At 55.3% G+C, this 140,146-nt stretch overlaps 2 protein-coding genes and 1 non-coding gene across 13 annotated transcripts; 2 read left to right on the plus strand and 1 right to left on the minus strand.

Moving 5' to 3' along the window:
* Positions 1-26,781: 26,781 nt before the first annotated feature.
* On the minus strand, positions 26,782-52,667 carry TRMT44 (tRNA methyltransferase 44 homolog). The gene is made up of 11 exons (XM_043906073.1): positions 51,966-52,667; positions 49,681-49,795; positions 46,884-47,103; positions 43,869-43,937; positions 42,785-42,892; positions 41,703-41,774; positions 37,758-37,864; positions 36,482-36,665; positions 34,031-34,445; positions 31,693-31,809; positions 26,782-27,422 (listed from the first exon to the last, which is right to left on the minus strand). The coding sequence occupies exons 1-11, from the start codon at positions 52,621-52,623 to the stop codon at positions 27,190-27,192; spliced, it is 2,298 nt and encodes a 765-aa protein (XP_043762008.1). The 5' UTR covers positions 52,624-52,667; the 3' UTR covers positions 26,782-27,189.
* A 2,965-nt stretch (positions 52,668-55,632) lies between these two features.
* Positions 55,633-113,408, plus strand: ACOX3 (acyl-CoA oxidase 3, pristanoyl). Of its 11 annotated transcripts, XM_043906084.1 has the most exons (20): positions 61,655-61,663; positions 67,643-67,750; positions 68,497-68,655; positions 68,982-69,215; positions 70,269-70,343; positions 70,849-70,938; positions 73,513-73,656; positions 80,735-80,823; positions 87,419-87,515; positions 89,460-89,642; positions 91,276-91,398; positions 92,966-93,086; positions 96,470-96,592; positions 96,832-96,945; positions 102,169-102,284; positions 105,780-105,954; positions 107,399-107,466; positions 109,870-109,956; positions 110,659-110,708; positions 112,738-113,408. In XM_043906084.1, exons 3-20 carry the CDS (start codon positions 68,512-68,514, stop codon positions 112,832-112,834), a joined length of 2,130 nt encoding a protein of 709 aa, XP_043762019.1. In that variant the 5' UTR covers positions 61,655-61,663; positions 67,643-67,750; positions 68,497-68,511; the 3' UTR covers positions 112,835-113,408. The 11 variants fall into 11 exon arrangements, 10 of the variants coding, with proteins under 10 accessions (XP_043762010.1, XP_043762019.1, XP_043762009.1 ...); XM_043906075.1 differs by lacking the exons at positions 61,655-61,663; positions 67,643-67,750 and adding an exon at positions 55,633-55,774; XM_043906074.1 differs by lacking the exons at positions 61,655-61,663; positions 67,643-67,750 and adding an exon at positions 63,762-63,932.
* On the plus strand, positions 108,985-109,057 carry TRNAK-UUU. The gene has a single exon. It is a non-coding gene; the product is annotated as a tRNA-Lys (tRNA).
* Positions 113,409-140,146: the final 26,738 nt, after the last annotated feature.

Consider the following 140,146-nt stretch of genomic DNA (forward strand, 5'->3'; position numbering starts at 1 on the left):
AAGTCCAGAGGGAAGAAAAATCAGGAGCAGTAGGCAGCTCCATGGTCATCAGGGGCCCAAGCACCATCTTTTGTTTCACTATCCTTAGAGAATGACTTACATCTTCAAGGTCTCCTCCTGGCCCAAAATGATTGCTGGAGCTCCAGCCATCACATTCTGATTCCAGGCAGAAAGCAGAAAGAAGAGGAAAGGAAGGAAAGAGGATATAGACAGATAGCCTGTACTCTTTTAAAATTTATTTATTTTTATCTGTGCTGGGTCCTTATTGCTGTGCAGACTTCTCTCTAGTTGCAGAGAGCAGGGGCTACTCTCCAGCTGTGGTGCACAGGCTTCCCATCATGGTGGCTTCTCTTGTGCAGAGCATGGGTTCTAGGGTGTAAGAGTTTCAGTAGTTGTGGCACGTGGGCTCAGAAGTTGCCAAAACTGGGCTCTAGAGCACAGGCTCAGTAGCTGTGGCACCTGGCTTTGTTGCTCCAAAACATGTGGAAGCTAGGAAATGGAGTGTTTTGATAGTATATTACCACTGTGCTGGGCGCTTGCTGTTTTGCTCCCAGTCTCACTCCTGCTTTGTGTGATGGGGGCATGTCTCAGGTTCCCAAGCCAGGAAGCCTCCAGGTAGGCTCCAGCAGTGGGATATGTGGATGGGGAGGGGTAGGTGGAGAAGCAAACTCTCTGCTATCCTGGTTTCACTCAGCGTCTCTGGGCACCGGAGGTGACGGCAGTGATAGCCTCACAGTGGTTTGCACACGTCAAGGCGGCGATTCTTTGGTGGGCCCAGAGCTGGCTGTGACGGCGTCTCCACTGTGTGCACAGACTCGGGACTCAGTCCAGCCTCTGATCCCAGGCATCACCTCCTTCCCGGCTCCTATAACCCTTCCAACCCTGTGACCAGCACCTTATTCAGTTCCTTCTGTTTGAATACCTGATGGGCTTCTGTTTCCCAGACCAGGGAATTGAAAATCAGCTTCTCATGACAGCTGAGGTGGTTTTAGGTGCAGACAGCTACAAACAAAGGCTCACAATGAAATTAGAAAGCTCCAAGTGTTCCCCCATGCCTGGGACCTCAGGGAACCAGGAAAGCCCAGAGACATCACGAAGAGGAAGGAACTTAGATCCGGACACCATGACACTGTTTCTGAACCCCTGGCTCAACCCCGGACTGCATGTATGTGGAGCTGATCTACATCAAGTGGTGGGCGGCTGAGAATGGTAATGGTGGTGGCTGAGATGGACAGTGAAAAAGCTGGCTTAAAACTCAGCACTCAAAAAACAAAGATCATGGCATCTGGTCCCATCACTTCATGGCAAATGGATAGGGAAACAATGGAAATAGTGACAGACTTTATTTTCTTGGGCTCCAAAATCACTGTGTACAGTGACCACAGCTATGAAATTAAAAGACACTTGCTCCTTGGAAGGAAAGCTATGACAAACTTAGACAGCATATTCAAAAGCAGACCTGTCACTTTGATGACAAAGATCTATATAGTCAAAATCATGGTTTTTCCAGTATGTATGGATATGAGAGTTGGACCACAAAGAAAGCTGAGCACCAAAGAATTGATGCTTTTGAACTGTGGTGCTGAAGACTCTTGAGAGTCCCTTGGACAGCAAGGAGATCAAACCAGTCCATCCTAAAGGAAATCAGTCCTGAATATTCATTGGAAGGACTGATGCTGAAGCTGAAACTCCGGTACTTTGGCCACCTGATGTGAAGAACCGACTCATTGGAAAAGATCCTGATGCTGGGAAAGATTGCAGGCAGGAGGAGAAGGGGATGACAGAGGATGAGCTGGCTGGATGGCATCACCGACTCAATAGACATGAGTTTGAGCAAACTGCAGGAGTAGGTGATGGACAGGGAAGCCTGACATGCTGCAGTCCATGGGGTTGCAAAGAGTTGGACACGACTGAGCCACTGAACTGACTAATTGACTGCCTCTTAGGTCCCAGATTGGCCACTGGGTGGTGCACACACAGGATAAGTCACTGCAAAGACTGAAAACAGAACTGATATTAAAACGATAACCTACAGAAAGCTGGTGGATTCTTATGAGCTGGACCCAGCTGCACCCATTGCCTGCTATAACGAAATTATTGACATTCTGTACAGGATTTAAGCAAGACCCAGAGTCTCATAATAGTGGTCTAAATGTCCAGGATACAATCCAGAATTACTTGGCATACAAAGAACCAGGAAAATTTCAGCTTGCCTAGGAAGAGACCCGGAGAAGGCCATGGCACCCCACTCCAGTACTCTTGCCTGGAAAATATCATGGATGGAGGAGCCTGGTGGGCTGAAGTCCATGGGGTCTCTAAGACACGACTGAGCGACTTCACTTTCACTTTTCACTTTCATGCATTGGAGAAGGAAATGGTAACCACTCCAGTGTTCTTGCCTGGAGAATCCCAGGGATGGGGGAGCCTGGTGGGCTGCCATCTATGGGGTCGCACAGAGTTGGACATGACTGAAGTGACTTAGCAGCAGCAGGAAGAGATCACCAACAGATCATGAAGACTCCAAGATGTCATAACTGTCTGATTAAAACTTCCAACCAAGTATTGCAAAAAATAACTCAAGAAGAAAAGGTGAACACTACTGAAGTGAAAGTCTTTCCTTTGTATTCTTTCATACAAATCTAGACCAAAAAATAGAAGATATAAAGAAGAACTAGATGAAAATATTAGAGCTGAAGGAAAAATTTGCAAAATAAAACACTCATTGCATGTGCTCAGCAGCAGAAAGGACATGATGGGAGAATGCGCGAGTGAGCCTGATGATAGAGCAATAAAAGTTATCCAACATGGACAAAAGAGATGAAAGAGATTTTAAAATGACCATAAAATCCAATTCTCTTCCATGATGAAATCACTTAATGAACTGGGACAGAACCTGATTAAGGACGTGTCCGAGACAAGCATGGCTATCGTCATGCTCCGTGGTGAAGACTGAATGCTTTCCCCTCAGATCAGCAACAAAGCGAGATCATCACCTTTACTGAACATCATTCTAGAGGTTCTAGCCAGGGCAATCAGACAAGAAATATATAAAACTCATCCAGATTGTAAAAGAAGAAGTAAAACTATCTCCATTCATGTATGACAAGATCTTATATACAGAAAATCCCAAGAATCCACAAAAACGTCTATTAGAGTAAGTAGAAAGCTGAGCAAGGTTGTAGGATATGCCATCAACATACAAAAATCAGTTGCATTCTTATACACTAGCCATGGACAATCCAAAAAAAATAATTCCTTCAATAGCATCAAAAATAATAAAATACTTAAGAATATTAATTTAACCAAACCACTAAACAGTGTTGAAAGACATTAAAGACTTGTATAAATGTGAAGACATCTTGTGTTCATAGATTGGAAGGCTTAATATCTTAGGTGATACTCCCCCAAATGATCTACAGATTCAGTGCAGTCGCCATCAAAATTCCAATTGTCTGTTTTGCAGAAATGCACACACTAATCCTGAAATTCATTGAAAGGGAGGCCAAACAGCCAAAACAACCTTTAAAAAAAATTTAAAAATTGAGGGATGCACACTTCCCAACTTCAAAACTTACAACCAAGCTAGTGCCATTGAGACAGTGTGGTATTGGCTTGAAGGTAAAGACACAGATCACTGGAGTAAAATTGATAAACCAGAAATAATCTGTACAGTTACAGCCAATTGATTTTCTACAAGGACATTGAGACCATTCAGTGTGGGGAAAGACCAGTGTTCTTAACAGATTGTGGAGGAATAGCAGCATTAGTCACAATAGCCAAAAAGTGGAAACTGCTCACATGTCCGTCAACTAATGACACCTTTTAAAATCAAAATTTCAATTCCAGTACTTGTGATGGGTCTGTTTGTATTTATTCCTTCCTGGTTCAGTCTCGGAAGTTTGCACCTTCCTGAGAATGTGTCTCTTTGCTCTGGGCTCTCATCTCATTGGCGTACAGTTTGCTTGCAGTAGTCTCTCATGATTCTTTGTACTTCTGTGGTATCAGCTGTAACTTCACCTTTTTCATTTCTAGTTTTATTGATTTGAACTCTTTTTTTTTCTTGATGAGTTTGGCTAAAAGTTTATCAATTTTTTTTTAACCTTCTCAAAGAACCAGCTTTTAATTTCATTGACCTTTACTATTGTTTCATTGATTTCTGCTTTGATCTTTATTATTTCTTCCTTTCTACTACCTTTGAGTTTTGCTTATTCCTCTTTCTCTAGTTGCTTTGGGTATAAGGTTGAGTTGTTTATTTGAGACTTTCGTTGTTTCCTGAGGTAAGATTGTTTTGCTATAAACTTCCCTCCTGAAATTGCTTTTGCTACGTTCTATAGGTTTTGGATCATTGTGTTTTCATGGTCATTTGTCTCTAGGTAATTTTTTTAATCTCCTTTGATTTCATCAGTGATGCATTGGTTGTTTAGCAAAATATTGCTTAGCCTCCATGTGTTTGTGTTTTTTACATCTTTCTTCCTGTATTTGATTTCTAATCTCACAGCACTGTGGTCAGAAAAGATGCTTGCTATGATTTCAATTTTCTTAAATTTTCCAAGACTTGTTTTGTGGCCTAGCGTGTGATCCATTCTGGAGAATATTCCCTGTGCACTTAAGAAGAAAGTATATTCTCCTATTTTTGGATGGATTGTCCTATGATTATCCATTAAGTCTACATGGTATAATGTGTCACTTAATGCTATGTTGCCTTATTAAGTTTCTGTCTGACTGATCTGTCCATTGGTGTAAGTGGGTGTTAAAGTCCCCCACTATCATTGTTGATCACTGTTACTGTTGATTTCCCCTCTTATGGCTACTAGCATTTGCCTTATATATTGAAGTGCTCTTTTGCTGGGTGCACACATATTTAGATGTTTAAGTGTGGTCTATTCATACAATAAGGCAAGACTATCCAGCCATTAAAAGGAATGATGCACTCACACAGGCTACAAAATGGTTGAATCTTTGAAACATGATGCTCAGTGCCTTGGGTGCTACAGCCCACGGGGTTGCAAGGAGTTGGATGAAACTTAGCAACTGAACAGCAGCAAAGTGAAAGAATTCAGACATAAAAGACTTACATTATATGATTTCACTTATAAACCTCCATAAGAGGAAATCCATAGAGATAGAAGGCAGACTGAGGGTGCTAGGGGATGAGGAAGAGGGGGCATGACCACTGGAAGGTGTGGGGTTTCCTTTGGGGATCATAGAAATGCTCTGGAATTAGATCGCGGTGGCAATTGCACAACATTGTGAATATATTCAAAACCACCTAACTGTGCACTTGAAAATGGCTAACATGGTGACTTCTGTGTTATGTGAATTACATCTCAATTAAAAAATTCAATTTAAAAAAAGGGGGGGAAATGCACAAAGCTTCACAGACCTATGAGGAAATAAAGTAAGGTGAAATGCTTGTGTCATCAGAGTCCTAGGAGGAGAGGAGGAAGGGGGAAGTGCAGAAGAAAAAAAATCTCAAGAAATAATTGCTGAAAACTCCCCAAATTTGGCAAAAGACACAAGCTTGAGACAACCCAAATGTCCTCCAGGGGTAAAGAGATGAAGAGAGAGGCTGCATCTGCATGAGGAACCACCACCCAGCACATGAAGGGACTTGCCACCAACACAGACAACTCCTTGTCTGGTCCCCAGGGCATGGCGCTGAGGAAGATCCTCCAGGTCTCCTGGCCCCCTTTCTTTCATAGTTGCTGCTTGGAGGCCTTCGTCAGATAATCCCAGTGTTTTATTCCACTTTGTAAGACATTCTGGAAAAGACGTGAGGTGGTGATGGAGAGCAGGTCACTGGTAGCCAGAGCGCAGGACTGGGGGAGGCCACGGCAGCTCTGGAGTGGCTGACCGGACCACAGGGCCGAGGAGAGGAAGTACCAACTCTCAAGAGGGGAGAGTCCTGACAGTCGACCTCTGACGTGTGGGCACCGCACGGGTCAAGGAAGGAGCTGGGGGGTGGGGGGCACATGGAGAGGCCAGCACCAGCTCCCCAAGGAGCCACAGGAAGATACAGAAGCAGGAGATGCCAAGGCTCCAGTGCCTGGGGAATGAGACCGTCACCCTCACTGCCTGTCCGCGCTTCGCCATGTCCACCTGCACCCCCTCCCCTCGAGCTCAGCCAGGCGGCCACCCGGCCCCCTCAGCTCATGTCTCAGCTTGTGGTCACTAAAGGTGTCTTCAAAAAGGAGATGTTTGGCGCTGAGATGAAAGTGCTGCGTCTGGTCTCCCGGGCAGTGTTCTTTCTCTCTTAGCAGCGGGTAAAAGCGGAAGCGTCCCACAGCGGTCGTGTCTAAGTCTCAGTGGGATGTGCTGGTTGTTTACTCCTGAGGCTGACATGGGCAGCGAGCCTGCTGGGTGTCCCCCAGTAAGCCAGCGGTGGGGGTGGGGGGTGGGGTTCACCGAAGACCGAAGTCCCAAGTCCCGGCCCAGGGCCGTGGACCCTGCAGTTCCACACAAGCAGGGTGAGTGAGGGTCCGCACTCTGAGCTCAACCCCAGCCTGATCTCCAGCCTCCCCAGACACCCGCCTTGCCCAAGCCCCTCCCCAGCCAGCTCCGGAGGCCTCCCCAGTCCTCACACCCCGGGAACACAATCCTTCCTTCCTCTTAAACTAGGAATATTTGAGATTCCACACAATGCCCCATTGAACTTTTCCAGAAATTATTTCCTGAGCAGCAAATTCTTGAGCCTCTTTTGAAATGCATTTTCCGTCTGTCCTGCTTTCTCTGCCGCCCTTTGCCTCTCCCGTGGCCCAGAAACTTCTCTGGTTCACGGGAAGGCCTGCATCCTTTTGAGCGGGGTTCCCTGGAAGGGCCTGATTTGAGAGGCTGTGAGTTTTCAACCTCCGTGGGTCCCACGAGCCTCCACGGAGACGGAGCTGAACCTGTGTCCCTTCGGGAACAGCTCCCCCAGGAAGCCCTCCTGACCAGCACCCCAGCCCCCGGGGCAGCACCCAGGCGAGCTGTCTGTGGGGAAGAACCACGCCATCCCAAGCTGGGCCCTATAGGTCCTACTGCGCGTGCGCGTGGAGCCACGCCTCTGGGCCCTGCCGGGGGAACCGGCGTGTCTGCATCAGGAGGCCATTCGATGAGCACGTGCTGCTGGGCAAACTGCGATAAAGTCTCCCAATGCTTGCCGAGGACGCGGGACAGGCACTCACAGCCCCTGGTGCGGATTGTGCAGAATCACCCCTTGGGGCCCCTCAGCTGTGCTGTGTGCTGATCCCAGCGTGAGACGCCCCAGGGAGCGTGGACGCCACGACCGCACTGATGCGGAGGGAGATGGGAGGGAGGTTCAGAACGGAGGAGCCGTATGTATCCCTATGGCTGATTCATGTCGAGGTTTGACAGAAAACAGCACAATTCTGAAAAGCAATTATCCTTCAATTAAAAAAAAATTAAAAAAATAGATAAGCAAAATAAATAAATAACACATGAGTGCACCGAGCCAAGAAGCGGGAGAAGGAGGCAGTGTGGGAGAGGAGGGCGGTGCTCCGCTCCCGGAAGGCGCGGGGAGCGCTGGGTACTGCTTCCGGGTCACCTGCGGTGTGAACCCCCTCCGCGTGTGTCTGCAGCCTGCCACGCGGCATGTGCGTCGCTGTGCTCCCTTACGGTCTGGGCTTCCCCTTCCTGGTGAAGAAATCCTGCTCTCACCCGAGATCTCCTGGATGTTCTTCTCCGTGTCTTGGAGTCTGGCTTTTCCCATGCCGGCCTTGAATGCACCCAGAATGGGCGTGCTGTGAGATGGGGCTTTACAGTCTTGACTGCTCACTCATATAGGTGATCATTTAGGTCCCATCTGTCAAAGTGCCTGCCCTTTCCACCCCTGAATGACAAAAGGAAGCCAATACCAGCTCTCTGACTTGGGGTCTAGAGAGCCCTCCCTCACCCCCTTCCCCCAACCAACTCCTATTCATCCCTCAACACCCAGCTGTGTGCCCACTGCTCCCAGGCAGACTTTTCTGATGCCACCTTAGTTTTGGTGCCTCTTTCCAGGCTCCCACAACCTCTCTGCTTCCATCTGCCACAGCAGAAAACACTGGGAAATGCAGTCTGACCACCTGGGATTGGTTATAAAAGGTTGAATTGCTGCTCCTCTTTTAGCTGTGTGACTTTGGGCAAGTTCCCTAGCCTCTCTTATCTCAGTTTCTTTGTCTATAGTGAGTGAGTGAGTGAGTGAAAGTCGCTCAGTCCTGTCCAACTCTTTTTGATCCCATGGACTCTAGCGCACCAGGTTCCTCTGTCCATGGGAGTCTCCAGGCAAGAATACTGGAGAGGATTGCCACTCCCTTTTGCAGGGGATCTTCCCAACCTAGGGGTCGAACTCGGGTCTCCTGCCTTGCATCCTGCAATGCAGGTGGATTCTTTACCTTCTGAGCCACTAGGGAAGTCCTTAGAACAAGGGTAATAATATATGCCTTGAAGTTTGTCGCAAGTCTTAAATAAGGTCATCTTTATAAGCTTCCAGGAATATTAGAAGAGCTGCATAAGTGATCTTTATGGCTGTGGTGCTGACTATGGATGCTATACCCATCTCTTTCCCTGTCTGTCTCCCCCAGTAGACAGAGCGCTTCCTGGGGGTAGGAACTGGATCTGCCCCATAAAGGGTGTGGTTTGTGTTTGCTGAACAGAACACAGCCTGGCATCCCAGGACAAATGAGGGGACGCGGCCTTGGCCATCCCGGTGGGGAGGAGATGGTTAAACGGACAAGCGGCCTGGGCTTGGCTGGGAACGGGGCTCCAGTCCACGTGGCCACCCGGCTTCTTCCAGAGAGTCTCTTCACAGTGGAAACTTGCCCTGGCGCCCTCCCCGCTGGAGGCACGGCCCTGGAGGGCCCTGGAGAGACTTCTCCAGATGGCCCGCAGGCACTGCCGCTACATTCCTGCCGAGACCGCTCTCCGCCCACGGCGGCTGCCCTGAGCCCAGCGCAGAGGGTGGGCTGCCCGCTGCCCCCTTGTTTCCCGCCCCCCCCCATGCCTGTCGGCCCACCGGGAACACGGGGTCAGCATGGGGACCCAGGATTCTGACTTCCTCACCTGCATTAAAGGGCAAAACGGGAAAGCTGAGGAGTTTCAAACCCACCGGTGCTTTCAACAAGAACTCCCTGGCCTCTCTGTGTCCAGCTGGTGATAGGAGCGGGGTGAGAGAGGACAGGGGCTGGCCCCCACCCTCCATGTGTCAGAGCCCACCCGCGTCCTGGGCCAAGACCCCATTGCTGATAGAGGAGCTGACAGCCTCCAGGGGGGCCAGACCCAGACGCTCACAGCAACACGGCACAGGGCAGCCGCTGTCCAACCCGAGAGGGTCTGTCCTCTCCACTCAGCATGTCCACACCGAGCTACCCACCTCCACCTGCCTTCAAGCAAACCCGGCTCTTCATGTCAAAGGGTAGTTCCCAGCAGAGCCCAGGTGTGAAAATGTCCTTTCAGCCATTCCTCCATCTGTTCATTCATTCATTCATTCATCTCTCTGCACCTCCATTTCTTCACCTGAAAAATGAGGACAATGATCATGCCTGCCCCACAGGGATGGCGTGTGGATTACCTCCAGGAGAAAGGAGGTCTTCACAGTTGTGCTCATCTGCTCTGCCCAAGACCAGAGCCAACGGGGGACAAAGAAATCTGGCAGATGGGGCTGGGAATAAAGTATCAGCTTCATCACCTCATAGTAAAAAGCAGAGACATTACTTTGCCAACAAAGATCCATCTAGTCAAAGCTATGGTTTTTCCAGTAGTCATGTATGGATGTGAGAGTTGGACTATAAAGAAAGCTGAGTACCGAAGAACTGATGTTTTTGAACTGTGGTGTTGGAGAAGACTCTTGAGCGTCCCTTGGACTGTAAGGAGATCCAACCAGTCCATCCTAAAGGAAATCAGTCCTGAATATTCATTGGAAGGACTGATGCTGAAGCTGAAGCTCCAATCCTTTGGCCACCTGATGCGAAGAGCTGACTCATTGCAAAAGACTTTGATGCTGGGAAAGATTGAAGGCAGAGGGAGAAGGGGACGACAGAGGATAAGATGGTTGGATGGCATCACCGACTCGATGGACATGAGTTTGAGTAAGCCCTGGGAGTTGGTGATGCATAGGGAAGCCTGGCGTGCTGAGGTCCATGGGGTCACAAAGAGTCGGACATGACTGAGCAACTGAACTGATCACTTAAACAAACAAAGCTGGATTCAGAAGAACACAGTTGGGATGAGCAGCAAGAAGGGCTTCCTAATGCCGGCCACCACCGCTAGGCCATCACCAGGCCATGGGCAGCAACGACCTCTGCAGGCCTGCCTGCAGGGCTGTCCCCAAACATGGCCACAGGGAGGCTCTGATCACACCGCAAACTTGGAGCGGACACGTCTGACCACGCTGTGGGCTCGGAGGGGACCGTGGGTGGAGGCGCTCAAACCCAGCCTGCTCCCCCAGCAGGGACAGAGCTCCCTCTTCCAGAAAGGTTTAGGAAAAACCCTCTTTAAGGACACTGTGTGTGCCTAGTTGCTCAGTCATGTCTGACTCTTGCGACCCCGTAGACTGTAGCCTGCCAGGCTCCTCTGTCCGTGGGATTCTCCAGGTAAGAATACTGGAGTGGGTTGCCATTTTGGGAAATTGCGTTTGGCCACCCGCACTCCATCCAAACAGGGTTGATGTTGACACAAAGTGGTTGGACGGCGCCAGGTGTGGAGAAGGTGCGCGGTGACCCCTGGCTGTTAGGAGTCTTACTGCTACTATTTGCCGAGCTGCTGCGATGTGCCAGGCCCAGGCCGGATGCTGAGGATGCAGAGGTGAGCAGGGCATGGTCCTGCCCACCCGAGCCTCCAGCGCAGCCTCGTGAGCCATGGGGTCTGGGTGAGGCAACAACTCGCCTACACCTGCTTCTTCTGGGGCTTGTTGAAAGGCTGCCGTGAGATACCGTGTTGTATGTGCATGCGTGTGTGTGTGTGTGCACGTGTGCGCACACACGGCTCAGTTGCTCAGTCATGTCTGACTCTTGTGACTCTAAGGATTGGGGCCTGCCAGGCTCCTCTGTCTAGGGGATTATCCTGGCAGGAATACTGGAGTGGGTTGCCATTTCCTCCTCCAAGGGATCTTCCTGACCCAGGGGTCGAACCTGTGTCTCTTGCGTCTCCTGCTCTGGCAGGCAGGTTCTTTATCGCGGTGCTACCTGGGAAGCTCCGTGTTGTATGTATCCTCCTTCAAATAGTGGATACTTCTGCTTTGTTATTTTCAACTTGTTTTGAATACTTTTGGCCCTTTGCACTTCCATATGAATTTTACAGTTGGTTTCTTGGTTTCTACCAAAAAGTCCACCCAGAATTCGCCTGGGATTATGCTGAATCTTAGTTAAATTTGAGGAGAAGAGGCATCTCCACTGTTTCATGTCTTTATGTCTTTACTTTCTTTTAGCAATCTTTGGCCATTTTCACTGACCAGCCTTGCACCTCTTTCGTAGATTTAGTCTTGGTGGCTCAGATGGTAAACAATCCACCTGCAATGCAGGAGACCTAGGTTCAATCCCTGGGTTGGGAATATCCCCTGGAGAAGGGAATGGCAACCCACTCCAGTATTCTTGTCTGGAGAATCCCATGGACAGAGGATCCTGGCTACAGTCAGTGGGGTCGCAAAGAGTTGGACATGACTTCAATGACATACTTTCACTTTTTCACTGTTTCATTCTTTTTAATGTTCCCGTAACTGTTTTCAATTCCAGTTTCCAGTCACTCATTGCTAGTGTACTAAAAATGGTTTTATATGAACTTGTATGCTACAGCCTTGTTAAGCTCACTTATCTGTCTTATTAGCTTTTTTTGTAGATTCTATCAGATTCCACCAGATTTTTTATATAGATGGATGGCCACGGCAAACGTGAAAAAGACAGTCTTACTTCATTTCCGCTATGCATGCCTTTCGTTTCTTTTTGTTGCCTCCTCTCGCCGGCCAGCTCTGCAGTATAATGCTGACCAGCAGTGGGCCAGTGTATACCCGTGTCCCTGTTCTCAGAGGCAGCCAGTCTTCTTCCACCAGGGGGTGTTTTCTATGTGTCCTTAATCAGCTGGAGGAAGTCACCTTCTATTCCAAGTGTGTAATATAAATACTTGGCCTCCTGATGCGATGAGCTGACTCATTAGAAAAGACCCTGATGCTGGGAAAGATGGAAGGCAGGAGGAGAAGGGGACGACAGAGGATGAGATGGTTGGATGGTATCACTGACTCAATGGACATGAGTTTGAGTAAACTACGGGAGTTGGTGATGGACAGGGAGGCCTGGCGTGCTGCAGTCCATGGGGTCAAAAAGAGTTGGACATGACTGAGCGACTGAACTGAACTGAATAAAAATACATGCTGGGTTTTATCAAAGCTTTTATGGTCTCTATTGACATGATCGTGTGATTTTTCATTTTTAGCTTATTAATATGATAAATTACATCAGTTCCTTTTAAAATGTTAACCAACTTTGCATTCTTGGGATAAATTTGCCTTGGTCGTAATATATGATTCTATGTATATATTATTGGATGTAGTTTCCTAAATTCTTGTTTAAAATGTTTTCACCCATTCATAAGAGAGGTTAATCTGTGCTTCCTTTCTGTGATGTCTGTGTCTGGTTTTGGTATCAGGATAATGCTGGCTAGAATGAGATGAAAAATATTCCTTCCTCTTCTATTTTCCAGAGGAGTCTGGGTATAATTGGTATTATTCCTTCCTTAGATTTTTGGTAGAATTTTCCAGTGAAGCCACCTGGGCCTGAATTTTCTGTTTGAAGAGGTTTCAGTTCAGTTTCTCTACTAGATATAGGGTATTACTCAGAAAAGAGAATCTTTTTCATCTTGAGCTTTGGTATTTCATGTCTTTCAAGGAATTTGTCCTTTGTAGCTAGGTTGCTGAGCTTGTTGACATGAAGTTATCCAGACCGTTTCCTGTTTTCCTTTTAGTATCTGTGGACTCTAGAGTGGTGTCATCTCTCTCATTCCTGATATTGGTAGTACTGGCCAGCTCTGCCCAAACATTTATCTCCTACAGAATAGTAAAGACATGCCAAGTCGACTTCTCCAGTAGCTACTTCACATCCTCCCTGGAACCCCCACATCTCCCGCCCTCCTTCCCTTCTGCTCGTACCATCCGGTCCTGCGCCCAGTTGGGCCCCTAGGATGGCTGAGCAAGGTAGGGCCGGGGTGGCTGCAGTCAGCGAAGCTCAGTCCAGTTCAGTCGCTCAGTCGTGTCCGACTCTTTGTGACCCCACAGACTGCAGCACGCCAGGCCTCCCCATCCATCACCAACTCCTGGAGTTTACTCAAACTCATGTCCATCGAGTCGGTGATGCCATCCAACCATCTCATCCTCTGTTGTCCCCTTTTCCTCCTGCCCTCAATCCTTCCCAGCATCAGGGTCTTTTCCAGTGAGTCAGTTCTTCGCATCAGGTGGCCAAAGGATTGGAGCTTCAGCTTCAGCATCAGTCCTTCCAATGAATATTCAGGACTGATCTCCTTTAGGATGGACTGGTTGGATCTCCTTGCAGTCCAAGGGACTCTCAAGAGTCTTCTGCAACACCACAGTTCAAAAGCATCAATTCTTGCTGCTCAGCTTTCTTTACAGTCCAACTCTCACATGCATACATGACTACTAGAAAAACCAAAAGATGAAATTAAATGGCCTAAGCAAATCAGCAGTTTACTTTCTCAGGTAGAAGATGTCAGGAGGCATGAGGTCAGCAGAGACCCCAGAGCCTGCTCTCTTTCTGCTTCAACATGCTCAGTGTGCAGTGTCTGTCTTCAAAATCACAATCTGGCTGCTGAAGCTCCAGCTAGCACATCTGCATCCCAGCCAAGAGGAAGGGAAGAGCAGAGGTTAAGGGGTGAGCACCTGCTGTCTGTTCCCCTTTAAAGAACATTCCTTAAGTTCTACTTGGGTACCTCCGCTCGACTTCATGGCCACACCTGCAGCTCCAATTTCACCTGCTTCTCCCTTCAGCCTGTCTCCTGGGGTCCCACCAAGCCCACTCATTCCTCAGCTCAACTCCACACCAGACTTCTGCACCCCATCTCCTTCCCATCAGAGGCTCAGAGGACTATCCTCACTCCCCATCATTCTATAGGCCCCAAGAAAAGGGGCTCACCCAGGGTCTCCCAAAGTTGGTGCCCCAGCAGGGTCACCTCCCCAGCCACTATTCCCGCCCAGACCTCTAGCTGGCTCTGTCCACCTGGCTCTCTGAAGATGACATTCCAAGAGACTGGTTGCAGGGTCCAGGGCCACCCAGTAAGCAGCTGGATGAGTCATCCCACAGGAGGGTGCCAGGCGCTCCTGGGCCCTGCTGCCCACGGGGGTTCTCTCAACCACGCCCCCAGGAGAGGCCAGACATGGCGCCAAGCATGGGGATTCAGCAAAGGGTCCTTCTGTCTGCCGAGAACAGTGCTTTAGTCCCCAACTCAGCTTGCTTGTCCCCACCTCCCGGAGGCTGGGCACCGCTGACCCTTGACCCCGCTCATCTCCTGGGCTGAGGGCACGCCGGGACAAATGACCCAGAGCATGGGCACCATCCTGTCCTACCCTCGGATTGCCAGGCGGGAAAGACCCAGAGGAAGTCCTCGATGATGCTACAGTGGCCCCCCGCCTTCTCCCACCACCCCCAGCCCCCTGCTCACAGGCGACAAGACTGAGGGTCCCAGAAACGGCCTGTCCAGGCTGATGTGGCCACAGGCCTCTCTGCGAGCAGAGGGGCGTCCACACCGAAGGCTCCGCTGTGCCCCTGGTCGCCTCCAGGCCTCCCTGCCCAGGAAGGCCCTTCCTCGCTCTGCAGGTGAGAACGCGTTAAATTGCTCGAAGGCGCTTCTGTCCCTCCCAGAGTCCTCACTCTCCACCCGCGCGCCCCCTGCCGCCCCCCAGGTCAGGAGGACCTTGACAGGCTTCCTGCCCCCCTTCTGCCCTAACACCCAGCTGCAGCCTGGACGGACAGAGTCAGGCCAGCGAGTCCAGCGCAGCAAAAGGGCGCTGTCGAGGCGAAGAGATTCCTGAATGCGGCTCAGTTCTTGGAAGTCACTTTTTCCTTCCCTCTCCCCAGGCACCCGCCCTCTTCACATCCTGCCAAACGTCTGTGCCTCGTGTAAACCCTGAGCCATGGAGCCGCCTCCCAACACGGGCCTGCTGTTGACGTGGCCCCCGAGCCTGGCCACCACCAGGAGGGCGAGAGAGCCTATGCAGGGGGCAGCTGAATTGCCCGGGCCCAGCCTCCAGTGTCTTTGGGGGTTTTCTGGGCCGGGGGGCTGGAGATGGAGCAGGACAGACCCCCTTGGTGGCAGCTGGGGCCCCCCTCTGTTGTCTGGCCCCAGGGGTGCACAGGGCCTGCAGGACTTCCACCCCAGAGCCCGCCCCCAGCAGGCCTGCCTACCCCCCGCCCTCCCTGCGGATGGGACACGCGGCCCCGCTACCCACCTGTGCAGGTGTGGGCAGAGGGTCTGACCCAGATTGCTCAGACTGCGTGGCAAGGCCAGGTGTCTGATCCCAGGGTCTGCATCCTCTCCAGCCGTGGCCTCTTGGGGGCTGAAAACAGTCTCTGAAGGAGCAGGAACCCAGGAGAGGGTCCACATCGGAGGATACCTGAGCTGGAAGGACCAGAGAGCCCCCTGGCCTGAGTGGTCCTCAGGAGAGGACTTGGAGGCCCTCTCATGGCAGGTTGGTGGCAGGGCTGGGGCTCGCCTGCCGTTGACTCCGGAACTCAGGAGACCCTGCACTTGGCCGGCCCCTTCCTCTGCTCCCTGGCGCTGGGGGAAGGGAGACAACTTGTCCAGGGCCTGGCCCTGATCACTGCTGGAGAGAAATGAATTTCAAAGTACATTTGTGGATGAATCATTGCACCAGGAAACCTCGAAAACTGCCCGTGTCTGCTGAAGGCTCTGTCCTGCTGTCTCCTTTATGAAATCCTGGAAAGAACTCTGCTAATGGTCCGTGTGGAGCAAACGCTCTGCGGCTACAACACTGGGGCCACACCACCCGTGGAGCCGCGCAGAGGGCTGCCCGGTAACGACGGCCAAGCCCCCAGGACTCAGCACCTTTCCGCGGGTGCTGTTCAAGTCCGTTCTCTTCCCAGACAGTAACGGGCCGGGTGACGACAGGGCCTTGCCGTCAAGGAGAGGCTCCGTTCTCACACCAACCCCTTCGTGAAATGTTTAACACCTGCCAGGAGAGGGAGGCAGAGCTTCTCAAGGAATCGCTCAGCGTGCTGGTTACACCCTTGCAAGGTTTGTTGTCCGTCAGTCGCCAAGTGATGTCAGACTCTTCGCAGCCCCAGGGACCGCAGCACGCCAGGCTTCCCTGTCCCTCACCGTCTGCAGGAGTTTTGCCCACGTGCATGTCCATTGAATCAGTGACGCCACCCAACCATCTCAACCTCAGTAACCAGCACTATTGAGCAATTTCTTGAGAAGTTGCGAGGTTACATTATTGCAAATGTCACTAGGGACCCCACACAGCATAACACAGTGCACGGCACTGAGGTGTTCCTGGTTCAATATCTTTAAAAAATTTTTTAAAATTTAAATATTACAAAAACAATTTTACAACATTGTGTGGGTTTCTGCCATACAACAATGCAAGCCACCCATAATTATACATATGTCCCCTCCCTCCCTCGCCTGCCTCCCCTCCCCCCACCCCATGCCCCCAGGTCATCACAGGGCATCAGACTGGACTCCCTGTGCTACATAGCAACTCCTCACCAGCGGCCCAGCTTAACGCCTGATGTATATGCTAATGTGTATACGTCATATATACGTCAATGCTACTTTCTCTATCTGTCCCACTCTCTCCCTCTTGCTGAACTGAAGGAAGAAAGCAGGGAGGGTGGCAAAGAGGAAGGAAGGAAGGAAAGATGGAGGGAGGGAGTGTGAATGGATGGATGGGCGCTGATGGGTGGATAAAAAGATGAACCGATGAGTGGGTGGGTGGATGGATGAGTGGGTGGATGGATGGATGGATGGGTGGGTGGGTGGATGGATGAGTGGGTGGATGGATGGATGAGTGGGTGGGTGGGTGGATGGATGGCTGGCTGGATGGATGAGTGGGTGGGTGGATGGATGAGTGGGTGGGTGGATGGATGGGTGGGTGGGTGGATGGATGAGAGGGTGGATGGGTGAGAGGGTGGATGGATGAGTGGGTGGATGGATGGGTGGATGAGTGGATGGCTGGGTGGATGGATGGATGAGTGTGTGGGTGCATGGATGAGTGGGTGGGTGGATGGATGAGTGGGTGGGTGGGTGGATGAGTGGGTGAGTGGGTGGATGAGTGGATGGATGGGTGGATGGGTGAGTGGGTGGATGGCTAAATAGGTAGATGAGTGGATGGATATAGACAAATGGATGAATGGGTGGACAAAAGGATGATGGATGGCTGGAAAGATGGATAACTGTGAGGATAAATCCTGTGTCCCCACAACACGTGCATTTGTTCATTGAGGCATTCATTCCATTAATACGAACATTTACTGAGCACCTATTAAGCACCGAATCAATTGTAAACACTGCGGATGCAGGGGTAATCAGGAAAGACAGACACCGTGTCTATCTTTCTGGAATTCACAGCCTGGAGCCAAAAGGGGAGCAAGAAGTCAGGCTCCATTTCCACAGAAGAAATGCAGAAGGCAGTTTTCCCATTTACATAAGTCAGTGAAGTCCAACCTTGACTGAATACATCAGCATTTGTGTCATGAGCTCAGTCGTAACAAAAGGCAGCATGGTACACTGGAAGGAGCTGTGCTTTGGAGTCTGATTGGGTTAAATCAATGCTTTGATGATCAGGTTAAATCAACATTTTGACGCTCACCTGCTGTGTAGCATGGGCAGCTCACTTCATTTCTCTTGGTCTCAATTTCTTCACAGATACCATGAAAGTGAAAGTGAAAGTTGCTCAGTCATGTCCAACTCTTTGTGACTCCATGGGCTATACAGTCCATGGAATTCTCCAGGCCAGAATACTGGAGTGGGTAGCCTTTCTCTTCTCCAGTGGATTTTCCTTACCCAGGAATCGAACCTGGGTCTCCCACATTGCAGGCAGATTCTTTACCAGCTGAGCTATCAGGGAAGCCCATAGAAGTAACTGTCCCCATTTGCAGGGCTGTCATGAACCCCCCTGCCCCCAGGCAGCTCACAGACTTTCCGTTCAAGGCCCCCCTCCCTGTCTCCCACCCCGGCAACCATCCAGTTGCTTACAATTTGCTGTTTTTCATGCTGCTGGGCTGCCCTGGGCTATCGGAGTGGCAAGGAGCAAGCTCTACACCCCCTTTCCTCCCCACCCCTCATTTCTCTCGTTGGTCCTCCTGCCCAAGTTGTAAGAAGCGTGAAACTCCCTCAGAAGGCTAAGAAACTAAAAGACACGACAGGGTCAAAGGGAAAGATTTGAAACTTGTCTGATCAGCCTGATATCACACGGTCCAAGGGGAGCTGCCTCCCAAAGTTAAGGCCTCCTTCCCACCTCCTTCGGAGGCAGCCTCTCCACCTGCAAATCTCTGCCCAGGTCCCCACCACCTCTCAGGGTCACGCCGGACACGGCCCCGGCCCTCTCCCGGGAGCTCAGTGACCTCAGTTGCACCAGGCCTGCAGCTCTGCAGGGCCCCCAGCCTCCGGGATACTCAGGCCTCTCAGCTCCAGGCAATTTGCCGTCCTCGGCCAAGGACGAGCCATCTTCCTGAGGCTGACCCCACAGGGCCAGTGTGACCCCGAGTTGGCCCTGGCCCAGAGCCACCTGCAAACTGTTGCTGCTGGTCGGGAAAAAAAAAGACGCAGAAATCAAGAGTCACAGAAACGTTTGTGACAGTTTGACAAAGTGACTTTTTGTCTGTTGTTAAATTTTATTTTCAAATAATTTTATCTGCTTTTGACAGTGCTGGGTCTTCGTCATTGCAAGAGCTTTTCATTGCAGCAAGCAAGGGCTGCTCTCGAGCGGGGGTTTGGGGGCCTCTCATCAAGGCGGCTTCTGTCGTTGTGGAGTAGTGGACCCTGGGCACGTGGCCTTTGGTAGTCGCGGCTCCCGGCCCTGGCATGCAGGCTCAGTAGCTGTGGTGCCCGGGCTTAGTTGCTCCGTGGCGTGCGGGACCTTCCGGGATCAGGGATGGAACCTATGGCCCCCCTACACGGGAAGGTGGACCCCTTACTCCAGAGCCACCAGGGAAGCCCTGTTGCTAATTGTTTTTAAATAATGATTCTTAAATGGGCCTGCCTTTTGAATGACTCTCTTTTTATTTCATTTTCTAACAGTTTATTATATTTTAAAGTACTGGTCTGACAGATTGGGAATTTTTTAAAAATGGTTCTTCCCTACAGATCGTTTGAGAAGGGCTGATCAGAACGTATAGGGGAAAGAGAGTCTATTCTCCTGAGGGTCTTCCTGAGGGTCTATTTTCCTCCCGGCCACCACGTGCCGACTCAGGGTCTCTCCTTTTCAAACAGAGCCAGGTTCCTTCCTGTCGGCCCACCCTGCCCCCACCCCCAAGCTCCCCAGCTCCAGGACCTACTGGGAATAAAAATCAGCTTAATATCAAGAGTCCTCCTTAATAGCTGCTCCCTGTAACCTCAGAAGGCCCAGCAAACCTTCATGATGACTGAGCAAGAGGTCGTCAGAAGGGCGTGGAGGCCAGGCCGTCAGCAGCAGAGGCTGGGGGGGCAGGGTCTGTCCCTTCTGTCTGCAGAGGAGGAGCCGGCCTCTCCACCACTCACTTGACTTCAGTAGAAGAAAAGCAGACTGTTTACAAATAGAAGATAATGTTGGTGCAGATGGCGGCCCCCGAGTGGAGCGGGGGTGGGGAGACACGGGCAGCCTGCAGTGTATTCCTGGTCACGAGACCCGAGTCCAAACAAGCGGCCGAGCCGGTCAGCGTGTCAGCCCCCAGGGGTGCTGTGGTCCCCTGCAGGCGGTGGCCGTGGTCCTGGCTGTTGGTCTCTGAGATTCAAGATAGCCCGATCCTTTCAATAAACGGTCTTGCACAAAACAAGCCTGGCGTGCTGCAGTCCATGGGGTTGCAGAGTTGGACACGATTCAGCGACTGAACAACAGCAAAACAACAGTGTCTTCTGCCTGCTCTGAGCTCCTGCCATGCGCCGGGCTCTGATCAAGGGTGTGGAGCAGGTGTGGCGCCCTGGAGACACAGAAACAGAGGCTCAGAGAAGAGACGTGTTTTTACCCAACTCACAGAGCACTTAACAAGCCTTAGTGCTGAGACTGAGACTCACAGTGCTGGTGGCAAAATCTTGCGTGTTTTTAGCCAAAAGGCCCATCTCACAAGCACAGTAAAGCCAGCTCAGAGTGTGGGGGTCCTGGCTGCGACGTTAGCCAGTCTATCAAGCATCAGCTGGACAAATATTTCTTGAGCCGCCAGGACATACCAGGCCCTGGGCTGGACCCCTGGGGTACAGGCAGGCGGAACACACCATCCTGCTTCCAGAACCAAAAGTGAACCAGCTCAGACCAACCCGCCCAGGGAGGGGATATTTGAGCCAAGGCTGAGGGGAGCAGACAGTGAGCAGCCTGAGTACTTTGGGAAGATGAATGCGGCAGCGCCAACTCCCAGCCCAGCCCCAGCCGCCTTGAGGTTCATTCCAGGGTCACCTCCTCCTGGAAGCCTTCCCTGATTCGTCCCTCCCCAGCCTGGGTCAGGCACTCCTCCGGCTCCCACGGCTCTGTGTTATTGTGTTACTGTCTCTCTGAGTCCCCACCAGCCTGGGAGCAGCTTGAGGACAGGGGTTCATCTGCAGTACCGTTTCACAGCCCGGTGCTGCATGAGAACCCAGGCTGCCAGTCACCAGGCACCCCTCACTGGTCGGTGAGCTCCTAATGGTCAGCTTGGCAGGGCTCAGCTCGGATTCTTCAAGATCGCTTCCTCCAAGCCTAGAATAGGAGCCAGCCCAGGGCAGGCATTCCGAGTTGTTGTTCGGTTGCTAAGTCGTGTCTGACTCTGTGTGACCCCGTGGACTGCAGCACGCCAGGCTTCCCTGTCCGTCATCATCTCCCGGAGTTTATGATGCCATCCAACCACCTCCTCCTGCCCTCAATCTTTCCCAGCATCAGAGTCTTTTCCAATGAGTTGGCTCTTCACATCAGGTGGCCAAAGTACTGGAGCTTCAGCTTCAGCATCAGTTCTTCCCATGAATATTCAGGAGCTCTGCATTTGTTGAAGAAATGAACTTGGAACTCCCGGTGCCTGTGGATAGGCATCTCACGTGGTCTTCGAGACACCTGTGTGCTGGTGGGTCTTGTAACTGTCTCACAGTGCGGGCTGAGCTAGGGGGTGTGGTTGGTACATTTCTTAAGTTCAGTTCAGTCGCTCAGTCATGTCCAACTCTTTGCGGCCCCATGAACCGCAGCACCCCAGGCCTCCCTGTCCATCACCAACTTCTGGAGTCCACCCAAACTCATGTCCATTGAGTCAGTGATGCCATCAACCATCTCACTCTCTGTCGTCCCCTTCTCCTCCTGCCCCCAATCCTTCCCAGCATCAGGGTCTTTTCCAATGAGTCAACTCTTCACATGAGGTGGCCAAAGCATTGGAGTTTCAGCTTCAACATCAGTCCCTCCAATGAATATTCAGGACTGATCTCCTTTAGGATGGACTGGTTGGATCTCCTTGCAGTCCAAGGGACTCTCAAGTGTCTTCTCCAACACCACAGTTCAAAAGCATCAATTCTTGGGCACTCAGCTTTCTTCACAGTCCAACTCTCACATCCATACATGACCACTGGAAAAACTATAGCCTTGACCAGACGGACCTTTGTGGACCTATTTCTTAAGTAGATAGATGGCTTACCCTTCCTGACTGAACAGCTGGATGAGGTCTCATGAAGAGGCCACACGCTTGAAGCCACCACCCAGATCAGAAATTGCAGACGGGCACCCGTGCTCTGAGGCCTCCGCCCGCCTCCCGCAGGTACCACGGCCCCCCTGAGAGTAAGCGCGTCCTTCCCGCCACAGACGGCCTTGCCTGGGCGGGACGTTCGCAGCAAGGGACATGAGTCTCCGTCCGGCTGCCCACGCAGCCCTGCGCCCAGGACCCAGCCAGGCGGTGCGGGGTGCCAGGCCGTCGCACTCCTCCTCCGCGGTCCTGTCGCAGGCGTGTCAGCCGCTCGCCGTTGGGAGCTTCCAGTGGGCGGCCACTGTGCGTGCTTCTGCTGGGCGTCCACAACGGGAGTGGACGTGCTGAGTCACAGCCCCGCAGATGCTGCCAGACGGGGCGACCCGGACTTTGGCTCACAGCGCCGGAACCAGCTTCCCCCAGCGGTGACCACCGGTCTGTACATCTCAGGTCTTCATTCCAGCGGGCAGTTACTGACCCTCGGGGTGGTTCGATCTATACTTCCCCAAGGATGAAAAAGCTGAGCACCTCTTCACATTCACCGATCGTCTGAATATCCTCTTCGCTGAGGTGTCTTGTGTGTCTGCTTTATCTGCCTTTTTTCCTTCATGATTCACAGTTCTTTATTCTAGATTCAGATTTTTTTTTTTTGGTAACATCTCCATCTTTGGCTTGTGGGTTCCTGGTTCTGAGCCTAGAAGAGGACCCCGCCCAGAGCAGGCGTTCCGAGTTGTTGTTCAGTGGCAAAGTCTAGGCGGACTCTGCGACTGCAGAGCCTGCGCAGGGCTCAGGGCGTCGTGGCCCCTGCTCACGGCAGGCCCCGTTCCGCCTCTTTCAGAGCGAATCGCCCTCTTTAGGGCCTCCCCTGGGGAGCCCGTTCCCCCGTCCAGCCCAGGGCACCAGGGGTATGAAAGGGGCCCTTGCTGCCAGCTGGGCTGGCCGGCCAGCACTGCTCTCACAGCTCCCAAGGGATCGGGGCTCCCGTGTGAGCCCACCCGAGACCCCCCTCTTGCCTGACCCCTGGCCCTGCCCAGTCCTGACGTCACCATGATCCCACCTCACACTCTGCGTCTCAGGGCCCCAGACCCCTGCTAAGCCCAGGATGAGTGTGGAGGTTACCAGCGCCTGCCTGGTGTTTATTGCGTGCCCCTTGCACTGGGTGACCCAGAGGTCAGCGGCTGCGGCCCTCGGCTGTCGTGCCCACTGGGGCACCCGGGGCTGGGGGGCAAAATCTACTGAGCAGCACAGGCTGAAGCCGCGGGCGCCCCCTCCCGCCTCCCCTCCTTGGGCTCCCTTCACGGGCGGCGCTGGTCCTCAGGGCGGCGCAGAAGCCCCGCTGCAAAGGCTGGAGTTCAGATTTATGATTGCTTTGTGCTCCTTTGGTTAACGCCAGGAGAGGTGCGATCACAAAAACCTCAGGCTTATCTGCTTTCTGGTTTCCATGGAAACTCCAAAGGCTCTGGGTCAGGTGCTGCGGACAGAAGTAGCTGTCTGGGCCGCCTCTGAGCCGGCCAACTGCCAGCCCTTGAGGGCATCGCAGGATGGGGTGTGAGGCTGGTGGGCCGGCGCCTGGGCTGGGAAGGGGCAAGGGCCCCAGAGGACCTGGGCCCTGGAAGTGACTGGCCTGGAGGGGGCTCTTCCCCCCACTTTACAGGTGAGCAAACGGAGGCTCGGAGAGGGGAAGGGAAACCTGCCCCAGGCCTGGCGGGCTGGTCTCAGGGCCCCGGGGAAGCCTGTGTTGCGGGCTCATTGTTGGAAGTCACGTCACCATGGTTGTCCATCTTACCCAAACTGTGTGACCTCGCTCGGGGCTGGCAGAGTTGTGACAGGCCTCCCCTCCACCTGCTGGGCCCGGGGCCCGAGCGTCCACCTGCACGCCGCTGACCGGAGCCACCTTCCGGTGCGTGGGGGGCCTCGCCCCTGGCTGGGGAGGGGGCTCCGGGGCTCCTGCCGCCTTCACCCGCCCAGTGCCAACCCAAGGCCACCGGCAGAGCCCGCAGCGCCCCCCCCCCTCAGCCCCCAGATGCGGGTCAGCAGCAGCGTGAGCTGCCGGGACGTCACCTTCCCGCCTCTCCCAGCCCCATGCAGCTCCACTGCGGGGATTTGGTGCTGGAGGCAGGTGGGCGGTGTGAGGGGTGCACTGTCCCCGGAAGCGGTGAGGTCACAGCTCCAGTCCTGCCGGGCCGCAGGCTGACCCCTTGACCGGGCGCCGGGTGGGCTCCGAGGGCAGCTCCACCGGGCGCTATAAGGGGAAGCCTGCTGGCGCCAAGGCTCCCCTCCTTCGGCCCCAGGCTGCAGCCAGGCCCTCAGCGAGCCCTTGAGCTGGGGTTTTCACTTGTGCCAGGGAAGGGCTCCCAACACCCCCAGCTGGGCCCCTGCCGGCGCCTGGGGAGCGGGAGGAGGCGGGCAGGCGCTGAGGTGGGGCTCGGAGAGGAAGCGCCTGGCCCGCTTCCCCGGGCACGTCCCGCTCCCCCTGCGGCTCTGCTTGCAGGGACCCCAGCAGGGGGAGGGACCTGAGGTTAAACCAGGCTAAGGGAGTGCTGAGCGCCCTGGGGCGCTGGCCAAGGATGGCTGGCTCCGACCACGGTCCTCCCCGCCCCCAAGCAGCCGCCGGGCAGGCTGAGAGCTGGGTTCTGCTTTGTTTTTAGTGGCGTCGAGTCCTCGTGGTTTAAACAGACCGTTTAAGAAACAGGGAGTTTCAGTAAAAGCCGCCTTCTGGGGCACTAAGGTTCTAGAGAAATCCTTCCAACCCCCTGCTGCTGAAGTCAGGAACCGGCTGTCTGGCTCTGTGACCACCCCCACCGCCCCCCGTGGCTCCCGGATGCCCCTCCGGGCGCCCCTCTCCTTGGGAAGGACCCGTGAGGGCAGGGAGCCCTCTCTCTTCACGACCTGTGTGCACTCCAGCCAGCCAGCCTTGGTGCGGCCTTTTACTGTGCAGCCTTAGGCAAGTGTCTCACCCTCTTTGTCTCTGACGTCTACATTGCTGCCTCTCCAGGGCCACGGAGGAGCCCCGGGGGGCCTCCGCCCACCCCACACCGGACAAGCCGAGCCCGCAGCACTGCCGGCTAACCCCCACGCAGGACACGTGCCCACGATCCGTCTTCCCGGGCAGGGGAGGCGTGCCCTGCCCCTCACCAGTGGGCATGGGACGCTGCCAGCCTTTCTGCCCGGGGACCCCACACCCCACACCTCTTGCTCAGAGTCCCACATGGTGAATCTGTTGCTTCAAGCTGGTTCCCTGGGGTCAGATCCTCAGGCCTGGTCCCATCGGCTGTGGGCCAGGCAGGTGTGAGGTTGGGACTCATGGTAAGAACTGTACCAGCGCTTCCATGCTGGCTCAGACAGGCAAGAATGTGACTGTAGTGCGGGAGACCAAGATGGGTCTGAGAAACATCAACGACCTCAGATATGTGGGTGATACTACTCGAATGGAAGAAAGTGAAGGGGAACTAAAGCGCCACTTGATGAGGGTGAAGGACAGTGAAAGAGCCAGCTTAAGACTAAATATTTAAAAAAATAAACCAAGATCATGGCATCTAGCCCCCTTACCACATGGCAAATAGAAGGGGAAACTGTGGAAGTAGTGACTGATTTCCTCTTCTTGGGCTCTAAAATCACTGTGGATGGTGACTGCAGCCATGAAATCAGAAGACGATTGCTTCTTGGCAGGAACGCTATGACAAACCTAGACAGTGTGTTGAAAAGCAGAGACATTACTCTGCCAATAAAGGTCTGTATAGTCAAGGCTATGGTCTTCCCAGTGGTCATGTACGGTTGTGAAAACTGGAGCATAAAGAAGGCAGAAGGCCAAAGAATTCACGCCTTTGAACTGCAGTGCAGGAGAAGACTCCTGAAAGTCCCCTGGACAGCAAGATCAATCCAGCCAATCTTAAGGTAGATCAACCCTGAATACGCCCTGGAAGGACTGATGCTGAAGCCCTGATATTTTGGTCATCTGATGTGAACAGATGACTCACTGGAGAAGTCCCTGATGCTGGGAAAGATCGAGGGCAGGAGGAGAAGAGGGGGTCAGAGGATGAGACGGCTGGACAGCATCACCGATGCAATGAACATGAACTTGGGCAAACTCCGGGAGACGGTGAGGGGCAGGGGGGCCTGGTGTGCTGCAGCCCATGGGCTCGCAGAGGTGGACACGACTGAACAGCAGGCGTACCTCCACCAGGAGGGGAGTACTGGGTCTTGGGTGGCCGGAGGCTGGGCCTGTGCTGCGTGGACCACGCGCGCCTCCACCTTCACAAGGCTGGCGTTCACATTCCCACCTCACAGACAGGGAAACTGAGGCTCCCGAGCCTGCCCAAGGCAGAGAGCTAAGAGAGGGGGCCCACACTCAGACGAAGGTCAGCTTGGGCCGGTCTTGCTTTCTCAGCACTGAGTTGGCGGCCTCTGTGCACCAAGCCTGTGCCCACTGCCTCTCTGGTGGACGGTACATCCGGCCAACGATGCCCAGGTGCAGGGTAAGCAGCAGAAAGGCCCCGCACCTGGGGCAAACGCCCAGCAGCCCTCACCTGGGTAAAGCTGCCCGGATGCGCCAGGCGGCAGGAACTTCAGCTCTGCAGCTTCGAGGATGGACACCCCTCATCTCTGGGAACAACAGCTCAGAGGCGGAACGGGGCTCAGAGACCCCGAGGACCTGGGCTCCTCCCAGCTGCCCTTGCCCCCAGCAAGCCAGCTCTACCCATTCCTGGAGCCTGGCTGTGCACCTGCAGGCTGGCCAGTGCTTGACCCCATGGCAGTGGCGGGGGGGCTTCTAGTTGATCAGGGGATTCCTGATAGCGGGCCCTCACACCTCTCAGCAGCCCCCTCTTAGGCTGCCCAGAGCAGAAAGCAGTGGGTTCTTTCTCATCCCTTGTGAATGAACCCAGAGTCCTGCATGAGGAACCCTCCACAGGGAAAGGCCGATGGACATGGTCCATGAAAATCAGGGGGCACAACAGTGTTACCGACATGACCTTTTTGTGTAAAACTGTAAACACAGTTTACAACAGAAGTACATCATCAGGAATTTTTTTTTCCCCTGGAATCAAAAGTCAACAGTATCTGTGGGGAGAAGACCTAGAGCAGGAGGAGGCCGACCCCAGAGCAGCTAGTAGTGGGGGCTTGAGGAGCCGAGAAGGCCCAGCTGAAGTCCTTCCCGCACCTGAGGCCGTGGCTCTGTCTGCTGTAAAGACGCAGAGAGCGCATAAGAGCGAACCCAGCACTCAGGGCGGAGGGCCGGGAGGATCCCAGCGTCGGCAGGGCGTGGTCGCGCCCCGTGAGAACGTGCCCCGGAAGAAGGGGCCCACGACCTCGACCGCGGCCAGGACTCAGGGGAGTTGGGAGCCTGCCCCTCACAGGGCGGAGCCGCTCACAGAGCCGTCTTTTTCTTCCTGGTGCGGGGGGCCGGCCGCAGCTCCCCCGGCCCGTGGGCGAACGGGCAGCAGTCCGCCGGCAGGACGCAGCCGTCGGGGTGATGAGCGAAGAACCAGCAGATGCGGGTTTTGAAGGTGTCGGGGGACAGCCTTCGCTTCGCCTCTGGTTCCTCCTGCTTCCGTGGCCTCTCCTCCCTCCAGTCGCGGATGCGCACGCGCCCGTTCAGAACTGCGGTTGGAACAAAGAGAAGAAACGCGCTCAGTTAGCTGCAGGCCCCAGGGGGATGGGGTGGACGCAGGCATCCCAGGAGGCGTGGCAGGGGGGGGAGATCGAGCCCCTTACCGCCCGAGGCCTGCAGTCTCCCCTAAAGCGGGGCCGGAGGCAGGGGTGAGGGGGAGCGAGGGCAGGGTGGAGGCGTGGGGCTGGGGGTGGTCAGGAGGAGCTGCCGGACACCATGGAGAGGGGTGAGAAGAATGAGCCTGAGGCCTTGGTGCTGACGAGACCGGCGTGACCATGAGGGCTGACCAGCTGGGTGACCAGCAATGGCACCGGCTTGAGGGACGGGGTGACCACGAGTGTGGTCCTGATGCAGGCAGGACGTCGGGACATCTACCACGCGGTGCTGGCCCCTGAGGACCCGCGGCCTCATCACAATCAGGAGGCAGAGTGAGACCGGGCAGGGTCCTTTCCAGCAGGTGAAGACCAGGGGTGGGGCTTATAACCAGAGGAACTGGGGGCTCCCGGCAGCCCCGGGGGCAGCAGGCTGCGATGCGGTGACGGGCGCTGGGTGGCAGGGTGACCGCAGAGCTGGGTGGCTGGAGGACCCCGGGGAGGGGTGCGCCTGTCAGCTGACCGCCTGCCTAGCGGGCTCCTGAGCTGGTGCCCTGACTGGCTGAAGCTGCCCCGCGTGTTTCCCCGGCGGTCGCCCTGTCCCGAGAAGTCAACATCCCCATGGAAATGAAGTGAAGCAGCCAAGCCCTGGTGGTTTCCCCTGGAAGCGCTAAAACCACGTGGAGATGCAACCGCTCTGGGAGAATAAAGGACACTCATTGAATAAATCTGGCTCCCCGACCTCTAAGGAAAACTTCAAAGTGGAAATGAAAGCTTGAATTTCCCCTGCAGATTGCCTCGTGTTATGGCGATGATGGGACTGCCTATCTCTGGAGATTGATGATTTACTAAAACTGTCCCTCGAAGCCAGAGGAAGGAAGCACAGAGGCGCCTCTGGGTGTGGAGGACACAACGAGGGGATTCAGCCTCCGGCATGGCAGACAAGCACCTCCAAAGGGCCAGGCGGGCCCCGCTCTCGGGAGGCAGATGGAGAGCTTGGCTCCCCGGCCTGACAGCCAGGCAGGAAACCACAGCCTTCACGGTGTGCCCACAGCAGCACCTCCTGGCACAGCCGGGAATGACACGGCCTGGCCGGAGCAGGGTGCCCAGGGCACCCCCAAACCCCAGCAGTGTCATCTGAGGGACGTGGTGCCCCTCACTGCCTGGGTGGGGTGCGAAACACCCCCAAACCCCAGCAGTGTGCATCTGAGGGACGTGGTGCCCCTCACTGCCTGGGTGGGGTGCGAAACACCCCCAAACCCCAGCAGTGTGCATCTGAGATGGGGGGGTGCCCCTCACTGCCTGGATGGGGTGTGAAACACCCCCAAACCCCAGCAGTGTGCATCTGAGACAGGGGGGTGCCCCTCACTGCCTGGATGGGGTGCAAAACACCCCCAAACCCCAGCAGTGTGCATCTGAGAGACGGGGGGGTGCCCCTCACTGCCTGGATGGGGTGCGAAACACCCCCAAACCCCAGCAGTGTGCATCCGAAAGACAGGGTGCCCCTCACTGCCTGGATGGGGTGTGAAACACCCCCAAACTCCAGCAGTATGCATCCGAAAGACAGGGTCCCCCCCACTCCCTGAACAGGCTCCAGAGAAATCTGGGGGAAGACAGTGAGGGGTTTGCTGGGACCAGAGCTGGGGAGAGACCCCCGCCGTCCAGAGGGTGGCTGGTCCCTGCCCCTCAGGGCCGGCCAGCTTGAGGCAGGCCCTCCACTGGCCACGTTTCTGGAGCAGTCCCTGCAGGGTCGGGAGAAGGGGCCCAGCCAGGACTCGTAAGGCTGGGGGAGTGGGCGCTCAGGATGAGGGGCGGCCCTGGAGATGGCAGAGGCCAGGGTGCCCCGGGGCCGGGATGGCCGGTGGCCCCTCCGCCCCCAGGACACGGCCGCCTCTGTGCCCTCCCCGCCTCCCGCCTGGGCGGGCCTGTGCCCCGTGTGTGCGCCCCCCAGCAGCTCTGGGGCCAGACCAGCAGCCTCTCCCCGGGTGGAAACACGGCCCTGATTTTCAGCGTGTCACAGGCAGGAAACGCGCCCTGCCAACGCACTCTGCCCCCATCCCGAGCCCTGCGGACTCACAAACCCACCACTCCACCCCTCCGCTGTCTCTGACCACAGACGTTGCCTGAACCAAAGTGTCCTGAGGAAGCAGCACAAGAGCCTCCCAGAAACTCTGCGGTGCTTTAGTCCCTCAGTCGTGTCCGACTCTTTGTGACCCCGTGGACTGTAGCCCACCAGGCTCCTCTGTCCAGGGGATTCTCCAGGCAAGAATATTGGAGTGGGTTGCTGTTTCCTTCTTCAGCAGATCTTCTGGACCCAGTAATCAAACCGGGGTCTCCCGCATTGCAGGCGGATAATCTTTACCGACTGAGCTGTGATGGAAGCCCAAGAACACTGCAGTGGGCAGCCTATCCCTTCTCCAGCGGATCTTCCCGACCCAGGAGTCCAACTGGGGTCTCCCGCATGGCAGGCAGATTCTTTACCAGCTGAGCTGTCAGGGAAGCCCCAGAAACTCTCTGTGGAGGTAAATTTACTGGGTGCTGGGGTGCACACAGCAGCACCGGTTCTGGGGTCCGTCTCGCCCAGGTGACCAGCCCCCCCACTCATCAGACACCCTGGGCTGAGGCCTGGTCTCCCTAGCTGGGTCCGCATCCTCAAGGCTGGGCGAGGACTCCAGCCCGGCCCGCTAGAGGCTCAGAGTAGGCGGAACTGAAGGATCCAAGACTGTCTTCACCCCCTCACTCGTGTTAATTGTGGCCGGAAAACCAGCCATGTTAGTTTAAAAAAAAAAAATCTCCTACCGAGAAAAGCCTGAGCTCAGGGCATATTTTTTGCGTGATCAGGAGCAGCGTGTTTACTGGGGCTCAATCTCCAGGCCTCTGACTCAGAAGTGTTTCCAAAAATAAATGAACATGCCCCTCAGTGCCAACCACACAGAAAGCAATCACGCACGTGAGTATTTATGATGGGGGACAAAGGACACTATTTCATGAAATCAAACCAAAAACACGCTGGGAAGAGCAGAGGGCAGAGCAGCGCCCGGCACGGTGAGTTCTCAGCTGCCGAAGCTCCGTGCAGTGGAGCCCGGCCAGCAGGGATGCCCCCCGAGTCTCCACTCACCACTGGGCTGCCCTCCACAAGCCCCCTGAGCCGCAGCTCCACCGCAGGGCCCCCGTCACAGCAGGAGCGCTTAGTCCAAGTGGAGATGAAAACAGCCCCAGAAGGCCAGCCAGGTCACCCAGAGGCACCACGGGCGTCAACACCCGCGCGCTCCTCCTGGGGGCGCTTACAGGCTGTGGGAGGGGCCGGAGGTCGTGCTCCAGCCCTGCGGGACCCCCCGCCCACCCACCCCAACCCCGTGCGACACCCCCGTGGGAGGGCGACAAAGGCGGGCGGGGAGGGCACTCGCCCTACCTGTGGCTCGGACGGCTGCCCGTGTCCCCACCCGGGACCTGTGGGCCCGGGGCTGAGGGGGCAGAGGCCCCGGGGGCTGCAGCCGCCAGCCCCACCCATGCCCACCCACTGCCCCTTCCCACACGCTGCTCCCTCTGCCCGAGATGCTCCTCCTTGTCCCGGTCACCACGACCGGCTCAGACGCCGCGTCCCGAGCTGAAGCCTCCCTGACAGGCCTCCCTCGGCGGGGACGTCACCCACAACACAGGGCGATGCAAGGGGCCGCCCACTGTCTTTAAAGCCGCACACGGAGCATTTAGGGGTGGAGAGTATGCCAGCTGGGATATGCTTTAAAATACTTCCAGAAAGAAAGAAAGCACACACAACTAACCACAGACCCCCTGGCTGAGGGGTCTGCAGAATCTCCGTCCTGTGGCTGAAGGTGAACAGGCCTCCTCTGAACCCCGGTGCCCGTGTACACATCTGTGACGCTCCCCCCAGCAGACCGCAGGGAGGGCGGGGCCAGCTCCCCACCCTGCAGAGCCTGCAGGCGGCATGGAGGAGCACGCGGGCCCAGGCCCCCGTCCCCTGCTCGCCTGGAACCCGGGCAGCAGTGCAGGGCTGGGGACTCGGGCACAGTGGGTGAGGGGCCCTCTGCTAGGCCCAGGCCGGGCTGGGAGCTCGGGGTGCTTCCAGTCTAGAGGCAGCCAGAGGCCAAAGCAAAGCAGCTGCCCCAGCTCCCCCAGGGCTGGCGCCGGGGCGCATGGCGCGCCTCACCTTGGAACACCTGCGGGCTGCTCCTCAGCAGCGTCTGCAGGCCGCCGCACTCCCGCTTCAGCCTCCGCAGCGTCTCCCGGTCCAGCTCCCCGGCCACCTCCGCCAAGGACAGGCTCCCTGTGGGAGACGGGGTTGCCCCCAAACGCGAGAGCCGTGACTGAGCCTGCGGCTCCTCCGCGGGCAGAGCTGTCGGGACTCCCCCTGCCAGCCTGTGCGCCCCGAGTCTGACCCAGCAGGACCGCCCGGCCCCCGGGCACGGCCAGTCGGCCCGCCGTGGAGCACGGCTCCAGCACCCGCTGCCGCTCAGGGCGCGGAGGGCAGGCCCATCCGCCAGCGCCCCCCAGGCCCCGCTGAGAGGGTCGGGGGAAATTAAACCCGGGCCCAGAAGGCCCTTGCTGCCCCCGGGGCTGCCCCTCAGGGGCTCCCCGATGCAGGCTCACACACGCGGCCCCGCACACCGCCTCTGGCTGGCCCTTCCGGGTGCGTGTCCCGACCCCAATTCGGGGCAGGCCCACCCCCTTACACCCCGTGTCCCCTCGGCCAGGCTGCAGACGGCAGACACCGGGCCCTGGGTCAACGAGCCCAGGGGACAGACCTACTCACTGGTCACAGAGGGCTCACACACGGGGGTCCTGGGCCTGGGTCACCAGCTCCCGTGACTGAGGCGGGGAGCCCGCAGCTGCGGGGCTACGGGTGCCCCCACCGACACCAGGCAGACTTCTCGCTGCTGGCCAGGCAGCCAGAGCGCCTCAGGGTGGGTCGACCCTCGGAGACCCACGTGGGGAGGGTGGCCGCCTGGCTCGCTGCTGTCTCCAGCATGCAGGCAGGCCTGAGACCCCATCCTTGGAGCCACCACCACCCCATACCCCTCCCTGAGCCCAGGAAGAGACCCTATCCTCGCTCACTCACAGGGTGTCCCACCCAGGCAGAGGCCACCAGCACCTCCTGGGCGCAATCATATAAAAGGGCCCCCCAGAGCAACGGGCCATCCTGGGAACTAAGGGCCAAAGGCCTTACTTTCAGCAAGGCCTGCAGGCCTGGAGCCTCTGGGCCCTTCGAGGCCTCACATGGAGCCCACCCCCCGCTTCCTCCCTCTCTAGCCTAGCCCGCCTCCGCAGGGTGCCCTCAGGAAGGGGGTGCTGACCCCCGAACTCCTCAGAGCCCCTGGGCCTCGTCTGTAGTTACATGACCGTCAGCCACCTGAACTGGGCCCCCCAAGAGGCTCTCCCAGCCAGACGGCCACAGGGTCGGGGATCCCTGGAGAGGACAGGCTCGATGGTGCTACCACGACGCACGGACATGGGGGGTGGGAGGGGTGTGGGGATGAAGGAAGAAACTCAGTGCAACTCCTCCATGCCGGGGGTCGGGGGAGACCCGCTGTTCACCACCGCTGGTCTGGCCCAACCGCGGGGCTGGTGGGCAGCACCCCCGACTGGTGGCGGGGCCTCGGTCTCCCCGGCAGCCTCGCAAGCTCTCCAGGGGCGACAGGCGCCTTCCCTCAGCCCGTCTGCACACCCCTGAGAACCTGACCCCTCGCTCTCCAAGTGAGGAAGTGAGTGCCAGTCGCTCAGTCGTGCCCGGCCCCTGGCGACCGAGCCCGGGTCTCCCGCGCTGCAGGCAGATTCTTCACTGACTGAGCTACCAGGGGAGTCCCCTGCCCTTTCGAGAGTCACAGATTCCAGCCTGCTGCTCCCCCTATGAGAGCAATCAGATACAAACGTCTCCCTTTCATCACGACTGACTTTGTGTTTTGGGATTTCAGAGACAAGTCAATTATCAGAGTAAAACATCTCCCAAATCTTCCCGAATATTCCTGGGGCCGGGGCACTTCTCCGGCAGCCAGCAACCTGGCTTTCTGTTTGGATCATTTTGGTAGACAGAAAAATGAGGACCTCTGGACCCTGAGACTTCCCTGTGACCTCAGCTTCCTCCTCTGAGGCATGAAGTTCTGTGTGTTAATAGGAACTACAAGGAAGAGGGTTTTCTAATGAGCTTGTAAGAAGCTTCCCTGTTTCCTTAAAATACACTTAATTAAAACTGACCACACAGTTTCAAGGTGACTCAGATGATAAACGATAAAGAATCTGCCTGCAATGCAGGAGCCGCAGGACACGGGGCTCAATCCCTGGGTCATGAAGATCCTCTGGAGGAGGGCCTGGCAGCCCACTCCGGTATCCTCGCCTGGAGAAGGCCCTAGGCAGAGGAGCCTGGCGGGCCACAGCCAGACACAACTGAGCGACTAAGCCACGTACGCACGGTTTCAAACTTGGTCTGCAGAAGAGAACAAGTTAAGAAGCTCCTGCCTTGCACCCAGCGGGAAGCCCGGGCTGGTGGTTACCTCCTCGATTCCAGGCCTGCGCACTCCCACCTGCAGGACTTCTTCCCAAAAGCAAGTGCGCCACTTGCAAAACCACTCGGTCAACAAACTCTCGAGGAAGGGCAGCACAGTTCCTCAGGCGCTCGGCTTTTTCCCTGGGGTGAAATCCAGACAGCCAGAGTCCTTCCGTTGGGGCTCTGGGCCCTCGCTGACCGGCACCAGCCTCCGCGGCGTGCCCAGGCCGGGCGTCCAGAGCTCCAGGTCCCTCAGGGCCAGGGGCACTGCCAGGAGCAGCCCCGGGGGGCGGGAGGGCAGGACCCCCGCTGCAGGGGCTCCCGGGGCGGCCCCGCCTACTGTTAATGTAGCGGGTCCTCTCCTCGTCCACGGAAGCCTCTCTGGTGGGCGGGTATGTCCTGGACTTCCCGATGAGACAGACCTGCAGGTGGAGGGCAGAGCAGTGCTGTAACAGGTCCCAGCGGTGCTTCCCCACGGAATCCTCTCGTCCTGGAGAACAAACTCCTCAAGTCTCAGGGACCTATCTTGACAAGGGTCCTTATTTTACAGACGAATACCAGCATGAGTGACCTCAAAATAAACTAAAAGCAAAAGCCCACAGAAAACCTCACCACTCAGACTCCCACGGAGCCTAACAAATACATACAGGCCAAGGTCGCCTTTACTGAGCCGACCAGTCACGCCCCTTCTTAAACACTTTGCCCCTCGCCCCACACACAGACCCTGACGGGAACCCCCAGAGCTCATGAGAGGCAGCCTCGCCGCGGGGCGCGGGGAGCATGTGTGCCCCCAGTAGAGCACCGGGCACCGCGTGGATGGCCCATTCACGCTGCACGTCCCGCCCGGCGCGTCCAGACGCGGGCTGCCCTGGAGCGAGAGGCCCGGTCTGCAGATGCCGCTGCGGGGACAGCGTCTCTGGACGTCCTCCACGGGCCTGACCCTGATGGAAGAGCCTCCAGTCACGTCGGAGCCCCCTCACTGCTCTGTAGCCGCGCCACCCGCTAACTGTGCCGCCCTGGGCAGGTGACGACCTCTGTGTGCGTGGAGTGAGTGCGCCGGACACGCATTCAGTCCTTGATTAACCGCTGCTGCGTGTGGACACCCCTGCTTGCATCCAACCCCGAACCACACAATCTATGTGGAAACTGAGGCTTGGAGAGGTTGCGTGGGGGCCTGTGGTCTCCAGCTGGCAGTAACAGCAAAGGCAAACACCAAAACTGTAGGATCTCTGGACACACACGACCCAAACTCTGCACGCGTGCGTGCCATGTCGCTTCAGTCATGTCCGAGTCTTCTGCGACCCCATGGACTGCAGCCCGCCAGGCTCTACCCATGGAATTCTCCAGGCAAGAACGCTGGACTGGGTGGCCACTGCCTTCTCCAGGGGATCTTTCCGACCCAGGGATCGAACCTGGGTCTCTCATGTCTCCTGCGTTGCCAGGAGGGCTCTTTTACCTCTGGCGCCACCTGGAAAGCCCAAACTCTAGCCAAATTCAACTCCCACCTCAGAAGGCTGTGACTTGCCAAGAAAGGGCATTTGAGAGGACGACATGCAGGCTCTCAGGTGAGTCCTAGAGGACGTTTCCGAAAGGATTCTGAGCCGAGACAGCACGGGTGTGCCTGAAGCTGACTGAGGGGCCCAGCACCCCGGGGGCAGCCGCTCGTCCTGCTGGGCAGTGCCTGCACTGGGCCTGAGTGCACTGCCAGCAAGCGCCGGAGCCCAGAGTTAAGCTCCATCTCCACCCTTTCCCTGCTGTCAGGCCGTGAAGCTGAGATCTGGATGACTGGCTTTTGTGTGTGTGCTTTTCTAAAAGCACCAACAGCCTAGAGTCTCAAGGAAGAAAGTGACCAGAGGTTAACATAAAACCGATGTCAACACTTGCCCCGACTCCCAGAGGTTCAAGCCCCCTGAGTGGTGAGCAGGTCAGCCCCAACTGTCTGGCAGGGTGACAGGCAGTGCAAGGGTCAATTTCTCCCGGGACAAATTCCTTTCAAGTAAATCTGAATTAATGAGGCTTTCAAAGAGAAAATCTGAAATCATTCTGAAGTTCGGAAGCAATTTTAGCCCATTACTTGGGAGTCTAAGTCCATGGTGTCACAGAGTCGGACACGATTGAGCAACTGAACTGAACTGAAGTCAGAACTTAAAGCGTTCAGCCTCCGGCAGCACCAAGGCCAGAAACCAAAGCCAAGCTGATGCCGACTCTGGGAGGCGCCCGAGGGCCAGTCGCTACCTCTGGGGAGGAGACGGGGGCCAGGTGAGGGCTCCTGCAGGGGCCACCGGCCTGGAGACGGGGGTCCTGAATGCCTGTGCGGGAGGGACCGCAGGCACGGAGTGGGCCCCGGAAACCGCCAGCGCTGGGGGCCGCCGGGTCAGAACCACACCTCTGGGGTGACGGGCATCACCGAATCGTCTACGGTTCTGTGACAAGGACCGCCCCGGTGACCAGCACACACCCGCTTGGTGGAAGGGATCCGAAGGCAGTCCTCCTCCACGTGGAAGCCACAGGCCGAGCCCACCTCCGTGATGAAGTCCAGGTACCCGCGATACTGCGTCTTGCTGCTCTGCATCCGCTGGAACTTCCCGACGAAGTCAAAGAAGCAGCAGGGCAGGACGAAGAAGCGGCAGTCATAGGAAGACCTTCAGAGACACAAAAAGTGAAAGTCCTGAAGAGGCTCAGTGAGGAAAAGGCTGCGGAAAGCCGCACGGCAAGGTGTATGGGGCAAAACGCAAATGATGTGCTACTGGGTAACCATGTTTTTCATGTAAAAAAATGAACTACAGCCTTCCCCAGCTTAAATTCTAGACACAATGTAGCATAGTACCTTTTCAAAAAAATATGAATGTAATTACTTTTATAAAAAAATATTTTTTCTATTGCAGTTGTGATCATCAGCTGAACCTAAAACTTCCTGATGCACTTGGAGACTGCAGCTGTGGATACGAAATCTCAGAGGTAGGCACCACAAGATTACGGGTTGCTGCTTGACCCATGTTATTCTTAAAAAGTCCGTATTGTGCTTCGTGAAATAAAGTCAGACAGAGAAAGACAAATACTGTGTGCTATCACCTGTATGCTGAATCAAAAAAAAAAGAATGAAAGTAACAACAAAAAAAGCAGGCTCACAGATATATAGAATGAAGTAGTGGTCACCACTGGGGAGAGAGCAGGGGTTGGTGGGTGGAAAGCAGGGTAGGGTGGGGGAGAAAAGAGATACAGAGAACTGTGTATAAGTTAAACAACATACAGGAGACACTGTGCGGCACAGCATTTTATGATATTTTATTATATAAAATATTTTATCTTTATATATTTTATATCATATATTTTATGCTAACTACAAACAGAGTACAACAATGACAATTTTTAATCACTATGTTGTACACCTGAAACTAACACTGTAAATGAACTGAACCAACAGAGCGTCTTTATACTGACAGGCAATCCCTCCTGCTATGAGAAAACGTCCCAGGAAAACACATTTCAACAGTGGATGCAAACACAATAGAACAAATCACAACAAAAATACAATGTGAACGTGTGAACCACTTATGTTACTTTATGTTTTTAAATTTAATTCAACATAGCCAATATGCCACCATAACAAGGTGAACCAGCCACGTTTAAGTGCTCCACGGCCATGAGCAGCCAGGAGCTATGGGTCTGGACAGCGAGACTGAGGCAGCGGAACATCCCCAGCCACCACGGTGCCAACGCGTCCAGCGACTCACCTGGCCGCAATGACTGGTATCCACGGCGTCAGCTCATCGGAATGATTACCGATTAGCCAGTCGACGTCAGGGAAAAGGGTCTTATCATTTGGTGTGATTGCACTTTCCTAAAAGAAAGACGCAGAACAAGACTGAACGTCTAGTCCATGAAAGCAGAGCACGGGAGGAGACAAAGAGCACAGCCCCCTGCAGAACCACGGCTGCCTGGGGCAGGTCTCAGCCCCGTGGGGCTGTGGGTCTTCACCTGCAGAAGGTAAGAAGCTGGGCCAGGAGTGAGGAATGCGTGTGCCCAGCCCAGGCCCGCCTGAGGGCGTGGGAAATGGCAACTTCGAGCATCATCACCCGAGGAGCTAACAACACCCTTCTGAGAGCTCATCAGCCTCTCATAATTAAAAACACCCTTTTTACGTGAAGGAGATGGGGTACGTGTGAACCGCTTTACTTTTGGCAGAATATGGGAGCAGGCAAGGCTTCCCGAACCTGCCTGCCAATGCAAGAGATGGACGATATGCAGGTTTGATCTCTGGGTCGGAAAGAGCCCCTGGAGGAGGAAATGGCACCCCACTCCAGCATTCTCGCCTGCAGAATCCCAAGGACAGAGCAGTCTGGAGAGCTACAGTCCACAGGGCTGCAAGAGTCGGACACAACTGAAGCGACTTAGCAGGCATGCACACCTGGGAGCAAGAAGTGGCCTGAGAGTGAGTGGGAAGCAGGGGGTCTGAGGCCGACCCGACGCGCAACCCGGCGCATTGACACAGCCTCCACAGTCCGTCAGCCCACAGTCTGAAGCGCATCCAGGGAAAGAGAAAGCGCAGGAAGAATCTACAGACACGGTGTGCACCGGCCTTCGCTACTGAGATAAGATCTCGTGTGAACACTCGGACGGCAAGCTTTTACTCATGGAGCAGGCATGCTCACCGCTGTGACGATTTCTGTGGTGAAGCTGGGAACAGCTTGTTTTTATGATTGAAGAACTTTCAGTGAACACCTATCCCTTCTGCTAGTTAATTAGCAGGCCTTCATTATTTACTAAAGTCAACAGTCTCAATAGTTAATCTGTCAGTAAGAACTGGAGAGACAAGAGAGTCTATACAGCCACTCATAATCCTCCTAATTTTAAAACTGAAGAAAGCAGCCCCCAAGGCAAGCAAGCAAAGCCCCACCTGTTTCAGAAAAAAGCTTTAATTGAAAATTTGAATACAGCAAACTGCAGTAATTCTTTTGATACAGAGTTTTACGACCAAAATTAAGACATTTTGTGATCATCACAGTGCTGTTATCAAAAGCACGTGTTTTTTCCTTAACCATCTCTTGCTTACAATCAAATGAGGCATCGGAGAAAAAGGAGCTGTATCGCAGACTTGGCCTCTGAATGTTCAGACTGCACCTGTTCATGGAGATCACTCGTTTACTAGGAAACAGACAAGCGCTGAGCACTCGTGTACACACACACACACACACACACACACACACACAATGAGGTATTAGCGATTAAAAAGACTGAAATAATGCCATTTACAGCAACATGGATGAAACTAGAAACTATCATATTCAGTGAAACAAGTCAGATAAAAACAAACATCAGGTAGGATCACTTATGTGTAGTACCTAAAATACAACGTAAATGAACTTATTTCCAGAACTGAGACAGACTCACTGACACAGAAAACAAACCCATGGCTACCAAAGGCAGGGAGGAGGGGAGGGGGACATTATGAGCCTGGGATCAGCATGTACAGACCACCATGCATACCACAGATGGACAACAAGGTCCTGCCGCATAGCACCTACGTTCAATATCCTATAATAAACCATAACGGAAAAGGCTGTGGAAAATATACATATGAATAACTGAATCCCTTTGCTGTACAAAAAAACTAATCCAGCATTACCACTTCCCTGGTGCCTCAGACGGTAAAGAATCTGCCTGCGATGCAGGAGACCCAGGTCCAGTCCCTGGGTCGGGAAGATCCCCTGGAGAAGGGCGTGGCTACCCGCTCCAGTATTCTTGCCTGGAGAATTCCATGGACAGAGGAGCCTGGGGGTCTACACTCCACGGGTTGCAAATAGTCAAGACATGACTGAGCAACTAACACTTTCACATACTTCAACTTCAAAAAAAAAAACGCCCCCAAAGTCAAGAAAGAAGTAGAATCTTCTACCTGTCCTGCAAGGGGCACAGCATGCCAGCCAGCTTCCATAGAGCCAGGACTTGAACAGAGAGCCTACTCAACTGCTGTCTGAACTTTTCACCTGAAGAAGTCATCTTGCTTCTTCACCTGGGACACACGGGATTGTGAAATCAACCATGTTACTCCCTTAGCTTTGATCATCAGCCTCGTATCACAATTCAGAGCCCAACTTTATTACCTATGTAAGAACACATGGTCCACGTATGTATCTGCAGAGCCACCCCTAGCAGGAGTCCATCCCCTAGTTTACCAGAGTTCTTCAAACCTGAGGCTTTTTAGATGTTCTCATGTGTTGTAATGTATGAACACATCCCTGTTGCTAAGTCATGTCTCATTCTTTGCAACCCCATGGACTGTAGCCCGCCAGGCTCCTCTGTCCATGAGATTCTCCAGGCAAGAACCCTAGAGTGGGTTGCCATGCCCTCCTCCAGGGGATCTTCCTGACCTTGGGGTTGAACCTGTGTCTCTTGCAGAGCAGGGAGATTCTTTACCCACTGAGCCATCAGGGAAGCCCTGTTTGACTATATAAGCAAGTGCAAACTATCACAGCATAAAGCAGAGCGTAAATACATAATGAAAACCTGAGCAAGTAAAGAGGTGTCGGGCATCTTCAATGAATGTCCCTGCCTCCAACCTTTTTAATTTTTGGCAACACTACTCTCAACTTTAAAAGAAAGGCGAAGAGAAAATAATAGCCTTGAAAACTTTTTTTTCTATTCACAGGTGAAACAATATATTAGAGATTTGTTTCAAACACAGTGAGGCTAATGCTGGGGTTCTGGGGGAGGGGATGAGACAGAAGAACAATGCTGAGCTGGCCCCTGAGTTTCTGGGATTCACTACAAGCTCCTCTCCACTTCTGCATGTTCCCAACGTCCTCCACCCTGAAGAGTAAATGGTTCTCCTACTTGTCCGTCAGCGTCCTGCCCTTGTGCAGATGAGAGGCGGTGTCCGAGCCACACCCATGCATCTTACCAGCTCAGGGACAACGGTCTGCAGGCGATGTGGGCGGCTGGGCAGCAGAAGCCCCCATGGCACTCCAGAGCCAAGGACGGAGCCCCAGGGCCACGCGCTCCCCAGCTGACCTGGAGGTCTGGATGAGAGGCCAAGGCTGGGAAGCGCTGCAGCCCAGACCTGCCGGGCGGGTGCTGTGGGGGAGCTGCCCACCTGCGTGCCCCCAAGACCCCTCCCTCTCTGACAGCATGGAGCTGCTCCAGACCTCAGCGGGGCTGACGGCAGCTCTGTGGCCCAACTGAGATCCAGCCGCCAGGGAGCCGGAAGCCACCATGCCGTCTCCACGAGACGTCCGCACGCCCACAGCCCAGCCCTGCCCGCACCCCGTGCTCCCCTTCCTCAGACTCGCTGCCAACTTGTCCCTGGCTGGAGGCCTCTCCTGCCCACCCTGCCCCCAGCCCTGACCCGGTCCCCGCAGGGAGGGCACCCACTGCCAAAGGAATGTTTCAACTGCAGCCTGCGGCAGGCTCCAGAGGGGATGCCCCCAAAGCACCCCTGGGGTGCAGACCTGGGGTCAAGACAGCACCTCTGCTCTGGAGGTCAGTGTCCTCCCTTCATTATAACCGGAGGCGGGGAAAATCTAAGGGGGCATCCTCGGTTCAAGCCTCGGAGCAGGGAGCTGAGTCTGGACTGCTGCGGTCACTGGCACCTCTGACTGGCCACCTCCCACAGACTTTCTCCTGGAAACAACTGCACTGGGGACACCCTGCTGAGGTCAGGGAAGGGACAGAGCCAGTACCTCCAGGCGGGTCTGGGGTCCATACATGTCCCAGATTTTTCTTCTTCGCACGTCTATGCCTCGGCCTGGATGCTGAAACGATGAATTTCAGGAACCAAAGGTTAACGTGGCTGTGTCATCATAAATGAGCGAGAACGAAGCAGACACCACAGGGACACTGCCTGAGAAGCGCAGCGACCCTGGGTGTCTGAGAACAGACACTCTCGGCCCAGGGCCCACACACAACGTGGGCTGCGGCGCCTTCGTGAGGCGAGGCCTGGAGACATTGCCAGGCTCACACAAGGCCCCGGGGGACACCTCCCTTAAAGGGAGCCACCTCTGCGCTCAGCCAAGCTCAGCTCCGGGCCCGCCTTCTCGTCCAGCCCAGACGAGCCCTGCTCCGGGGTTCTGAGCACCCAGTGCACCCCGACCACCCGCAGCTCTCCCCGGGCCCCACCCCTGGCTCCCAGTCACCGTGCAACGTGCTAACACCCGCAGACAAGCTGTCCCAGGGCCCGCACACTCTATCAAGCACCTCAGAAGGCAGCCCAACAACCTCATCCCAAAGCCCAGCGGAGGAGGACATGCGCTTGTCCACAAGGCAGGATGGTGCGGCCCTGGGGGGCGGGGGCACTGCTACCCGCGCGCCCGGAACCACTCCCGGCTCTCACGGCCTCCGCTCCACAGCCAAGAAAACGGTGGCAGATCTGAGCGTCACAGTCTCACACTCGTGCTCAGCATGTGGGCACCGGCCAGTCCTCCGAGCTAGACTCCAAGCTCCTAGAGAGCAGAGCTTCCCTCGTCCCTTTCCCCTCCCCACGCCTTGAAATGGTGGGTTTTCCAAACAAAGTACCAACAAGAACACCCAGGCTGCTGAAAGGGTGTCATTCGCAGGCCGTCTGTCCCCAAGGACCCTCTTCTCGTCCAGCGAGGCGGCTGCCTCACCTTCCTGGGGACAGGCTGCCTGCTCGATGGTGTCACCACCAGCCACGCGCCAACAGCCCGGCCACCTCCAAACCCAGGTCACACCAGCAGAGAAAGGCCTCGTACTGGACGTGAAGACACCCTAGAAAGGTCTAGAAACTTCCCCCAGCGCGCTTTACCCCCTCGTTGCTCAGGATGTGGACCAGGAGGCCATTCCCGCAGCCGAGGTCCACGAAGGACTGCCGGGCAGTCTCTCGCCGTTCGGCTCTCTCTTCCTCCCAGAGGATCTAAAGTCAACAGGAAAAACAAGGTCAGTCTGTGATGCACTCTGCCCAGGAGTAATTCAGACGCAATGCCACGTGGGGCTGCAGTCCTCTCCCAGGAGAGGCGGGCAGGCCTCTGGGGCCTGGGGCCTCCACACCGGCGATGCCCAGGTGAGCAGAGGGAGGCGGGGGCGGCCCCCTGCTCACACCCGAGGCGGCGCGGGCTCCAGACCTCCTCCTCTCCCACCCAGAGCCCACGCTCACACGGTCGGCTCTGGGCAGGAGTTCTACAGATCACTATTAGTTCCTCCCAGCCTTCTCTAAGTTCTTCAGGTTTTGTATACTTTGAGAGGCCTGATTACTTCTAAGACTGAGAGAATTACAGTTGAAAGGAATCATAGCTTATCTCCTCTAGACGTTTCACAGATACGGAAACCAAGACTATAAAGCTAAAGGGTGTGCCCAAGTCCAGGCAGTCAGCGAACTGGCCAGGAAGGCCCCGAACCTGCATCACCAAATGTGAGGGCGGGAGGCAGGTGCTCAACCTGGCCTTGGGGGCCCCTAAGGGCTCCCTAGCACCAGCCGGCGTCTCAGTGTTGACTAGTAATTTGGAAAAAATCGAATTCCTGTTGGTTCAGCATCTAAACTTGTTCTACATTCACACAAAAGCACCATGCAAAACTTAAAAAAAAAAAAAAATTACACGTGTAACCAACCCTGACAAGTGAAAGTCACTCAGTCATGTCTGACTCTTTGTGACCCCATGTACTATACGGTCCATGGAATTCTCCAGGCCAGAATACTGGAGTGGGTAGTCTTTCCCTTCTCCAGGGTATCTTCCCGACCCAGGGATCGAACCAGGGTCTCCTGCATTGCAGGTGGATTCTTTACCAACTGAGCTATCAGGGAAGCCCAGCCTTGACAAACAGAACTACAGAAACCTTGAGCTGCTGCAGGCAGCCTTCCACCCTCCAGCCGCTCAGGGCACACACTGTCTTACCAGCAGGTAGGCGGCAATGGCCACATCTTCATATACAAACTTCTCAGGGTCAGTGACTTCAGGCCACACCTACAAAATTATCGAAAACATTTGTAAATTTTCACTGTACCTGCATGTAACGGGACACATGGAGAGCAATGGGGTCCAAAGTAAGATTTCAGAATAAAGACACTTAGATGAGGCCACTGGACCCTAGGGGAAAAGGCTCAGCTACGCTACCTGCACGCCCCCCACCGGCCCCCCGCCCAAGACTGAGTCTGATGAACAAGGAATCGAGTGGTCGGGGTGTCAAGGAAACCAAGGGGCAGGGGTCATGGGGTCAGGGGTCAGTGCTCCACTGGTGGTCTGTTGGCGTCTTGCTCTCACTCACCAGGAGTGTCACTCAGCTGTTTCATCCCCATCTCCCTATTTGTAAAGATTACGACTTAACGACCAAGCAGGATGACCGTCAGGTCCCTTGAACCTAGAAGACGCTGGCTGTCCAAGTGTGAGGCCTCACTGTTAATACCAGTAATGTGCACAACAGGTGTCTTGCAGATGAGAAAAAAACCAACCGCCAATGTTACAAGTTCAGATTTCTGTTTCCAGTCTAGGGTAGACAGTTCACATGAACCATCTCACCAAGGACGATTTCAAAAGCTGGAAGAAGAAAGGAGTGCCTCCGTGAAGCTTCTGAATAGCAGGATAGAAGGACCACTAGGCCAGGACCTGGGAAGGAAGGCGGGGCGCAGTGAGGCCAGCCGGCCCGGGACCAGCGCGTGGTCCCCGAGGAATGAGCAGGTGCTGCTCAGGCCTGAGGCTTGGAGATGCTTTGTTACACGGCAACAGCAGATTAAACAAAACAGAACAGAACGCTGTGGTGATAAACCGTGGTCGCTTCCGGAGAAGGCAGGGAGACACGCCAGGAAGAAGACAAAGGAGGCCAGCTCCGTCAGCAGGCGCCTCGGTTCCAGACGCCCCGCAACGTGAACGCTGCAGGAAGGTGCTCTGTGCGTGTGTGCTCAGTCGTGCCCAACACTGCGACCCCATGGACTGCAGCCCGCCAGGCGCCTCTGTCCATGGAACTCTCCAGGCCAGAGAACTAGAGGGGGTTGCCATTTCCTACTCCAGGGGAAGTAAGGTGAGCCAAACAGACTTTGGTTTCCAAGTGCATATGAAAGTTACCTTTAAACTATACTGTAGCTTATTGAGTGTGTGGGCTGGAAGAAGCACAAGCTGGAATCAAGGCTGCTGGGAGAAATATCAATAACCTCGGATATGCAGACACGATGACACCACCCTTATGGCAGAAAGTGAAGAAGAACTAAAGAGCCTCTTGATGAAAGTGAAAGAGGAGAGTGAAAAAGTTGGCTTAAAGCTCAACATTCAGAAAACTAAGATCATGGCATCCAGTCCCATCACCTCCTGGCAAATGAATGGGGAAACAGTGGAAACAGTGACAGACTTTATTTTTTGGGGCTCCAAAATCACTGCAGACGGTGATTGCAGCCATGAAATTAAACAACACTTACTCCTTGCAAGGAAAATTATGATCAACCTAGACATCATATTAAAAAGCAGAGACATTACTTTGTCAACAAAGGTCCATCTAGTCAAAGCTATGGTTTTTCCAGTAGTCATGTATGGATGTGAGAGTTGGACTATAAAGAAAGCTGAGCACTGAAGAATTGATGCTTTTGAACTGTGGTGTTGGAGAAGACTCTTGAGAGTCCCTTGGGCTACAAGGAGATCCAACTAGTCCATCCTAAAGGAAATCAGCCCTGGGTGTTCACTGGAAGGACTAATGTTGAAGCTGAAACTCCAATACTTTGGCCACCTGATGTGAAGAGGTAACTCAATTGAAAAGACCCTGATGCTGGGAAAGATTGAGGGCAGGAGAAGGGGATGACAGAGGATGAGATGGTTGGATGGTATCACCGACTCAATGGACATGGGTCTGGGTGGACTCCAGGAATTGGTGATGGACAAGGAGGCCTGGTGTGCTGTGGTTCATGGGGTTGCAAAGAGTTGGACACGACCGAGCAACTGACCTGAACAGAAAATCATTATGCAAAAAAAAAAAAGGAGGTACTTTAATTAAAAAATACTTTACTGTTGGGGTTTGTTGGCAATCCAGTGGTTGGGACTCCATGCTTTCACTGCTGAGGACACAGGTTCAATCCCTAGTTGGGGAACTAAGATCCCACAAGTGGCATGGTGCAGCAAAAAAAAAAAAAACTTTATTCCTAAAAAATGCCAACCCTCATCTAAGTCTTCAATGAACTGTAGTACTAACTTCAAAAGGTCACCATGATCACAGGTCATCATGACAAATATATCATAGTGAACAAGTTAGAAATACTGGGCAAATTACCAAAAACACATCCAGACATACGAACTGAGCCAATGCTTTCGGAAACCAGTGCCAACAGACCTTCTTCACAAGGGGCTGTCACGAATCTTCAATTTGTGAAAAATACAATATCTGCAAAGCACAGTGTGCCGAGATATGCTTATAATGCTTTCTTTCTTAAGCTGGGTGTGAATACACAGATGTTTACTGTTATCTCTCCCTGCTCCCCACATTTTAGATACAAAGTTAAGGACATTTTATAAAATTGATCTCTTTTTTGGAAGTATATGCTTTTGTACTTTAAATTTTCATATGTTTTCTCCAGATGACTTTTTGGTTATACTCAAGAATTATGGCAATTTAGTAATTAATTTAATACTCAATTATTTTTAGCTAAAAATACTTCCTTTTTGTTCTCCCGGAAAAAAAAAAAATTAGTAACGTGCCAAAAAAAAAAATCTTTTCCCATAACATAATTGCCAATGTTTTTATGGTTTACAACCCTAAATATGTCAAAGTACGGCTGTAATGGGGGCCACAGGTGGGTATATTTTGACTTAATATCTGTGTCTCTATGAAACTAAAAGGCACACAGGAAAAACGATGTTAGCTGGAGTAGTCTGGCACATCACCTCTTTTAAAAGGGGATGGGGGGGGTCCCAGACCTCTTTCCCCAGAATTACCTTGACCATGTCCTTGTACTTCTCTTTAAGTGCCTGGTAAGCCTTACTGTACTTCATGATGGAGATGAGGGACAGGGTGCTTTTGAACCCACTCTGCCTGGTCTCCACACACCACCTGGCCAACTTGGCCAGCAACTCTTCTCCAAGCCAGGTGGGTTTGGGATACACAGTGCCATCTGAATGCCATCGTTCTGGACAGAAAATTAAAACAGATATGAACCTTTGAAAATAAGAGAAATATGAATAAGCAGAGCTGGTTTCAAGTCTTATTTTTAAACTCTACATTTATTTACCAAAAGAAGAGAGAAGTTAAGGGAACTATCTATGATTTCCAAATACTGTACCCAAAACACAAAACAATCTGCAACTAGTTACAGAATTTCATCCTGTAGAGAAAAACACATTTAAAGAGCAAAAAGAATTCCTCCTCCCTTGCAAATGTTGTTAAACATGCATTTACACATCTTAACAAAGCCCAGTAGAAGGAGGGACAAACAACAGGGTTCCTCTCACATCCCGCTCACATGTTAACCAGCCAGATTCTAAAGTATCCACAGTTTCTTTAACTTTTCCAGGTTTTATACATTTCACATGTGCATCCCAGATACACAGCGCTGGTTCACCAAGTATTCCCTGGCCAGAGAAGTGATGCTCAGTCACCAAACTGAGGACACACAGGCAGTTGCTGGGCCCCTAGTCCATGCTGACCACTGTGCGTCCTCCGCCAGCGGAGTGCAGGGCGGCTACCGCCCCGGTCTGTCCAGCTTGCTGCGTGACCCAGCCCCCGAAGCACCTGGTCACGGCAGGTGCTCGCTCCCGAGGACCCAGGTCAGGACGACATACTCTCTAGGGCTGCAAGCCAGGCAGCGAGATGCAGGGAAGTGTCGAGTTTGTCGGGCTACAGAAAAGGAGGTGGCATTCAATGGGAGCCCCTAAGAAGAAGCACAGCACAGGCAGCTGGGTGGGGCAGGGCACGGGGTAGGCCGGCGGGAGGGGAGGGCCGGCAAGGAGTCCCCGGCTGGGGAGAGCTGTGCTGTCACGTAGCCCCGCCCGGGGGGAGCTGTAACTGTCGAGGGGCCCCGTCTGGTGAGCTGTACTGTCAGGCTTTTGCCACCAGCACGTCAGAGGACACAGGTCACTCTCAGAAGAAACAGGAGTCTCCACTGAGAGTTGCAACCAGGTGCCCGTCACCAGGTGGGCGACAGGCAGGGAGAGGCGGGGAGGGGGAGGGGGGAGGGGCGGGGCGGGGCGGGGCTCCGGGAAGCACTGGCTGCTCCCCTCCCCTTCCCTGCCCTTGGACAGCGGTCCTGCTGGACTCATGCAGGCCCTTCCCCTGCTCTTCCTCGGCCCCATGCTCTCTCCCAGGTGATGCCGGGGCCCCCGCACTGCCCCTCACCTGCTCAGGCCTCTCGGGGTCCCCCCCCGCCCACGCTGGGACGATGGCAGCCCTGCCCTGGTCAACGAGGGGGCTCCTGTAGCCCTGCGCGTGGTAGCACCGGCCTTAGAGCATTCACCTGCCTTCTCCCTGGGCCGTGCTGACCCCGGGTACCCAGTGCGACCACATGGTGGGGAGACCACAGAGCCTGCTGAAACGAGGCGCTGACCAGGAGCGCCACCAAAAGCCCACTGACTCGGCCAGCCCCACTGTGACCCGTGCTCAGCGGGGCAACAACAGGAAACATCATCTGGTCAAGACGTGGAGTGGCCAGCCGAGTGCTCAGAGCTGGTGGAGGACAGGGACGGGTTTCACCACGTCAACCACGCTGAGCACCTGCCGCGGCCAGGCCCCGGGCCAGGCTTTCCCACCAGGGCCGGCGGACAGCAGGCTCCAGGGCTCACCCCCAAGCTCCCGCATCAGCACTCGCTGGACAGCCCCCAGGGGCACACACGGCTTTCCCCCCGTGTCTGCCCACACTCCCCAGCAGACAAGTAGGGACCCTCGGGGGAGGCTCCCCGCCGGGGCAGACCCTGGCCATCCCACCCAGTGTCTGACAGGGCCCTGGGAAGCCTGGCCCAGCCCCCTCCTCAGGGGCTCAAAAGGATTAAACCTGTTTCAGAGGTGAGAAGAGTGAGGGGCAGAGGCGACACTCCCAAGGTCGCACTGCTGGCAGGACCCACGTCGATGAGGCTGCCAACCCAAGCTCTCCCACTGTGCCCCTGGCTCTCCGTGAAAGCACGTGCACAGCTCACGGCAGTCAAACAGACACAACCCAAGGGCTGTCAGGGAAAAAGAGACCCATGCAGATCTCCAGGAAAAGAGCAGAAGAGTAGCGCGTGATCTCCCTCTCCTCTGACTTTTCCATTTAAAAAGTACCAAATGGAAGTAAACCAAATTTCACACTTTCCGGACAGAGCCAAACACCATGTGGATTTAAGGGAACAGATTAAACTGCTGCATTTAGAATAAAACATCACTGAATACTCACTATGTCTAAGACCACGTGAGCCTCAGCAGGAAATACAAAAGGAGGCTTCCGCCTACCCCTGTTACCAAGGTGTAAGAAATTACAAAACAACAGAAGGATGGGTTTTATTTGAATTCAGGTGCTGTGAACCAGCAAGGCTACATGGATAGTAGGGGCCAAAGACTCCAGCCAGGCTGTGACCACCCATGTGCCAAAAGGAACTAGGATGTATCAGGCTAAAACATGGACCAGAAAGCACAGCCCACAAACCTGATCTGCCTGAGGGCGAGTCCCTGTAGCTCCTTGGGGACCCAGGATCTTACAGCTGCCCAAAGAAATCACTGCTTGAAACCAGAGATCATCGAGAAAGAGGAATGTTATCCAGTACTCACCATTCTCCTTCGCTGTGACTGAGCTGGATTTGATACATGTTGCTCATTTTCACCTTTAAATTCCCTTCCTCATCCTCTTCCAAAGGTAAAAAAGTTACAGCTCCATTGAGGACATCTGGGGAGACAGAAGATAGGGATGATCAATTAAAACTGCTCAGTTCAGAGGCTGACTGGAAGTGGTCTTAAACACACAGCACTGAATCCACCCCCATCAATGTGCCTTCAACCCCCAGGGCTTTTCCCCATTTGACTGACCACAGTGACTGTCCTGGTCACGGCTGTATCTCCAAACCTAGCCCGCCCCGCTCTTCACTGAGAGCAACTCCCATGTGCGCACGCAGACATCCACGTCTGAAGGCCTTGTAAGCATGGATGTGCTCATCCCCGCAGGCCGGGAGAGCTCAGTTCAGTCTCTCAGTCGTGTCCGATTCTTTGTGACCCCATGGACTGCAGCACGCCAGGCCTCCCTGTCCATCACCAACTCCCGGAGTTTACTCAAACTCATGCCCATTGTGTTGGTCATGCCATCCAACCATCTCATCCTCTGTCATCCCCTTCTCCTCCCACCTTCAATTTTTCCGAGCACCAGGGTCTTTTCAAATGAATCAGTTCTTCACGTCAGTTGGCCCAAGTATTGGAGTTTCAGCTTCAACAGCAGTCCTTCCAATGAATACCCAGGACTAATTTCCTTTAGGATGGACTGGCTGGATCTCCTTGCTGTCCAAGGGACTCTCAAGAGTCTTCTCCAACACCACAGTTCAAAAGCAGAACTGTAAGAGGTGTTGAAAGCCGAGGGCTCCTAGACTAGTTCAGCCATCAGGATCAGGTCTCTCCTCCAGGAGGAGGGGACCCCTGGGAAGAGGCACAGAGGCCAGCAGTACTGGGGGGCGGGGGTGGAGGTACGCACCCACCAGCGACTCAGCATCACTGCTTCCACACAGAGCCGCGTCCAGAGCAGCCCACACCCTAACACCCAGAACCTGTGACCTCACGGTGTTACACAGCAAAGGGGGACTCTACACATGTGACAGGGTTACGGTGCGGGCCTTAGGAGAGAAAGAGGGTACCCTGGATGATGTGGGGGCCGGGGGGGGGGGGGGGGCGGGGGGCGCGCCAGTCTAGCCACGAGGGCACCAGAAGGCTGAGCCGTGTGTCCAGCTAGAGGCAGAAGAGATGCGGCAGCAGGAGAGGTCAACGAGGCTCCAGGCGCGAGAAGGATCCGGCACAGCTGCCAGCTCTAACGTGCTGGGAGGCCGTTTTCCTCACCCCTTTACCTACTGAAGTCCTCCCAACCACTCATCGTCCCGCCCTCCCTCACCTTCTCCCCCAGGCCTTCCAGACCACACTCCGGTCAACAACCCCATCCTCTGTATTAAGGATCCACATTTCTACATTTCCCCTCCATAAACAATCTACAACCTCCTGAAGGCATCATGAATTTGAGCAAACTCCGGGAGATGGTGGAGGACAGAGGAGACTGGCGTGCCGCAGCCCATGGGGTGGCAAAGAGTCAGACAAAATTTGGTCACTGAACAACAAGGCCATCAGGAGGAAACAGGCAGGCCAGGCACCTTTAGCCCTTTGCACTTACTGCCCGCTTTTTAACCTAACTGTATCCCCTGCCAAAGACGCCCTCCTGGACCAAACTCTAGGCAACCTCCTCTGGGCCCTGTCTCTGTTAGGGTTCAGCCGTGGCCCATGAAGACTGGAACAAACACTGTCACTGTTCCCAAGAACTCAAGACCACATCCCAAGCAGGACTCTGGGCCCCCCTGAAGTGCCCACTTGGGAAAACTCAAGGCTGACATTAGAACAGACTGTTTCAGCCCATACCTGAAGATGGGGTTGCTATGACCCCAGCTTCTATCGGAGAGGAGGACCCAACTTCCGAAGGCACCAGTTAGCAAACCCTGGATGGGCTCTGCACGACCTATCACCCCAGCTTTCCTGCTTTTTGTTACTCTTTCACCTCCCTCACAACAATGCCCCGGTCTCTTCTTTCACTCTCCCTGTAAAACACCCAGTCTCTTCTGGCACAAAGCAGAGTAGTTATCGCTCAGTCGGTGTCCGACTCTTTGAGACCCCCAAGGACTGTATAGCCCGCCAGGCTCCTCTGTCCACGGAGATTCCCAGGCAAGGATCCTGGAAAAGGGGTTGCCATTTCCCACTCCAGCGCCGTGAAAGGGTATCACCAATTAAAACCCGTCCCTGCCACTGTAACTGGTGCCTGGCTCTGTGGGGAATCTCTTGACAAACTGCCACTATCAGAAACACACTCTTTATACCTTGCACGACCATTTCTCTCCTCGGACCACGAAGCGGGCAATGCGGGTTCGTTTTGGGGATGACGGTTCTGAGCACCAAGTCGAGCTCAAGCCGACCCTCTGGAGGCGATCCTGCCCCGGGGCGGGTGAGGAAGGCTAGCGCCTCTCGATTGTCGCCGGCGAGGCTCCGAGCGAAGGCGTCCCACAGAGAACCCAGGTCGGCGGCGGGGAGGTCGCCCTCCCGGGCTGCAGCCTTGCCGGGTTGCCCAGGCGTCCCTGAGAGCTGAGGCGTGGCGGCGGCGGCGGCGGCGGCTGCTTCCCCGGGCTCCTCCTCTGGCTGGCGCCGGCCCTGGGCCTCCTGGCGGCCCAGTTCGGGGCCCGCGCTCGATCCAGTGCCCGGGCCCCCGTCGAAGGAACGCCGGATGGGTCCCGGCCCCGAGTCGGGCCCACATCCTCCAGCCTTCGCAAAACTCTCCGGCTCTGGGCCTGTACTGGGCCTGGGGTGGGTGTGCTCGGTCTGGGGCAAGGAGACGCTCCGCCGGGCCTCCAGACGGACGCCACACAGCCGCTTGTTGGCCACCTGCGGCTTCTCCACCCACACGGCTACCGCCGCCCAGAAGCCGCCCGGGAGCATCCGCGAACCCGGGTCTCTCACCACGACTCTGGCCACCTCAGCCATGACTAGCCTTGGGCCCCCGGCTCAAGCGGCGCGCGGCGATGACGCTTGCGGCCTGGCGCGGCCCGTTTGCGTCACGGGGCGGGGCGCTGGGACCGGAAGTGAAAGGGAAGATGGTGGACCTATCGCTTCTCTTGTTTTGAGTTCCTTGGCGCGTGGTTCCGGTGGAGAGTTCTGAGCTGAGGAGTATAACGTTTGCTCAAAGGCCCTCCTAGTCAAAGCTGTGGTTTTCCCAGTAGCCATGTAGGGATGTGAGAGTCGGACCATAAAGAAAGCTGAGTGGCAAAGAATTAGTGCTTTTGAACTGTGGTGTTGGAGGAGACTCTTGAGAGTCAGTTGGACTGCAAGGAGATCCAACCAGTCCATCAGAAGATCAGTCCTGGGTGTTCATTGGAAGGACTGATGCTGAAGCTGAAGCTCCAATACTTTGGCCACCTGATGTGAAAAGCTGAATCATTTGAAAAGACCTTGATGCTGGGAACAGTTGACGGTGGGAGGAGAAGGGGACGAGAGAGGATGAGATGTTTGGGTGGCGTCACTGACTCACGCACATGAGTTTGAGTAAACTCCAGGAGTTGGTGATGGGACAGGGAGGCCTGGCATGCTGCAGTCCATGGGGTTGCAAAGAGTAGGACACAACTGAGCGACTGAACTGAACTGGGGGTACGTTCAAGGGTGTCAGTGTGGACAGTAACAAAACCTGAGTGGACTTTTGGAGAATTCTGGCTGTAGTGTATTTATGGAATCATTAAAATCATTCCTGTGTCTGGAATCTGGTTGTCTCCATATTGGTTCCTGATCAATGTCAAGGAGCCCATGTTTGTGAATGTTCAGGATTAGTCCTCTTATGAGAGCTCCTGCATCTGTATTTCACTCTGGCCTTGCTTTCTTGTTTGAGAAAGTTGCAGCCAATGCATTCCTGCATCTGAGTGCTGCCCTGTGGGGTTTATTAGGACAGGTGGCCAGCTGTCACCTGCCTGTCACCGAGTGAAAGTGTTAGTCCCTCAGTTGCATCTGACTGCAACCCCCATGGACTGTGGCCCTCTAGGCTTCTCTGTCTTGGAATTCTCCAGGCAAGAATACTGGAGTGGGTAGTGATTCCCTTCTGCAGAGGATCTCCACCCAGAGATCGAACTCTGGTCTCCTATGTTGCAGGCAGATTCTTACTGTCTGAGCCACGGGGGAGACCCTGTGTCCAAGGAGGAGGCGAAAAGGGCAGCTACTGCCAGTGTAGGTGAACATCACCTTCACAGTCTGTAGAATCTAGTGATACTGAAACCATTTACCTCAGACTGGGACTTGAACCCACATGGCTGAGACTCAAACCCAGCCAAACCCCTGCTTGGGCCTTGAACCCACGTGTCTGGGACTCAAACCCAGCCAAAACCCACAGTATGTGGTTTCAGGACCTAATGAAGCTCAGGTTCTTGATGTCTCATCACAGGATGAATTTAATGAGAGACAAAGTGATAGGTAAGAAGTGGATTTACTCAGATAGAGAGAGAAGCATACTTCACAGACAGAGTGTGGGCCATCACAGAGGGCAAAGGTGACCATGAAATGTGGCCTGGTTAGTTTTTATAAGCTGGATATTTTTATATGCTAATGAGTTGGAGGACTATTCCAACTATTTTGGGGAAGGGGGCAGAGATTTCCTGGATTTGGGCCACCACCCACTCCTTGGTCTTTTAACAGTCATTACGCATGCTGATTCAGGATCAAGGTCTAGTCTTGTCTGCCATCTTGGCCCCATTTGACTTTAATCAGTTTGTGTTGTGTCCTTGGGCTATGTCATTCTTTCAGAAGTTGTGCCTTGCCCCTTTCCCTCTTGTTACAATACTCTAAAAAACCCTCAAAGATTCTTCCATCTTTTTGAACATTAATCCCTCAGTTGGTATTTTTTTCTAAAAGGTCTCTATCAGAATCAAGGATTGAAAACTAACTCAAGTCATGTAGTTTATCAGTTCAGTTGAGTTCAGATGCTCAGTCGTGTCTGACTCTTTGCAATCCCATGAACCACAGCATGCCAGGCCTCCCTGTCCATCACCAACTCCCAGAGTCCACCCAAACCCATGTCCATCGAGTCGGTGATGCCATCCAATCATCTCATCCTCTGTTGTCCCCTTCTCCTCCAGCCCTCAATCTTTCCCAGCATCAGGATCTTTTCCAATGAGTCAGCTCTTTGCATCAGGTGGCCAGAGTATTGGAGTTTTAGCTTCAACATCAGTCCTTGCAATGAACACCCAGGACTGATCTCTTTTAGGATGGACTGGTTGGATCTCCTTGCAGTCCAAGGGACTCTCAAGAGTCTTCTCCAACACCACAGTTCAAAAGCATCAATTCTTTGGTGCTCAGCTTTCTTTATAGTCCAACTCTCACATCCATACATGACCACTGGAAAAACCATAGCCTTGACTAGATGGACGTTTGTTGGCAAAGTAATGTCTCTGCTTTTTAATATGCTGTCTAGGTTGGTCATAACTTTCCTTCCAAGGAGTAAGCATCTTTTAATTTCATGGCTGCAGTCACCATCTGCGGTGATCTTGGAGTCCCCCAAAATAAAGTCAGCCACTGTTTCCACTGTTTCCCCATCAACTTGTCATGAAGTGATGGGACCGGATGCCATGATCTTAGTTTTCTGAATGTTGAGCTTTAAGCCAACTATTTCACTCCTTTTTCACTTTCATCAAGAGGTCCTTTAGTAGTTCTTCACTTTCTGCCATAAGAGTGGTGTCATCTGCATATCTGAGGTTGTTGATATTTCTCCTAGCAGTCTTGATTCCAGCTTGTGCTTCCTCCAGCCCAGTGTTTCTCATGATGTATTCTGCATATAAGTTAAATAAGCATGATGACAATATACAGCCTTGACGTACTCCTTTTCCTACTTGGAACCAGTCTGTTGTTCCATGTAGTTTATCAGAGAAAAGAGCAAAGACCAATGTCTATGGAGTTAAGTAAGAGATAAATGATTGCTAAACCTCATAGTCTTTGACCATGTACTTGATTTTCATGCTGTTTTGGTTTCCTAGGGTTGTCATAACAAATTACCACAAACTGGGTGGTTTAAAACTGTAGAGATTTGCTCTCACAGATCTGAAGGCTTGGCGGGAGAATCTATTTGTTGCCTCTCAGCTTTTGGTGATTGCCAGCAACTGTAAGTGTTCCTGGGCCTGTGGCCATATAATTCTAATCTCTTCCTCCATGATCACTTGGCCTTCTTGTGTTTCTCTGTGTCTCTTCTCTGGCAAAGACCCGACTTCCAAGTAAGGTCACAGGTACAGTGGGTTAGGACTTTGGTATGTCTTTGCGGGGAGGCATAATTTAATCTCCAATGCTGTCCAAATATGTTTAGCCTGTGGGGGAGCCAAAAGATTAATCATTACAAGCCTTACTAGTTGCTCATATGTGAAGGGACCTGGACTTAGCACTGAGGATGCAGAACTAAATAAGATCCCACCCGTGAGGAACCTTCAGGCTGATGAGAGGCAGAGAGGGAAGACAATGATCATGGAATATGAAATGTGCAACAGTCAATACACACAGGGTGCAGAGGTTGCAGAAGGAGGAAGTTTTTGTTTCATTTGTTTCACACTATAAAACTCCTCTAATCTTGAAGGAAAAGTGTTGTGAAAGGAGGACTCAGTGATAACTGAGTTAAATAGAACCAATTGTGGTGGAGGGAAAAAATTCTTCAAGGGAGTCCTGACTTCAGAAGACCTGGCTGTCCAAATACAGAAAACAGAACAAAACAGAAAAGTTCACAGGGGCACAGTTTTGTTCACGCTGGGGTGGGGATGGAGGGCAGCCTTCTCCCGTGTTTCTCAGCTCTGCAAATATCACTGCCTATCTGCAAACATTGGTTTCACCAAAGCCAAGAGCAACGTTTTCATTAGGAACTTGGCCTGAATCATATTAGTGAGGCTCAGGATGGAAAGTGCCTTTGTTTTCTCACTCAACTTGTTATGTAATGTCCATAATCAAAACAGCATTGAGGTAAGGTGTCTACTTGGCTTCTCGCGTATAACAAGCATGTTGTTTGATTTAAATGTGGGCTCAATTCTTCAGAAACAAAACAAAATGCCTGTTTCTCAGACTCTGTGCTCTTAAGCTTCTGGGCCCTGAGGCTGTCCCCTTGCTGGTCCTGACTGATTTGGTCCCTGCAGTCCTGGCGCATGCCACACGCTCAGACGAGAAAGTGATCGCTGAGCAGAAACCTGGAGGTCAAGGCCTTCGGATAAGAGTGAAACAGAGCAGGACCCTTAAGTCTTTCCCCTCTGTGTCCTCCGCCTGCCTTTTGTCTGTAGAAAAACTTTAGCCAAAGAATAAATTAACCAGAGAAATAAGAAAACACAGAAGCAAAGGAAAGCAGCCAAGCAAGACCAAATAATAAGGGAGTTCCCTGGTGGTCCAGTGGATAGGACTCAGAATTCTCACTGCCGTGGCCTGGGTTCAAACCCTGGTTGGGGAACTAAAATGGTGCAAGATGGATGGCATGACCAAAAAAACATAAAACAAAAGACTTTTAAAATACCAAATAATAATAGTTTAGTCATTAAACAAAGTCAAGGACCTTTACTGCCTCCTCAAATGCTATAGATAATATTCTGAGCTTTATCCTCTGAGCTGTTTTGCAGAGAGTGAATGCCCCACCACCAAGTGGAAGAAGTTAAGCTACACGATGACCGGACTGTAGCCATAACATGAGCTGCCGCAATTCTGAGAACCGGGATCAAGGAAACGGGAACAAACCAGTCTTGGAACTGAAGAGGAACTGTACTGGAAACAATCAGGACCCCACTGAGCAGACAGTGTGAAGTGAAAGTCACTCAGTCATGCAGAGCTGCCCTTTGCAACACCGTGGCCTGCACAGTCCGTGGAATTCTCCAGAGTCGGGGCCTGCCCAGGGACGAACCAACCTGGGGAGCAGTGCCGCCAAAGAAAAAGGAAAAACAAGACTCAGAAATAAGGGGGGGCGGGGACCAGGTGGCTGATGCCATTCGCAGGCAAAAGCCCAGGTCCTAATTCTTGCATGCCTTTTATTGCTAATATCTCCTTCCTTGTACGTGCTCTAGAGATATCTGTTTTTTAGAATCTCGGATCAGGGATAAAGATATACAATGCACAGTCCTCAATGTCAAACCTCCAGGCCGTCAGCTAGTGACGACCTTTCTCAGCAACTCCCCCCAAGTCTTTGGTTATGACAACAGTCACTAATGGTTTTCCATCGTCACATCAGTACTTCAGCATCTTGTTTGCAAGATGTTTTTCCATGATGTACTTTTTACTTGCTCCCAGCCCTTTGCCCGGGGGTGATGAGAAAGTCATTCTTATTTTTCAAGAGGCCCTGTTAATTATAGTACAGGCCTGTGCATAGCATATTCCCTACATATCCCCCTTTTTTATTTTTTGAAGCTTGTTTTTGGTGATTATTGTTGATCATAGAAGCTAAAGCGATAGTCACTAATTGCTGTTGTTTTCCATCAACTTTCTTGGTGATTCGCTGCCAGACATGGTAGTTACCACAGATAATATAGCCAAAAACAAGGTAGTGAGGTCAAAGGCTGTCCCTGTCCTTTGACCAGTTTTTCCCCTCCAATGGTCAGTTTCTTCAGTTGACCTCAAGTGGGCGGCTGCTGACCGTCAGTCTTGTTTCCCCATCACTGGCGGCTCTCCGGGAGGGTTAATGTCAAACCATGTCCTCTTCTTTCCTTCCTTTGACAGGCCTTTCTGGTACCCCATGGTGGTGTCCATCATCTGAAATGACCATAACCTCATCCTTTCTTAAGTCTAATGTTCATAGTATGAACTAATGTTCATAGTAGAACTATGAACACCAATTGTTCATAGTATTTTCCCACCGCACTGGAGTATTATCCGCAATCATTTGACCAGAAGTGTAATATTTCACTAAGAACAGTGTTCTGAAAATGCAATGTTGCTGCTGGCATTGAATGATCCAATCTTAAATCCAAAAAATTTAAAGTAAAGTTTGGGCTAATTTCTCTTTTGGTGTCATCAATATGCCGTACATTTCTCCCCCTTTCTGTTTAAATAACATATTTTTTAGAGCATGATGAGTGCATTCAATAATAGCCTGGCCTTGAGAATCATATGGAATACCTGTAGAATGAGAAATATTCCAATCTGATAAGAATTTTGCAAAACCATTACTCACATATGCAGGGCCATTATCAGTTTTAACATGTTTTGGGAAGCCCATGTAAGAAAAGGCTTGCAAAAAATGTGAGATAACATGAGCAGATGTTTCTCCAGAATGTGCAGAAGTATAAATCATGCCCGAATAAGTATCCACAGAAACATGAATAGCTCCCAAACGTCCAAAAGAAGGGACATGAGTAACATCAGTCTGTCAAATACCGTTGGGATAAAGGCCTCTGGGATTAACCCCTGTAGTAGTAGGAATGTGGTGAGTAAGGGTACATGTAGGACAGGCAGAAACAATATCTCGGGCTTCTTGTCTGAACAGCTGAAATTTATTCATCAAGCCACGTGTATTTATGTGTGAGTTGATGAAATTCACAAGGAGTAAGAAAAGCAATTAACAAAGAGTCGATGGAATCATTGCCCTTTGCCAATGGTCCGGGCAAATTAGAATGAGATCTGATATGTGAAATGTAAAAAGGGGCAGAACGAAGCCTTACTATATTTTGTAATTGAGATAATATTGTAATAATAGATGATTTAGAAGAAGACTTTGGTAGAGATATGGTTTCAATAATTTGTGTTATCCGTACAGCATATTGAGAATCTGATATAATATTTAATGCTGTAGAAACATCCTAATAATAATAAGGTAATAAGGTAGCAATAGCCTCTAATTCAGCTTGCTGAACAGAGGTTAGGGTAGATAGCCAAACCTTTGCTGTGGGTCCAGTAAAACCAGTTTCAAGAGTTTTATTTGTGTCAGTAAAATACACGGGAGCATTAACAAGAGGAATTGTTTTAGTAGTAATAGGAATTATCCATTTGTGTTTAGCAGCAATAGTAACCAAAGGTGACTTTGGAAAATGGTTATGAACTTCACCTATGAAATCAGCAGTGGCAATTTGCCAATCCATACTGGTAACTGGTAACAAATAATCTATGGATTTGATCATTAGTGAAAGGAAGAACAATTCCTTACAGATCATAACCAGAAAGTTGTATACATCTGGATCTCATTTTTGAAACAAGAAAGGAAATAGCATTATGTAAGTAGTCATTATTTTCTTAGGAGTGTGGGATAAAAATCCCCATTCAAGGATACCCTGCAGTTGCCATAATTCCTGTAGGGGAATCTAAAGTAGGAAGACTAAGTAAAGAAATTGCCACAGTCAGATCTACTTGTTTAAGTTGTTTGCTCTATAGCTTGATTTATAAAATCCAACTCCTGTTTAGTTTGTTCTGTTAGTACCTGGAGGTTATTTAAATCAGCCTTCTTGTAGGATTTGAAATAGATGTGTTAAGGAATGATTGGGAATTCCTAAAGATGGTTGTAACCAATTTATATCTCCTAATAATTTCAGAAATCATTTAAAGTTTTCAAGGAATCTGTTCGAATTTGTATTTTTTGTGGTTTAATATTTCTTTGCAATATATATCCTAAATAGGTATATGGTCCCTGCTCTTGTAATTTATCAACAGCAATATATAGCCCATATTCTCTTAGTTTAATCTCTGTATCTAAGAAGATATGTTGAAGTTCCTCGGCAGAAGGAGACACTAAAAGAATATCATCCATGTAGTGGATAATATAAACATGAGGGAACTGTTTTCTAATAAATTCAAGTGATTTGGAGACGTATAATTAACACAATGTACGACTGCTAAGCATTCCTTGTGGCAATACCTTCCAGTGATATAGAGACACTGGTTTTTACTATTAATTGACTGTACAGTAAAGGCAAAATGGATAGCATCAGATTCTTGTAGAGGAATAGGATATAAACAGTCTTTAAGATCAGTGATTTTTATTTTCCAATTTTGTGGTATCACAGAGGATGACGGAATGCCTCGATGTAAAGCAACCATGGGTTTGATTATAGCATTAATTTCTCTCAAATCAGTTAACATTCTCCATTTCCCAGATTTCTTCTTAATAACAAAGAAAGGAGAATTCCAAGGACTAGTAGTTGAGGCGATGTGATTAAGAGATAATTGTTCCTCTACTAGCTGTTCAAGAGCCTGTAACTTTTCACGTATAGAGGCCACTGCTTTGTACAAATCGGCTCATCAGATTTCCATGTCAATTTAAGTGCTGTTTTTTTGTTGTTTGGCAGTGGCCCCTACTAAAAAGCCTATGTATTTTGAACAGGATTATATCCCATATTTGCCATAATTTGTTTAGCTTGAGGAGATATAGTAGGAACTGTTACATAAGCTCCCCATTGTAGCAATAGATCTAGTTGCCATAAATTAATAAGGATATCTGCAATTAAAGTTTGTAAAGTTGTAGGTTGTTGTTTGGGATCTGAACAGGTCAAAATATTAGTACTTCTTTGAATATTTTGCATAGTTCCAATTCCAGCCAACATAATAGGAACATCTGTTAAAGGCCAAGAAATTGGCCAATGCTTTTTAGATATTGTAGAAACATCAGCTCCAGTATCTACAAGTCCTGAGAATTGCTTATTATTAATATATACAGATAATGGGGGTCTAGAATCAGATACAAAAGTTTGCCAATATACCCGTTTTCCTGTACTTCCAAATCCTCCAGTTCTTTTAATATGAGATTTACTAGTAGTGACATAGGTAATAATAACAATTGAGCTATATGACCTCCTTTTATTATTTGATAAGGATACTCTGTTTTCATCATAACAGAAATCTTGCCTTCATAATCTTCATCTATAATCCCTATTAGGACTTGAACTCCCTTACTTGTTAAACTACTGCATCCTAATTATAACCCTACACTTCCTTTAGGTATTGGACCTTTAATTGTGGTAGGGATTTTATAAATTCTCACAGCTGGCATAAGAAGTAAACTATCAATGGCAGGGATATCTACTGCTGCGCTCCTGGAGGTTGTAGGAAGGAGGTCAGTAATCCGGGTGTATGGTTTGGAAGGGCTGGATGAGGTGGTTGTTCGCTGGCTGGGTACACAAAACGAACAGCATTCCAGGTTTGTTGAGAGCTCATATTGTTTGACAGGCCCTGAGAGGGGCCCTTCTTCCAGTTTCCCAGCAAAGGGGATCCATTTTTATGATACTTAGATCTACACCGATTAGCCCAATGATTGCCTTTATTACAACGAGGGCATAATCCAGGTGTCTTTTCATTTGTGGGAGTAGGCTTACTAGGTGTATTTTTATTAGTCTTGCAATTTTTATGCACATGTCCTCTCTTACCACAACTAAAACATTTAACCTGTTGATTCACATGTTGTTTCAACCCCGTAATGGCTTGAGTCAACAATTGCATCTTATAGGGTTTTGATCCAATATCATGACAAGCCTTACAGGACTGGAAAAGGTCAGTTTTCATTCCAATCCCAAAGAATGCTCAAACTACCGCACATCTGCACTCATCTCACACGCTAGTAAAGTAATGCTCAAAATTCCCCAAGCCAGGCCTCAGCAATATGTGAACCGTGAACCTCCAGAGGTTCAAGCTGGTTTTAGAAAAGGCAGAGGAACCAGAGATGAAATTGCCAACATCCTCTGGATCATCGAAAAAGCAAGAGAGTTGCAGAAAAACATCTATTTTTGCTTTATTGACTATGCCAAAGCCTTTGACTGTGTGGATCACAAACTGTGGAAAATTCTGAAAGAGATGGGAATACCAGACCACCTGACCTGCCTCTTGAGAAACCTGTATGCAGGTCAGGAAGCAACAGTTAGAACTGGACATGGAACAACAGACTGGTTCCAAATAGGAAAAGGAGTACGTCAAGGCTGTATATTGTCACCCTGCTTATTTAACTTATATGCAGAGTACATCATGAGAAACGCTGGGCTGGAGGAAGTACCAGCTGGAATCAAGATTGCCGGGAGAAATAACCTCAGATATGCAGATGACACCACCCTTATGGCAGAAAGTGAAGAAGAACTAAAGGGCCTCTAGAAGAAAGTGAAAGAGGAGAGCAAAAAAGTTGGCTTAAAGCTCAACATTCAGAAGACTAAGATCATGGCATCTGGTCCCATCACTTCATGGCAAATAGATGGGGAAACAGTGTCAGACTTTATTTTTCGGGGCTCCAAAATCACTGCAGATGGTGATTGCAGCCATGAAATTAAAAGACGCTTACTCCTTGGAAGGAAAGTTATGACCAACCCAGAGAGCATATTAAAAAGCAGAGACATTACTTTGCCAACAAAGGTCCTTCTAGTTCAAAGCAATGGTTTCTCCAGTAGTCATGTATGGATGTGAGAGTTGGATTGTAAAGAAAGCTGAGGACAGAAGAATTGATGCGTTTGAGCTGTGGTGTTGGAGAAGGCTCTTGAGAGTCCCTTGGACTGCAAGGAGATCCAACCAGTCCATCCTAAAGGAGATCAGTCCTGGGTGTTCATTGCAAGGACTGATGTTGAAGCTGAAACTCCAATACTTTGGCCACCTGATGTGAAGAGCTGACTCAAGTGAAAAGACCCTGATGCTGGGAAAGACTGAAGGCGGGAGAAGGGGACGACAAAGGATGAGATGGTTGGATGGCATCATGGACTCAGTGGATATGAGTTTGAGTAAACTCTGGGAGTTGGTGATGGACAGGGAGGCCTGGCGAGCTGCAGTCCATGGGGTCGCAAAGAGTCGGACACGACTGAGCGACTGAACTGACTGACTGACTGACCCGCTCCAGTATTATGGCCTGGAGAATTCCAGAGAATTCCTGGAGAAGGGAACGTCTACCCACTCCTCCAGTATTCTTCGGCTTCCCTGGTGGCTCAGCTGGTAAAGAATCCGCCTGCAATGCGGGAGACCTGGGTTCCTTCCCTGGCTTGGGAAGATCCCCTGGAGAAGGGAACGGCTACCCACTCCAGTATTCTGGCCCGGAGAATTCTGGCCTGGTCGCAAAGAGTGGGACAGGACTGATCAACGTTCACTTTCACTTTCCAGCAGCCAGGGCTCGCGCAGGCGTCCTGCGTCTCCCGGGTGACAGGGCGCAGCGGCGGCCGCGATGACGTCAGGCCCGGGGGCGGGACGCAGGGCCTGTCTGCGGCTGCGCGCGCGCGCAGATCCCCCTGCTTCTGGGATCTGGGTGGACTTCCAGGGGACCAGAGTTGGGAGCCTGTGGTGTGTTCGCTGGGCGGTGCGGGGGCCGCGATCGGAGGGCCCGGCGACATCTGAAGGTCCAGGCCGCCTTTGCCCAGAGGGTACGCGGGGGCGGCGCGTGCAAAGGTCGGGGTGGGGTGGGGAACAAACGCGTCTTCTTCAGGAACTGCTGAGCGCAGAGGCTGCGAGGGCCGGCGGCCGGGCAGGTAAACGCGCGAGATGTATTGAGGAGTTCAGACACTTGTCCCCTGAGGTCAGCGGACAGCTGTCACCTAGCGGCGGGAGCATGGTCGGGCCTGCATGTTAGGGCCCCTTCTGAAATTGTCTGAGAGCGACTATTGCGCCCCCCAAATGGTATAGATGCCTCCGCCCCCCACTTCCCAAATGGTATAGACGTTCCGTTCCGTTCTGTACCTGGAAATGCTCTAGGTGTCCCAGTGAGTGGTAACAGCCTACCGGCCATGCAGGATCAGCCTGGCCTGTGTTGTCACCACCCGCCAGGCAGGTGAAGTGACTTTGCCAAGTTCGCCCCACGCCTAAGCTCTAAAGTTGGAATCTGACGCCAGGTGTCTGGCTTCAGATACTTGTGTGTAACATCATGCAGTAATGTCGGTGGCTTAGGATTCTGGAGTTTGGACTGAGGTCGTTAAGGCCCTGGACAGTCTTGTTTACTAACACATTTGCTTTCATCACCTGGAAGGTGAGAGTACTGATTGTACTGGGGTTCCTAGCATCTGGAAAGCAGCTGCTCCACCCACAGTCAATGTTTGCTCAATAACTGGAGGTTGTTATGATAAGATTTCTTGGGCTCAAAGAGAAAGGATAGGATTTATTTGGTATTCAGTTCAGTTCAGTTGCTCAGTCGCGTCTGATTCTTTGCGACCCCATGAATCGCAGCACGCCAGGCCTCCCTGTCCATCACCAACTCCCAGAGTTTATTCAAACTCATATCCACTGAGTCCGTGATGCCATCCAGCCATCTCATCCTCTGTTGTCCCTTTCTCCTCCTGCCCCCAGTCCCTCCCAGCATCAGGGTCTTTTCCAATGAGTCAACTCTTCGCATGAGGTGGCCAAAGTATTGGAGTTTCAGCTTCAACATCAGTCCTTGCAATGAACACCCAGGTCTGATCTCCTTTAGGATGGACTGGTTGGATCTCCTTGCAGTCCAAGGGACTCTCAAGAGTCTTCTCCAACACCACAGTTCCAAAGCATCAATTCTTTGGCACTCAGCTTTCTTCAGTCCCAACTCTCACATCCATACATGACCACTGGAAAAACCATAGCCTTGACTAGACGGACCTTTGTTGGCAAAGTAATGTCTCTGCTTTTTAATATGCTCTCTGCATAACTTTCCTTCCAAGGAGTAAGTGTCTTTTAATTTCATGGCTGCAATCACCATCTGCAGTGATTTTGGAGCCCCAAAAAATAAAGTCTGACACTGTTTCCCCATCTGTTTGCCATGAAGTGATGGGACCAGATGCCATGATCTTAGTCTTCTGAATGTTGAGCTTTAAGCCAACTTTTTTGCTCTCCTCTTTCACTTTCTTCTAGAGGCCCTTTAGTTCTTCTTCACTTTCTGCCATAAGGGTGGTGTCATCTGCATATCTGAGGTTATTGCTGTTTCTCCCGGCAATCTTGATTCCAGCTGGTGCTTCCTCCAGCCCAGCGTTTCTCATGATGTACTCTGCATATAAGTTAAATAAGCAGGGTGACAATATACAGCCTTGACGTACTCCTTTTCCTATTTGGAAGCAGTCTGTTGTTTTTACTAGAGAGGTGCAATGAGGGAGGGTCTTGGTAACTAATTGGATTCTAGGACAGGGGGGAGAGAGGACTTCCAGGCTGGCACTTGGGTTTATAGATCAACTAACCCTAAAAAAAATGTTTTATAGTTTTCTGAGTATAAGTTTTACACTTCTTTTATTGAGTTTATTTCCAAGTATTTTATCATTTTTGATGCTGTTATAGATAGAATTGTTTTCTTAATTTCATTATTGAGTTGTTCACTGTTAGTGTATAGAAATCAGCTGAGTTTTGCTTACTGATCTTGTACCCTGCAAACTGGATAGACTGAGCTATTAATCCTAACAGTTTTTTAGTGGATTCCTTAGGAATTTCTGTACAAAATCACGTCATCTGCAGGTAGAGATAGGTTTCTAACCTGGATGCCTTTTATATCATTTCTTGCTTGATTGCATTGGCTAGAACCTCCAGTACACTGTTGACGAGATGTGGTAGAGTGGACATCCTTATCTTATTCCTAATTTTAGGGGCAAGGCATTAAGTCTTCTATAGTTAAGGACAATGATAGCTAGAGGGTTTTTGTAGATGTCTTTTATCAGGTTCAATAGTTTTATCAAACTATTTCTAGTTTGTTGAGTTTTTATCATGAAAGGGTGTTCGATTCTGTCACATGCTTTTCTGCATCTATTGATATGATCATGTACTTTTTGTCCATTTATTTTGTTGATATGGTGTATTATGTGAATTGATTTTCAAATGTTGAATCAACCTTACATTCCTGGGGTATATTGCATGTGGTTGTGATGTATAATCTTTTTAATATGTTGCTGGATTCACTTTGCAAGATTTACTGAGGATTTTTACATTTATATTCATGAGGGATATTAGTCTGTGGTTTTCTTGTCATCTCTTTGGTTTCAGTGTAATACTGGCTTAATGGAGCACTTTATAGGTGTGTTCCCTCCTCTTCTATTTTTTTGTAAAAGTTCATAAATTTTTATTTTTCTTCTTTAAATATTTGGTAGAATTCACACTGGAAGCCCTCTGGCTTTTCTTTGTGGGTATTGATTCCTAATTCAGTCTCTTTCCTCTTTATGGATCTGATCTCATGTTCCATTTCTTCATGAGTCAGTTTTGGTAGATTGTGTCTTTCTAGGAACTTGTCAGTTCCATGAAAGTTATCTAACTTGTTGGCATACAGTGGTTCATAGTATTCCCTTGGAATCCTTTTTATTTCTTTAAGGTTGGTGGTAATAGTCCCGCTTTGGTCCCTCAAGTTAGGAATTTGTGTTTTCCCTCTTTTTTTTTTTTTTTTTCAACTGGGTCAATCAAGCTAAAAGTTTGTCAGTTTTGTCAGTGTTTTCCATGAACCAACTTTTATTTTTGTCGACTTTCTCTTTTCTAGTCCATACTTTTTGCTCTAGTCTTTTGTCTACTTGCTTTTTGCTTGCTCTGGATTTAGTCTGTGCTTCTTTCTTAGCATCTTTTTTTTTTTTTAATATTTATTTATATTTGGTTGTACATATCTTTAGTTGTGGCATGTGGGATCTAGCTCCCTGACTGGGAATCAAACCCATTTCCCTTACATCAGGAGCATCGGGTCTTAGCCACTGGACCACCAGGGAAGTCCTCTCAGCATCTTAAAGTGATTGCTAAAGAGCTTGCCCAGGGCTCGTGTTCTGCAGAGTTCAACTTCCCCCTCTGCCACTTCTCAGTGGTGGGAGCTTGCAAAAGACAGCAAGCTTCTCTGAATTGGGGTTCTTGCATCTTTTAGAGGGACAGTAGTACCTGCTCTACAGTTTAAGAGATGGAATAAGCTGCTGTCTGTAGAGGGCACAGTCGCTGATACACAAAGTATAAAAGTCGCTCAGTCGTGTCCGACTCTTTGCGACCCCATGGCCTGTAGCCCGCCAGGCTCCTCTCTCCATGGAGTTCTCTAGGCCAGAATACTGGAGTGGGTAGCTGTTCCCTCCTCCAGGGGATGTTCCCAACACAGGGATCGAATCCATTCCCTTCTCCAGGGGATCTTTCCAGCCCAGGAATCGAACCCAAGTCTCCCGGATTGCAGGTGGATTCTTTACTGAGCCACCACGGAAGCTATCTGACACACGAGCAGGTCCTCAAGTGTGCCCTGCGGATCCTTCCCCTCTCACCCAGAAGACACAAGGTCTCGCCAGTAAGAGTGACCACTTTTCCATTGTGTGCCAACAGTGTTGACCATCACACTCAGAGTTTGACCTCCTAGACTATCCTCATGTTTAACTACAGGATTTAAATGTTCTCCTGGACCTTAAAGAGTTGCCCTGGGGGTCCACACCCAGGACTCTGCTCTCCTGGTATCTCTCTGGGTCTTTGTTCAGAAGCCCCTCCCATCCCTGCCTTCATTGACCTAGACACTGGAAAAGGAGCTAGTCTGCTCAGTAAATTCCAGAATGATCCTTTGGTCAAGAGAGCTAGGTCGCTCTGTTAGTGGGAAGCCAGATGCTTCTGTGTCAAGTAGAGTCACAGACTCTGCAGACGTCCCCCGTCCAGGTTGACTCAAGGGGACTGCCGGGGTGTGGCTGGAGTGGGCCGGCCAGCACTGGCTGGACTCCAGGGCGAGGCTTCCCGGGCTGCAGGTCTGGCGGCCCTGGGCAGTTGAGGCGTCCTCTGACCGCGCTGGGCGCTTCACAGCGCCGGACACAGAGCTGGCCTTTGCCCCTGTCTGACTCCTGGTCACCTTGGTGCAGGAGTGGAGCCCAGGGCACTCGCCTCCCCCCCTTTCCTGGGAGAGTGGACACCAGCTGTGCGGGGTTGTCCCCACTGCCCTTCCCTTCGTGATCAGAGCTTGTCTGTCTGTCTTTCACATCCCGCGGCACGTCTGTCCATGTCGGTGATGGCGTGAGAAGGACACGCGCTGACTCGGGTTGTGTGTTTGTGCAGGTGCGGCCGGGAGTGATGGTGCCCCTCGGGGAGAGGAGCAATGACCCTGTGCTGCCGGACCCGCCCCAGGGGCCCCTGCACGTGGCCCGCGCCCGCGCTTCGTTCCCCTGGAAGGAGCTGGCGCTGTTCTGGGAGGGCGAGGACACGCTGCGCTTCAAGGTGAGGCTGGGCTGGGGGCCTCTGGGGGCGTCGGTGGCGCAGGGGGGCTCTGCTGGGCTCCTGGTTCATCAGCAGAAAGATGGCGGGGGTCCTCGGGGAACTCTTGGGAGCCTGGAATGAATGGACACAGACAAGCTGGGCTTCCTAAGCCTGGTACCTTCTGCTCTCCCCTGAGAAGGACTCTCATCTCTGTTCCTGTGTTTCTGGGTTAGACTGCCCACCTGAGGCAGCCTGTGGCCTTGAGAAGGCCATGTAAGCCAGAGCTTAGTGAAAAAATTCTGTACTTTGCCTCCAAATCCACTGTTCCCTGCCTGCTGCATTTCCAGAAAACCATCTTCTCGGCTCTGGAGAACGACCCCCTCTTCGCCCATCCCCGCGGCAGCCGGCTCTCCGTGGAGAAGTACCAGGAGCTGAGCTTCCTGCGCTGTAAGAGGGTCTTCGAGTACGACTTCCTCCCCTTGGGGGACATGCTGGGCAGCCTGCCGAAGGTCCTGGCGCTGGTTGAATGCCTGGGCATGTACGACTGGTCCCTGGCCACCAAGTTCTTCCTGCACGTGCTGGTGAGCTGCCCCGGCAGAGGCGGGGAGCGGAGAGGGGCCCCTCCCACGCTGTGCCGGGGCTGAGCAGCGCTCCGTCCACCGAACCTGAGATGCGCTCGGCAGTTGCCTCTGTAGTTTGCTGGTTGGCAGCGTTTGCCCGCTTCTAGAGCTGTGTGAGACTTGTGCATTTGGGAAACGTTTACTTAAAGAGATTTCTAGAAAATGATAAAGGAAACGGAAGCAGAGGCGAGGGACTTCCCTGGGGGTCCAGTGGCCAAGACTCCACGTTCTCAGTGCATGGGGCCCTGAGTTTCATTGCTGGTCAGGAACTAGATTCCCACAAGCTGCAGCTAAGAGTTCGCGTGCTGCATCGAAATAAATAAAGCGGGAAAAAAAAGAAAATTTGTGAAGAAACAAAAGCAGAGATGAAAATATGTAGGTAGACCTTGTGACTTTTAGTGAGAAGCCCAGTTTTTTTCAGCTGTTTATGCAGACTTACACACGTCAGTCCTTGAATAAAGCAATGCAGTTAAAATTCCATAGAAATAGCAGCTCTGGGACTCTTATACCAAAAATCGTGATAAGTGGAAGGAAGGAACGGAGGGAAAATAGGTCAAAGGTGAAGCCTGTGTTTCTGCCTCTTTGATACGCGGGTGGAGATGAACTTGGGAAGGTGATATCGTCCACATGCTGTCTGAAGGAAAGGTGGGCTCGCCTTGCCCATCCCACACTCTCGTCCCCCACCCAGCTCCCGCCTCCTTGCTGTTCACGGGCCCTCTCCTGGTCCTGTTCAATGCACGTAAATGGCTTGTGACAAGGACCCGGGTCTCGTCACTCTGTGAGCGCAAGGCCAGGCGGCTGAGTCCCAGGGTCTGCCCTGGGCTGTGGACCCCAGTGCTGCTTTGTCTTGGAAGCTGGAGCCCTTGCTGGGGGCTGGTGTGATGTCGGGGGCTGGGGGTGTGTGTGTGTGTGTGTGTGTGTGTGTGTGTGTTGGGGTGGGGAGTGGGGGTAAAGTCCCAGAGCGGCAGCACGCCTTAGCTTCCACCTATTTACATGCTGATGTTGTATTTTCAGACTTTTGGATCCGCGATTTACAGCTCCGGTTCTGAACGACACTTCAAATACCTTCCAAAGATCTTCAGTTTGGAGGTTAGCTGGGGTTCATGTGTGAGCTCACGTCCTGTCACCTGCTCTCCTTGGAGATGTGTGGGGAGGGCGCACTGCCGCAGAGGGTCTGCACGTGGGGGACCACTCCTCTCCCTTCATGCTGTGCTGCGGCTGCTCGCCAAACAGTTATGCTGTTCTTTACCACTGGGCCGTGCCGGATTCCTAGCATGATAGGAACTGAACTTTTTCTTATCGAAGTAGCACCTTCGTTTTCTTCTGCAGCCTGAGAGCTGCCCTTAGCCACCGTGCTGACTCAGCGAGGCCCCCATCAGCCCATCTGCCGGCTGCCCACACTCCAGGTGGGAGCTGCAGCCGGCGTCTCGCGTGGCAGGCTGCCTCAGTGAGCCCGCTGGGCGTCAGGCAGGAAATGGAGACTGAGGGCTTTGGTTGGTGGTCTAGGCCGAAAAGGAAGCCTGGTGGCAGGCTCCCTCCAGAAAGGTGCAGAAAGGGCCTTTTCACCTGACCGCATTCTCTGTGTCCATGCTAGATTTTTGGATGTTTTGCTCTGACGGAAGTGAGTCATGGGAGTAACACCAAGAGCATGCGGACGACCGCTCACTACGACCCCACCACCCAGGTAGGTGATACCCGCCCGTTCTGTCTCCAGGCTTCGCGCACGTGAAACGTGGTGTTGTCACATAATTAGACCAAGAAACCTGGCTCTTGCCTAAAAGTGCACTCCGAGATCCATCATGCTGTGAACAGCAGAGCTTAGGAGATAAAGGTGGTGAGCGGTGAAGCCTGGCCGCACCCGGGAGTCTGCTGTGGATTGGATTTGGGTAGGCTGTGAATGTGGCGAGGGCACAGGCTGTCTTTTTATAAAATCCGTTTGTTTACCAGGTTTATCTGGTGTGCGATTCGTGAACGGTTCCAGCTGCTCGTGCTTCATGGGACAAACAGGAACACAGGTTCTCCTTGAGCGTCGTCCCTCTCTAGCGGCCTGTCCCATGTGCCCTGTCTGGGGCCAGGCTCTCGGGACAGCAACCCAGCCCCTCTGGTCCCGGGGCCACTCCTGCACCCGTGGACGCTCCGTGGCACCTGTGTGGTTGGCCCCGCTCCGCGTGCGGCGCGTTGAAGGCCGCTCTGTGCAGGCTCGGCCCTTAGTGCCGTGGGGACCCGGCAGTCCTCGGGGAGGGAGTTCATGCTCCAGAGGCCAGTCTGTGAGCAGACAGCGGCGTGGTGTGTCGGCTGGTCTGTGCAGCGGGGCGCCGGGGAGAGGACGGGCCATGCGGGGGAACCGTGGTCTCTGCCGCTCCCCGTCCTGCCGCCCCTCTCCCATCACTGGTATCAGGCTCCTTGGCCCCCACGTCTCCCAGACGGCCACATCCTTCTGCCCCTTCCTCACGGGTCCTGTATCCTGGGAACCTGCGGCCCTTCCGCCGCCTGGTGCATGTGGTTTGGCCGAGTTGCATGCGGCAGGGTGAAGCCCTGCCCCGTGTGTCTGCTCACCGTGCATTTATTCATGGGACAGGTGGGCTGGGTGTGCGGGAGGCAGTGTGGGCAGGGGGCACAAGAGGATGAACCTGAGAAGCCCCTGGAAGAACAGGGGTGGTGGGGGGCGCGGGTCGCAGTGGGTGCCCTGCAGGCTGCTGGTGGTGCCTGGGAGCAGAGATGAGGGTCAGCCACACCCCACGGGCTGAGAGCAAGCCGTGTGGCCTCTTGGGTATCCTTGTCGTTCAGTCACTCAGTTGTGTCTGACTCTTTGCGACCCCGTGGACTGCAGCACGCCAGGCTCCCCTGTCTTTCACTGTCTCCCGGAGTTTGCTCAAATTCACGTCCATTGTGTCGGTGATGCCATCCAACCATCTCATCCTCTGTCTTCCCCTTCTCTTCCTGCCTTCAGTCTTTCCCAGCATCAGGGTCTTTTCCAATGAGTCAGCTCTTCCCATCAGGTGGCTAAAGTATTGGAGCTTCAGCTTCAGCATCAGTCCTTCCAATGAGTACTCAGGGCTGATTTCCTTTAGGATTGACTGCCTTGATCTCCTTGCAGTCCAAGGGACTGTTGTTTAAGCCACGAGATATCTTTATATGCACCCGGGCCTTTCTGGCTCTCAGCCCTTCTTTTCCGTCGGCTCCCTGGTGTCCCTGGACTCTCAGTGCTGGGCTGGGGGACGGGGAGGCCCTTCCTGACTCTGCAGAGGGAGGGTGGTACCCCCACGGCCTTGGGGCCTCCACGGCCTGGGTGAAACTCAGTTACCTTGGAGGCTGTTGTCTCTGACGCCCTTCCTCTGGGCGTTAGTCCTTAAGTGAAGATCGCTGAGGTTGGGAGCCCCGGGCCTCCCGCGGGTGTTTGTTGAGCACCCTGCTGTGTACTCAGCACTGCTGCCAGGGACAGCTGCTGGCCTCTGACGCGCCGGTGGGACTCTTACGCTGGAGGGGAGACGCAGTCCCGCCCCCAGCACGGAGAAGCTGGCTGTGCCGGGGCTGGGGGGTGGGGATGGGGTGGGACCAGCACGAGGGGTCCCATCTGGGAGCGTCACTACCTGATGTCACGAGTGACAGGGAGATGCAGCGTGCCGATGGGGAGGAGAGCGCAGTGGTGTGCGCTGGAGGGAGCCAGCGGGCCGGGTGATGCCCACAAGCAGGTGGGACCTCCCGGGGGCAGCCCCCAGCCCTGCTTCCCTCTGCTCTCTCCTGCCTCCCCAGGCCCCGGGCCCTGTCCTCAGGGGACCTGTCCCCTCCTGTCTGCTCCTTCTTGAATTCCTGCGCTCGTCTACCTTGTGCTTCTGGGCTCCCGGGGAGCTTGTGGGGGGACAGACAGGGTGGGCGAGGGAGCCGAACTTGGCGAATCGGCAGTGGGTGGGGGATCAGGCAGGCGTGAAGGCGAGGAGGGGGCCCCCCGCCCCGATCTGTGCTTGGGGAAGGCTCCCTGAACCGGTGAACTCTATCGGGGCATTGGCAGCTTGCAGCGTGTTTTACTGTTTGCCATGTTCGTCATCATCTTCCATAGGAAGGTTCTTCTTTAAGTCATGAGACCCAGGATATGCTTTTTTTTTTTTTAAATGGGGCTCCCCGTGCCACACGGGAAATAACCTGCCATCGTTCTTACTCACACCTCCAAGGTTTCAAACAGAGAAGACTGAATGTGTCAAAGAGATGCAGACTCCAGCGTGCGTCCGTCTCTAACGTCCATTTTTTCCCCCTCGTGCAGGAATTCATCATCCATTCCCCCGATTTCGAAGCCGCCAAGTTCTGGGTTGGCAACATGGGCAAGACCGCCACCCACGCAGTGGTGTTTGCTCAGCTGTACACGCCGGGGGGCCGGTGCCACGGGCTGCACCCCTTTCTCGTGCAGGTAGGGGCAGGCTTCATCCCTGGGGTGGGGGGGTCTGGCCACGTCCAGAGATGTTTTCATCACAGCTGGGGGCAGGGGTGATTCTGGCATTTAGGGGTGCAGACGCATACTACGTAAAGCTCAACACTCTATAGCGCACAGGACACCCACCCCCCGCCCCCTGCCCCACCCCAGGAAGAATGATAAGCCCCATATGTGAGGCGCTGCCGCTGAGAAACCCCAAGCCCAGGCTCATCTCGGGGAGAGTCTCCATCCTGCTGGGCGCCAACACCCAGGCTCTGGCAGCCAATCTGAGGGGCTCCAGGAGTTCTGAGGCGAAGTCTGACTTCGGGGTTTTCATGTAGCCCCTTCTCAGGTCACAAACAGACCTCTGGCCATTGGGGGTGCCTGGGAGAGCCGGCTGGCCCGTTCCCCACTGCCCAGGATGGCAGCAGCGTCCCCAGACCTGGAGCCCCCAAGTTCACCCAGGACCTCTGTGCCTGGGCTGACTGGATACTGAATGAAACCCAGCTCCTGCCATCCCTGCACCCATTCTGACATTTTTATTCTCTGAGACTTTTCTGACAGTGGGGAGGCTCTCACGAGAGAAGAATTCGTGTCACATACAAAGGTTTCCCAGGTGGTGCGGCGGTAAGGGATCCGCCTGCCAATGCAGGTGATGCGGGTTGGGCCCCTGGGTCGGGAAGAAATGGCAACCCACTCCGGTATTCTTGGCTGGAAAATCCCAGGGACAGAGGCGCCTGGCAGGCTGTACCATCCGTGGGGTCGCAGAGGGTCAGATGCGACTAAGCACGCACGACTAGCCATGTGAGAGTGAACAGTTTAGTGGCAGTGAGTGCATGCATGACGTCCTGCCGTTCCAGTTTCAGAGCGTCTCCTCTCAGAAGCCCCACGCCCAAGGAGCATGCCGTCCCTGCCACCCCCTGCCCAGGCCTGGCAGCCCCTTGGCTGCTTGCTGCCTCTGCCTCTTCTGGATGTTCTGCAAGAAAGGAGTCACGCACTGTGTGACCATTTCTGCCCGACCTTGTTCCCTTCGCGTGTTTTTGAAGTTCATCCACATTGCAGCCTGTCCCAGAACCCCCTTCCTTTCTGAGGCCGAACGATCCATTGTGTGGCTGGTCCACAGCTCGTGTGTCCGTTCCTCCCTTGCTGGGCGTTGGGTGCTTTCCACCCTTTGGCTGTTGGGAGTGGTGTTACTGTCAGCATTCATGAGCCCTGTCTGTCTGTACATGGGTCCTCAGTCTTTTTTGGGGGTTGGTACCCAGGAGAAGAATTGCCAGGTCTTAGGGTCACCCTGCGTTGAACTTTTTGTGGAATCTCATGCTGGTTGCCAGCGTTTTACATAATCCACCAGCAGGGCTGAGGGGTCTAGTTGTTCCACATCCTCACCAACACAGGTTATTATCCATTTGTTTTTTTAATTCCGTAACCACCCTAGAGGTTGTGAAGCAGCATCTGGTTGTGGTTTTGATTTGCGTTTCCTTAATAACCAACAGTGTGAAACATATTTTCACGTTCCAGTTGGCCATTTCTGTATCTTCGTGGTAGAAATGTCTGTTCAAATCCTTTCTCCTCTGGAACCAAGCGGGGATGGTGAAAGCAAAGGCTATTTGCTCAGAGCTGGCTGAACTTGTGCTTGGCAGAGACTCAGAGGCAGGCGGAGGACTGTGCGAGCTTTCTAGTGGCGCAGAGGGCAGCTCAGGGTGCCTGATGGGGGCTGGGGACCTGGTGGGAGCTGGGCATGGCTGCCAGAAGAAGGGGTGTCCTGGGGACTGGTGGGGGGGCCTTCTCCGACTGAGTCTGTGTCAGAAGCAGGACGACGAGGAGGGAGCCATCAGTTATTGATCCAGTGCTGGCCTTGTCCAGTTATTGATCCAGTTATTGGTCGAGTCCTGGCCTTGTCCAGGTATTGATCCAGTCATTGATCGAGTCCTGGCCTTGTCCAGGTATTGATCCAGTTACTGATCCAGTTATTGGTCGAGTCCTGGCCTTGTCCAGTTATTGATCCAGTTATTGATCGAGTCCTGGCCTTGTCCAGGTATTGATCCAGTCATTGGTCGAGTCCTGGCCTTGTCCAGTACTGATCCAGTTATTGGTCGAGTCCTGGCCTTGTCCAGGTATTGATCCAGTCATTGGTCGAGTCCTGGCCTTGTCCAGGTATTGATCCAGTCATTGGTCGAGTCCTGGCCTTGTCCAGGTATTGATCCAGTCATTGGTCGAGTCCTGGCCTTGTCCAGGTATTGATCCAGTCATTGGTCGAGTCCTGGCCTTGTCCAGGTATTGATCCAGTTACTGATCCAGTCATTGGTCGAGTCCTGGCCTTGTCCAGGTATTGATCCAGTCATTGGTCGAGTCCTGGCCTTGTCCAGTTATTGATCCAGTTACTGATCCAGTCATTGGTCGAGTCCTGGCCTTGTCCAGGTATTGATCCAGTTACTGATCCAGTCATTGGTCGAGTCCTGGCCTTGTCCAGGTATTGATCCAGTCATTGGTCGAGTCCTGGCCTTGTCCAGTTATTGATCCAGTTACTGATCCAGTCATTGGTCGAGTCCTGGCCTTGTCCAGTTATTGATCCAGTTACTGATCCAGTCATTGGTCGAGTCCTGGCCTTGTCCAGGTGTTGATCCAGTCATTGGTCGAGTCCTGGCCTTGTCCAGGTATTGATCCAGTCATTGGTCGAGTCCTGGCCTTGTCCAGTTATTGATCCAGTTACTGATCCAGTCATTGGTCGAGTCCTGGCCTTGTCCAGTTATTGATCCAGTTACTGATCCAGTTATTGGTCGAGTCCTGGCCTTGTCCAGGTATTGATCCAGTTACTGATCCAGTCATTGGTCGAGTCCTGGCCTTGTCCAGGTATTGATCCAGTCATTGATCGAGTTCTGGCCTTGTCCAGGTATTGATCCAGTTACTGATCCAGTCATTGGTTGAGACCTGGCCTTGTCCAGTTATTGATCCAGTCATTGGTCAAGTCCTGGCCTTGTCCAGTTACTGATCCAGTTATTGGTCGAGTCCTGGCTTTGTCCAGGTATTGATCCAGTTACTGATTGAGTCCTGGCCTTGTCCAGTTACTGACCCAGTTACTGATCGAGTCCTTGTCTGGGCTGTGCTGTGGGCTGATGGTCAGAGCGCGGCTTTTCCATGTGGTCTGGCCTTGGTCCATGTGTGCACTGACTCTCTCGGTTCATTTCTAAATCGGGTATTTTTGTTGTTGAGTCACAAGGGTTCTTTATGTATTCTGCACATGCAGCCTTCTCAGACAGAGGATGTGCAAATATTTCCTCTCATTCTGTAATTATCTTCACTTTTGTGGTATTGTCCTCTGTGCACTCGGGTTTGAATTCCATGACGTCCGGTTGATCCATTTCCTCCGATGCTCATGCCCTTATTTTCATTTCATTTTGGCCACACCAGGTGGATTGTGGGACCTCAGGTCTCCGCCTGGGCATTGAACCCCGTCCCTCGGCAGTGAACGTGCGGCTTCGTAACCACTGCACCACCAGGGAGGTCCTTCGTGTTCTTAGTTTTCAGTTTACAGTGATCGCCGGCAGACCGTGTGTATTTTTTGATACCTGAGGCCACCATACCCTGCTTCTGGAGTATAGGAAACCGGACCGGAAGGCAGCGTCTTCCAGTGTTTCTGTCTCAGACTGTGGAGCCGCGCGTGATGTTCTGCATCCCCTTACGCGTGGCTCTGTGAACCCTCAGTGGGTGTTGTCGCCCCTCCATCCGGCCTATCCTCTCTGGGTACCTAGCCTGTCTCCCATGCAGCCCTGAGGGCAGCGTGAATCCTGAGCTCGTGGAGTTCACTGTCTACTGGGAGAGAGAGGTTGAAATAAGTCATCACAAAATGGCGCTAGTGGTAAAGAATTCACCTGCCAGTGCAGGAGATGTAAGAGACGCGGGTTCGATCACTAGGTCGGGAAGATCCCCTGGAGGAGGGGATGGCCACCCTCTCCAGTATTCTTGCCTGGAGAATCCCATGGACAGAGGAGCCTGGTGGGCTACAGTCCACGGGGTCATAGAGTTGGACACGAATGAGCAACTGAACACCCCCCGGCCCCCGCCCCCCCCCACACATGCTATATGTCATTAGCTGATAGGTGGAAGAGTATAATTTTTTTTTAAATTTAACAGAATTAGTTTAATACATTGTAGTAACTTACATTCTCTAGGTACTAATACTCGGTTTTTCTTTTTTTTCTGTGGCAGGAAACAGATTTATTACCTTATGTCCAAGATGTCATCAATTGTAAAATACACAGTTGATTAGAAAACAGCTTTTTGAGAGACAGGGAGAAAAAGCAGCCTTGTTAATGGACCCATCAGTTTTAAGACATATTCTGATTCATTAAAATGGGAGCAAGTGTGCGTCTGGCAGTGGAGGAAACCCGTCACGATAGTTGCTGGTTCCCACTTGTAAAGCATCTGCTGGGTGCCAGGCCCCACCTGAGCTGTTTCACTAAGTCCCTGACTTGTTGGGCCACCCAGAGGCAGACGTTAGTCCCAGTTCATGTTAGGAAACGGAATGGGGAGGGGTCCAAGTCACTCTCCCAAGGCCATACAGTCAGGAAGCTGGGCTTGGAAGGCAGGTCCTCTGAATTCCAAAGTGCTTTCCCCTGTCAATAGCTTGTTCTATGAGTCAGAGGTGAGTTCTCTCTGGAAGAACGGTTTGTGCTTGTAATACTTGGAATATATCCTGAATCTGGCAAGGTGACTGGGAAGGGCAGAGGTAACACAGAGCTGTCATCTGATCGGCCTTCAGATACTGGACCTCAGTGGTAAGATGATAACTGGAGAGAGGATTACTCAATGTCCAGCTAGAGGAGAGCCAAGAATGAGACTGAGTCAAGGTTAACCCAGCCCCTTGCTGGGGGCTGGGCGGAGGTGGTGACCACCCACCAGGCTCATTCCAGGCCTGCGGACACTGCAGCAAGCTTTCATCCTACAGGCCATCCTGTGTCTTCCTCAAGGTCATCCCATGTCTTTCTCAAGGTCATCCCTTGTCTTCGTCTTTGACTCTTTGCTAAAGAAGCAGACACCTTTGGAGAAGAATTGAGTTTTTCCCAAAGCCTTGCTTAAAGAGGGAGAGAGGTTCTGATGCATCATCACGAGCCAGCTAGCAGTTATTTAGTGCCGGAACAAGTCATAAACAACAAGTAGGGCGTGTGGTTAGTGGTCCAAGATAGTTGCCTTGTGCCTGACTGTGGGGTTGAACGTTTTGCTCTGTGAGCTGTGGATATGGCCCTTCCTCTGCTGTCACCCCAGGGCAGCCCCTCTCAGGAGCCTGTCTTGACCCCTGACTCCTGACCAGGAGGCTCCTGGGCTGTCTGTCTGTCTGCCTGCCCGTCTGTCTAGCGTGTTTGGAGAGACAGCAAAACCCCATCAGTGGATTCCCAACGTAGCACAGCTCTTTGGAAGGGTGGTGGCAGGGATCTGGACAAAGCAAGGGTGGAGTCAGGCAGGATGGGGCTGGGGGGGTGGGTCTGTGAAAGAGATGTGCCCCCTGGACCTAACTGGAAGGAGCTCACAGAGAAACTGCCAGAGGAGGACTGTGCTTCTCGGGCTTGACTGAAAGCTGTTTGGACAGTGGCCGAGACAGCATCAGGGCGGGGGCCCCCGAGTCCCCGCCTGGACGTCTGCAGGGCTGAAGGTCACGGCAGCGGGGTGCCGGCTGCTGTGGCTCTTTGGGACCAGGGCAGGAGGGGCGGCTGGCTCGGGGCCCTGGGGCTCCCGTCTCGCCCTGGTTGTCCTGCTGTACCTCTTCGGCAGGATCGGAACCTCGGGGACGATGATGACAGGCCACCACGATGGCAGCAGCAATGGCTCCAGAAGCCTCGCACGCAAAGTCTTCTCCCCTGGTGGTCATGGTCCATGGGGATGAGGTGGTACACGCCCCTGTCCCCGCCAAGGGCTGGCTGTGGTCATCTTGACCCACTGCTCAGGGGAGCCCTGCACGCCAGCTGCCTCCCACCAGCAGCACCACCACAACACTTCTTCTTCTTTGGTTAAAAAAGGTGTTTTAAATTGAGGTATAATCGGTTTACAGTGTTTTATTGTTATAGCCGTATTAGTTTCAGGTGTACAATACAGTGATTCAAAGTTTATAGATTATACTCCATTTAAAGTTATTCAAAGTCATGGGCTTCGTTGATAGCTCAGTTGGTAAAGAATCTGCCTGCAACGTGGGAGACCTGGGTTCGATTCCTGGGTCAGGAAGATCCGCTGGAGAAGGCATAGGCTACCCACTCCAGTATTCTTGGGCTTCCCTGGTGGCTCAGCTGGTAAATAATCTGCCTGCAATGCGGGAGACCTGGGTTTGATCCCTGGGTTGTGAAGATCCCCTGGGGAAGGGAGCAGCTACCTAGTCCAGTATTCTGGCCCGGAGAATCCCATGGACTATAGAGTCCATGGGGTCACAAAGAGTCAGGCACCACTGAGCGACTTTCACTTTCACTTTTGGGGCAGCGGGAGTTTACAAAAATAATCCACACACACGTTCACGGCCCTTTGTCATGCCCGTTTCACCCCGTGGAAAGTCCTGCATCTGAAGTGTGAATAGGCAGTGCCTGGGGTCTTCCAGACAGCACACTGACCAGTGTCCTGGGGCCACGGTAACCAAGAACAGTACCACAGATGAGGGGCCAAGTCGGGGTGTCAGAAAGGCCACACGCTGCCCACAGGCTGCAAGGGAGGGTCCTTCCTGCCTGTTCCCACTTCTGCTGACACCCCCGATGCTGGGCTGTGGCCGATTCCGACCAGTCTCCACCTCTGTCTGCACGTGGCCCCCTGTCCCCGTGTCCTCTCCTCCTCTGACCCTCAGAGAATGTGGGCCATTGGATTCAGGCCCCTGCGGGTAACCAGGGCAGTCTCCCCTCCAGATCCTTGGTTAATATCTGCAAGGACCCTACCTCCCAACAGGGCCACATTTCAGGAGGTCAGTTTAAACCCACGGCAGCTGCACGCAGGGACCCCGTGGCTCGTTCGTTCGGAGCGGGGGGTCTTGGACATTTTCATCTGCTTTTCCGTGTGGCCCTCACAGCTTCCGTCTTTTTTTCTTTTTTTTTTGTGGTCTGTGCAGATTCGGGACCCGAAGACCCTTCTTCCCATGCCAGGAGTGATGGTCGGCGATATCGGGAAGAAGCTGGGGCAGAACGGCCTGGACAACGGGTGAGTCCGGCCCTTGGACTTGACGGCCGCTCCTCTGGGGCCCGTACCGCGAGGCTGCCTGCTCAGTACTGCCCACCCGTGAGCCCCCCGCCCCGGGCCCTCAGTGCCGCCCCCGCGCCCTGCAGGACGCGCCGCACGTCTGCACCAGAGACTGTCGGGAAGGGCTAGGTTCTGCTCCAAGGCCAGCCTCAGGAGCTAAGTGGCTCTGCATGCTGAGCAGCGAACTTGCCTCTGGCCTGTGGCCACTCCAGCTCTCAGCCCAGAGTCAGGGTTTGAGCCCCTGGGTCCTCAACCTGTGACCCCGGCGTGCTGCCCCAGCCCGGAGCTTGGGCGCCCAGCCTGCACCCGTGCCGTCCTGCGGGAGGAGCTGGGCTCTGGGTAGTGGGGGCAGTGTGGTCTGAGACGAGACCTGGGCTTGGGGAGCTAGACGGGGGGCAGGTGGGCAGGGGAGCCATGTCAGGAGGGGCCTTGCAGCCTCCCGGAGGGATTCTCTGGCTCATTCAGGGCACGAATTTGGGAGTGAAACAATTTGGGTTCAGATCCCGGGTCCACCTCTGCCTCTTGGGCTGACTGACCTTCAGCAGCTTTCCCGGCCTGTCTGCTCGTCCGTGATGTCCCCGTGGTGGGCCCCTCACATAGCCCTGCCTGGGAGCCAGCCGTGTCTTCCCAGCTGTGTGCCACCCGTCGGTGCCCCCTCACCTGAGCATTCAGGCAGGACTCACCTGCCATCTCTCAGAAAGCCTGGCTGAGATGCTCTGCGCCTTCTGTTCTCCTGAGATGCTTCCCATGTGGGGAAGCAGAGCTGGGAGGTTCCTTAGTCCTGTATGTCACACTGCATCTTAGGAGCGTCTGTGTACCTGCCACTTCGCGGGGAGCCAGAGAACAAAGGAGCATGCCCGGCCGTAGTTGGAGCCCTCTGGTTACCCTGACTCTGGTCGTCTTGAATATAAATCAGGAGGCAGGTCGTCTCTGAGACAGAAGCCAGAGCAGGTGGTCAGCCTCCCAGCACTCTCAGGGTCCTTTCAGCTGTCCCTCCCTGTAAGCTGGGGAGCTGGTGGCCTGGGGAGTGTCTCATATCTCCGCTCGGGCCCTCGGAACAGGTGAGGCCCCAGCCTGTGCCTGAGGAGGGGAGTACCATCGATTTTCACTCTGTAGCTGGAGGAGAAGGCGGCAGGACGTTGTTAAAAGGCAAAACCAGGCACACGCACGCACAAGCCGTTTAACTAATTCCCGTCGAGAGCTCTGAGCGCCTCTCTCACTGGCCTGTGCGAAGACCTGTTAATTACCTGGGGGGGAGGGGGCGTCGTTCTGTGCATTGCGGCTCGGTGTGGGTGCAGGGGGCCTCTGGCAGGGACGGGCCACTTGCCGCTTAGTCCTCTGAGCGGTTGGCGGCATCACGGGGGCCACGCGAGTGGAGGGGTGGAAGGCCCTGTCCCCTTTTGAGCTCTGCATGCCCTAGCGTGGGGCCCAGAAAGCGTGTGTGCGGCGGCTGTGTCTACGGCGGGTCTGTGTGGCCACGTGCAGCCTGGCGGCGGGAGGTGACCCTCCAGCCGTGCACACGCGCTGCCGGGTCCCTGCAGTCTGTGGACGGCATCAGGCGGGCTCACGGGTTCCCGGTCCCCGTACGTCTTGGTTTTTACAAGTTAGAACCTTTACGCTTGTTTTGGGACATCAGTGAAACGCTCTGCACTTGGTTCCCCCCAAGTCAGCTCCTGCTTTAGACACAGTACCGTGTCTAACTACAGCGCCCCCCCCGCCTCGGCCCCAGGAGACACAGTCACACCGACAAAGCAAAAAAAAAGTGAAAGTGTTAGTCACTCAGTCGTGTCTGACTCTTTGCCACCCCATAGTCTGTAGCTCTCCAGGCTCCTCTGTCCATGGGATTCTCCAGGCACGAATACTGGAGTGGGTCACCGTGCCGTCCTCCAGGGGATCTTCCCCACACAGGGACTGAGCCCCGGTGTCCCACACTGCAGGCATAAGCTTTCCCCCCGGGGCCACCAAGGCCCTCCTCCAAGCAAACGGGTCATGTGGGAGGAGCACAGCTCCTGTAAGTCTCAGCCGTGCCAGCCCGGGGGGCCGCCAGGGGGCAGCATGGTGACCACCCTGATGCCGGGCCCAGAGTGGCTCCCCGAGATCAGAGTCGCCGTTCTGAGACGTCCCAAGGGGTTGCTTGGCGGACAGGACATGGAAGCAGCCTCACTCGGTCCCTGAGCCTTTGAAGGTTCTGCAGCACCTGGGGCCCCTCGGACCCCCTGTCCTGGGCAGGGGCTGGGATGGGGCCAGGGGCCCGCCTCGCTGGACACGCCGCTGTCCCTGCTGGCCGCGGGGCACATGCCCAGCAGAGGGCGCCCGGGACCTGAGTCCCTGCTTCCCCCACTTGCCCGCTGCTTGCAGGGCAGTGCTGTGATGGAGTGACTTTTTGTCCAGAGACCTCTTGTTTTTTAAAATAAAAAGCAGTAACAATGTGTAGGTGGATCACAGGAGTGCGTGAGTCTGCAGGAAGGCTGTCTAGAAATCAGCGAAGTGAAAGTCGCTCAGTCATGTCCGACTCTTTGTGACCCAATGGACTGTACAGTCCATGGAATTCTCCAGGCCAGAATACTGGAGTGGGTAGTCTTTCCTTTCTCCAGGGGATCTTCCCAACCCAGAGGTCGAACCCAGGTCTCCTGCATTGCAGGTTGATTCCTTTTTTCTTATTTATTTTAATTGGAGGCTAATTACTTTACACTATTGTGGTTTTTGCCATACATTGACATGAATCAGCCACGGGTGTACATGTCCCCCATCCCGAACCCCCCTCCCGCCTCCCTCCCCATCCCACCCCTCTGGGTTGTCCCAGTGCCCCAGCTTTGAGTATACCCTGTATCATGCATCGAACTTGGACTGGCGATCAATTTCACATATGGTAATAGACATGTTTCAGTGCTATTCTCTCAGATCATCCCACCCTCTCCCACAGAGTCCAAAAGTCTGTTCTTTATATCTGTGTCTCTTTTGCTGTCTCGCAGATAGGGGCATCGTTACCATCTTTCTAAATTCCATATATATGCGTTAATATACTGTATTCGTGTTTTTCTTTCTGACTTACTTCACTCTGTATAATAGGCTCCAGTTTCATCCACCTCATTACAACTGACTCAAATGCAGGCAGATTCTTTCCCAGCTGAGCCACCAGGGAAGCCCAGAATACTGGAGTGGGCAGCCTGTCCCGTCTCCAGCGGATCTTCCCGACCCAGGCCTCAAACCGGGGTCTCCCACATTGCAGGCGGATTCTTTACCAGCTGAGCCACAAGGCAAGCCTGTCTAGATTACGTGGATTACTTTTAGTCAAATAACTCTGAAAGTAAGATAGTAAAGACCCCTCAGGTGAGCCGTTGAGCCTCACCTTCAAGATGGGCTGCAGGCATCCTCACGTCTGCTCAGTGGCCACTCGGGGAAGCGTCTGGTGGTGGGCAGGGGCGGGGGTATGTGCTGAGACCTGCTGGGTGCGTTTGGTCCCTGGTGGGGCTGGGGTGGCGGTGGTGGGAGGCCTCAAGGAGCAAGGAGATTGTTAGGACCTGACGTGGGGGGTCCAGGAGGGAAGGGGTGCAGGGCCGGGGAGCCAGACACACTGCATGTTCACATCCCCATGTCGTGCCCGTTGCCACCCAGCGCACGTGCATAGACACACCTGTGTCCTCCATGGACACGGGATTCCAGGCTTCAGGCTGGCCAGCGTTGACTGTCTGTGACTCAGAAAAGAACGTGTGAAATTCTGATTTCGGTTAAACCCCAGGCGACTATTTTTGCAAGTATAAATACGTTCAGCCTGGTTCCGTCCCCTGAGTGGCAGGGGCGGGTGAAGATTTTCCACTCCTTAAAAAGGGCGCTCCGAGTTTACAGCAGCAGACTTGGAAGAGCATCCCGCGGCTTTCCAGTAACGGGCTGGACCACACGGGGGGCGTCGGCACCGCGGCCAGGCGTTCTCAGGACGCAGGGGTCTGAGCCCCACAGATGCCTGCCGCGTGGCCGCCTCCAGGCCAGCACTTTCAGACACTCGGGCCGGGCCTGTGTTTTGGACATGGGAGGGAGACCCCTCGCCTGGACGCTGGCGGAGGCCTTGGGGCCTGAGGTGCAGAATCCTAGGTGATTCTGAAGGAATCTGGGAGGGGCCTCCAGATGCCCCGCCCCTGGCCTCGACTCTTCCCCAGGGGCACTGGCTGTGTCAGCCCCAGGCTCTCCCCCGACTTGGGGGTCTGTGCAGACTGTACCAGCTCCCAGGGGATGAAGTCTCACTCCTGGCTGGCTCATCCGTGGCCCTAATTGCTCGGTTCCGGGCACGTGGCCCCTTATAACAGGATGGCTTAGCTCCCATTGAGAAGCAGGTGACTCAGTGAGCAATGTGGACGGGACCACGTCTCGTGGTGCTGTGGGGCCACCCGGGGCTCATCACGGGGAGGGGTGGGGAGGCACGGCAGGCCTCTCGGAGAGGGTGGCAGTGCTCAGAGGACCCACCTGCCTGTCTGGAGAGGGCCTGGCCGGCTTGAAGGTTGCATGCAGATGCTGCCTGGTGGGGGGCCGCGAGGAGTGGGCAGCGGTCCTGTCAGAGGGCTTACCACGTCCTCCTGTGGGTTTCGATTCTGTTGGTCCCAGGGATCCAGGGTTCTTGTGCCAGGCGTGACCATCCCTAACTGAAGTTTGCATAGGCCTTTGCCCCGTGTGCGGGACGGGGCGGGGACGAGGTAGGGCCTGGAGAGACCAAGGCAGAGACTGTTGAGGAAATCAGGCCAGAAGAGGCACAGACCGTGAGGACATTGGGTTGGAGGTGGAGGTGAGCGTGCTGACTCTGGACGGTGGGGGGGTGCCGTGCGTGACCTGGGGATCTGGGGAGGGGCCGGGGGTGGGCTGGGGGCGAGGAGCCGTCCGCCTTCTCTGAAGGGCACTGCTCTCCCTCACAGACCTGCTTCCTGTGGTTCAGTAAGAGAGGGTCCCGTGTGGCACTGAAAATGCTTAGAAATCTGATAAGGCGCTATGCTTATGTGCGTTAGTTGTGTCCGCTTTAGTCCTGTCCGACTCTTTGTGACCCCATGGACTGCAGCCCACCAGGCTCCTCTGTCCATGGGATTCTCCAGGCAAGAATGCTGGAGTGGGTTGCCAGGCCCTCCTCCTGGGGATCTTCCCAACCCAGGGATCAAACCTGTGTCTTTAAAGAGTACTGTATTGGGCTTCCCTTGTGGCTCAGCTGGTAAAGAATCCGCCTGCAATGCGGAAGACCTGGGTTCAATCCCTGGGTTGGGAAGATCCCCTGGAGATGGGAAAGGCTACCCACTCCAGTATTCTGGCCTGGAGAATTCCATGGACTGGATAGTCCATGGGGTCGCAAAGAGTTGGACACGACTGAGTGACTTTCACTTTCCTAGATCACTTTGGGCTTCCGTGGTGGCTCAGAGGTAAAGCGTCTGCCTGTAATGCTGGAGAGCTGGGTTCGATCCCTGGGTCGGGAAGATCACCTGGAGAAGGAAATGGCCACCCACTCTGGTACTCTTGCCTGGAAAATCCCATGGAGGGAGAAGCCTGGTAGACTACAGTCCATGGGGTTGCAAAGAGTTGGACACGGCTGAGTGACTTCACTATCTTGGAGGCGATTTCTTTCCCACTAGTGCCCCCTGGGAAGCCCAAGGTGCTATAGCAGGGGTTGACATAGATGTTTGGGGTTTTTTTTGTTTGGCAGTTTCTGCACCACCCGGTACTCTGCACAGCCTTGTCCCCTGGACTACTGTGAGTTAGATTTTCCTTCCTGACAACCACAGAAAATACCTTTGATTACTGACACATGTGCATGACCCCTGGGGATGTGTGTGCAGGCGTCTTCTCCAGCTGCTCAGGGGAGCTGACCCCTGCATCTGGAGCCCCGATGGGACGGCTCATCCTTCTGCTTGACTGGGGAGGTCTGAAGCCCAGTTTGCTGGCTCTGTCACCCCGTGTGGGGGACTCTGGTGTGGGGTCCAAGCGTGAGTCAGAGATCCTCACGTTTAGGAAGAAGGTCCGTGTTTCCTGCTGAAGGACGTCATCTGGGCTTGTCCAGCCACGTCGAGGGCATTCCCTCCCAGCGTAGTAGGAGCCTGTGTGCGGCCCTGAGACCTGAGTGTCCAGGGGCAGCTGGGGGTCGGGGGCCTCCATCATTACCAACAGACAGCGACCGAGTTGTTTCATGCAGAACCCATCACTCACACCACAGTTTTTGTTTAAGCTTTTTGGGGGAAAGCTAGGGCTGTCCGGTGGTTAGGACTCCATGTTCTCACTGCTGAAGGCCCAGGTTCAACCCCTGGTCCAGGAACTAAGATCCCTCAAGCCATGCAGGGCAGCAAACAACAACAACAAACCACAAAAAATAAAAAACCAGGTAAAGCCTGCTTTCACAGGTAGAAAGATCTGTTGAGACGCCCCGTCTCCCGTGTCTTCCCTCCTGGGTTTGCTCTTGGGGTTTTCCGGTCTCTGGGGGGTTACATCACCTTCTGAGCTGTCCTCCGCTTTGATTTGACCAGGTTTCGGGAGGGGGAGGTGAGCCCTGGGGCCGTCCCCCCGTTTAACCAGAAGCCGTGTCCCCGCCCAGGTTCGCCATGTTCCACAAGGTCAGGATTCCGCGCCAGGACCTGCTGAACCGCTCGGGAGACGTCACCCCTGAGGGCGCCTACGTCACCCACGTCAAGGTACCGGAGCCTCCAGGCTGGGGTGGGGGAGTCTGTGGGTGAGGAAGCCGGCCCCTTCAGGTCTGCTGGACATGCACCCCGCTGGTGGGGGAGGAGAGTCGCCAAGGGAGCCGGAGGCCTGTGCCAACCTCCCCAGGCTCAGGTCCTGGCGCCTCCACCAAGGAAGGGGGCGCCTGGGTCCAGCGCACCCCCGGGGCCCCAGGCATGACATCCCCCCACAATCCTCACCAGCCCCCTGGGGTTACAGCTGGGGAGGCTGCCCCGACCAGCACTGTTCCCCACAGCAGGGAGAGGGAAGGGTTGCCTGCTGGGCCAGGCACCTGAGGGGGCGACTGCATCCTCCGGCGTCTGGGACTGACCGCGCCCAGAAGTTCATTGAGGGTGGACGTGTAGGGGCCCGGGCCTGGGCCCTTCCAGACCTGGCCAGGTCAGGGTGGCTGAGCACCGCTGGTCCTGAACCCACAGCCGGGATGACCCAACGCCACACGTAGGCTGCCCGGAGCCGAGAGCAGGGCTTCAACGAACGTGACAAGTACCTGCCAATCAGGAGAGAGGCTGGAAGTGACACAGGAGGCCATTCAGAAGAGGAAACAGTGATATGAAACCCGGAAGTATGGAGGCAGACGAGAGAAGCCAGCGGAGGGGGTCGATCCAGTGGGGTTGAACTTCAGTGAAGCAAGCGGCAGGCAGGGATGCAGAGAACCCAGAGACAGCTCGTAGAAACAGCAGAGATAGAGGGCTCTAAATTACGGAAGGAAGACTATCTCGACTGCGGGGTCCCACACAGAGGGTCAGGGGCTGTCACCCCAGGCTCACCGTCGAGAAATACTGGAACCTCAGAGAGAAGACCCCAAGCCCTTCCCGGGACAGGAGGCAGAGCGGCTGCCGTGGGATCAAAGCCCCTTTACCTCCGATTTTCCCAGCGCGACGTTGACCGAAAGCAGTCAGGGAAAGGACGCTTCTCACCACGGAGGGAAAACCACCGTACACGTGCTTTTTCTAAACGCAGGGAAACTGTCATTCGTGCGTGAGAACAAAGTAAATATTCATGGCCAGGGGCTTGGAAGGCTGCCGCACAAATACCAGAGTGGACATAGTTTTGGAAGAAAAGCCTGAATAATAAAATAAATGAAGCGGGAGAAGCAGCACAGGGTGAGGGAGGCACACGTGATCACGTCGTTTGGTGAGACCGTCAGGCCGATGTACCCAAGCGCCGCCGATGGGCCTGAAAGCCAAGCTGCTACGAGGGACCATGGTAAGCACCTTGAAACTTAGAACCGATTGAAGATAGATGCACACAGACAGTTACTAGTTTTAAACCCTGATGCTGGAAAAGATTGAGGGCGGGAAGAGAAAGGGCCGACAGAGGATGAGATGGTAGGATGGCATCACCGACTCGATGGACGTGAGTTTGAGTAAACTCCGGGAGGTGGTGATGGACAGGGAGGCCTGGCGTGCTGCCGTCCATGGGGTCACAAAGAGTCAGACACGACTGGGGAGCTGAGCAACAGCAAACAACAAAAGATCACAGAGAACAACGGACGGCCGTCCCGATGACCGTCACAGCCCTTGGGATGGTGGCTCGCCGGGGAGGCAGGAACCCCGGGGGAGCGGGGAGGGAGCCCTTTTTACGAACAAGACGTTGGCACCAGCTGTGTTCCCCGCCCTCGCCTCCAGCCTTGCTCTCGGCAGAGCTGCGTCTGGTCCTCGGTGATGGCGGTCTGCCCGGGGCCCCTTCCTCCTGTGGGTGGGTGTCCCCCGTACCGTCCCGTGATGGGCATACCGCCCCCCACCCCACTCAGCTCCAGGGGGGCTGTGTCTGGGGTGCCCCAGGGGCTGGGCCTGGAGTGTTGAAGGAGGACAGGCGCACCCCTCCACCCCCGCGCCCATCCCCGAGGTGGCCCGCGGGTCCCGGGTCCACCGCCACCTGCTCTCCTCCCGCAGGACGTGGGGCAGCGCTTCAGCGAGTCCCTGGGCAGCCTGTCGGCCAACCGGGTCGCCATCGTGGGCATATCCGTCGTGAACCTGAAGCTGGCCGTGTCCATCGCTCTGCGCTTCTCAGCCACCAGGCGTCAGTTTGGGCCGACGGACAAGGAGGAAGTCCCAGTGCTGGAGTACCCGCTGCAGGTACAGCGTCTGCGGGCGTGAGTCCGCTGTCGTTCCGTCCATGTGCAAACACGCCGCTTCTCTCAGGTCTCTGCAGCTGGGTCACGGGGGGCTGACCGGGCCTGTTCTGGAGTTACACGGTGACGCCAGGCCCCGGAAGGAGTGTGGCCTCGGGGGCCACAGATGGTCTCCACGATGGTCTTTAGTTGAAAAGAAATGAGGGGCCTGGAGGAGGCGCTCTGGTGAGGCAGTGTGGGGGGGAGGCAGGTGTGCACACTCACCCCTTGTACAGGGTCCTGTGTGTCCAGGCCGTGCTCTGACATGCCCGTTCATCCCGGGACACAGTGGCTGAGTGTGCAGCGGCATTCATGATGACATCCTTTAGCAGAGGGGACACTCCCCCCTCCAGGTCCTCCAAGGTCGAGGCAGCCCTGGATGGCAGGGGTGCACCCTGAGCTGAGCATCACCTGGGTGCCTGGCCGGGGTGGGGGCGGGCGTGGCATTTGATCACAGGGCGCCCCCACCAGTGTCTCTGCATCCCGAGCCCTTCCACACCCACCACGCAGCTGCCCTGCGCACCAGGTGGGCTGGTAGTGGTCCCCAGGTCACAGGTGGGGCCCCAGAGGCAGCAGCTAGACCGAGCCCCAGTCTTGGGCCCAGCAATGTGTGAGCAAAGGCATGTTTGAGTGAGCGTTTCAGGACATTGTAACTGGATTGAATTTGTTTGACCCTTAGTAGGACCACGAACCTGGTTTAATACCAAATGAGCAAGTAAGGAAGAGCCTCATGCCTAGTTCGTGCCTGGCTGGCACGCAGCGTCCACCACAACGCTGGACCCCGTGGTCCTCATGAGGTCACAGCGCGCTCCCTGCCTGGGCTTGAAGCCTGGCCTCAGTGGTCACCAGGGCCCACCGAACCCCACGCGTGGGCTTCTGACCCCAGGTCCACCCCGCCCTGCTGTGCGCCCTTGGGTGAGGCGCTGAGCCTATCTGTGCTCCAGTTTTCTCCCTTGCACGTTGGAGTAGTGATCACACCCCTCTGTGGGTGGTTGCAAGGATTAGCCACGTTCGGGCGTGGGCACGGTGACCGCGCGTAGGGATTGCAGACGACAATGGACGATGGAGCCAGCGGCGGTGGTGCTGACTGTCTTCCAGGTCCTCTCAGCCTCCCCCTCCATCCAGGCAACAGCGGACCCGCGCTGGTGAAACAGACGTGCTCCCTTGGCCTCTGGGAGCCTGTTTCCCCTCCTGGCCCGTGGGCAGTCGCTGTCTTCCTCCTAGGGTCACAAGGGGCAAGGCGTGGCCAGGTCGGCCCCGCGCTCAGGCATGGTGACCTGGCTGTCTCAGTTCCCTGTATCATAGTTCAGCGTTTACTCTGGCTGAGGGATCGCATGACCGGGACAGCGGAGAGAGCGGGGCAGGGCAGTGCCCGTGGGCGCTTCTCCCTGAGTGGGCCTGTCAGGGTGGCCGGGAAGACCGGCTGTGCTGGAAGGGCATCAGGGGCAGGTGTCGTGGTGGGGAGGTGGGGGGGTTCCGGGAGAGGTACAGAGCCTTGTGCATTAATGTGGGGACGGTGGGGGTGGGTTCCTGCTGCCTCTGCCCTGTCGTCTTGCCGAGGACGTTTGGATGTTCAGGCGGAGATTTGTCCATTTCAGCAATGGCGCTTACTGCCATACCTGGCCGCCGCCTACGCCTTGGACCACTTTTCCAAATCGCTCTTCCTGGATCTGGGGGAGCTTCAGCAAGGCCTCCTGGGGAAAGACCGGAGCGTCAGGCAGGTGAGAGCCCCCTGCTTTTTCTCTGCTGTGTTCACCCTCATTTAAATTTCACTGGGTTTGAACAGGGCAGGCTCAGCCTTTCTTTCAAAACAACCTGGGTGTGTGGATCTGCAGGGATGATGCAGGCTCGTCCAACCTGGCCCCTGGGCCGTGTCCTCCCAGAGCCCGTCATGGGGATGGGGGCCGTGTCGGCACGTGTCCGCATCCCCCATTCTCGAGGACGTGCTGACACGGCCCCTGGTTCCTGTCTGTGAGTTCAGCTGTTGTTCTCCTCTGGGGAACAGGATGCTTTTGCAAAATCCACATTACCGGCCCCCTCCGTGGATTTCACGGTTCTGATCCTTTCGTAAACAACCCTACAAAGGTCTGCGTCCAGCTGACTGGATGTGAGCTGACAGGCACGGCTTTGTGCCAGACGCAAGCGTGCAGACCTGCTGAGATCAGCCCCTGTGCTCAGAAAAGGTCTTCGGGTAATTTCCATGGGTGGACGCCTCACACGTTGATTTTTTTTCTGCTTCACGCTGCCTCCTGGGCAGAGCGAAAAGGCACAGCGGCAAGTGCGTCTGAAGACTCATCAGAAATGCTACAGAGAGCGGGCTTACCGACCACGCCCTGAAAAGCCTGTATCAAATTAGCACATTTTGGAATATCCAGCATAGACGCCCAGGCGTCAAGAGGCGGAGGGTGAAGGGGTGGGGGGCTGGCAGGGTGCACAGCCATGCAGTCAGGCTGACGTGACCCCGAGGACCGTTTCATCAGGAATGTGGAGCTAATGCATTTTCCCCCGCCTCAAACATGCGTCACTGAAGTTTTGCCAGCTGACAATGGATTGTCCTGCTAGTAATGTTTCCAAGGGTCACCATGGTCTTTTTTTTTTTTCTCTGAAGCTCAGAAAAAGTAGTTCAACCCAGGCATGGGTTACAAAGTAGCGCTTCTGTGAAGCTGAAGATGCTGGTAAAACGCATCACCTTATTTAGCAGGTGTGTGTGTAGGTGTATCTTTCTTGTAATTGTTGCTACTAATGATCACTGGAAGTAAAAGAATATTTACTAGATGTGTTAAAACTAGGGACCCTGAGCGGGGCCTGCACAGGGGTCCTGAATGGCCAGGGCTTTGCAGCCCTCTGGGGCTGCTCCCCCCCTCCCCTGGGGGCAGCGCGTCAGCGCCGCCTCCCACCCTTGGGTTTCTTCCTCCTCTCCCCGTGAAGGACTGGAGCTTGAGCAGCCGTCGCTCAGGTTCGCGCTTGAACTTCGTGTAGACTGAGTCATGAGCGTGTTCTCCCCAGCGTGTTCTCCCACGATCAGCCTCCCACCAGGGTCTACCCGCTGAGCAGCTGCAGTTGTTTATCTTCAGTGCTAGGAAGTTGTGTGACCAGAGCGCAGGGTATCCACGCCTAGATGAACCCTGTTTCTTAAGCTAAAACTGGGTCTCCTACTGTTGTGGTTGTCAGCCACCTGGGTCAGACTGGAGGGGGCGTAGGCCTTTGAGGCAGAGCTTGGCCCGGCCCCTGACCTCCGGGGTCAGAGCCTCTCTTCCCCTGATCTTGTTGGCTTTTCTCCCTCCCAAGGCAGAGCTGGGACGCGAGATCCATGCCTTGTCATCGGCCGGCAAGGCCCTGGCCTCGTGGACGGCCCAGCGGGGGATCCAGGAGTGCCGCGAGGCGTGTGGAGGACACGGCTACCTGGCCAGTAGGTTCCAGAGACACGTGGGCTGGTTTCTGTCCTTATCCCTACCATGTGACTCACACCCGACTGCGGGTCAGCACACGGCCAACCAGGGGTCAGCACACGGCCAGGGAACAGTGCACAACCAACCAGGGGTCAGCGCACAGCCAGGGGTCAGCGCACGACCAAGCAGGGGTCAGCGCACGGCCAACCAGGGGTCAGCACATGACCAACCAGGGGTCAGCGCACAACCAACCAGGGGTCAGCGCACAGCCAGGGGTCAGCGCACGGCCAGGGGTCAGCGCACGACCAAGCAGGGGTCAGCACACGACCAACCAGGGGTCAGCGCACGACCAAGCAGGGGTCAGCGCACGGCCAGGGAACAGCACACGACCAACCAGGGGTCAGCGCACAACCAACCAGGGGTCAGCGCACAGCCAGGGGTCAGCGCACGACCAAGCAGGGGTCAGCGCACAACCAACCAGGGGTCAGCACACGGCCAGGGGTCAGCGCACGGCCAGGGGTCAGCGCACAACCAAGCAGGGGTCAGCGCACAGCCAGGGGTCAGCTCACGGCCAGGGGTCAGCGCACGACCAAGCAGGGGTCAGCGCACAACCAACCAGGGGTCAGCACACGACCAAGCAGGGGTCAGCGCACAACCAACCAGGGGTCAGCGCACGACCAAGCAGGGGTCAGCGCACAGCCAGGGGTCAGCGCACGACCAAGCAGGGGTCAGCGCACAACCAACCAGGGGTCAGCGCACAACCAACCAGGGGTCAGCGCACGACCAAGCAGGGGTCAGCGCACGGCCAACCAGGGGTCAGCTCACGGCCAGGGGTCAGCGCACGGCCAGAGGTCAGCACACGGCCAGGGGTCAGCGCACAGCCAACCAGGGGTCAGCACACAGCCAGGGGTCAGCGTACGGCCAGAGGTCAGCACACAGCCAGGGGTCAGCGCACAGCCAACCAGGGGTCAGCACACAGCCAGGGGTCAGCGTACGGCCAGAGGTCAGCACACGGCCAGGGGTCAGCGCACGGCCAGAGGTCAGCGCACGACCAGGGGTCAGCGCACGACCAACCAGGGGTCAGCACACAGCCAGGGGTCAGCACACAGCCAACCAGGGGTCAGCACACAGCCAGGGGTCAGCGTACGGCCAGAGGTCAGCACACGGCCAGGGGTCAGCACACGGCCAGAGGTCAGCGCACGACAGCCTGTGGGCCAAAGGCTATTTCCGTGGATAAAGATTTTTGTAAATAATGATTTATCAGCACACAGCCGTGACCATTCATTTACACGCTTCCTGTGGCCGTGGTCCTGCTCCCCCCACAGAGCTGAGACGTCTCGGCAGACGGCATTTACCGTCTGGAACTTTGCAGAGCAGGTTGGCCAGGGCCTGCTCTCCCGTCCCATCCCTCGGTTCCCTGCCACCTGATGCTCCCTGGCTGAAACCTAGGGGTCACGAGGCAGCGTGGAGACCGAAAGCCAGAACAGAAGGGAGCGTATTGTCCGTTCATCTGAGTTGGAACTGTCTGGTTATTGACTTGGCAGTACCCTGGCCCCACGTTTTGTTCCGATGAGACACTCCGAGACCTAGCGTCCACTTCTGTTGTTACTGGCGGCTGTTTGAGCAGCTGGTGGGCGGTGCAGAGAGCAGGTGACCGACAGGCCGGGCCCAGACCCTGCCTCCTCTGTCTCTGCTGGCCGCTGGCTGCGTCTCCGAGGGCGAGCTGACCCCGCACCCTGCTCCTTGGTGTTCTTCTCCACAAGATGGGCTGATGATAGCATGGCACGACGGGAGTTCCTGCAGCAAGTGCGTGGATGAACACACTTGAAGGGTTTGACAATGTGGGGCAGGTGGCCTGTGCCCCGTTATTCTATTATTATTATTATGAAAGTGAAAGTCTTAGTTGCTCAGTCATGTCCATCTCTTTGGACTGTAGCCCACCAGGCTCCTCTGTCCATGGGATTCTCCAGGCAAGAACACTGGAGTGGGTAGCCATGCCCTTCTCCAGGAGGTTTTCCCGACAGAGGGATTGAACCCGGGTCTCCTGCGTGGCAGGCCGATTCTTTACCGTCTGAGCCATCAGGAAAGCCCATTATTATTATCATCATCCTTATTATTTGCCGCTTCCCTGCCTAACTTCCTGTGTGCTAACCTTCAGTCACCGATGGGTAAAGTCTGGTGACTCAGACGAGACGGCAGAAGAATTGGCAGAGACCTTCCTGACGGTTTGTTCCTTTGGAGCCTTTTAGGCACCGGTTGAGTCTGAGCATCTCGGCGACACTCTGGAGTAGCTGTGTGCTTTCCGTGAAGATGCGTCCCAGTTACTTTTCGTGCGGTGGGGGGCAGGCGGGGGGGCCCTCGACTTCTGCACTCTCTGCGTTACTGACGTGTGGGTAACCATGGTGCACAGAAGTTACTCACCCGAGTGTTTTGTCTTCCGTGCAGTGTTCTTTGTAGTTTTTGTTTGTTGTTATAGCTCATAGAGACGCTATAAATAGTTTAGAATGAGGAGCTTGAATCATGAAGCCCGCAGACAGCAGAAATGACCGAATCAAGTGTCATCACATAATTCCTTCTGGGCTGAAGCCAGTGTGGCCAACAAACTCAGGGATAAATGTAAAGCCTTTTATCTAGATTTGAATATCAGTTTCTAGTCACCTCTCTAAGGTCGCTCTGAGATCTTCACGTTCGGTGCTCTCACTGTGGCACGGGGAAGCAAGTCAGCGGAAGACGATCAGGGTGTCATAGGTGACCACAAGCCTCGTGTCTGCTACAGAGCACCATAACACCCTCTTGGGCTGTTCATAGCAGTATGTGAGTGTGAGAAGTTGGGGGTCCTACCCATTCTCCCATCTCAGCCTCACATCTGGAGAACATTCTATTAATATGCCGGAGACCCAGGTGAGGAGGGTCTGGGAAGAATCTTTTATGAAATCTGCGAAGGAATTGGGTTATTTCACTGGTAGGAAAGGCAAGAGAAAAAGAAGCGCTGTCTTCAGATATTTGAGACGTCGCGTGTAAAGAGAAGGATGCCTTTAGTTGTATGAGGAAGAAGGGCGCCCGCCCAGGTAGTCCGCTCCGTCAGTGGGCCCCCCGGAGGGGGCTTTGCCAGGCGATTCGTGAGACTCATGATGGTAACGGGATGCTGGTGGCAGTGGGTGCTTCCTGAGAGCAGCGCAGGGCGTCCCGGGAGCCTTGCGGGTGTTCCCAGTGTATCCTTGAAGGGGGAGCAGCCAGATGGATAGGGCGCACTGCTGGCTGGGGGCGGAGCTGGGCCTGGAGAGGGTGGGAGATGCTTTGTCCAGTCAGGCTGGGCCTGGGACCTGACCTCAGAGTCCCAGGTGGCAGGGGGTGAGGGCATCTCTCCCGCCGCACCCCCAGTGATGAGCACGCCCCCTTGCAGTGAACCGTCTGGGCGACCTCAGAGACGACAATGACCCCAACTGCACGTACGAAGGCGACAACAACGTGCTGCTGCAGCAGACCAGCAACTACCTGCTTGGCCTGCTGGCTCGCCGGGACCAAGGTGAGGCGGCCGGCGCCCCTGCAGCCCTGCGGGGTGAGGAGGTTCCCAGGGCCCCCTGAGCCAGCTCTTCTGTCAGAATGGACTCTGTTTGCAGCCAGGAAACACGCGATCAAACGGGGCTGGACCAGCTTCTGAAGTGATGAGCCGGGGCGGGTCGGGGGGGGGGGGGCGATTTGTCCGCCAGACACACCCGGGTGGGGGTCCTCGGCTCTCCCTGGAGTCACTGGCTCTGCCCCTAGGCGGTGCCCGCATCGAGAGCCCCCTGAAGACCGTGGACTTCCTGGACGCCTATCCAGACATCCTTGGCAGGAGGTTCGAGGGCTCCAGCCCCGAGGACTTGTTGGACTCCTCAGGTAAGTGCACGCCCTGCCCTGCCTCCAGGTGTGCCGTGCCCGGCGGGAAGCAGCCTGTTGCTTTGCCGCCTCATTCTTCCACTGATGATTCATCCACGGACACCTCCCTGTGTCCGGCGCTGACGCCGACAATGGAGAGAAGGGAGCTTGCTCCCCACTCCCTGGAGTGCCGGCTCCCACCCGCCCCCCTCCCCCACTTCACAGTGAGTGGTCAAGGAGAGACGTCACAGAAAGAGCAGGGGTGGTCACAGCCCCGCCCCTCCCTACCATGTGTTAATGACGTCTGAAGGATGCGCCCTCCTCCCAAGGGCCCACGCGTCTTTCTGTCAAATCCTGTGCCAACCATAGCAGCTTCACGCCGCAGCGGAGCCTCGCGAAGTGCTCACCGCCCCGTTCGTGGGTTTCAGTGAGCGTGTGTCCCTCTGCCCCCTGGTACTCCTGTGGCCAAGCACCTCGGGGCCCCCTGTGTGGTCCCACCTGACCCCCAGGCGCACATGCCCCCACCCAATAGGCGGGCAGAAGCTGACCCTCTGGCCAGTCACCCAGGAGCCAGAAAGGCAGCCCACCTGCCAGAGATGGAGGTGCTGGGCCCGCTCCTGGACCCGCACCTTCTGTGGGGTTTAGGGTGCGTCCCCCATCCGCCTGCCCCCCCGGGGGGGACTCACGGTCCCTGCTGGCTGGTGAGGATGTGGGCGGGGACACGCGGGCGCCCCCAGCACGGCGCTCAGCTCCGCTCGGGGCTCGGGACGGCCCGCAGTGTGCAGACACCCCACCCTGTTCCAGCCGCAGCTCTCATCACAGAAACCGCTGTCGAGACGCCGTTACGTTCCCCCAACACTCTTAGCAGAGAGCCTTTGGTGTGGCAGGAGGGCACCTGGCTTACAGAGCGTGCGCATCCCCTGTGGTCCTCTGGGTGAAGGAGCCGCCCCCACGTACCCGAAGGGCACATGACCCATCACAGCATCCCTGGCTGTGGGCTATGGGGAGTGTGTGTGTGTGTGTGTGTGTATGTGTGTGTGCGTGTGTGTATGGTGAGTGTGTGTGTGGGGGTGTATGTGTGTGAGTGTGTGTGTGTGTGGGTGTGTGTGTGAGTGTGAGTGTGTGTGAATGTGTGTGTGGGTTGTGTGGGTGTGAGTGTGTATGCGTGTGTGTGCGCATGTGTGTATGGGTGAGTGTGTGTGAGTGTGTGGGTGTGGCTGTGAGTGGATGTGTGTGTGGGTGTGTGTATGGGCGAGTGTGTGGGTGTGGCTGTGAGTGGGTGTGTGAATGTGAGTGTGTGGGGGTGTGTGGGTGTGTATGCGTGTGTGTGTGCGCGTGTGTGTGTGAGTGTGTGGGTGTGGCTGTGAGTGTGGGTGTGCGTGTGTGTATGTGTGTGTAGGTATGTGTGTGTGAGTGGGTGTGGCTGTGAGTGTGGGTGGGGGTGTGTGTGTGCGAGTGTGAGTGTGTGGGGGTGTGTGTGAGTGTGGGTGTGTGAGTATGTGAATGTGTGTGGGTGGGTGTGTGAGTGGGGGTGTGTGAATGTGTGTGAGTGAGTGTGTGTGTGTGTGTATGTGAATTTGTGAGTGTGTGAGAGTGTGTGTGAGTGGTGTGTGAGTGTGTAGGTGTGGCTGTGAGTGTGGGGGGTATGAGTGTGTGAATGTGTGTGAGGGTGTGTGCATGTGTGTATGGGTGAGTGTATGTGGGTGTGTGGTTGTGTGGCTATGTGTGTGAGTGTGTGGGGGTGTGTGTGTGGGGGTGTGTTAGTGTGTGAATGTGTGAGTGTGTGTGAAAGTGAGTGTGTGTGTGGGTGTGTGTGTGGGTGTGTGTGAGTATGTGTGTGTGTATGTGTGAGTGTGTGAATGTGAATGTGTGGGGGTGTGTGTGTGCATGTGTGTATGGGTGAGTGTGTGAGTGTGTGCGTTGTGGGTATGTGTGTGGGTGTGTGGGTGTGAGGGGGGGTGTGAGTGTGTGAATGTGTGTGTGTGTGAGAGTGTGTGAGTGTGTGTGTGAGTGGTGTGTGTGTGTGAGTGGTGTGTGTGTGTGAGTGGTGTGTGTGTGCGGGGTGGGGGGGCCCTGTCAAGCTGCACCGCCGCCCAGGTCTCCAGGAGAGGAGCTTCCGCTGCCCAGTCCACGTCTGTGGCTGGAGTGAGGGTGGGACCCAGGCTGGGCCCATTTCCCAGCCGTCTCTCCTCCATTTTCATCGACAGCAGCAGCCAGAGACGTTTCTGCTCGTCACTGCTTCAGTTCCCTCACCACCCTTTGTTACAGCTTTTCTTACGATGCACCTTCTTCATCTGTCTTTTTAAAGAGCTGGGAGGACGCTGGGACACACCTAAAGGTCTTTATGATGGTTCCAGAGCCCCCAGATGTTGCTCCAGGAAGCCCAGGAAATGACCTCATCATTCTAGTAACATCCACCCCGCCGGAATTCCACCCCCCACAAAACCATCCCCCGTGGTGAAATCAGAGTGTAAACACATGGTCGGCCAGCTCTTGGACACGTCACGGGGCCTGCTGTGTCCGCCCCCCACCCAGGCCTGCCACGCATCCCCCGCCCCCGCCCCCGCCCCGCTCGCTGGCGCCGTGAACGCAGAAGCTGTTTTGTGCACAGAGGCAGGAGGGATGCCAGGGCAGCGTCATCTGTTTTTCCTGCGAGTGCTCTAATTTTCACTCGTTCCAACCAAGTGAAAACATTTTCTGGAGGGAAGAGCGCAAGCAAAACTCATCTGGCAGAGAAGGCTTGGCGTGGAAGGAACCCTGACAACGTTCTCCACAGGGAGAAGGGAGCCTGAAGCTCGCGGCCCTCCATTCATCCGCAGGGTGCTCAATCATTTAAACCCCAGACCTCGGGGCCAGGCCTCGTCTCAGCTGCATCTTTGGTAAAAGTTCCATGAGTGACATGTGACCCTGGGGCTCTGCAGGACGGGACATTCAGGACCTTTCCAGGGTTGAGCCAGGCCTGTTTGCAAGGTCAGGAGATTTTTTTCTTCCCTTAAGGAATTAGGCTTATTCGGAGCGGGAGGGGCAGGGCGGCTTTCCACCCGGTGCCTCTGATTTATGTGCTGTGGATGCGTGTGCGCCCAGGATGCGTTTAACAAATGGGCCTGAGCGCTGGGGAGCCGCACATCACGTGATCACGTGAGACCCAGTCCTCTCCTCTCGTTGGCTCACTCGCAAAAATATTAGATAATTGGGGTGCAGTGGCTTGGCTGGGCTCTCCTGGCAGCTAAGACGGTGAAGAATCTGCCTACAATTCAGAAGACCGGGGTCCAATCCCTGGGTTGGGAAGAGCCCCTGGAAAAGGAAATGGCAACCCACTGCAGCATTCTTGCCTGGAGAATCCCCATGGGCAGAGGAGCCTGGTGGGCTACAGTCTGTGGGGTCGGAAAGAGTCGGACACAGCTGAGCCACTAACACTAAGTGGGTTGGCTGCTCTGACCGCTGTGTGGGTCAGAGGGTCACAGGGCAGTGGGGTCACGTCGCACCCTGTGTTCAGAGAAACTGGGGACTCAGGCTCTGGAGTGAGCTGTGTGACCTTGGGCTAGATGCTTACCCTCTCTGATCCTCCGTTTCCCTATAAGGTATTAGGAGGAGGTGCCCTCTCTGCAAAGACCCTTTGCCCAAGTGAGAGCACGCTCCCAGGTCCAGGGGGTCAGGACATGGACATGACTTTGGGGGCCCCATTCCAGCCACTGTACCTGGCAGAACTGTGGGAGGGGTGCCCCGTGTCAGGGTCCACACCCCCCAACCTGCCTCACGCTAGGCTCCCTGAGACGTGCTGTGGGAGCTGGTCAGGCTGCTTGCAGCCTCTGAGCCTTTGACTCCTCAGGCCTCTGAGATGGAGCGTTTGCTCATTAATGAAATGCTCAACTGTGCTGTGAGGTTTGTTAGCAGATACGGCAGCACAAAACGGCTGGAGGTCTGCAGCGGTGGGTACCGTGGGATGTGCTCCCAGGGAACAGGCTGTGCCACCTGGGGGGAAGTCCCAGGGCCCCTGCGTCCAGCCTTTGGGTCCAGGCCCAGTGCCTCCAGGTTGGTCCTGCGGCTCCAGAGCCCAAAGCAGCTGCGGGTCCCGCAGGCCTGGGCCCTCTGCCTGGGTAGCGGATGAGCGTGTGGACCCAGAGCCTCGCAGCCAGCTCAGACCCCACACCCGCCTGGCTCCCTCACCGTGTGCCCGGGCACCTCCTTGTCCCCTGGTCCTCACTGGAGCGGGCAGGAACAGCCCTGCTGGGCTGGGTGTTCTGAGTCACCCACGTCCTGGGAACCCGTGAGGTGTCATCACACCTCAGAAGGACCCACAGAGGCAGGCACAGTGCTGGGATGGGCCGGGAGGGTGGGGGTCTCCCTCCATCCCCTTCCAGCCGGTCCCTGTCCGTCCGCACCCTGTCAGCAGCTTCCTCTCCTCTCCCCTGAAGGGCCGGAGGAGGGGGTGAGGTCTCAGCAGAGCTGATGTGAGGCCCAGGGCCCAGGGCCGGGCCGGCCAGGTGGACAGAGCACCACTCCTCCACCACCTGCCAGAAAGTCGCCCTGACGTTGTGCAGGCCTGAGTTTCATCCGGAATGTGTATCCTCATCGTGAATGAGGTGGTTGCCCCCAAAAGACCATAAAGAAGGCTGAGTGTCAAAGAATTGATGCTTTTGAACTGAGGTGCTGGAGAAGCCTCTTCAAAGTCCCTTGGACTGCAAGGAGATCCAACCAGTCCATCCTAAAGGAGATCAGACCTGAATATTCATTGGAAGGACTGAGGCTGAAGCTGAAGCTCCAGTACTTTGGCCCCCTGATGCGAAGAGCTGACTCACTGGAAAAGTCCCTGATGCTGGGAAAGACGGAAGGCGGGAGGGGAAGGGGATGACAGAGGATGAGATGGTTGGGCAGCATCACCGACTCAATGGACATGAGCTTGAGTAAACTCCGGGAGACTGGAGGACGGAGGAGCCACGGGGCCACAAAGAGTCGGACGTGACTTTTCGACTGAACAACAGCAACCCCAGAAGGGGCTCCATGACCTCGTGGACTCTGTGGTTGCTGGAACCGTGTAGACCTCGGCCGGCCTCACAGCAGAGCCAGGAAACGCCCTCCCCCTTTGCCTGTCTCAGCCTGCCCACCACCGAGGGGTGGGAGTCGGGTGGGCAGCCCTCGTCCCCGGGGCGCAGATTCCAGGTCTGTGAACCGGCCCTGTCTCACTCACTCGGCGTGAGGGTGGAGGCCCTGCACTCACGTGTCTCTCCGTCTCTCACTCTGAAGTCCCGCTGGCGGCATACGAGTGGCTGGTCTGCTACCTGCTCAGGGAGAGCTACCAGAGGCTCAGTCAGGAGAAACGCTCAGGAAGAAGCGACTTCGAAGCCAGAAACAACTGCCAGGTACGTGTTTGTCTCAGAAGTTGCTTCTTCGTGAGTTGCTCCTGATTCCCGCACCGCCGCGTCCTCTCTGGCTGTCTGCTGCCGGGACCAGCGATGCACCCAAGCCCCGAGCCCAGCCCTTTCGCTACACTGCACGGCTCGTGTCCAGACTTGGGCAGCTCAGAGTCCATCTCTGCCTGAAGTATTCGTAATTTAGGCTTCCCTGGTGGCTCAGCTGGTAAAGAATCCGCCTGCAAGGCGGGAGACCCAGGTTCAATACCTGGGTCGGGAAGATCCTCCGGAGAAGGGAATGGCTAACCCACTCCAGTATTCTGGCCTGGAGAATCTCCATGGACAGAGGAGTCTGGTGGGCTACAGTGCCTGGGGTCGCAAACAGTCGGGCACGACTGAGCGACTGACACTTATTCGTAACTTGTTAAAATGCAAATATACTCGGAAATCAGAGCGCACCAGAAATTGATACCTGGGTCGGAATGTTTTTCCTGGGACTGGAGGTTTATCGGGGGTGAGGATTTGTGAGAGAGGGGCCCGTGCAGGGAGCAGGGAGCAGGGAGCGGGCCTTCCTGGCCTGCAGTGTCCGGCTGCCGGCCTCTCTTGGGAGCTCTTCGTGATCACGGAGCAGCTTGGGCTGTGTGGGCTAGGACTGTCCTTCAGAGTTTCTGTTCTGTGCCCCCCACCCCACGGCCCCAGTGCGGGCACCTCATAGGACCCCTCATGGGCGTTGGCCCAGGTCTGTTAATACAGTGGGCAGATCTCTGATGGCAAGGGCAGGCCGTCCGGGAGAAGTCAAGGGTGGGCGCCAAGTGTGAGGACTCGGGAGGGAAGCGGAGCGTGCAGGGGCTGGAACCAGGCTCTCACCCCTGTGGGTGTTGGAGCTGCATGATTTGGGGGTTCTGTCTGTGCACTGTGGGGGGCCCAGCAGCACTCAGGCCTCTGCTCACTAAGACGCCAACAGCACCTCTGAGTTGTGACAACCCCAGACTATCTCCTGACGGTGCCAGGCACCCCGGGGGTGGGGGAGCTAACTGGGCCTGGTCGAGAGATCAAGAACCCCTCAGCCAGTGGGGCCTCCGGTCTGGAGCGGGGAGCTGCCGGGGAGCAGGTCCACTCTCTGTGGCTCCGGGAGTCTCTGTCCTGCCCTGTCTCCCTTCAGACACTTCCTGCGTGCCCGTGGCCCGGTGTGGCTGCCTTCCTGGGTCCCTGTGACCGTCCAGGCCCTCCACGCACTGTGGATCCGTGTGACGGTCCAGGCCCTCCACGTGCTGCCTTCCTGGGTCCCTGTGACGGTCCAGCTCCACCATGTGGGCCTGATTCTGGGACTGAGACCGGCAAGATGAGCTCGTGGGATGCGATGCAGGCGCTGGTACATGAGGTTCCGTCTGCTGCTCCTCACGGCAGCGCCCGCAGGCCGGCTCCCTCCTGCTCCCTCTTCACAGACCAAGAAGCTCGGGCCAGGATGGGAGCCACTTGCTCCCATCCCACCGTGCGCACACGCTCGTAAAAGCCAAGTGGATTTGGAAGCTGGCCCCTAGACTCCAAGGGCCGGGCCCTGAGCCGGCCCGTGGGGGACTCAGAGCTCAGCAGGACGCAGGATGCGTTTCTAGGGTGGCCACGTCAGAGGTGGGGCCGCCTTTCCAGGCCCGCACCAGCCGATGCTGCGGCTGAAACTGACCCGTGTGCTGCCTTCACGGAAAGATAGGACGAGCACAGTATGACTGACTAGAAAATGCACGTGGTTGAGAAGGAGTGAGCAGAGGAGGGCAGAGTTTGGACTCGGTCCTGGGCTGGGACTCTCAGGGAGAATCTCCCCAAGTGGGGAGGAGCCCATAGCTCGCGGGCACGTCGGGGTGGGGGTCCAGTCAGTGACACCCGCTCGCAGAGAGGTTGAGGGTGCACACGGGGGCCGGCCTACCTGCGCCGAGTGTGTCTCCACCAGTCGCCGATGGCGTGACCTTGTTTCACCCTCGGGGTCCAGGGCGGATTGAGGTGATGCCTTTGGGGGGGCTCTTAGCTTAGTGCCTGGCCCGTGTTGTGGGGGGCACTCCCTTGTCAGCTTTGTCAGCTTCCCCCCCGTGAGTACCCCCTCTCTGCGTCTCTCTCCCTCCAAAGTCAAGGGCACCCACGACACGGTGAGCACGAGGGGGCAGCTGCTCTGAAGGCCCGGCTGGCCCTGCAGGCAGGACGCGGGGATGCAGGCCGCGTGACCTGGTGGCGTCAGAGGCGCAGTGGGGTCTTTGGATCAGACCAGGCAGACTGGCATGAGGTCGGGAAACATCCTCCCCTGAATTCCCTCCTGAGGATGCCTGGTTCTCAGGCAGACCCTGGGGGAGCCTTGGCCTTGGAAGTGAGGACCCATTGCTTGCTCTGAAAGTCAAGAGGAGGCCGTGAGCTCAGAACCGTGCCCCCTTGGCGACCACGCCCCCTGCCTCCCCAGAGCATATTCTGGACCCTGCCCTGTGGATTCTGGCTGAAGCATGTGTATGCTTAGTCGCTTCAGTCATGTCTGACTCTTTGCGACCCCATAGACTGTAGCCCGCTAGGCTCCTTTGTCCATGGGGTTCTCCAGGCAAGAATACTGGAGTGGGTAGCCATTCCCTTCTCCAGGGGATCTTCCGGACCAAAGGATTGAACCCAGATCTCCTGCATTGCAAGTGGACTCTTTACTGTCTGAGCCACCAAGGAATTCTGGGGCAAATTCATGCAGACATTGAATAGGTGTCTCTTCCCTCCCCCATCCCGGGTCACCTCTTTGCTGGATTATTTAATTTCGAAAGCAACACATGCTCATTATAACAAATGAATGCATGTGTAATTGTTTTAATTAAAAAGAAAAACAAAATCCAGTAAACTGATAAACTAGAGACGGGGAAAGAAAAGCTGACAAGCAAAGCTAATGATGAGCAGCAGATGTGTTGGCTGTTGGTTAAAAGAGAAAAAGCCAGGACCCATGGTGACTTCCTGCTTCCACAAACCGAGCCAGCATCGGGACTCACACGCGAGTGCAACCCGGCTGGCCCCCCGGTGAAGCCCTTCCCTCAGTTTCGGATGTGGTGGGAGTGAGGGAGAGGGGCTGTTTCCTTGAGAAACTTGGGGGCAGGGGCGGGGCCAGGCCCCGGGAGGGGCTGACGTGGCTTCCAGGTGAGTGCAGGGAGCATGTGGGAAACCTTCTCTGTGGTTCCCAGTGCAAGAGAACCGACCTCGTGCCCTCGGGGAGCCCACCTCCCAGGGGACGCCCCAGTCCCTAGTGCCAGGATGACCCGGGCGAGCCCGTGGCGGCTGTGTGTCAGCTGTGGGGTCACCGAGGCCGCAGACAGCGCCGAGCGGAGCGCAGTCGCTGGGCCCGAGGTCGAGCAGCTGCTGCAGGCGGGCTTGCGTTCCTGCCGGCCTTTCCCCAGAGGCGCTGCCCAGCCCCGCTGGCTGTGCCCGCTCCCCGGGTGCTGCCGGCACGCAGACCCGGTGTGCCGTCCCGAACGCGTGCGCCGCGCCCTGTTGCAGGTGTACCACTGCCGGCCCTTGGCCCTGGCGTTCCTGGAGCTCACGGTCGTGCGCAGGTTCCACGAGTACGCGCACCAGCCCCGCGTGCCGCCCCCGCTGCGGGCCGTGCTCCGGCGGCTCAGCGCCCTCTACGCCGTGTGGTCCCTGGGCCAGCACACCGCCCTGCTATACCGAGGTGAGACCCCGGCCCGGAGCCGCGCGGCGTACTGAGCGCTCGTCTGGGGAGCAGATGAGCCCAGAGGCCGTGGCGGGGGTGGGGGTGGGGGACCGCCAGGGGGCACAGCAGCACCAGGGTGGTGCCCGTAGGCCTGAGCCGTGGCGGGCAACCCGGGAGGGCTTCCTGGAGGAGGTGATGAAAGGGCTGATCCTGGAAGATGGGCGGAGACGGGATAAACCTGAGTTTTTTTCAAACTTTGTTTTCACTGTCTTTCTAAGGAACATTTTTTAGATGTTTTCCCGAAGCATCCCCATGACGTGTTAATACTAGAGCTGTCCTGTGTACCTCCTCATGCCCCAGGCTTGTATCTGTGCTGTCTCGGGAGTACGATTTTCCCTCCCCTTGCAGAGCACCCACATTTTCCTCCTTGGGGCCAGTGTTGCCCGCCCCCCCCCACTTTTTTTTTAAGTCACTCAGTCGTGTCCAACTCTTTGCGACCCCATGCACTTTACAGTCCATGGAATTCTCCAGGCCAGAATACTGGAGTGGGTAGGCGTTTCCTTCTCCAGAGGATCTTCCCAACCCAGGGATCGAACCCAGGTCTCCCGCAGTGCAGGCGGATTCTTTACCAACTGAGGTGTACAAGGGCTCCCTGGTGGGAGCGGTGGGGTGCGGGGGCAGGAGCCCACCCTCTCTGAGTGAGGGGGCGCTGTTCTCTGTGGCAAAGATCAGACAACAGCCAGCTCTGCAGCAGACTTGGGGCTCCCTCCTTGGGCCTGCGCGCGTGGGTGTGGGAGGCGAGGCCAAGGGGGCGGTTCTCAGGCCAGTTGCCTGGTGACTGCAGACGCCCCGCGTGCCCCCAGACGCCGCTCTGAGCCTGCAGCCCCCTCCACCCTGTGCAGTGCTCTGCTTGGGGTCTCGTCCACTCCTGTGGAGCCCAGCTTGCCGGCCCTGCCTCCTCCTCCCCCCCGGCCCCCTGTGGCCGCCCTTCCTGACCTTCAGCATCCCCAGCTCCCAGCTGTGACCCCCTCCCCCCACAAGCAGCACCTGCTCAGTGAACCGGCAGGGAGGACAGGGACCCCAGGCCCGGCCTCACCTTTCTTTAAAGGTGGTCGCAGCGGGACCCGGGCAGCAGGAGCGAGACGTTTTCACACAGAATGGGCTGTTTCATGATGTGTGCACTATTTGTGGGTAACTTGGGGGTTTAAAGGGCTTCCCCAGTGACTCAGATGGTAAAGAATCTGCCTGCAGTGCAGGAGACCCGGGTTTGATCCCTGGGTCGGGAAGATCCCCTGGAGATGGGAATGGTAGCCCACTCCAGTATTCTTGGCTGGAGGACTCCGTGGACAGAGGAGCCTGGCGGGCTACAATCCATGGGGTCCCAAAGAGTCGGGCCCGACTGAGCGACTGATCCTTGGGGGTGATGATCCTGGACCCCGGAGTCACCGCGCTGTGCTTCCAGGTGGATACTGCTCCGGTGAGCGTGCGGGCAAAGCGATGGAGAGCGCAGTCCTGGCCCTGTGTGCGCAGGTGAGTTGTGACCCCTTGTGTCCGTATGTGACTTACATGTGATGACACGTATGTCACTGTCCGGTGACCTTGGCCTCCCACTCATTGGTGTGTGTGCCACCTTTCAGTTCAGTCACTCAGTCGTGTCCGACTCTTTGTGACCCCATGGACGGCAGCACGCCAGGCCTCCCGGTCAATCACCAACTCCCGGAGTCTACCCAAGCTCATGTCCATTGAGTGCCACCATTAGCACAGCCCGGAAAACTAGAGAGAATGTGCTTATGGCAGAAAGGTCAGGAAGCACCACTCTCAGGGACTCGTACACATCCAGCTCGTTCTAACGCTTTCTAAAGTGACATCGACCATTGCTTCAGGCCTTTCACGTTAGCCTCCAATTCAAAATCATCTCGTGGCACTTTCGTTGGTTTTTTACTGCGTCCTTCTGCCTTCATCACCCAGAGGAGGCAGGTGGCCCCACGTCGTGTCCTGCTGCGCTCTGTCCACTGGAGCTTCGTGCAGGAGGGACAGGTTCCAGGGCCGTGCTCGCCCGTGCCGGTCGCCGCCGGCCACCTGGGGCTGCCGGTGGTGGAACCGCGGCGGGTGTGAGCGAGGGTTTGGGGTTTTCTTTAGTTTTAATCCAACCGTCAGCGTGTGTCCTGGCTGCTTTATTAAGCAGTGCATTTGGAGGCGCTTCTCTGCTCTGGATGATCAGACATGAAGCAAAGCCCCCCAGCGCTCTGTCCGTGGTATGTCTGTGGTGTACACGGCAGATATATGTACACAAGTGTCTCCATTGACGGGTGAGGGGCCGCTGGGCTCCTCTCTGCTTCCGAGCTGAGGCAGCTCCGGGTGATGTGCTTGTTGGCATCAAGCCTCTCTCTCCCCACGTGGGTTCAGGGTAAGGGTGTCTCTGGGGTCATTCCGTCTGCTCGGGCCACGTCGACTTAAACAGGAGGGCGGTTTCCCCTCTTGTGTTTTGTGGGGGTGAGTTGCCTTTATAAAAAATAACAGCAGTCATTTCCCTTGCTCTGCAGTGTGACACTTAGACCTTGGAGCTGGCGGCTGGGGTAGGGTGGAGGGGCAGTACCTGGGCGCAAGCTGCCTGGCGGATCTGAGTCCTGGTCCTGACTCGGGGGGGTGGGGGCCAGCAGTGGGGGGCTGCCGGCTCCTTCCCTGCTCCAGCCCGGGCCTGGAGCAACATCATCTGTCGGGGTGTCCTCGCTGTCTCACGCTCACTTCTGCTGAGACAATGACCCCACAGCCTGCAAAGACGGGCTCTTTCCCGTGGGCCCCCTGCATGAAACGCTGGCCAACCCCCGGTCTAGGTCAGGACCTTGCTCTGCTATTGTTTCTCCTTGAAGCGGGGCAGGCTGATAGCCCCAACCCCCTGGGACCACAGTGCCAAGGGCGTGTGGGACTGTGGAGCAGCGCCTGAACCACGAAGCCGGGCTCCTCTCCTCTCGTGACTCTTTGCCCAACAATGGCTTTAATCGGCCTTGTTTCAGTCGCCCTGGCTCCTGTGTTCAGTTCAGCCCCAGGGCCTGGATAGCTCAGTCAGTGGAGCACCAGACTTTTAACCTGAGGGTCCGGGGTTCAAGTCCCCGTTCAGGCCTGCTGTCCTCTGTTTTATCTTTGGGCTTCCCGGTAGCTCAGACGGTAAAGAATCTGCCTGCGATGCAGGAGACCCCATTTCGATCCCTGGGTCGGGAAGATCCCTTGGAGAAAGAAATGGCTACGCACTGTAGAATTCTTGTCTGGAGAATTCCACGGGCCAGGGGAGCCTGGCAAGCTGTTAGTCCTTGGGGTCACAAAGCGCTGGACACAGCTGGGTGACTAAGCACACATACCGCATATGGCATTTCACAATTATTTTAAGTAAAAAATGTATTTTTGCATTTCAAGAAAATTCTTAGGAGTCTACTCATATGAATTCCACTTGTCATATTGTAGAATAATTTGTGTAACGGGACGGGAGAGTAATAAAACTACTGTGAACCAAAGCACATTGGGATGATGGCTTTTCCAGGGGCTTATAAATGCTTTTACTCTTACTTTTTTTTTTTTCTGGACATATTTTCCTCTGTTGGAACAGTAATTGCCCCGATCAGTCAGGGTTCAGAGACAAACCTCTGAAGACAGTTGCCAGTTAGTGAGCCACAGGATCATCAGTTTTACGAGCAGTCCCTACCATGTTGGAAAAAAAAAGAAAATGTTGGAAGTCTTGAGTGGATAGCAACATGGTGAAAATATTCAGATGCACACTTGGGGAACCTGTAACCCAGGCCAATGAAAAGATGATGCCTGAGGAATGGAGCCTTGCGCCTGCTGGGGTTACCATTGCTCGTGGGTTGCAGGCTCTGTTACTTGGTGGTTGCCATGGAGATGCCGGGCGTTGCCAAGTGTACGGACTTTGTTTTCTAACAGCTGAAAGATGATGCTGTTGCCCTGGTGGACGTCATCGCCCCTCCGGACTTCATCCTGGACTCACCGATTGGCAGAGCCGACGGCGAGGTATGAAGAGCGGCCTTCCTCCTGTGGGCGGCAGGGGGCGCTCCGGGCCCCAGGGCAGTCATGGCAGAGCTGAGATGGCGACAGGGCTCGGGGCGGGGTTGTGGGGTAGTGGTCTCCAGCGTCACGTGGCCAGCGGGGAGGGAGTGACTGGGAGAAGTTGGAGTGGTCGTGGACGGGTCAGCCGCCCCCCCAGCCTGCCCTTCCCTGAGAGACAGGGTGGCCCTGCCACTCTCTTAGGAGGCCGCAACGCCAAGGTCAGTGTGGGCCTGCGCGAAGCTGTGGTCTCTGCACGCTCTCCTGAGGGCCCGCCCCACTCCTGGGTCTTCTGACCGTCTCTCGGCCGTCCTGACCCCCTCACCCCTCTACCTGGGCTTCCGGGGCAGCCCCCAGGTGGCTGCCCGAGCTCCTCTCTTGCCCCCACCCCTCCCCATGCTCCAGAATGATTGCTTCTCAAGCTGCCGCAAAGTCCCCCACACCAAAGCGGTACCAGATCCCTCCCCGCTCCCGCCCGCCCCTGTGGCTGACCTCTGCCTGGTTCTCCGGGGTCATCGCACACCTCCTCCCGCCCTCCAGACTCCAGCCTCACTGTCCTTCTGCTTCTCTATTGTACTGGACTCACTCCCACCCCAGGGCCCTTGCATCAGTGTTCCCCGCTACTTGGGAGCACTTCTGTTTGTTCTAAGTGGAATGCTGTTCTTCTAGGAGGTCTCCTCTGGCTTCTGGGTGAAGCGTCCCCCCTCGTCCCCTGGCAGGTGGGTCCCCCGCTTTGTCCTGCGGTGTGAGCCTCGCCACGCTCCTTCCCAAGCCCACAGGCAGCCCGGTGTGACCTCCACCACGTGGAGAGGCCTGTGCGGAACAACGCCCGCGGGCCCGCTCAGCGCTCCCAGCTCCCCACCGCCCGTGGCTGGTTGTCCCCGTGTTTCCATGGAGACTGTTTCCATGGAGACGTGGCATGTCAGTGTTAAAGTCACGTGGTGAGGGCCCATGGCTATCATGCTGTTTCTCCTGAGGCTTATCTTGCTGACCCAGGAGACTGAACGTCGGGGGACAGGTGCCTTCTCTCTGTCCCCAGGGGACATTCCAAGGAGACAGGAGCCTTCTGTCCTCGGGGGACACTGCTGTCGGTCCAGGGGGCAGGTGCCTGGACCTCTGCCCAGCCCAAGCCACCCCCAGGGTTGGGATGGAAGTGCAGGCGCTGGGGTGGGCAGATCAGAAGAGCCCCCCGTCGAGTCAGGAAGGCGGGGACCACACGTCTGAGGAGGGCCGGCTGTCCTCTGGCTGTTGAGCTGGGCCGGGCGTCCTCCCTTGAGGCGGCTGCTTTGCCAGGGAGAGACCCAGCCTCCAGGGGGACCAGGCGGGTGTCCTGAGTTGGCCCAGCTGGGAGGTGGCAAAGATGGACTGTTCGGAGGGAAGGCAGGAGAGTGTGAACCTTGGTCCCTGGTGTGGCTGCGGCCCAGTGGGAGTATGAGGAGGATGTGCTGACTGGCCCACGGGCGGAGAGCTGGCCTCTGGGACATGGGCTCCCGGCAGCGCTAGCCCCGTATGGGCGGCCGGGCGCCTCTGCAGGCGGCAGCCCTGATTCACGGGCGGGCAGGCAGGCGACTGCGGAGTAGGGGAGGCCATGCCATCCTGCCCTGGCCTGAGGTGGGGCCCTGGACTCCACACTGAGACCAGAGCAGCCCCGGGCCTCGCCCGGCAGGATTTATGCGGTGCATGTCTCTCCCAGTGTTACGGGCTGAGGTCTGCACCGGGTGCTATGAGGTGGGAAATCCGTTTTAGACGGACAGACACAGCTGTCGGAGGCCGAGGCCGTCTTTAAGGGAAGCGCCGCGTCCAGGTCGTGCGGTGTCACCTCGGATTTATGACCTGCGGGGAGAGAGCCTCGTCTGCGTCTCCCTGGGAGCCAGGAATAGCAGTACGCTGGCGGAATCGCTGAGCACGTTTAGCAGGTGCAGAGAGAGGGCAGCTTCTTGAAAGTAACATCTGTCAACGTCAGCCAGATGTAAAACTGGCCCCTTTCCTGCCTCCACGGACCTCGGCTGGGAGCAGGGACGGGTCAGGCAACTGCCTGCACGCTCACGACCTTCCTCTAGGATGACTAATGAGAGCAGTCCAGCCTGGGGGCCCGGAGGCGGCGGCTGGCCGGCCTAGGGGGCTCAGTCTGGCGGGGTGGGCAGGGAGGGGACCGGGCCTGCCCAGGCCTGGGGACCCAGAGTACCAGCCGCAGGCTGCTGCTTGGCTGTGCCACCATGCGCCAGCTGCCTGGCTGCAGGAGGGCAGATTTCAGAGCAAATGATCAGTGTCAACTTGCAGGATCCACCTTCCGTGAGAATTTCCAAAGAGAAGGCCAAGCAGGATGTTTTCAACATAAGTGTACATTCTGTGAAATCGCTCAGTCGTGTCCGACTCTTTGTGACCCCTTGGACAGTAGCCTGCACCAGGCTCCTCCATCCATGGGATTTTCTAGGCAAGAGTACTGGAGTGGGTTGCCGTTTCCTTCTCCAGGGAATCTTCCCGACCCAGGGATTGAACCCAGGTCTCCCGCATGGATAGACAGATGCTTTACCGTCTGAGCCACCAGGGCAGTGTACATTAGGGACCTTGATAGTTGTATTTTCCCAATTTTCCTCTGCTGACAAAGAAAGGGCTTATGCAAATTGAATTTAAATCGTCTTCAAACGCTTCCAGGAAGTGACGGCGCTTCCTTTGTTTTGCACAGTTGCATTGACACGCTCAGAGTCTGTCTTATTCCATCTGTGTGTATCATGTATTTTTTAACAGCTCTATAAGAACCTCTGGACTGCCGTCCTTCAGGGAAACAAGGTGCTGGAGAGGGCATCATGGTGGTCGGAATTCGCGGTCAACAAGCCTGTCATAGGAAGTTTGAAATCAAAGCTGTAGTCGCACCAGCTAAATCTGGCGAAGCCGTGAGGACCTGGACCTCAGGTTCACTTCTGGAAGCCCCAGACCCGCAGTTCTACCTGGCAGCTTGTCCTGTTGAGTCCAGGGCTGGACCGGCTTATCCTGGCCTGGCCCCCGCCTGCTGCCCCGAGTCCTAGCAGGACGGTAACCTCCAAAGGGTAGGACCGATTGGGGTCATCCTGATTTGCTGGGTGAAAACAAAGTTTATACATAGGATCATGTCTTCCTGAGAGACTGAACACTTTTGGATGATTAGAGCTTTAGCATAATTCTGTTTTTATATGCTGATTTTGAAGCTGACTGCTTGTAATCTGGGATTTTTCTGGCCAGGTGATCTTTTGCCTTCATCTGAGATTTCTTCCAAGGCTTTGCTTCACTAAGCTCTGAACGATGCCAATCCGACTCTTTGTTCACCCTGGTTTGACTTTCTCACGTCATTAAATTATATCATAACTTTACTAATTTGCACCGTGGACCACCCGAATGGCATAGCTGAAGATTTTGAAGGAAAATAAAATCAGTTTTCTTACTTTCTTGTGTGGAACTAGAAGTTTCCATTAAAGAAATGTTTCCAAAGGGGGGAGGGAAATGCATAATGATTTGAGGGTCTGGTCATACTTACGTCCTGACCTCCCTGTTGTATGCACATTACGTCGTCACTTTGTTACTTGAACGAGTTTGTTTCTATAGGAAGTGGAGCTCCCAGGCTGCCTGGCCCCGTGCGGGGTTTGTCCCACGCTTCTGCACACTGTCCACCCTCAGGCCCGAGCGCCCTGCGGACAGCAGGGACTGATGGAGGAGGCTGATGGCCACCTCCACCCATGATTCCTTCGTCCCAAGTCAGGACGACGGCCGGTGGGTGGACCCTGTCTCTGTCTCCCACTCCCCCCCAGCTTCCGATCTCCAGGAGGTTCAGGACCTCTGTCATCAGCAGCCCCCTGCACTCCCCACCCTGCTGAGGTGCCCACGGAACACGCTGGTACTGAACAAAGGTGGCTCTTATTTTCCACAAGAGCCCAGAAAATCTCTGAGCACATGAAGGGCCTGAGAAAGAATTATTTTTTTAGGACCTTCCCTGGTGGTCCAGTGGTTAAGACTTCACCTTCCAATGCTGGGCAAGGGGTGCAAGTTCAACCCCTGGTCAGGGAGATAAGATCCCACATGCCTCGTAGCCAAAAAGCCAAAACATAAAACGGAAGTCACATTGTATTGAGGTTGGTGCAAGAGTACCTGTGGTTTTGCATTGTTGAGCTCAGCTGTTTGATACTGGAATACATTCTTAAATAAATGTGGTTAGATTATGCTGTTGTTCAGATGCTAAATCATGTCTGACTCATTGGAGCTGATCCTGTTACAACTACACCGGACGGTGTCAGATAACTCAGTGTCAATGAGTTAATATCAATGTCAACTCAATGCTATTCTATGGTCATTCGGCACTTGAAGCAAATCAGAAAGGTGAAAAAGCTCAGTAAGTGGGTGCCTGGTGAGCTGACCCAAATCAAGAAAACAGTTTTTGTGGTGTTGTCTTCTCTTATTCTATGCAACAACCATGAACCGTTTCTCTACTGGATTGTGATATGTGATGAAAAGTGGATTTTATACAACCGGCGACAACCAGCTTCAGTGGCTGAACCGAGAAGAAACTCCAAAGCACTTCCCTAAAACAAGCTCGCACCAAACAAAGGTCATGGTCACTGTTTGGTGGTCTGCTGCCGGTCTGATCCACTACAGCTTTCTGAATCCTGGTGAAAACGTTACATCTGAGAAGTATGCTCAGCAAATCGAAGAGATGCACCAAAAACTGCAGTGCCTGCAGCCAGTGTTGGTCAACAGAAAGGGCCCGATTCTTCCCCACGACAACACCTGACCGCACATCGCACAACCAGGGCTTCAAAAGCTGAACAAATTGGGCTACGAAGTCTTGCCTCATCTGCCGTATTCACCTGACCTCTCACCAGCCCACTACCACTTCTTCAGGCACCTTGACAACTTTTTGCAGGGAAAACTCTTCCACCACCAGCCAGAGGCAGAAAATGCTTTCCAAGAGTTCATCAAATCCTGAAGCACAGACTTTTATGCTACAGGAATAAAAAAAGTTACTTCTCATTGGCAAAAATATGTTGATTATAATGGTTCGTATTAATGATTAAGATGTGTTTGAACCTAGTTGTGATGATTTAAAATTCATGGTTCAAAATTGCAGCTACTTTTTCACCAACCTATATAACAAATGTAATAAAGACTTTAAAAATAGTCCACATCAAAAAAAATTATCTTAAAAAAAAAAAGAATTAGCTTTTAAAGACTGAATTACATGGATAGAATTATGTGTGTGGTTCCTTAACTTCCCAGGCCTCAGTCTTCATGCCCAGGAAAGGGGTACACACACCCCCACAAGGAGCATCCGAGTGGCTGGCAGGGTTAAGATTAAGGCTTAAGGTTAAGGAGCACTTAACGCTTGCTGGGCCTTTTTGTTCATTGTTCACGAGGCCCTTGTGTGAGAGGAGTTGTACTGTGCCCATTTTATAGACGGGAAAACTGACCCTGAGAGGCTGAACCACTGCCGCGGACCAGAAGGCCAGGGAGCGGCAGAGCTGGGCCAGGCCCTCAGTCCGGACCCAGGAGATCTGGGCCCCATCACATGGTGGACCTTGTGGGTTTCCTGCCCCGTCCCTCCTCCTGACTGAACGCTAGCTCTGGCCAGGCTTCTGCTGCGGGACTGGGCCCATCTTGGCTGAAGCGCCTCGGCCCCCGCACCCTTTCAGGGGAGGGGCCGTCCTGTGGGCTTACGAAGGAGCTGAGGTAGAAGATGGAGACTGACCAGGAGCGGTGCCCCCAGCCTGTGCGTGCCTGGGACCGGCTCTGACCTCAGCCTCCAGCCCTCTGGCCTGGGTGGAGGGTCTTGCCCCGGGAACAGTGGGGCCATAGGAGGAGCTTCGCGGGGCTCCAGGCCAGCCCTTCTCTGCAAACCCTGAGCTGCACAGAAGCTGGGCCCACTGGGGGTGCCCTGGGCACGTGGTCTTCGTGTGTGAGGGCCCCTCAACAGCTGGCCGTCAAGGGCCAGGGGCCCTGTGGACGATTCGCTCCGTCCCTGTGCTGCCCGCTGCTGGCTGCCCCCCTGGCGTGCCCTCCGCAGGATGGCGGCCGGGCCCTGCTCTGAGCCCGGCTCCCTTCATCCTCCCTTGGCTCGGCCCCAGTCCCCTGACCAGCCGGCGGCCTGTGTGTGGCCCCGGGGGTGCTGCTGGCAGCAGACTAGCTTCCCACCTGGTGTCTGAGCCGGGCTGGCCTGTCCCTCGTCCTGCTGAACTGTCCCTCATCTGCCAGAAGGTACTACGTGACACACGGCTGCTCACGAATGAGTAGCCCTGGGCCCTGGACAGCACTGACTGCTTTGTAGTCAGTCTTCCCACTGGCCTGGGAGCTCTTTGAGGTCAGGGACTAGGTCTGAAGCATCTGTTTCCAGCTCCCAGCCCAAGGCCACACACAGGGGAAGTGCTTGGCAAGCCCTGGAGGGAGGTATGGATGGGTGGATGGGTGGGGAGGTGGGTGGGGGGATGGATGGGTAGGTGAGTGAGTGGGTGGGTGGGGGGATGGGTGGATGGGGGGATGGGTGGGTAGATGGATGAATGAATGACTTGCATGAAAAAACAAATGCGTGAACGAAAGAATGAATAAAAGGCTGATTTGGGTGGCTCTGGATGCTGCTGAGGGAAGGAGGGCCTACGGGCCACTACCCAGTGATGGGGCACACAGCTGTGGTCCCTGTCGCTCTATCAAGTGGGGCTGCTCCCCCTTCCTGGATGAGATGTGGGCCATCCATCCTGTCTCCACCCCGGGCTTGTGCTGTTGCTCTGAGCCCACGCTGACCCCCACCTACCTTTCCAGCTCCACTACTGGCTGCCTGCCGCTCCTGGTCAGCCCCGTTCCACGGCAGGAGCCAGGGGTTTCTGCCCTGGGTGGGGGTGCCTCCCGCCTGGATCCCTGTGATCAGGGATGGTCTCCTAGCTCAGCTCCTCGCAGGGCCCTGCCCATGAGGTGCTCCGTGGAGGGAGAGGTGAGTGGAGGAGTGGACACTTCCCTCACACTGAGGACCAAAGCATCCTGTCTACAGCAGGCAGGGCGTGCGAACCGCCGTGAGAGCAATACTGGAGTACAGTATGGCGTGACGGAGCCCCTTCGCCAGTGAAAAATCCATTTTTCATCTTGCAATATCCTTGCGGTGGAAATTCTTTAAAAATCATCACAAGGAAAAAAAACGCCAAAACCGCTGTTCCCCTCCGGCCCTATTAAATGAACAGATGCTGTTTCCAGAGCTACTCCTCACTTGTCAGCCTCAGTAACTGAGGATTTTTTTCAGGGTGTGCACTTCTACTCCCATGTAGAAAATCATGCCTCTCACGACAGAACACTGGGTACAGGCTTCGTGAACACGAGCTCTGGTCTTGGCCGGGGAAGCAGCGATGGTCATGCCCAGCCCTGGTCATTCAGGGAGCGGATGCAGGCCTTGCACGGGAACTTACAGGAGGGGAAGTGCAGGAGGGAGGCAGTGTGGGAGCGGCGGCCTCGGTGTCCTTTGAAGAGGGGGTGCTCGGCAAGGAGGACTTGGGGTCCCGGGGCTCCCTTGTGGCCAGACTGCTCCTGCGTCTCGGATTTGATGTCCTCCTTCCCTAGAGCAGGGCTTCCCTGGGGGCTCAGACAGTAAGGAATCTGCCTGCAATGCGGGAGTCCCGGGTTCAATCCTTGGGTTGGGAAGATCCCCTGGAGAACGAAATGGCAACCCACTCCAGTATTCTGGCCTGGAGAATTCCATGGACAGAGGAGCCTGGCGGGCTGCAGTCCATGGGGTCACAAAGAGTCGGACACGACTGAGCAACGAACACTTTTCTTTTTCCCTAAAGTTGTGTTTCCCTGGTGGCTCAGATGGTAACGAATCCACCTGCAATGTGGGACACCTGAGTTCAATCCCTGGGTTGGGAAGATCCCCTGGAGAAGGGAATGGCAGCCCACTCCAGTATGCTTGCCTAGAGAAGCCCATGGACAGAGGAGCCTGTCGGGCTACAGCCCATGGGGTCGCAAAGAGTCAGACACCAGTGAGCGACTAACACTTTCACTTTCACTTCCCTAAAATAATGACCACACAAGGTGTTAGGCCTGAATTGTGCACCCCTCCCTCAAATCCATGCACCAGAGCCCCACCCCAGCACTCAGATGTGACCGTACTTGGAGATGAGCCTTTACCGAGGTGATGAAGGTAAAATGAGGTCACGCACGTGGGTCCCAATCAGACCACTGTCCTCGTGAAAAGAGGGAATCAGGACACAGACACACACAGAGGGTTGACCACATGAGGACCGGGGAGAAGACAGCTGCCTACACACCAAGAGACAGGCCTCGGAAGACGCCCTCCCCTTGATCTTGGACTTCCCGCCTCCAGGGCTGTGGGAAGTTAGTCTCTGTGGTTTGGAAGCCCAGGCGAGCTAACACACAGGACCCATTCCCATGCGATGTCTGTGAGCCCAGCCAGCGGCCAGGTGGTTCCACCCGTTTCAGAGGGTGGTTGGGTGGCTGGCCCACAAGGTCCTTCTGACAGCGGGCACTCTGCACCCGAAGTGTGCAGTTTTCCACTTCTGTTACTGCTGCCCGGAGGGAAGAGGCTGAGGGGACAGGGACGATGCCTGTCCAGGGAATTCCCGGGTGTGCAGATGCTGGCCAATGGGGACGTTGAAAGCAGAGCCAGGACGAGGTGTGTGCGAGGCTGGCTTGGGGATCAGGTGCCAGGTGGTGACCTTCAGCCAGCGTCTCCCTGCCTGCAGCCGGGGGTGGGCATGGTGGCCAGAGCGAGGAAGTGGGCTCTGGGGTCAGCAGTCCACGGTCAGGGCCGGGGGTGCAGACTCGGGTCCCCTGGTCCATAGCGTGCTGGGCTGCCTCTAGGGAGAAACCACAGCCACCCGATTCCAGGGGCGGGATTGTCCCCACTTTCCGGGTGAGGACGCGGCTCCTTGAGCGCTCAGGTGACCTGCCTGCAGCCCTGGGGCTGTGGGGGTTGGGGGCGAGGTTCCTGGCTGGGGCTGAGCGCCTCCCTCGAGGGCTAATGTTTGTGAGTCCGCAGGAGGCCGCAGGCCCGCTGCCCGTGTGCTAAAAAGGATGTGACAGAGGAGACCGGCCTCCTGGTGCTCTGTCTGGGTGGTCTGCTGTGAAATCGTCTTTCCAGAAGTTTCCTTTCTCCTCCCTCTCCAGGCGATGGAGATAGCAGGGGCCTCAGGACCAGTGTGGAGGTTCCGTCCGGAGCGCTGGGTTGGGTGGGTGTTAGGAGTGGAAAGGACGAGAGGCTGGGATGACGATCCTCCCCAGGACCGCGAGGAACCAGGAGCATTCGGCCAGCCCCCAGGGCGTGTTCCAGGCCCGAGGTCGGGAGAGTCTCACCCGGAGCCCAGGTTGGGGGGCCAGGGATGGCATCACTGACGCGATGGACATGAGTTTGAGCAAACTCTGGGAATTGGTGATGGACAGGGAGGCCTGGCGAGCTGCAGTCCATGGAGTCACATAGAGTCAGACACGACTGAGTGCCTGAACTGAACTGAGGCTTCCTCCCAGAGAGGGTGGGCTGTTTCAGGAAGGCGCCCTGCCCCCCAGGGGTGTCCTGAGGAGGGTGAGGGCTGCGGGCTTGCTGGCACCTCTGCAGGACCCTCGCTCACCACGTGCAGCCTCAAAGGCGGTGACCACTCTGCAGACAGGGCCGCCCCACCCCACAGGGGCCACAGGCACTGGAGCCAATAATGCTCAGAGCTGTGACACGGGTCCAGCCAGGGGACACAGGGCCCTTTGTGGGGACGGGAGGGAAGCAGGTGCGGGCGTCCTGCCCAGCTGCCGGCCTCAGACACTGTCTGGTCTGTGTTTGCTCCATGTCTTCCCACAGCCAGGCTGCAGAAGCACCCCCCGCGGTCTGGCCACTGGGGAGAGATTTCCTCTCTCTACTGTGCTCCAGGACCACAGGAGTTTCAACAACCCTCAGCCTTGGACCAGGTGCCATGCTTCCCTGAAGCAACCTTGAAAACTCCAGGGTGATAAGCTCTGTGTGAGAGGCATGAAAATCACTGCAGATGGTGACTGCAGCCATGAAATTAAAAGACGCTTACTCCTTGGAAGGAAAGTTATGACCAACCTAGACAGCATATTGAAAAGCAGAGACATTACTTTGCCAACAAAGGTCCACCTAGGCAAGGCTATGGTTTTTCCAGTAGTCATGTAGAGGTGTGAGAGCTGGATTATAAAGAAAGCTGAACACTGAAGAATTGATGCTTTTGAACTGTGGTGTTGGAAAAGACTCTTGAGAGTCCGTTGAACCTCAAGGAGATCCAACCAGTCCATCCTGAAGGAAATCAACCTTGAATATTCATTGGAAGGACTGATGCTGAAGCTGAAACTCCGATACGCTGGCCACCTGATTCGAAGAACTGACTCATTGGAAAAGACCCTGATGCTGGGAAAGATTGAAGGCGGGAGGAGAAGGGGACGACAGAGAGTGAGATGGTTGATGGCATCACCGACTCAATGTGTATGAGTTTGGGTAAACTCCGGGCATTGGTGACGGACAGGGAGGCCTGGCGTGCTGCAGTTCATGGGGTTGCAAAGAGTCGGACATGACTGAGCAACTGAACTGAACTAAGAGGCATGAAAAGACCAGCACCGCATCCGCCAGCCCCCACCTTCTTCCAGCTCCACCCAGCCCCGCCCACACCAGCTGGCTCCGCCCAGCCCACCCAGCCCCGTCCCCAATTCACCCAGGCCCACCCCCACCTCCATCCAGCCCCGCCCACAACCAGCCGGCCCCGCCCCCAAGCCACTCAGCCCCGCCCCACTTCCATGAAAACTTCGCCCCACTCCAAGCCCCGCCCTCACCACTCAGCCCTACCTCTTGTACCACCAACCGCTTATTTAACAAACACCTACTAAGCATTTTTTGGTCTTTGTTTGTAGGTCAGCTGGTAAAGACTCCGCCTGCGATGGGGGAGACCAGGGTTCAATCCCTGGGTTGGGAGGATCCCCTGGAGAAGGGAATGGCTACCCACTCCAGTATTCTGACCTGGAGAATTCCATGGACTGTACAGTCCATGGGGTCACAAAGAGTCAGACACGACTTTCACTTTACTAAGCATTTTGGGCTTCCTAGGTGGCACAGTGGTAAAAAACTTGCCTGCCAATGCAGGAGATCATATGAGATGCAGGTTCAATCCCTGGGTTGGGAAGATCCCCTGGAGAAGGGAACAGCTACCCACTCCAGTATTCTGGCCTGGAAAACCCCACGAACGGAGGAGCCTGGCTGGCTACAACCCATAGGGTCGCAAAGAGTCAGATAAGACTGAAGCCACTTAGCATGCACTAAGCCTTGCTGTGTGATCTCTGCACAGGCGAGTACGTGGGGGTGCTGGCTGGTCACTGTGCTCGGAACCGCCCAGCAGAGGGAGGGCTGGCTGCTCTGGTGCTCTTTGCTGCAGCCTCTCATGCATGCTCTCGGGCACTGTGGGGACAAAATCTGGGACGCGGAGCAGTCCAAGTGCCCCAGCAGGGTGGCCGGGCCTAGCAGCGCTGCAGCCCTTGGCCGGGCGGGCCAGCGCAGGCTGCTCCTGTGTGTGTGGCTCCCCCGCACGACTGCGGGCACCCTCCAGCCCTGGCAGCCCCTGCACGCCTGACCTCGGGCGCCTGGGGGAGGCCGGGTCTGCCTGCCTCCCTGCCCCCCCCCCCCCCCCCGGCCCCGCCTCCCCCTCCCACCCATCCCCCCCCACCCCCGCACTTCTCACACCCACGCTCTGGCGGCCCATCTCCGAGGCCCTCCTCCCGGTGGTCCTGGCGCTCACGGCTGTCCCCGCAAGCAGGGCCGACTCTCCACGGCGGCTGATCCATCCCAGATGCGGGAGCCTGTCCGCCCCTTATCACCGAGCCTGGGCGTTGTGCGGAGCCGCCCTGTGAGGCCATGACTGTCCAGTTAATCAGCCTGCCTGTGAGTCAGGCCCAAGCCTGGGACGCAGGCGGGCTTCTGAGATGGCCCACGCCCACGGGAGAGCGTCTTGGGACAAAAAGCCCCTGGTGAATCCTGACAGCACTCCTTTGGCAAACTCCCTGCCTCTCACCAGGTGGCACGTTAACCACTCGGGCCCCGCCCCCCCGAGCTCACTGTCCACAGTTGAGCTTCAGGAGTCAGTCTGCCCCTTGGTGAGCGCCGACTGTATTCTGCACCCCGAGGCTGGGCCAGGCCCCTCAGTTACGTGACCTGTTGAATCTCCCGCTTCCCCAGATTTCGGTAGGTGGGCTCAGCAAGGTTGTGAGCCTCACCCCAGGTCACGTGACAAGGCAGTGGGACCCATCAGACCCACTGTCTCGGGTCCCCTTCACTGGCCTGGGCAGACCTGTGGGCGCTCAGTCTGGAGCCAGGATCAGGGTGGGGGTGGAGGAGGGGTGGTGTGCAGAGCCGGGTGACTTGGGTCTCCCTCCCTCCCGGCACAAGGAGAATCGATGACCATGATGAGTGGACAGGTGTGCCCCCCACCCGCAAAGCCTGCAGAAGCAGACAGAGGGCCCCAGGCAGGATGGGGACTGTCAGGGTGAGGGGGGGAGCTCTATTGCCCTGCTGGGCTGGCAAACTGGGGGCTCTTAAAGCAAATTTTAAAAATATAAGCAACAATGATTGTGTGTCCACTGACGCCACTCAAGTAAGTGGCGTGTCCTCCGGGTATGTCCTCCCTGCCTCCCTTCTCGCTCCAGCCACTCGTGGTTCTTGCCCAGTGTCCCTGGTCTCAGCCTCAGGCCCTCCCTCCCCACGGCCCCTCCGTTCAGACCCCGTCCCTCTCCCCACCCATTCCTACCTCCCCAGAGCTCCCCCCGCGCACCGGCCCACACGTGAGCTTTCAGCCCCGTCCGCTGCCGCCTGCAGCCCCTCTGCAGGTGGTTGGGGCTTCGAACGGTCTGTTCCCCCGGCCCGGGACACCCTTCCCTCTGCCCTCTGGACAGTGGATCTGCAGGAAGGTCACTCTGAGGGACCCTCCTCTGTGTTCCCAGCCCCGCCACCATGCCAGACACACGCCAGGGGCGCTGTTGGTGCCAGCAAAGCTCCAGAAGCCCTGGCCATGGAGGAAGCGATGGACTTTCCCAACCTGCTACCTTTGTGCAAACGTCCCATTGTGGCGGAGCATGTGCCTATTGTCCAGCTGAAACAGCGGCAGGAAACTGAGCCCAAACAAGTCAGCAGTCAGCCTTGGGGGTGGAGGGTCACACGGACATGCAGGGGGGGCCTCTGTGCCCTTCCTGCTTCCCGTGTCCCCTTCACCAGCCTCGGGGTGGGGCAGGGCAGCAGACCCACGTGCGTCTGGTCTGCAGCCGTTTCCTCCTCTGTGTGGCTGGACCTGACCGGCCTGCTTTCCCAGCCTCCCTTGCAGCTAGGGGCGGCCGTGTGTTACGGGCCGGATGGTGTTCCCAAATTCAGCCCCCACCCCAGTACCTTGGAGTGTGCCTGGCGGTTGGAGTTAGGGCCTCTAAAGAGGTGATTAAATTAAAACAAAGGTCCTGAGGGTGGGCCTTCATCCAGTATGACCGGTGTCCTTTCAAGAAGAGATGAGCCCACAGGCATGGACTGAGGGATGAGCCGTGAACACACGGGGAGAAGGTGGCCGTCTTCAGGCCGAGGAGAGAGGCCTCGGAAGGAGCAGCCCTGCCCGCATCTTAGACCTGCAGCCTCCAGGACTGTGAGGAGATGAACTTCAGCCTGGTCCTTTGCTCCGGGGGCCCCAGGACCACTTAGCACAGACGGAGCTTGCCTGCCTCCACTTGACGGGAATGGAAACATGGAGTGTATCTGGTGTCCGGCCCCCTCCGCCCGGTGCTGCGTTTGAGGGCATCGCCTGCTGACGTGCCTGGTTGTGGATGTCTCATCCTCTCGCTGTGTGGTTTTCCATCACGTGGTTATCACGTGGTTGGTCCGCATTCCCGATGATGGGCGTCTGGGCTGTGTCCACTCTGGGGCCATTGTGAGCAGAGCTGCTCTGAACACGTCATGTGCCTGCCGGGTGTTCACCGAGGGGACCAGCGTCTGCAGGCGATCCTACTGGACGGTCTACAGAGTGGCCGAACTGATTTCTGCCTCCACAGCCTCACCCACATGCAGCCCCATCCTTGCACTCCGACCCCCCTGGTGGTCCAGAGGAGCGGCTGGCTGGGGGTCCAGTCTGCATTCCCTGGTGGCCCCGGGGAGGGGGCGGGAGTGGTGCGTCTCCATGGTGGGACTTTGGGACATCTCGTGTGGAGCGCTTGTCCGTGTCCTGGTCTCTGCTGCGTTTCTGTTCCACGACCCGTCGTGCTCTTCCATCCGGGCTGACAGCATCTGTACTGGGGTACTCGGCCCACTTTCCTTAAGGATTTCAAGGTGTAGACTTTTGCCCCTGGAGAACCCAGCTTGTGGAGATGGGCCGGCGGAGAAGGGGGTCTCTAGCTTCATCAGTATCGGGGAAGTGCACGGTTCCAGGGTGTGGAGAGCAGGTTCTCAGGAGCGCTCATCTCCACCCTGGAGGCTGTCTCCTAGTCTGCCCCCCCACCCTGTCCCTGCCTCGGTGTCAGACCCCCTGGAGCCCTCACAGCTCCTGGTCCAGCAGGGGTCACCTGGGCTTGGCGGGCCTCACCTCGCCTCCTGCATTCCAACTTCCCCAAGGACCACATGTGCGTGTTCAGTCACTTCAGTCGTGTCCAACTCTGCGACCCCATGGGCTGCAGCCCACCAGGCTCCTCTGTCCCTGGGAATCTCCAGACAAGTATACTGGAGCGGGTTGCCCTGCCCTCCTCCAGGGGATCTTCCCAACCCAGGGATCAAACCCGTATCTCCTGTGTCTAGCTGTACCTGGGAAGCGAGTGTGAACTCAAAGCTCCCTCTTGAGCCTTCCAGCTGACATCATCTCTCTCCACTTAGGGGTTTTAAAATCAGAAAAGAATATAAACACATTGCATCACATTTTCAGCTCAAGGAAGAGTCGCCTGGAGCCCCAGTCACTCACCTGCAAACAGCAAACCCTTCATCATGGGACATTCCACTCCACACCTTTACCCGCAGTAAGTTTTCTGAACATAGTTATGCTCCTGGGCTCACCTGATTTTTTCCTCATTTCCTCTGTAAATATTCAATACTCAGTATTCCCCATGGCACCATGCAGCACCCACATCCGTCTTTTTAAAGAGCTGCGTGGTATTCCGTCCAGCGAGGGGGGCCGCGGTCGCCACTGCCATTTCCCTGAGGTTGGACAGGAGGCTGTTTCCTGGTTCCTGCTACAGCTGGTGGCCCAGACCGGGGTGGACAAGGTTGTGTGCGTGTCCTCCACTGTGTGTTTGGGATTATTTCCTTAGGGTGCCCTCCCAGAGTGGGAGGTCTGGGTTGCGGTTGGGGCACATTTTTGATGTTTTCATGGCTCGTACGACTTTCCTTTTCACACCCTTTACCCCAGTTAGTAAAGTCAACAGGCAGGCTTGGGGATGCGGCTGCCAGCTCACTCCCCAGCACGGGCGATGCTGCTTCAGGGCGTTTAACCGTAATAGACGGGAAGAGACAACCCACCCCCGCACCCCCCCGCCATGGCTTTGACTTGCTGTTTCTTGGCTCAGAGGATCCACACTGAATGCAGCTTTTATTCCGCACTCTCCAGTGACTGACCCTCATTCCCATGGCATGGCCAGGACTCGGGGGAGGTAGGCTGGATGCAGAGAGCTCCGGGCAGGCCAGGAGCCAGGGTCTGCATCTCACTGCCCCGACGACTGTGGTCAGCTTACCCCTCTGTCCCCCAGGTCTCCCTCCAGGTAAGGGCACAGCCATGGGAACCCCCAGCCAGACACCCCAGGGTCACTGCCGGCCCCTAGGACCTGGTTCTGACAAGGCCCTGGGGGGCCCCTTCCCTCAAAAGGCCCTTCTCCATGCCCACCCACAGCCCTCCCCAGCAGCACTCATCACCTGGGCCTGAGGCAGGGGCCTCTTTCCACTCCCCACCCCTCCGGGTCAGGTGGCGGGTCCTTGGACTGGCATGCAGGGCCCTTCATGGCAGTCTGTGGACCCCCCACCCTCCACCTTGTCCCCCTGCCACTCCCGCCCAGCACCAGCCATCCCAGGACACTCACCACCCCCTGGGCCAGCTCCGCTTGGACCCTCTCTGGAGCACCGCCTGCCTCCTCCCCCGCCCAGGGAGGCTCTGCTTCACCTCTGAGGCACGTGGGGACCCTCCTTCCTGCCCTGGGCGTGGGAGGGCAGCGAGCGGAGGGTGGAGGGAGGAGGGGGCCCCAGCCTCAGCCTCTCTGGGCGGCACTGACGTGGGAGCCCAGCCTGCGTGCGATGCCAGCCTCCGTTCCCAGGCCGACACTGTTCCCTGAATCTTGCCCCTTGTCTAGGCTGGACCCCCACACCGGAGTGGAGAGAACTTGTGTGCCGGCATCAGAGGTGCTGACCCCCACTCCGGGGTGCAGGCAAGCGACACAAACTGCTGGTGCCTCAGTTGCCACACCTGTAAAATGGGCAGCATCGCTTACCCAGCAGGGCTTCTGTGAGGACTGGGGGAAGCGTGGGCCTGGCTCCTAGGACACGTCCAGGAGGTGGTGACCGGCCGCCGCTGTGCAGGGTCACGGCGGGGCGCACGGTGCTGTCTGGGGCTCTGGGGGCATGCAGGGTGGCCCCAGGCCCAGCAGATGTTCAGGGTGGAGCCCCGGGTGGGGCAGCTGAGGACTCGGACCTGGGCTCAGCCCGGCCAGGTTGAGCTGGGCTCCCAAAAGCGTGGGAGGCATGCTGAGCTGCTCTGCCTGGAGGGAGACCCTTGTCTCAGAGGCCAGTGTCTGAGGCCTGCGGGGGCAGGGCCGTCACCCTGCCTGGAGGGGCGGCGGGCTGGCCTGGCCCGTGGCCTCAGGAGTCTCTCCAAATGTCCATGCTCTCCTGGCCTCCCAGCTGTTTCTCCTTAAAAAGAAAACACAAGCCCAAACCCAAACAATGAAGCAGGGTTTCAGCGGCACGTTTGCCAGGCTGCTGGTGGCCACATGAGGGATGCCAACAGCTGTGTTGGAGAAAGTCCGCTTGAAAGGGCCCTGCACACACTCCTGCCCTCTGGCTGGAACTGCTGTCCACCCCCACCATCCCAGCACATCCCTCGGAGGACAGAGGGGCAGCCGGGGCCTTCTGCTCAGAGCCTTTGCATGGGCTGTTCCCTCTACCTGCAACACTGTTCCCCTCATTGTCCTCCCAGCAGCTCCTCTTCCCCAGACCCACCTTCACCACATCTCTGCACCCCAGGTGGCCTGTCTGTGTTCCACGGATGTGTTCTGTTGCAGAAGTGGGTTCTGTGGTGCCCCCTCCAGGCCCCTCGAGCCTCACACCTATACAACAGGGTCCAGTCAATACTTGCTGGGCGGACACCTCACTACATGGATGCCTGTAGCTTCCGAGGCCCAAGGCCGCATGGCAGGGCCTCATCCAATGCTCCCGACTCCTGTGGGCCTGGGCACAGGGCTCCTTCAAAGCTGCGTCCTGAATAGCAGAGCTGAGGCGCCTTCCTGAGAGCCCTTGCCCATATGAGCCACTGAGTGTGGGCGACCAAGCCCACGTGACCGAGCCCCACCTCCTCCAGCAAGCCCTCCGGGCCCCTGGGTCAGCACCCTTCCGTTCTGCATCAGAACAGCCCGCTCTGGGCGGGCCTCCCTGCGCATGCCTGCCCTCTGATGTCTTTCTGGAACAGGGGTACCTGCGTAGGGAGGAAACAGAGGGCTCTGCTCCTGGGGGCTGACGCCCCGCGGGGAGAGGTCGACTAAAGCAGAGACAGGAAACACAGACCGCCGGGCGCGTGCTCCGGGGAGAATAAAGGCAGGACGGGGCCGGGTCGTGGGCCGCGAGGGCGGGAGCAGGGAGACAGTCAGAGGCACCAGCAGATGGTGGCTCCAAGCCGCCAGGGAGGTGGGCAGGTTCTGGGTCTGCTGGAGGTGGAGCCTTTGCGACTTGCTGGTCAGATGCTTGAGATGGTGGGAGAAAGAGGGGTGACAGCCGGTCTCCAGACCGCCGAGCCCGAGGGGGTAGATTGACTTTGAAGGTGGCGGGGAGGCGGATTCTGACGGGCCTGAACCCAGCCCTCTGACCCCGTGACTTGGGACAGGTGGCAGGGCCTGAATCTGCTTCCTGATGGTGGAGGGGGCATCATCCGCCGCTGGGCAGGTCTGGGTGCAGCCGCTGCCCCGAGAGCCTCCGACCCGCGGGGCTGTGCTTGAGGCCGTTCCCATGAAGGCTGGTCCTCCGCCTCGGCCCCGGGCACTGCTTCTGGGGGCGCTCCCGGGCTCTGCCGCCCTGGCCCCGCTGGGCTGCTGCACGACCTCCCTGTCCCTGCGCGGCCCAGAGCCTGCGGCCCCGGACCCGGGTCACACTCTGAGCGGAAGGCCCAGGGGGCCCAGCAGAGGGTCCCGCCCGTGCAGCCCCTGAGCCACACCCCTGCCCGGCACATGACACGGGGCTGGGGGCAGGACGGAGCCCTAGTGAGGCCCTGGGGTTCACGGGGCGTGAGCAGAGTGTTCACAGCTGTTGTCACAACTGGAGGATTTGCCAGAAGCTAGCCTGAAGCCTGAAGGACAGATGGGGCCTAGGAGTGTGATTCTGTGTGCACACATACGGGTGTGCACACACACACACACTTCGAGGGTTGTTTGTTCCCACGCTCAGGGCAGAGGGACCAGATATTGTATTCTTCTCAGAATACAAAGGAATCTCGGCCCTCATTCCCGAGTCCTCCAAAGGGCAACAACCCAGTGCTGACTTTGCATCTGGTGGAAGCAGGAGGGCAGAGTCCCCATGGCCCCCAGGGTGGCTGAGTCAGCTCAGTGAGGGACGCTAGTAATCGCCCAGGCCCATGTCATCCCCCGACCCTGAGGGTCTCCAGTTAGGACAGAAGGGCAGGCGGGACCAGAGGGGGCAGACCTGGGTCCTGTCCCACATGGTCTTGCCGCTCTGACTGCTTGAAGGCCTCTGGGCCCCTCAGCCGAGGGTCTTCTCCCGAGCTGTGATGGGAGGGGGACACACCGCCCGGAGCAGGTGCCCTGTGGTCTCTGAGACCTCCAACTCCACCAGGGAACCTGGGGCCCTGGGATCCCCGTCCTCCTCCCTCCCGCCTGCCGCTCAGGTGAGGCAGGGTCTCCACCCACCTCCGGGGCCAACTGCCTGCTAGCCGCAGTGAGCACTCCTTCCGCGGTGGTTCACAGGAAAACCTTTACGGCCTTTAAAATCTAAATTGTGTGTGTGCATAATCTGATGAGTTAAGTAATTCCCAGGGCTTTTATAAAAACAGCCGTCCCCTGCCCCCACCACAGTTATTCTTCCCCAGAGGCGGCCACTTCCTCTTTCTCCAAAAAAAAAAAAAAGCATTTCTTTTGGTATTTATGTCTGTATTCCTAAATAACATTCCTAAATAACATTCTCCTATTTCTCAATCTCGTTTTTATCAGCTTATGCGATATCTACTGACATGCCTTATGGGGGAGAGGCATAAATTTTCTCTTATCCATGGCCCCCTCCCTTACCAGCTTCTTCCCATCGCCAGTCCTGCAATGCAAAGAATGTGGTTGAGTTAGATTTACATGACTGTGTAAATGGGGCTCACAGCAGAGCCAGGTAATATACTATGATTACTTTTCCTGCCTTATCTTTCTCCGCCTGCAGTTATCCATGGCTGTGTTGTTTGTTCTTCTCTTTCCCCCTCCCCATAATATGCTTGTTAATCCAACTTCAAATCCTCTGCCCCTCGTCTAAATCTCCAGATCTCAGGCACATGGGGTGTATCCTCCTTGGTCTGGGTTTATTCCCTTCTCTGAGGAGCTTGTACTCTGCAGGCTTCCCAACAAGAGAGCTGGGGAGAGTTCAACTGTCTGAGAAGCCTCGGCCTTTCCTACACTTGACCGGGAGTTTGGTGGTCCCCGTGTGTCTGTGCTGCTGCAGCAGAATGCCACCGGGGGGCTTAGAAACAGTGAGCACTTATCTCTCACACTTTTGGAGGCTGGACGTCCAAGATCAAGGCCCCAGCAGACTCAGCATCTGGTGAGTGAGACCAGCTTCCCGCTCCACAGATGCCATCGTCTTGCTGTGTCCTCACGTGAAGGAGGGGTGAGCGAGCTCTCTGGGTCTCCTTATATAAGATCACCAGCCCTACTCACGGGCCCCACCCTCATGACCCAGTTACTTCACGGAGACCCCGCCTCTCAGCACCAGCACATGGGAGGTTACAATTCCAACATGTGAATTTGGGGGTAGGGGACACTCCCAAATAACATCCAGTCTATTGTACTGGGTATAAAATTCTAGTTTGGAAATCATTTTCCTACAGGAAAGAGTGGGTGGACAGAGGCCAATTTCGCAGGAATTTCTCCTTTATCTTCTGGTTGCCGGTATAGCCATTGTCAAGTCCAAAGCCATCCTGATTCCTAATTCTTTATGTGTGGCCTTTCCCTCTTGTCTTCAGTTCAGTTCAGTTCATTCACTCAGTCCTGTCCAAGTCTTTGTTACCCCATGGACCGCAGCACTCCAGGCCTCCCTGTCCATCACCGGAGTTTACTGAAACTCACGTCCATTGAGTCGGTGATGTATTACAAGAGTCCCTCTTGTATTACTTATTCAAAAATGAAAATAAAGTCATTTTTAGAAAATAAAGTAATTTTGAACAGTCTCATTGGGTCCTCACGCCCGCATCCTTCAAACAGGCAAAAGCAAGTCTTGGTTTCCCGTATGGTCATGGGAGCTGACTTCATGCTCCAGAGAAATCTTAGGAGTAAGTCTTGGCTTTGTTTCCCATCTAATGTGGAGCCACTGGGCACTGTGATGTGAGGGGGGTAAACCTTATTGCCACAAATCTTATTCCTGGGTCTCTGTGCTGTGGAACTGGCCACGGATGCCATGTGGAGGGCCTGACATGCAGTGGGCCCTCATCGGGGAGCATCCGACATCAGGTCATCCCCTGCACCAGGGCACCATCTCCCATCCCCCTGCAGGAACACCCACCTCTGCACCAGCCCCCGCCTGCATCCCTGTGGACCTTCAGGGAGCTGACTGTGGGCATCTCTCCCAACTCAGGGGGGAGTCGGGGGCATGTGAGACCCCCAGTGCTGCAGGTGACCCTCTGGAGCAGGCAGACTCTGTCCCCTCCTCCTGTCGACCTTGAGTTTGAGTGGAATCGCTCTGGCTTGAGAGTCCCTTGGACAGCAAGGAGATCCAACCAGTCAATCCTAAAGGAAATCAACCCTGAATATTCATTGGAAGGACTGAGGCCAAAGCTGAAGCTCCAACACTTTGGCCACATGATGCGAAGAGCTGACTCACTGGAAAAGACCCTGATGCTGGGAAGGATTGAAGGCAGGAGGAGAAGGAGGCGACAGAGGATGAGATGGTTGGATGGTGTCACCGACTCAATGGACATGAGTTTGAGTAAGCTCCAGGAGATGGTGAAGGACAGGGAAGCCTGGCATGCTGCAGTCCATGGTGTCACAGAGAGTTGGACACAGCTTAGCGACTGAACAACAACAATGAGCATGGATTAGAAGGTTAAAATCACAGGGCTGGGACTTCCTGATGGTCCAGTGGTTAAGAATCTGCCTTACAGTGCAGGGCATGTGGGTTCAATCCCTGATCAGGGAACTAAGATCCCACAAGCCACAGAGCAACTAAATCTCCATGCCACAGCTGGAGAGTCTGCTGCAGTGCCCCCGCATGATATAGTTAAGACCCCAAATTGCCCAATAGATACATAAAATAAATATATTTTAAATAAAAAGTAACATCACAGGGCTGCCGTCATATCATGTAAACCAACATTAGGAGCTTGGTCCCTTGGGCTGTGGTTTCCACACGTACAAACTGGGGAGAAGAGAATATTTTGAAAATTGAAGCGGTAACGAGGTGAGGTTCGACGCGCACCGAGGGGCACCCAGCAGGGCCTCGCACTCGTGGTTGGACTGTCTGCCCAGGAAACACGGGCCCTTGCTGGGCCCAGCACTGCTGATCACACAGACCCCCTTGGGGCTTCACCCAGACAGGGTCCAGGCTGGCCCCCAAGGAGAGGGCGTCTGAGGCAGACCACAGCCCCCGTGTCCCCAGCCCAGAGCTGCACGTACCATTCTGGGGAGCGGGGACTCCCGCCAGGGTGGGCCAGGCGCCAGCTCTCCTCGGTTCCCATCAGGACCCGTCAGCTCCCCGGCCCTCCCTGCCGAGCTGTAGTCTGCTCAGAGCCCCCCTTGAACCGTCAGAGCCCAAACCCTGGTGGCTTTGCAGGGTGAAGTCAGGGGACCCGCGCCTTCCAGAGAGGAGGTGGCCAGACGTGGACTCAGGGTCTGTGAACAGGGCTGGGCCGGGCCGCGTGCCCAGCCAGTGGGCCTTCCATGCGTGGCTGAGGACCACATCCGAAGCCCCTCTTGGCAGCTGAGCGTGGCTGGAGAGGGCGGCCCGAGGGCAAGCAGCTGGTTCCGGGGCGGGTTGCCCGCTCCCTTTGTGCGCACTGCCTCCCGACAGCCACGGGCAAGGGGTCAGCTGAGGGCGGCCCCCTTGGTTCTGACAGCTTCCGGGCGGGAGGTGGCTGTGCGTGTCTGCAGCGGTGAGGACAGGTCCCAAGGCCCGGCTGAAGTGGACGTGGTGCGCTCCCTCCCTTCCACTGGACGGCGGAGGCTCAGAGGCTGCGTGGGGGACTCTGTGACAGGTGGAGGTCGGAGGAGGCTTCCTGGTGAGCTGAGATGGGGGGGCTGCCCACGCCTTTCCGGGGCTTGGACTGCATGGGTGTGTGTGTGCACTGCATGTGCACATGCATATATGCACATATGTGCACAGACAGGCACGCATGTACATGTGTGTACATGTTCCCGCACATGCTTGTTCATACATGTGTGTGCATGTGTGAGCACCTGTGCATGTGTGTGCACACGTGTGTCTGTGCATGTGTATACTGGTGTGTGCACGTGTGTGTTCATGTGTGTTTGTTCATGCCTGTGTGTGCATGTGTGTGCATGTGTGTGCACATGTGTGTCTGTGCATGTGTGTGCATGTGTATACTGGTGTGTGAATGTGTGCGTTCATGCCTGTGTGTGCATGTGTGAGCACCTGTGCATGTGTGTGCATGTGTGTGCACACGTGTGTCTGTGCGTGTGTATGCTGGTGTGTGAATGTGTGTGTTCATGCCTGTGTGTGCATGCATGTGTGAGCACCTGTGCATGTGTGTGCATGTGTGTGCACACGTGTGTCTGTGCATGTGTGTGCACACGTGTGTCTGTGCGTGTGTATGCTGGTGTGTGCACGTGTGTGTTCATGCCTGTGTGTGCATGCATGTACATGTGCACGTGTACGCCCACATGTATTTGTGCGTGTGCGTGCGTGTGTGTGTGTACTAATGCGTGTGCATGTGTGTCTGTGTGCATGAACATGAGTTCAATGGTTGGGAACTTGTGAGTCTGCTGAGTACAGATGTGAAGCTCAGTTGGCGGGGGGTGTCACCTCTTGGCTGGCAGCCTCCTCGCTGCCCACTCCTGCAAACCCCAGACTCACCAGCCCACCCCTCTCCCCTGGTTGCCAGGGAGCCCAGGCCCCCCAGACACCAGGCCCCAGACCAGGCCTCCTGGTCACCTACTCCCACCTAACATATTTCAGTGGCTCCTGCCTTAAAACAGGAGGGGTGGGGAATTCCCTGACGGCCCGGTGGTTAAGACTCTGCACCTTTGCTGCCCAGGGCCTGGGTTCATTCCCTGGTTGGAGCACTAAGATCCTGCAAGCTTTGTGGCATACCCAAAGAAGCAGAAACAAAACAAAACAAGCCCAGAGGGGTTGGCGCCTCCGTGATCTGGGGCCCTGGTTGCCCGGGGAGACGGAGGCCTGTGGTCCCTCTGAGAGCTTCAGGGTCCACTGAGCTGAGTGGCTGATGCCCTGACAGCCTGCTGCTCACAGGTGACGCATGTCACCTCCTTGCTGTCCAGAGAGGCCCGCTGGCTGGCCACTGAGGCCCCGCCTGGTCCCTCTGCCCAGGGCTGCCCGTCCGCAGGCCTGTGCATGCGGCTCCCCAGTGTCTCTGGTTGTGGGTGTCTGATTGTAAGCAAGTGATGCTCTCTTTCCCCATGACCTCATCTTTCTGCCCTCATCCCTCCGTCCCCTGGGCAGGAGGCCCACTCCACTCTCTCTCCTGCCACCCAGGTGGAGGCCGGGGTCCAAGCGGGGAAGGGCTGGGGGCTCACTGCACTTTCGTCTCCCCCAGAGGCCTGCTCTCTGCATCGCCCAGCCCCCTCCTGTGCCCACACCGTGCCCCCCGGAGCCGGGCCGACACAGACACTATCTTACCCACCCAGAGCTGCCAGCTGCGGGACCGTGGCCACGGCCAGCCGCTGAGAGGGGACGGAAGATCCTGCGTCTGCTGGGAGCTGGCTGTGGGATCTGGAGGGTGTTCCCTTCACATCTCAGACTCATCTTGCTGCTCACCGCCTGAGGACAGAGGGGCAGGAGGTGTCTGCAGCCCTGGACCGCTGCCCGAGGGCGCTCCCAGTCACTCTCCACAGTGCCCCTGTGCGGTGGAGCCTGTACCCATTTAACAGATGAGAAAACGGAGGTCAGAGAAGGGGACTGACTCGTTCAGGGTCTCAGAGTGGTGGGTGGAGGAGTCAGGCTGCACCTCTCTCTGCCTGCCGATGACGGGGAGGCCCAACCACCTCCTTAAACACCACCCTCGAGCCTCAGGCTGCGTGCGGAGCCCGCCGCAGTCAGGTTGCTGTCTTCTGCAGTCTAGAAATTCAAGGTCGAGGCCTGGGCCAGGGTGGGGCTGGGGCCAGGAGGGACAGGGACCAGGGTGACATCAAAGGGAGCACCGCGCTCTCTCGGGTGTCAGCCTGAGAGCGACACCCCCTCCTGTGCTGCTCTGGGCATCGCGATTTCCTTGCCTGGTCCCCTCCAGGCAGGGGGTGGGGCGGGGCTGGAGGCATGGTTTGGGCAACAAGGACCTGCCTAGAAGTGAGGACAGGGAGCTTCCCTGGAGGCCCGGTGGTCAGGACTCCACGCTTCCACTGCGGGGACCTCAGCTTCGATCCCTGGTTGGGAAACCAAGATCCCACATGCTGCATGGCAAGGCCAAAATAATAATAATAATAAACAGAATTCGTGGGAAGGACTAGGCATCTGACTCCTGGAGTCGACGTTGCAGAGATGGTTCAGTCTCACTCCGGAGAGTCTGATCTCTGGTTCTTGGAGTGATTCTCCCTGGAGGGTTCCACTGCTAAAAACATTCTCAGATTTTAGGTTTTGGTTAAATCCAATTTTTTCCTTCCTGGTTTGAAGACAAATGTAGTCTCATCAAACGTGCCACCTTCAGGCCGCGAGAAACAGCTGCTATCCCGTTCGGCCTCCCTGGCTGACGGGGACGGGGGCCTGGGGCCACCCCCTCCTCCCCACCCCACCCTCAGTCGCAGCCCATCCGCTCCCTCTGGCTTCTGGGGAGACACCGACGCCCCGGGAGCTCCCAGGTGTCCCCACCACCTGACTCCCTCATGTGCCAGCTCCGTGCAGGGCACCGTCCTGCTGGGCCTGGTGCTTGGGAGGTGGGCGATGGGTGAGGCCCTGCCCAGGGCGCCCCACGTGCCCACCTATGGGTCCCTGTGCCCAGAGGCTCACGCGGGGCTGGTCTAGGGTGGGTGCCCAGGTGCATGCTCTGGGGGGGGGGGGGCATGCAAGCCCAGGGATCTGCTTCAGGCTTCACAGGTGCAGCCTGATGCCAGTTTGGCCGCTGGGTACCCCAGGGGCCGTGGGGCTCGGAGAGGGCAGAACCACCTGGCCTGGGCTGCCAGGCAGCCTCCAACCTGCCAGGAGTGTGGATGCCAGGGACCCAGCCAGGGGGTCCTGCTGATCAGCTAGCTGCCCCGGGGCTCTGAGAGGCTCCAGGCTCCCTCGCCTCCCCCAGACCCCGTGTGCCTGCCTGGCCCCCGTTCCCAGCACCCGCCCCCAGGGCCGTTGTCTGGCCTCCAGCTTCCCTGAGACGTCACTGCCTTCCACCCCTCCCAGTCGGCCCAGTTCCGGCCTCCTCCCAGGCTGGTCCTCCTCCCACCCCTCCATCCGCTCCGGCTGCTTGCTCCTCAGCCGCCGGCAGCCATCCTCCTGTTTCCGGGTCGGGCTCAGTGCAGGGGGTCTTGGGGGTGCAGGCCTCCTGGGTCCATCTCTGAGGTGCCCAGCATGGGAGAGTCCCTGCTGCGGATTCTCTCCACTGCTGGGGTGTCCTGTTCCTCACAGGGGCCTGGGGCACAGTGTCTCTGCTCCCTTCTAGAACCCCCGCCTTGGGGGCCTGCCTGGTGCCAGGGCCCTGTCAAAGGTGGGACCCTGGTGAGCGTCCTCTCGACGGGCATCATGCCTTCAGTCCCTGACCTCTGAGACAGGCACTGCTCTGACTCTGGGCCGGGGAGGCGGGACTCCCGCTCAGGCAGGGTGTGACCAGAGTCCAGGCTCGGTGACTGGGGAGGACAGAAGGAACAGAGGGGAATGGTGACCTGACTCCAGGAAGACCCAATTGAACCAGGGTTGGTTGTTAGATTAGTAAATCATCTGCCTGCAATGCCGGACACCTGGGTTCGATTCCTGGGTTGGGTAGATCCCCTGCAGAAGGAAATGGCAACCCACTCCAGTACTCTTGCCTGGAGAATCCCATGGACAGAAGAGCCTGGCTGGCGACGGTTCATAGGGTCACAAGAATCAGATGTGACTTAGCGACAGACACCAACCAGAACGAGTCTATGTAATTAGAAATTAGGACAGACCAGAGCAGGGACTCCCAGCCTCGGCACTGCGGTCACTGGGGGCTGGGTAGCCCTCCCTTTGGGGGCCAACCTGTGCAGAGTGGGGTGTTGAACCGCGTCCCGACCCGCTCGATAACTAGCAGCACCCTCTCAGCGATGACAAGTGTCTGCACTCACTGCCAGGACGTGCCCTGGGGGCAGCACTGCTCCAGGCGAGAGCCTCTGGACCAGAGGTGCCCCAGGGCATTCCTGGTACTGTCCTCTCTCTCTCTGAGCTGGTCTGAATGCATGGCGTGGTCAGCTTGTGAAAAACCACCAGCTGTGCCCTTGGGATGAGACCTGCTTTGCACGTACATGGCAGCCAGGAAAAGGTTCATCAACAAAGCAAGCACAGAAAAATAGGACGAAGGATGTGGGGTAAGGGTCCTGGGTCTTCATCCCTTCACTGACAACGAGCTCTGAGGGTGTCCACGGTGTGTAGAGTCTCCAAGAGCCCCCAGGGACTCAGTCTGGGGCACTTAGGAAGCAGAAGGGTCTAGGCCCAGGAGGAGGCGAGTCCCGGCCCCAGGCTGGCGGATGGGGCTCCAGTCCTGACCGCACGTTCTTAGGACCTTCCTGCTCTCTGAGGGCCCTGGGCCTGCACACACCACGTCTCAGCACGGACGTGGGGGTGGGGGTGCAGCTTGCAGAGTGAGAGGCAGCTGACAGAGCATGCGTGAGCTGTTTACTGAGCTGCTTCCAGGTGTTAGTGAACAGAAGCGTTTCTTCATTACTGTTGTTATTCAGTTGCTCAGTCGTGTCCAACTCTTGCGACCCCGTAGACTGCAGCACACCAGGCTTCCTTGTCCTTCACTATCTCTCAGAGTTTGCTCAAATTCATGTCCATTGAGTCGGTGATGCCTTCCAACCATCTCATCCTCTGTCGCCCCCTTCTCCTCCTGCCTTCAATCTTTCCCAGCATCAGGGTCTTTTCCAGTGAGTCGGCTCTTCCCATCAGGTGGCCAAAGTATTGGAGTTTTAGCATCAGTTGTTTCAAAGAATATTCAGGACTGATTTCCTTTAGAATGGACTGGTTGGATCTCCTTGCAGTCCAAGGGACTCTCAAGAGTCTTCTCCAACACCATAGCTCGAAAGCATAAATTCCTTGGTGCTTAGTCTTCTTTATGGAATAGCTCTCACATTTGTGCATGACTACTAGAAAAGCCATAGCTTTGATTATACGGACCTTTGTCGACAAACTGATGTCTGTGCCTTTTAATATGCTGTCTAAGTGGGTCATATCTTTTCTTCCAAGAAGCAAGCAACTTTTAATTTCATGGCTGCAGTCACAATCCACGGTGATCTTGGAGCCCAAGAAAATAAAGTCTGTTGCTGTTTCCATTGTTTCCCCATCTGCTTGCCCTGAAGTGATGGGACTGGATGCCATGATCTTCATTTTTCTGAATGTTGAGTTTTAAGCCAGCATTTTCACTGTCCTCTTTCACCTTCATCAAGAGGCTCTTTATCCCTCTTCACTTTCAGCTGTTAGAGTGGTATCGTCTGCATATCTGAGGTTGCTGATATTTCTCCTGGTGACTTGGGTTCCAGCTTCATTACTGTTTTTATAGTTTAGGCCTGGAGACAATCTAGAGGTTCAATCATGGGGATGACAGGTGCACTACTGTCTCCTTGGGTCAGAAAATAAGGCAAGAATTAGCATCTGTGCTTGAAGAAGGCTTAACATTAAATAATGTGAAGTGGGCGAGCAGGGCTGAAATTTACCTGCAGCATGATCTCAATGCAGCAAGGTTTAGAAAAAAGATGAACACCAGGGAAGAAAGAGAGATATTCCATGTTCACGGAAGAGAAGCCTCAACAGTGCCTAGATGTCAGTTCCCCAACTTGATCTATAGACTTAAGGCAGCCTAGTCAAGATCTCAACCTGTTTTTTCGTGTGTGTGTGTGTGGACGTTAATCAAAGACTTGGAAAGACACACAAACGTCAGCAGGTATTGCCTGCTGACATTAAAAGTGATTTTTAAAAAGTTTTTGTGTTTTAATTTTTACAGTGTTGTGTTGGTGTCTGCTGTAGAACAGTGTGAAGCAGTCATAATTGTATGAGTGATTTTAATTTCTTTTTCTTGTGTTTTTCTGGGTTTTCTATAGTAAGCGTGTATTACTCTTAACAAGAGAAAAGAGCATTGAAGCTATATATATATACACACACATATATATACACATATACATATTTAATTGGAGGATAATTGCTTTACAATTGTGCCGACTTCTGCCATGCAGCAGTGTGAATCAGCCTTCCCGTCTGCCACCCCCTCCCACCGCTCACAGCAGAGCCTGGGTTGAGTTCCCTGTGTTATACTCTAACTTCCCACTAGCTATCTATTTTACACATGGCAATGTTTACGTTTCAAAGCTACTTTCTCAGTTTATCCCACCCCCTCCTTCGTCCTTTGTGTCCACCAAGTCTGTTCTCTGTATCTGCCTCTCAGTCCCTGCCCTGCAAATAGGTTCGTTAGGACCATTTCTCTAGATTCCGTGTATGAGTTAATATGGGATATTTGTTTTCCCCCTTCTGACTTACTGAAGCGATATATTTTTTTAAAAGAAATAAGTGCAGAAAGAAGAGTGAGCAGAGAGGGGCCAGGCAGATGAGTTCAGCAGCAGAGCCTTTTGGAGTGGGCTGGACAGCACCCAGGAGTGTCACGGGGGCCGGCTGTCATACGTCTCCTTCCCAGTGTTTGGGGGCCCCACCCCATCCCGCCCAGCCAAGGGCTTTGCTGGGGAGATAGTCCCCCAGGCCGGCCTGGGGTCTGGGCCTCCCTGCATTTTACATCTGTGGAGATGGAACACCTGGGAGGCATCCATTTTCTGTGGTCTGGACGGGCCAAGAGGGGGTTATTTCTCCAGCTGGGGTCCTTTCTTCTAAAATAGATGATGGAGCAGATACTGTCGAAAAGGCCAAGTGCAGTTCCTCACAATCAAGTCCCCCATCCCAGAGCCCGCAGTGGAGAGGCCCCAAGGAGGTCCAAGGTCTGTTAGCGGCTTGCTTCTCTGACTCTGCTCAGCCTTTAAGGCCTTTCTCCAGTGCCACCTCCTCTAGGAAGCCTGCTCTGGTTTCCCGGGTCCACAGAGCTTGCTCCTTTGCCTGGAGTCCTAATGCACGTGACCAGCATGTCTTGGGTCACTGAAGTCTTTCTCCTCGTGGAGGAGCCTGGTGAGAGGGATCAAGCCTTGGCAGGAGAGTGGGAGAAGGAAGGCGTACCAAGCGTCACTGCTGTGGGCTCAGGGGCTCAGTCTCAGTGGGGTACCTGAGAGACTGTGGAGCATACCCCCACCAGGCCATGGTGATGGTGATGATGGTATTGATGGTGATAGTGGGATGGTTATGGCGATGATGGCTCCTAACACTTGCGGGACACCTACTTGGTCTCAGGCAGAGTTTTAATTTTACTTGATTTATCTCATTTTGGCTTCCTGAACCCTCCCTAAAAGT

Source organism: Cervus elaphus, chromosome 6 (assembly GCF_910594005.1).
Source record: "Cervus elaphus chromosome 6, mCerEla1.1, whole genome shotgun sequence".
In the NCBI taxonomy this organism is placed as follows: domain Eukaryota; kingdom Metazoa; phylum Chordata; class Mammalia; order Artiodactyla; family Cervidae; genus Cervus; species Cervus elaphus.

What these genes read in the sequence shown, in the direction of transcription:
- ACOX3 (XM_043906075.1), top strand. Translation starts at nt 68,512, where the DNA reads ATGGTGCCCCTCGGGGAGAGGAGCAATGACCCTGTGCTGCCGGACCCG. An exon ending in TGCACCCCTTTCTCGTGCAG is followed by an intron (nt 73,657 to 80,734) that starts GTAGGGGCAGGC and finishes TGGTCTGTGCAG; the next exon opens with ATTCGGGACCCGAAGACCCT. An exon ending in GGACTTGTTGGACTCCTCAG is followed by an intron (nt 96,946 to 102,168) that starts GTAAGTGCACGC and finishes CTCACTCTGAAG; the next exon opens with TCCCGCTGGCGGCATACGAG.
- TRMT44 (XM_043906073.1), bottom strand. Translation starts at nt 52,623, where the DNA reads ATGGCTGAGGTGGCCAGAGTCGTGGTGAGAGACCCGGGTTCGCGGATG. An exon ending in ACATCCTGAGCAACGAGGGG is followed by an intron (nt 41,775 to 42,784) that starts GTAAAGCGCGCT and finishes TCATCGTTTCAG; the next exon opens with CATCCAGGCCGAGGCATAGA. An exon ending in GACCCCAGACCCGCCTGGAG is followed by an intron (nt 37,865 to 41,702) that starts GTACTGGCTCTG and finishes TCTTTCTTTTAG; the next exon opens with GAAAGTGCAATCACACCAAA.